This window comes from Myxocyprinus asiaticus, chromosome 34 (genome assembly GCF_019703515.2).
Source record: "Myxocyprinus asiaticus isolate MX2 ecotype Aquarium Trade chromosome 34, UBuf_Myxa_2, whole genome shotgun sequence".
Taxonomy (NCBI): domain Eukaryota; kingdom Metazoa; phylum Chordata; class Actinopteri; order Cypriniformes; family Catostomidae; genus Myxocyprinus; species Myxocyprinus asiaticus.
In genome coordinates, this window is record NC_059377.1 from 40,756,072 (window position 1) to 40,868,901 (window position 112,830).

Below are 112,830 nucleotides of genomic sequence, written 5' to 3' on the forward strand. Positions count from 1 at the left end.
GTTATAACACACAACTTTTCATTTAAAAAATACCTTAGTACACATTAAAATTAAGGAAACACTTTTAATAAGTTTCCATTGTTAACATTAGTTAACCCTTTAAGCTCGGATGGGTTATTATTAATAATTACAGACGCTATAGAGCTCTGAGCATCAGAACCGTCAGGCGCAAGAACAGTTTTTTCCTTCAGGCTATCCATCTCATGAACAGTTAAAACTGCCCCATTGAGCAATAATTAATGTGCAATACACAGCTTAGTCTATTTATATTATCCAACACATCCTACCTCTTCTGCCATTACATTCCCTTGCACTATATGTATATAACAGATCTGTATTTGCACTGCGTGTGTGTGTGTGTGTATATAATGGCACTGTACAAATTATTGCAATCAGTAAAAACATAACACTGATGAAATATCCATGTGTCATATGTTGTTGGAAAGCTCTCAAGGAGTAGAATTTTACTCACAAAAACAAATTTGTTTTACTCACAGACAAAAATATAGCGAATAATAGCTAAGTATATTTATTTGACAATTATGTTGGTGTTGCTAATATGCCACGTTTTTGCTTATAACTTCACAAAACATAAACGGAACATTAAATGTCACATAGCATTACTGAGAGGAGTTGATTATCTTTCAAACGAGCCCACACACAGTCTGATGCAATCTGATGATCATTAGATAATCCAATTGAAGCACAGTGTTACATATGACCACCAGGAGATGGCGCCAAATACATGACACAGACTCAATGATGACTCAAATGACACAGATTGAAACTCATTCTGTGAAATCTCATAACTAAAATCATGTCTGCATGCTATGCAAACCTTTAGTCATTGTTGTGTTTGCATGTGTAATTAGTTCTTATGTACAATTATTATTTGTTTTATTTGTTTGGAGAAGCTTTTGTACACAATGATAAATTATTTTTGTAATGTTATAACTTTTGATTGCTTTGTTGTATCAACACAAAATGTTTCTCAGTTACAGTTGACATGATTTGGAACAAAAAAGCAGTTTTTTGGAGCCATCTTATTTACACTTAGAGATATATAATGTCAAATAAGAAAAATAAGAAAAAAGTAAATTTTTGGCTCAATGTTTTGTGTGATTTTTGTCTGAGAGTCTCAGAATGTATCATAATCTATATCATTAAAAGAAAAAGTGAAAAGGTTTCTGTACAATGATACCAAACACTTGACCCTTCTTATTTTTATTTATTTATTTATTTATTTATTTATTTTTTGTCAAGTTATAAACTTTTAATTTTGGGTATGCCACTGAAACAGGAAATCTTTGAAAACACCATCAGAGCTTAATGGGTTAATGAATTAGATATAATAACATACAATGAACAATATATTTTTTACAACATTTATTAATCTATCTTAGTTACCGATATGAACATTAATCAACATTAAAAAGTGGTATAAATTTGGTCATTGTCAGTTCTAAAGTAGTTAACAAATGCAGCATTACTGTCACGTTTACATATAACTACCTTAATGGAGACTTGCCTTAAACCTATATTGTTTTCTTATTAAGCTCATTATACTGTATCTATTAACCATTTTACCAAATGAGGATGCCCTCAAAGGGAGGTTTGGGCAGAATTAGCTAAATCATATCTGTCCCTAAAGTATAGCATAGTGAACACAAACACATTATTATTATTATTATTATTATTATTATTAATTAAAATCTAAATACAGTATTATACTTCATGTGCATTGGAAGAGAGAGGGCAGGAAACATCTCTGACATTTTCCAATCTTGCATTTATTTGATCAGGAACTTTAACTCTTAAAATACACTGTTACCACCGATCAGTGTGTCACTAAAATTATAATTGTTGATTAGCAATTTAGCTAAAAATAGCGCTTTGTTACATCATTTTTACTCTGTGTTTTCTGACAGACACAGTCAAGCCAAAAATGATTTTTCCCAGCTGGACTAGATCAATAAAACACTCATTAAAACATTTTAACCTTTTACTGACTGGACCACAGTTAATATCACACTTACTTCACACCTCTGTTTAGATTACAATTATCAAAAATTATTATTATACAAATTGGATTTTATTTGTATCATTTTTTTTTTGTCTTTGAAACAAATTAAAAAATTTGATTAACAATTAAACAAATAAAATGTTTTTCAATTAATACAGATCTGTCAAAATGCACCCAAAAAAAACCACACAAAGATTTCAGGAGAAAATTTCCTGATTCTTTAATGCAGAAAGAAAAAAATGAAATCAAACGAGATATTAGTAAATGATAATGGTACATGTTAATATTTAATAAACATTAAATTGTGCATCAAAATTATTATTGTGCGTTGAAAGGGACACAGACCTGTCCTTACCATATAAAGACTGCAATATTGTACAACCCATTTCTCTGGATAAATGAATCAGTGTGAAATCAATATCAATGTTCAGAGGTTCACATCAATAGAACTTATCTGATTTTCACATGTGAGGTGTTTTTTGGGACTGCATATGTTTGTTGTGTTAAAGTATTGATTAGGTCGTTTGTCTTTTGAGGACGGCTGTTTATAGTCCCTGATTCTACACCAAACACACTGAGATGTGTAATGAAGTTATTGCAATAGTTTGATATTATCACAAGATAAATTGCATACTCTTGCAGCACTCTCATATACAATTGAGTGTAAGCCTCAGATTGAAGGGGCGTTCACACTACACTTTGCTTTCCATTCACTCCCATTCCTCGTGCGTGTCATCATGTCCTGGTCCATTGCGATGTATGAAATAATTTTTTTCTGGCTCAGAGTCTATGTGACCGGGGCTTTAGACAAATTTGAATCAACATGATCACACGGGAACTCGACGTGTTGCTACAGAATGTTCCAGTATCCTGACATCCACCCCATTCTGAGTTATTGACAAGCTATTTTTGCATCAGTTCAAATGCGTTTATCTTTTCCTGTGGTGTGGCTGTATTGTGCCAGCATCCTCAGAGACACAGGTTCTGAAAGTAACCACATTCACATTATCAATAATGAGCCCGATTCAGAGGTTGCATTTTCCCTCTAAAAATTACATTTTTAATCCTTTGACGATTAAGTTTAGAGTTTGGGTTATGGTGTATGGTTAATAAAACATGCATTCCCGTTGACTGTATTGCATTATTTACAACTACATTATAAACAACTTGCTTTTAGTGCCACCCTGTGGACATCTGACCTGTAAACTAGAGGTCTGCATCAAGTATGACTACGGGTCGGGTTCAGGTTTGTAATGAATGAAAAAATAAACGGGCCTACCTAACTTGTTTCATGCGTACGCTCCCACTCGTCTCACGTCTGCTCTGATTTTCTATTGTTTTCATATGTAAACAAGAGCTGGACGGACGACTTTAACTGTTGCACCACATCTCGCTGTTTCTTCAGCGTCTCTCGCGCAGAAACGCCACATTTGGTATACACCGTGTCAAGTTAAAAAGAACTTTAAGTTTAAAAAACGCATGTCAAGACATCTGTGTTCGGTTTCCTTTGTTGTGCTGCGCCCAGGGCCATTTCTGAGCATATGCGGGCCCTAAGAGACATCTTACTTGGAGGCCACCCCGTGAACCCCGGGATCTAGGCTCACCCATGAATTGCAGTTACATTCTCCCTTTCCTCTCGGGCCATAGGGAGAACTGGGACTTTTCCTGGTGACCCGGACACGAAACGGGCCCGAACGGCCGAACAGAATCCACCCCCCTCAACAACTTTTGGGCAACTAAAATGATAAATATATAAGAAAAGCATAGTTTGTTGAAGTTACCTTATTTTTGAACCGTTCTTGGTAATGTTTGTAAATAAGACCAAATATAAAATTCACGTACATGTCATACTTGTTACTTTTACATTGTAATTTACGAGTAAACAATTACTAAATTTTTGTGGGTTAGAGTACTCGACTACATTTAGAAAAAAAAAAATGCCCATCTCTAGTAGGGCCTAACTTCAGTGCATAATTCGTCCTACACCCCACCTTTATGCTACGGTGATGACACCTCAAATCATGCTACTTGTTAAGAGGTGTGCTATTTACATTTCTAAGCAACTGGACTTTTGGGAAAGGCACCCTACAGCGTACTACTCTTACTATTTCTGCCATTTCTACAGTATATACTGCAAATACAGTTCTTTGGGTGGATAAAAGACATAATCTAAGTAGCCTTCTCTGTCTCGATGATCAAATACATTTATGTCTAAATCACACGCTTTGATCAGTCACCCTGTTTCTCACTGTCAGCTGTATGGAGACGATAAGAACGAACGGTCGTGCTCGACAAACCAGTATCTCCACATCTCGCATGAAAGAATAGCTGATGATCTGTCAGAATGAAAGATCACCTCTATACGGCTGAATGGAGCATATGCCTGGAGGACACCGGTTTGTGTGTGTTTGTGTGTGCATGTATTCCCTACATTGTGGGGACCAAATGTACCCACAAGGATAGTAAATCCTGACATTTTTGACGTTGTGGGGACAATCAGTCGGTCCCCATGAGGAAAACAGCTTTTTTGAAAATGTAATAATGCAGAAAGTTTTCTGTGAGGGTTAGGTTTAGGGGATAGAATATAAAGTTTGTACAGTATAAAAATCATTATGTCTATGGAGAGTCCTCATAAAACATGATAACCCAACATAAGTGTGTGTGTGTGTGTGTGTGTGTGTGTGTTAGAAGTGTTGTATAGCTAGCAGCTCGTATCATTGTGGGTGTTTTAATGTGCTCCAATTTCTGGTGTTACACAGAGGTGTTAGATGTCAAGGAACCCACTGAGGAATTCTGGGAAGCACATTCAGAATAGGAAGTTCTGTCATAGAGCTCTGCAAAGAGAGACAGCAATAAAGTATTTATTGACAAGGATTATATACTAATATCATTTGGAACCCTAATGGGATTAAATAATCAAATTAGAGTCACATTCTGCAAGATCCTACTAGATAAATTGAAATACTCCTCTATTACAGAAATTACACTCAATAATTTTTCAACAATGTCATGTGAACGCATCTAATGGATGAAGATACTTCACAATGTCATATTCACTTGAGAGATTTTGTCATGCTGTTTTGAGAGTCTCTTGTGATGTTTTATAGTAATCAAACATAGAAAGTCTATACTTAGAAAGGCTTATCTTGATTAAAAACCCTCAGAATATTCTGTGTAATCCCTCTGCTAAAGTATTTAAACACACACACACACACAGCTGTCTTTAAACCGAATCAATAGACATTACCTCCTCTGTACTGATATCATGTGGTATAATGGCTTGAGCTCTGAGAGCCATTAATGTGATGGTCGCAGCCCTGAGGCAGGACCATTTAACACCACCCTGTTATATGTTCAGAGCCCGTAGAGTCACGGCGGAGAGGATCTATGTACATCAGAGGTTCTCGACTGGTTTTGCTTCATGACCTAGAATTTACATTGGACATCAAGTGGCGACCCAGCACGGTTCCAACATGTTATATTATGGAGCTAGGACAATGACTAAAGTATTTGAATCTAAAATGGAGTGGTGGTGGCGTATTGGGTTAAAGCACATAACTGGCAAAGGTTACTAGTTCAATCCCCACAGCCACCACCATTGTGTCCTTGAGGTAGGCACTTAACTCCAGGTTGCTCCAGGGGGATTGTCCCTGTAATAAATGCACTTTTATGTCGCTTTGGATAAAAGCGTATGCGTATGCAAAACGCATAAATGTAAATGCATAAATGTAAATGTAAAATGTGTTTATTTGAATTGAATGTGACATTTAACATAACTGAAGATTTTTGTGGCATATTTTTAAACAGAAGGTGTTTTTACAGTTCAGAATTTTTTTAGTGAAATTGGCCGTAAAAAAAAGTCAGGTTTTTAGATTAAGGTGAAATTCAGAACTCCAAATACAGATCTCTCACATTCAGATCCCAGACCTTCAGATCGCAAACAGACTAGGCCAAAGGTGACCTAAAGCTGGGTTATTTACTAGTGCTACTCATAGGTCAGTGCAGCGCTGATCAAACAGACCCGTGTGGCACAGGCCAAATGTATATTGTAGTCAAAGCATTGTATTCATTACTACATTCAAACATTGATGCTCCATGGAAGCTTAATGGGATAGTTCACCCAAAAAGGAAAATTCACTCATCATTTACTCTTGTCCCTCATGCCATCCTAGATGTGTATGACTTTCTTTCTTCTGCTGAACACAAACAAAAATTTTTAGAAGAATATCTCAGCTCTGTCGGTCCATAAAATGCAAGTGAATGGGTACCAAAACTTTGAAGCTCCAAAAAGCATATAAAGGTAGCATAAAAGTAATCCATACAACTCCAGTGGTTTAATCCATGTCTTCAGAAGTGATATGATAGGTGTGGGTGAGAAACAGTTCAATATTTAAGTCCTTTTTTACCATCAATCTCCACTTTCACATTATTCTTCTTTAGTTTTTGGCGATTCACATTCTTTGTGCATATCACTACCTACTGGACAGGGAGGAGAATTTATAGTAAAATTACTTAAATATTGATCTGATTCCCACCCACACCTATTATATCGCTTCTGAAGATATATAATTAACCACTGGAGTCTTATGGATTATTTTTTATGCTGCCTTTATATGCTTTTTGGAGCTTCAAAATGTTGGTCACCATTCACTTGCATCGTATGGACCTACAGATCTGAGATATTCTTCTAAACATCTTTTATGTTCTGCAGAAGAAAAAGTCATACACATCTGGGATGGCATGAGGGTGAGTTAATGATGAGAGAATTTTCATTTTTGGGTGAACTATCCCTTTAAGTGTTTTCCATGCTGATCATAGTATTTTCAGATAGTATAAGTCATTTTCCTCTGTTTATTATGTTTCTTTTTACTTATTGTCATTGCAGACTTTATATTGTCAGAATATGTGGTAACACTGTTCATTAAGTTTGTGTATGTTTAGTTTAGTTAACACAGTAGTTAACATAAACTACAATGGGCAGAACTTTTACAGAATTTATTAATCTTGGACAATGTTAATTTTCTACTATACATTCTAACCACTGGGTGGTGCAGCCCAGCTTGACCTTTGTCCTAGATTTGAATTTCTGCTAAATCTGAAAATTTGAACCTGTAATTCTATAATCTGAAGTTTTACAACTAATTCCACATCTAAAAAATAAAATTTAAATTTAAAACAAGAAAATCAAAACAGTTTTGTTAAATGTCACATGTCTAGAATTCATATTAACACATTTCAGATTCAAATACTTTAGTCTTTGTTCTAACTCCATTTTTATTTTTATTTATTTTTTTGGCAAAATACCATAGAGTTTAATTGGACACACAGCCTTTGACATACAAAAATATGGTAAACATTTTCAGTAACATTTTAAAATAAGGTTACATTTGTTAACAACATTAGTTAACATGAACTAACAATGAACAATACTTTTTACTGCATTTATTAATCTTGGTTAAATGTTCATTTTAACAATGTATATTAATACATTTTTTAAATCAAATTGTATTTGTTAACATCAGTTAATGCACTAACATGAACTTAAAATGAACAATTGTATTTTTTATTAACTAACATTAACAAAGATGAATAAATACTGTAAAAAAATATGTTTGTTCTTGATACTTAATGCATTTACTAATGTAACAAATGTAAATTTAGTATAAAATGCTATCACGTTTTCTTCTATTTAAAGGTTAAAGGTGGGCCAACATCTGACACTTTCCAAATAACAAAAGGCCTATTTCTCACACACACATACACACACACACACACACACACACACACACACACAAACGAAAAATGCATTTAATGACAAAAATGATGTGTAATGTAATGAAGGGATGTCTGGGAACACTTATAATTTTATTTATTTATCACACATTATACACTTGCACATATACAGTGAAATTCTTTTTTTTTCACATATCCCAGCTAAGCTGGGGTCAGAGTGCAGGGTCAGCCATGTTACAGCACCCCTGGAGCAGATAGGGTCAAGGGCCATGCTCAAGGGCCCAACAGTGGCATCTTGGCAGTGCTGGGGCTTGAACCCCCGACCTTCTGATCAGTAACCCAGAGCCTTAACTGCTGAGCCACCACTACCACTTCTGAATGATTACTCAAATGAACTGAACTGGTTCATTGAAACGAATCTTTAAAATGAACCAATTGGATAAAATGAATTGGAATCATTTCCTACCATTTCTCAGTACTCTGATACTCCATGTGCACATTATAGTGACAATAAATACATTTTCCATGTTTTAAGAAAGTCATCTATACCAATGATATGCCCCATACTGTATACACACACACACACACACACACACACACACACACACACACAGACAGCGCTCTTCAAACACTCTTGATTAAATATTAAAGAATGCCTATAGCAACCAGAGCATATAGTTCCTCTTTAAAAGAACACAACTTCAAAAACTTCCAGAAGGACTGGAGGGATGTGTTTTAGGACTTACCCACTGGCTTACTGTGATCTTCCTGGATCTGCATCCTTGTTGGTTCAGATATTAGGATTAGGTTTATGCTACAGGGTTAGTGTTAGGTTAAGGGCTCAACATTGCTATCAACCTATCATTTCCCTCTGATTTGGTTCATGGTTAGGGTTTGTTTGACAAGGATGTTATTCCAGGACCAACAAAAGATGCTGTTCGAACACTAGACAAATATATGGTCAGGCAAAATATTTTATGGGTGTTTTATAGTCCCTAACTCTAAAATCCTACTGGCATCATTTAATCTCATGCCATTCAAGATGTGAATGAATATTTCAGCTCTGTAGGTCCATACAATGCAAGTGAATGGTGGCTAGAACTTTGAAGCTCCAAAAAGCACATAAAGGCAGCATAAAAGTAATTCATAAGACTCCCGTGGTAAAATTCATGTCTTCTGAAGTGATATGATAGGTGTGGGTGAGAAACAGATCAATATTTAAGTCCTTTTTTTCTATCAATCTCCACTTTCACTTTCTTCTTCATTTACTTGCATTTACGATTCACATTCTTCATGCATTTTGCCACCTACTGGACAGGGAGGGGAATTTATAGTAAAAAAGGACTTAATTATTGATCTGTTTCTCGCCCACATCTATTATATCACTTCTGAAGATATAAATGTAACCACTGGAGTCGTAAGGATAACGTTTATTGTACCTTTATGTGCTTTTTGGAGCTTCAAAGTTTTGGTCACCATTCACTTGCAATGTATGGACCTACAGAGCAGAGATATTTTTCTAAAATTCTTCGTTTGTGTTCAGCAGAAGAAAGAAAGTCATACACATCTGGTATGGCATAAGGGTGAGTAAATGATGAGAGAATTTCCATTTTTGGAAGGCACTTTTTTTGAAGCTGCTTTAAAAAAATGTGTATTGTGAAAAGTGCTGATAAAAACTAAAACTGACTTGAATCATGGTGGTAGTAATAAATAGTGAGTGTGGTCATCAAAACCATCTAAATTAACTGGAAATTAATAGGCAGAAGCATCAGTATTACACTTCCATCTAGTGGTTACTGTAGAGAGTTTCTCCTCACAGAAAGTCCAAGACTCAAACAAGTTTAGGATACCAAAAGATGGGTTTCCACCCAACTATTTTTATGCACTTTCTGAAATTGCGCAAATACAAAAACTGCTGGTTTGTTGTGGTATATTTAGTTTGATAGTCACTAAACCAGCAGCGAAATGCGCTCAAATTCACGTTTCTTTTCATAGAGGAGAGTCCTCCAAAAATCTCCCTAACCTTAGCAGAAAGATTTGGCAAAACTTTGGCAAAACGGTGGATGGATTTCCCCACTGATGTGGTCTTATCAGGCTGATCAGCGGAACTTCTGTTGTAACTTTCCCGCTCAATTCGTTGTTGAGGTTCGTTTCGCGCAAACTAGATTGACTTTTGGCGCCAATAGCACAGTTCAAATAGAATTCTAAAATAGAATCCTTCTTAAAGACCACCTCTAATGATCATTGAGAGGTGTTGTCATAAATGTGTGATATGTAAATGTCTCATGAAAGTGCTTGATAAATTAATCTGTTGTCCGCTACTGAATGTAACCGAAAGCATTTAAGAGCCATGGTTGGTTTATTCAGGTAAACATAGTGTTTGGTAAGTTACTCTAAAAAAGTTATTAATTACTAACTACTAATTACATCTTCTAGGTCTAGTGTAATTAGATTACTGTACTAATTACTCTGTCTGAAAAGTAATTACATTACTTATTACTAATTACTTTCTAAAACCCTTATCAACCTTGACCAGATGAAAAATACAAGGATAGACAAGAAACTGTTCTTTTAATTCTTATTCAAATAAATCATATAAAATCAAATAAATTATTCATGAGCTGGCCAAAGAATTTAAGGGGGCAGCGTTAAATTAGAAAACACACATTTTACCATTAGATGTCAAATTTAGATTTTAAATTCACTTTTGTTTTATATAGAATTGTTCTAGAGACTATACAGTATTTAACGCAATTACATCAGAAGTAACTGTAATTACATTACTGAAAAATTGAGAGTAATCCCTTACATTACTTTTTCAATGAAAAAGTAACTGAATTACAGTAATTAATTACTTGGTAATGCATTACACCCAAAACTGATTAAAGCATATGTAATATGTAAAATTAACACCTATCTGTACATATCACCCCCAACCCCCCACCTTTTTTGGTTTGTTTTCTTTCTTAGTTTATAAGCTAAGCTCAGTAAAAGATAAGCTCTGAACAATCACCACATGAAAAATAACTACACAAATATAAAGAAAACAGTAAATAAACAGTAAATAGAAATAGCTCCTGAACATAGTGTATTTTTGGTGCTTTTTTTCCCACCACACACTCAAAAAATAATAATTTTAAGATTTACGCATTTAAGTTTCATAACAAAATTCCATCTGATTGAATTGAGTAAAATTTGACCAAATAAAAAGCTAAATATTAAACATTACACAATTCAATTTGATGGAATTTTGTAATGAAACTGAAATGCGTAAATCTTACAAATTGGCTAAATTGTATTTATTTTTGAGTTTGATGCTGTGGTTCTGTTTTAATGCAATGACATCAATAGGGCCCATGTTCATGAGCTCGCCCAGAGCCTCACAAAGCTATGGGCCATGGAGAGAACAGCTGACTGAATTAAAAAGATGTCCAAGTAAGTTTTCCTTGGAATAATGTCTCACTCTCCTATTGCAGAATCATGCTGCATTTGTACGTCATCATGTTGTGAACATGCTACAGTCACATGTGTGTGCACAACACAAAGGTGATGGAGACAATCACAGAACAATGGAGAAATGCTTAGCTCTGTGATCAGAGGTTGACCTTCGACTTGTTTCTACATACACTATATTGCCAAAAGTATTCGCTCACCCATCCAAATAATTGAATTCAGGTGTTCCAATCACTTCCATGGCCACAGGTGTATAAAATGAAGCACCTAGGCATGCAGACTGCTTCTACAAACATTTGTGAAAGAATGGGCCGCTCTCAGGAGCTCAGTGAATTCCAGCGTGGCACTGTGATAGGATGCCACCTGTGCAACAAGTCCAGTCGTGAAATTTCCTCGCTACTAAATATTCCACAGTCAGCTGTCAGTGGTATTATAACAAAGTGGAAGCGATGGGAATGACAGCAACTCAGCCACGAAGTGGTAGGCCACGTAAAATGACAGAGCGGGGTCAGCGGATGCTGAGGCGCATAGTGCGCAGAGGTTGCCAACTTTCTGCAGAGTAAATCGCTACAGACCTCCAAAGTTCATGTGGCCTTCAGATTAGCTCAAGAACAGTGCGTAGAGAGCTTCATGGAATGGGTTTCCATGGCCAAGCAGCTGCATTCAAGCCATACATCACCAAGTGCAATGCAAAGCATCAGATGCAGTGGTGTAAAGCACGCCACCACTGGACTCACGAATCACGCTTCTCCATCTGGCAATCTGATGGACGAGTCTGGGTTTGGCGGTTGCCAGGAGAACGGTACTTGTCTGACTATATTGTGCCAACTGTGAAGTTTGGTGGAGGGGGGATTATGGTGTGGGGTTGTTTTTCAGGAGCTGGGCTTGGCCCCATAGTTCTAGTGAAAGGAACTCTGAATGCTTCAGCATACCAAGAGATTTTGGACAATTCCATGCTCCCAACATTGTGGGAACAGTTTGGGGATGGCCCCTTCCTGCTCCAACATGACTGCGCACCAGTGCACAAAGCAAGGTCCATAAAGACATGGATGAGCGAGTTTGGTGTGGAAGAACTTGACTGGCCTGCACAGAGTCCTGACCTCAACCCGATAGAGCACCTTTGGGATGAATTAAAGCGAAGACTGTGAGCCAGGCCTTCTCGTCCAACATCAGTGTCTGACCTCACAAATGCGCTTCTGGAAGAATGGTCAAAAATTCCCATAAACACACTCCTAAACCTTGTGGAAAGCCTTCCCAGAAGAGTTGAAGCTGTTATAGCTGCAAAGGGTGGGCCGACATCATATTAAACCCTATGGATTAAGAATGGGATGTGACTCAAGTTCATATGCGTCTAAAGGCAGATGAGCGAATACTTTTGGCAATATAGTGTAGCTCCGGAAGAAATCAGAGGCTCTTTGCCATATACAGTTTCTATGACTCTGTATGGAAGTTTGCATTGCTTATGAAGTTTGGTGTTTGCTCATGATGGAAACACTTGCTAAACAAAAAATGGAATTGGGTCTATTTTTAGGAAGGGTTGTCTTTGATTGACGAATCCCAGTGTTATCTCAGTGACAGTGTACACTGCTGTCACAGGAGATAATGATACACATTTCTATATCATTGGTGTACGCTTATTAAGAGCTAGAATAGATCATGAGCACTGATCATCACTGATAGAAAAACCCCAAATAGGTTCTGAAACCGTAAGGCCGCTCTAAAAACACCCTTGCAATCGCATCTCATACATTTAAGAATTTCTGTGGAATAAAAGGCCTATGCGTATGATTATATCTCAAGTATTTCTATGAGAAACTTTCTGTCCCAGCTCTGCACCACGTACTGTAACATATGCAAATTTCTAGAAGGCTAGTGCTAAAAAGATTTAAAGTGAAATCAGGGGTTATCTCAGTCAAAGTGTGTTATCTTTGTGCACCAATTCACACTGCCGATGTGGTTGAAATTGCACAGCAAGCTATACTGTAGCTATATCAAATCACTGGAAATAAATATATATAGTTTGATTGGAGCTTGACCTCTAAATCAGAGAATGTATGCTGTGTTGTGCACCTTTAAATTCTCTCGCAGATAGCTTTTAATGGAACTATTCATACAGTAACCTGCTGCTTCAATAGCTTAACCACCAAGACCAGTCTGGTTAATCAGCTCCACCAGCTAAGTTTTTGTTGGTGAACAGCATGGCTATCAAGATAAATCAGTCAGGAAATGCAGCCGTTGCAAAAATTGCATTAACCTATGATGAAGAAAAATACATGAGCACTGAGATCCAGTAAATTGAAGCATCACAAGAAAGTTCAGATTTACTGATAATAATAATAATAAAAAAAGATAAAATAAAAAAAAAAAAACCCACTTCATAAGAAGCGTATGGTATACCAGTGAAAATGTCTTTTCTCATCAGAATCATCAAAAGCTTGATCACACCTCCTGCAAAACATTTCCACCGTTCTTTATAAATAGCAAAGTAGCCTTTTTGGTTTTAGATTAACTGACATGGGACTACAGATTAAAATGAGCCATCTTGGCTAAATCTGGCACATTTTACATTGATATTATGTTTCTTAATGTGTATTGTCCCTGATTAAATAAATACAAATATGTTTTGGTATGTTATAATTCAGAATCACTCACAACAATTATGCAAAAACATTTTCTACTAAACATAAATGAACAAAAGTTCATTCATGCATTATTATTCAATCATTATCTTTCACTAAAACAAATGTTAACTACATACAACAGCCCCAAAAAGTATCTGGACACTTGCGTTTTGGGGCCACTTCACATTTGCAATTGATTTTCGGGATTCTGGGTTACCGAACCATTCTTAAATGTAAAAATACACAAGAATTTTCCATTTATTTCATAAAGGTAGTGCAGTTTTGTCGCTTGAAGCAAAAAAAAAAAAAAAAAAAAAAGTTATGGAAACTTCCATTGCTTAAAATAATAGCACACACACTCAATTATGACATCTCACAAAGTTAACATACACCACAGAATTAATATTTTATTCTTGTACAAAAGGGGAATCTTCTGTTTTACAAACCACAATCTATATGCAGTAGCAGGCCTGTGGTCTTCAGAGGATCTTAACAACTCAAGACTCCATCAAACTTGAGGCCACTTACTGAAAGCAGAATTCAAAAATGAAGAAGGATAAAAAATTACTTTTTACTTTCATTTTTTATTTCAAAAGGGGATGCATTTGTGATGATTTATTTTCTTAGAGTCAGAATAATAGAAACGATTAGGAATATGAAACTGTGTGTGAATAGCAAATCCAGCATGCAAGGTTAAAATGTCACATTTTTGAAGTTCTTTAATATACATACAGTATATCTCAGTAACTATTAGATTTTGAGTCAAAAGTCTAATTGCATGAACACTTAGTTGCCTGTTGGTTTTAAACATCTAGTTCAGAAATGTCTTACACTAGGATCTTCCAAACTAAAATTCTAATATAATATTTTCTTAATAGCTGTTGGGTAAATAAGTTAGAAAAAAAAGGGCTTAAAAAATGTGGGGCAAGTAGTCACACGTTTAACAGGTTATGATTAAAAACAAATTAATTAATTACAAAAACAGCAGTTAAATATTTTAGATACAACAGTTTAATATTTTTGTTACATTTTTTTTTTTTTGCTGTTTTATGAATAGTTATGCATTTATAATTTAAATTCAATAATTTTTCCAATTTAAATAGTGTTTCTATTTCAAACAGAGTCTATAAACAGCAGGTTCCCATTGTGACAGCAAGCCACACTAAAGGGACCAACATGTGTTAAATAAACTGCATTTTTGTTTTCTTGCAGTAACGCTGGGAAAATGTTCAATAGCCTTTTGTAGTCAACAGGTATTAATAAATACAGAAAATTGACTTTCAAAAGTAAACCTAACCTGAAGGACTGAAAAATGTGACAACTTGCCCTGGTCTCCCAAACTTTAATCAGCTATAAAGGTAAAAGTCTATTAATTCATCCAGTATTGAATGAGTTGTTTTACTTTAACAATATATCATCTCTAAGCTAATTATTACTATTACTAATTCAAAATATAATATAGTAATAATAGTCAATAATAATAGTAATATGAATATGCATATATATATATATATATATATATATATATTGTATTTTGAATAAGTTAAAGTAATATTTATATACAGTATATACATATATATATATATATATATATATACTAAAGCAATATAGTATGTATTACTATATAGTATATGTAATAATACAAACTTTAAAAACAAAAACAACATTAAGAAATGTACTATTTTTAAATATTAAGTAGGTTACAATCATTACTAATAGCTACTAAATATTATTACTACTTATTACTTATGCAAAATATAGTATAGTACATACTATAGCAAAATAGTAAAAGTTAGTATATAGAATAGCATATACACAGTAATAAATTACAGCTTATAAAACTCAACATTTTGTACTAGTTTAAACCATTATTTATGTAGGTGACAAACATTAGGCTACTAATAATTAGAGGTCAACTGATAGTGGATTTTGCCGATAGTGATAACTAAGGTGGTGGGAAAAGCCGATAACCGATGAATCAGCCGATGGTTTTTAAAATCCATTTATAAAATGTCAAAAAAATATTATTCTTTATTTACTATGGCAGGCAGATTTTTGTTCAACCAAAATCCCAATAATAACCAGAAAAAATGAAGATTTGGTACATAACGCTGGGCTTTTAAGTATAATTAAATAAAGTAATTAAGTAAATAAAGTACTAAATACTACTACTTATTAAAAATATACTACAGTATAGTATGTACTATATAGTATATTGTAGTATATTCTATAGTAATTAATATTTTAATAAAGTGATAAAAGTACCATTTAAAAAAATCACCACTTCTTGTAACCTTTGAGTTTAGAGGGGAACAGATTTTAGAAGAAAAAAATTCATTTATGAAAATAAGAATCAAGGCAGTTTTCCCCTATTTTATTCAATGAATAATGCGTTTAAGGCGGGTTGAGAGGTGGAAACTCCTGAAGTCTGTGTATAAAACTCACTCTAAAACTCTGAAAAACATCAGTAGCTTTGGGTTTTCTGGAAGACATCGTACAAATCATGCTCAACTTAATGATGCCATCATCTCTGAGTAAGTAGAGACGCAAGACCAACCGGACATCCTCCCATGTGCAGACAGACGGCTTTCCTCACTTTCTCTCTCACTTCTCTCTGCAGATACAGTCTCCCTGTCTCTCACACTGGCAGTGTTCATCAGTGTTATGGACGCAGCGGCTCTGTACAGCAGTATGGAAGAATTAACCGAAACATCAGGGGATGAACTTCAGGATGTTGATATTAAGAGTCCTCCAACCGGAAAACAGAAATGGCACCTGATGGCACAAAAACTACACAAGGACGTGGAAACACTGCGAGATGAACAGGTGCTTTTCAAGACAGATTGAATTAAAGATGTTTTCAGATTGCTGATTGTCTTAAACTAACCCTGCATGTTCTTTATGTCCAGTTTGAGAAAGATTTCAAAGAAATGGTGAATATGACTTCATTTGAAGGTGTGAAAATCAGCACTCCACTTCTCAAAGCCTCAGATGGCTGTCTGTCCAGAAACTTCAGCACAGTAAGAACATCTTATCATATCAACATGTAGTCATCCTAGAAAATGACTTAAAACACAGTCATACTAGTTTTGAAAGATAGATAATATCCTTAAACTTTTAAATCAAACATTTAAAGGAATAATTCACAGCAAAAATGAAAATTATGTCATTATTTACTCACGCCCAAGTTGTTCAAAATGCTTTTGTGTGTGTGTGGAACACAAAAAGAGGATTTTGAAGAATCTTTGCGCAGCTCTTTCTTTAACATGACAGTTCATACACTGAAAACCCTAATAAGTTGACTTTACTCAATTGATTGAGTAAACTCGTTCCATCAGTTGAATTGAGTAATGGCGTCTCCAAAACTAGTTTAGTAAAATTCACTTAACTTGATCATATAGAAAGAACTCAACTTTTTAAGTTAAGGTAACTAAATGCAAGTTGACTTAACTTAGATTTGCTATTTTAAATGTTGCTGTTTCTACTTAATATTTTTAATTGAATGGACTCATATTTAGGTCATACAGTAGCACAGCTTAAATAACGAAGATTATACTGATTCTAGGTCAACTATTAAATACATATTTCTCCACAGCAATGCATAGACACATGTACTTCAGTTGCACATGCAAATCAAATGTTTTTGTTTGAGTTACTAACACTTAAAATCGAAAGTCTATGGCTTTTTTAAAGAAAAATAATTTCAAGTAACATGAATATTTGAGGTATGAGCCTAAAACTTTTCAAGTAATGTTTAATTAAGACAACTTACACATCTGTCGAGCACCAAAAATGACAAATGTTTCCTAGAGCAAATGGTTTTCCTCAAAATTAATATCCTCGTATGTGGACAGTGGGACTACATTGTGAAATTTGAATTAAGTCAGATTTTTTTCATCAAATTGTTTGTTTCCAGGAGTAAATCATTCTTATTAGGGGTCGACCAATATGTTTTTTCAGGGCTGATAACCATAACGATTATTAGTATTCAAAGAGACCGATAATCGATATTTGGGGCCGATATACATTTGCAGTAAAAATTACAATTTTAAATCAACAGTCAAATAGTCTCTTAAGAACTGTGCAAGAATGAGGACATTGTGGCCTAAAGACAACCAAAGTAGTGGACTATGGGGGATCTTCTACTGTTTATATATACAGTACATATACAGGAAAGATACTGTATGGGGGTTCAGGGGTAGTAAAAGTCTTAATTTTTAAATGCAAATCTACAAAAAACAAACAAACAATGTATATCTTAATAGTGCAGTTTAAAAATACTCTTTGCTATCGTTAAGTATAAAGGGGCTGACTATCAAATAATGGAAATGTTTTTCATCATAAGCAGAGAACTCGTAATTGTTTTTTTTTCTCCCCAATTTGGAATGCCCAATTCCCAATGCGCTCTAAGTCCTCGTGGTGGCGTAGTGACTCGCCTCAATCCGGATGGCGGAGGACGAATCTCAGTTGCCTCCACGTCTGACACCGTCAGTCCACGCATCTTATTATGTGGCTTGTTGAGCGTGTTACCGTGGAGACGTAGCGCATGTGGAGGCCCACGCTATTCTCCGCAGCATCAACGCACAACTCACCACGCGCCCCACTGAGAGCGAGAACCACATTATAGCGACCACGAGGAGGTTACCCCATGTGACTCTACCCTCCCTAGCAACCGGGCCAATTTGGTTGCTTAGGTGGCCTGATTGGAGTCACTCAGCACGCCCTGGATTCGAACTCACGACTGTGTTGTTGTCAGAGTCTTTACTCGCTGAGCTACCCAGGCTCCCCCCCCCCCGAGAACTCGTAATCTTAAAAATTTTGGTTGTCTTTCTTGCCATCCATGCCAAAGATGATTTTATCTCTGATTAATTTTCACAAAATGTAAACAATCTATTTATTATCAATAGGTTCGAAACATGTAGATTAATAACACTAATTTTAGACTGGAAAAATAGTTTCTAGTTTAAAGGCGCTCTGGAACCACGATGAATTGTCCCGTCACAAACCTTGCCATATCAGACACATGAATATTGTTTCTGCTTCAATTTCGTTTTTATTTTAGCGAAAGATGCTCACTGTATTTCTCCGCTACAGAAATCGACAGCATGATGTTGTGTCACGTGACTCGATGCAGCAGAAGTTTTACCCTTAAATGACAGTCTAGAGTCTTGTGAACAGCATTCAGTCATATTTTATTCATTTAAATTATGCATTGCATATAGCAAAGCATGAGGATAAAAGTAGTTTATACAACTTGTGCACTATATTCCTATTATAAGTCTTCTGAAGTCATACGATAGCTTTGTGTGAGTAGTAGACATTTAAGTCGTTATTCACTGCTAATTTTTTGAAAACGGTTCATTTTTTTAAGAAGCCCCCCGAAATGAAGAATAACCATGTGTAATGTCTTGTGTTTCAGGAAAGGTGTCTAGGGCGCATTTACAGTGTTCTGACATGGTATAAAGATCATATGAGTTACATTGAGAGAGAAAATCTGACCTCAACCCTGATGAACGATGCCAAACACAGGACGAAACGATTGCTGGATTCCATTAACAACCAGGTAAACACACTTGAACATTAAAAGCGCATAAGTGCACGCTATCACAGTGGTCAATGGGATGAATTTAGCGTCTTTATTTACTTTGGTTACAACAGGTGGCAAAGTTCGTTTTGGTACTTAAATGTCAAAATATTGAATAACACTTTTGCATGTTGAAGCTCAGGAATATATATATATATATATATATATATATATATATATATATATATATATATATATATATATATATATATATATATATAAAAAACTCATTCAACAGGAACCCCCTAAATTGTATATTAATTGCATTATTTAATGTATATGTGGAGATCGGGGCAAGTTGCTATATCTCAGTGGCGTTAATGTTTTGAGTCAAAAGTCGAATTGCACAAATGTGTGTTTTCACTAGCAGTGGTTTTGTATGTTGGTTTCATCTAGTTCAGAACAATTAGAATAAATATTGGGATACATTAAGGCAATGGTCAGCTATATACTGCAGGTAATTTTAACCAAAATGTTTTCAGGAAAAGGGTATACAGTTTCATAAATGTCAGGTCAGGCATATGTTTATATCTATCATTTTATATCAATATAGTAAACTGTAATTTTATCCAATAATTTTATCACAATATCTGCTGATCAAAAACAATAGTTTGCATCATTTGTATGTTACCTTTTACATTTTTGCCATTTCATAACATTTAACAGGAAAGCCTATAATTAGCAATTTAATGTCAGGTTCCCATTGTGACAACTTACCCCCTAAAGTGTGACAATATTAAAAGTTGTATTTGTTAACATTACAGCAAAATGAACACAAACCAATAATACTATTAATATTAAAAGTTTATATTAATATTAAATTGATAAATGAACAAAGATTAATAATGCTGTAAAAAAAAAAAAAAAACCATTATTCATTGTTAATTCATAAGACCTAATGCATTAAAGGTGCTGCAAGCAATTTTAGCCGTTCTATTTCCACGAGACTGCGCCGTTGAATTAGCCACACCCCCTTTCTAAAACACGCCCTCCAAAGTTACAAAATGAGCTTTATTGAGGCCGCCATTGTGCAGAAATGGTTGCTAAAAACAACAGCAACAAAATAGCGCCCTCAACTGTCAACTGTTATGAACAACATGGCTTAAAAATGGCATTAAGCCTCAATAATTCGCTGAAACTACAAAACTACAAAACACTTATTTCAGTGATATCTTTCAGGGAGTAAAAACATTTTTTGCATACCTTTCCATGAAAAAAAAAAAAAAAACACTTACAGCACCAAATAGAACCTTATTGTAAAGTGTTACAGATATTTGTATATTTGTAAATGGTGGTTTCTAAACAAATGTCTATACATTTGTTTATACCTATAGCTCAAGCTGAGAAATATACAGGTTGAAGGCATCTCCAGCACTCCTCTACCTGTCGGATCGGCGTGGACGCGCAAGACGGCCGTGCACTCCATCCTGTTCAACTTTACCAGCGTCATGATCGATACATGCAGAGCGATCAATTACATGAGCCAGAGGAAAAGTGGACACGGTCACCACGGTGAAGACAGAAAGAGACCCAGTGAGTTCGTCTCAGGGAACAACTAACTACAGAAGCACATCAAACAATTATTTATTTAATATTTATAATATATATTTATTAGACTACCACCCTTGGAGTTGTGAGTTTGAATCCAGGGTGTGCTGAGTGACTCCAGCTGGGTCTCCTAAGCAACCAAATTGACCCGGTTGCAAGGGAGGGTAGAGATATTTATTTACTTATTCTCAGAACATTATTTATGTGCGTTTTAAACTTAAAGTAATGTTAACGTTTCTCATTTGTACAACACTGACAATTGGTCCTGTACTTTTATTTACTGTATTCTCATTTAAACAATACAGAAAACTGCACTGATAAATATTTATAAATGTAAACTTTTAATGAGACTGTTTACAATGATATAATTTGAAGAAATAAAGACAATTTGGTTACATTTTTGTGTTTCTCATGACAATACATGTTTTGGACAGAGAAATCCCAGAAAGCAAAAAATATGGAAATGATGTGATGTATAGTCTTTACATAAATATCAACACAAAATTAAGTTTCAAAGCTCCGAAGTTGAGATGATGGAAGATGTTCGTCTATGAGTCTTCATTGAGTTTTATAGAGAGTAAAGTTTTGAGAAGATCCAGATATATATGTGTGCTGCGGCTCTCCAGTACGTCTTCATCCCCAAAGCAAACTGGAAATAAAAAAAAAACATCTTTAAAGTGTTCTCCTGCAGTAAAATGGGGCCCACTCATAAAAATGTTGTCCCGTGTCCCGTGAATTTTAGCATCGACCATTAAAAAAAACTGTGAGTGTGGCATCTAATTGTGTAATCAAAACTCACCTGAAGACTGTTGGCTCAGGCATTCCCGGATCTGCACCTCGTTTGAAACCTGGAAAGAAAGAAAAAGAAAAAATATCATGAGTTACCATGAAAACCTGGAAGGCATTCAAATCTGTTAACTAGTAGTCAATCATATATTGATTAGATACACAACCCTCTACAGTAACGTTGGAGAAAGAATCACCACTGGCTAGTACATTTTTGTTTTTACTCACCAGACTTATAAAATACCATATATTGCTATGTGCATCTTCACTTATACAGTGGCAAGAAATAGTATATGAACCCTTTGGTATTAGCTGGTTTTCTGCATTAATTGGTCATCAAATGTGATCTCATCTTCATTAAAGTCACAAGTCTAGACAAACACAATCTGCATAAGCTAAAAACACACAAACAATTATAATCTTTCATGTCTCAATTGAACACATCACATTAAACATTCACAGTGCTGTGGAAAAAAATAAGTGAATCCCTAAGCTAAATACGACAAAAAAAGCGTATTATATTCAGGAGTTGGAAAACCTGGGGTCCAATTAATAAAACAAGACTGGAGGTGTGGGTTAGAGCTACTTTGACTTATAAAAAGCACTCAAACATTTCAAGTTTGCTATTCACAAGAAGCATCTGCAGATGTGGACCATGCCTCACAAAAAAAAGAGATCTCTAAGGTATAACTATGAATAGAAGTAGTAGTAGAAGTAGTAGTAGTAGTAGTAGTAGTAGTTTTATTTATATAGCGCCTTTCCCAAAGCTCAAGGTCGCTTTACAACAAGTACATTTCAGAAATACATTTCATAACATTATAAACGAAAAAAAAAAAAAAAAGGTTACTGAAAGTGTACTGCAAATAGATATGTTTTCAGCTGGGTCTTGAAAGTGGATAGAGAGAAAATATTACGAAAAGTAAGGGGTAATGCGTTCTATAGATTAGGAGCAACAACACAGAATGACCTTCCATCTACAGTGGACAACTGATATCTAGGAACAGACAAAAGGCCAAGTTCAGAAGACCTAAGAGACCGAGTAGGCAAATAAAGGTGAAGTAGATCAGACAAATAAACCAGAGCAAGTCCGTTTAAAGCCTTAAATGTTAGGAGGAGTATCTTAAACTGAATACAGGATGCAACAGGTAGCCAGTGGAGATCATGTAGAAGAGAGGTGATGTGGGCAGAGCGCCTTGTGAAAGTGAGGACTCTTGCAGCTACATTTTGGACATATTGTAGCCTAGCAATGTTTTTTTTTGGGGGGGGGTGGGCTGGGTAAGCCGATAAACAGAGCATTACAATAATCAAGGCGTGATGTGATCAAAGCATGTACCAAAATTTTAGCATCAGCCAGAGTGAGTGAAGATTGAATTTGTGCAATATTCCGTAAGTGGAAGAAAGAGCTTTTAACAAGAGGAAATATGAGAATCAAGAGAAAGAGGAGTCAAATAAAACACCAAGATTAAGAACAGAAGGGGAGGGCTTAACAAGAACCCCATCAATATCAAAGCACAGGTCCATTCTTTTTACTTGAAAAGTAAAGTAGTGGAGCCAGTTAATAATATTTCAGTTTGTTTTTATTGAGTTTAAGAAAATTCAGGGACATCCAGTGTTTGATATCTCTTATACATGCAGTGAGTGAGGTAGGAAGAGATAGTGAGTCAGAGCTGGTGGTAAGGTCAATTTGGATCTCATTAGCATAGCAATGAAATTGAAGGCCATGTTTATGTATGATGTCACCAAGTGGAAGCATGTAAATAATAAACAGTAATGGTCCAAGAACTGAACCCTGCGGAACACCTTGTGTTAGAGGAGCAGTGGTAGATTTGTAATGATGTATGTGATGAAATATTTTCTGTCAGTAAGGTTAGTAGTAAGCCAGGATAGAGCTGAACCAGTGATGCCAAATTCAGAGAGGCCAGAAATGAGCATATAATGGCAAACAGTGTCAATAGCAGAACTTAGACTGAGGAGGATTAGTATGTTTGTAGACCCAGAATACATAGACAAGAGGATGTCATTAACCACCCATAGAAGAGCAGCCTCAGGGCTGTGTGATGGACAGACACCAGACTGGAAAGGTTAAAAAAGACCATTAGAATTTAAATAAGACTACAATTGTGAGGCCACTACTTTTCAGTTATTTTTGCTAGGAATGGTAAATTTGAAATTGGCCTTTAATTATTCAAATTTAAATGATCAAGACCAATTTCTTAAGAATGGGGGTTCTGAAGGGGGCCTGGGTAGCTCAGTGAGTATTGACGCTGACGACCCCCCCTGGAGTCGCGAGTTCGAATCCATGGCATGCTGAGTGACTCCAGCCAGGTCTCCTAAGCAACCAAATTGGCCCGGTTGCTAGGGAGGGTAGAGTCACATGGGGTAACCTCCTCGTGGTCGTGATTAGGGATTCTCGCTCTCAATTGGGCGCTTGGTAAGTTGTGCATGGATCATGGAAAGTAGCATGAGCCTCCACATGCTGTGAGTCTCCACGGTGTCATGCACAGCGAGCCACATGACAACTGGTACTTGTTCTCTGCCATCCAGATTGAGGTGAGTAACTGTGCCACCACGAGGACCTACTAAGTAGTGGGAATTGGGCATTCCAAATTGGGAGACAACGGGATAAAAAATGTGGAACTTTTGGAACTGTGGCAGAGGCAAGGCAACAGTTAATCAAATGTGTGATGGTAGGTGAAATATCAGAGACACACATTTTAAGTAGAGGTGGGAGCAGGGTCAGGTTGGCAGGATGTAGAATTAGACTTCAAAATTAGATAAATTATAGAAGTAGTAGTAGGAGTAAAGGCAGACAGAGAAAAATTTGGGTGGACTGACAAAGACTCGGTGTGAGAAGCACATGTATGTGAGGTATCATTGGCAATAGACTCAGAAATAGATTTTAATTTGTCTGCGAAGAATTGAATCCATTCACAAGCTCATCAGAGCCAGAAACATCATATTCTGGAAGCTTAATTAGTTTATTTACCATTGCAAAAAGTGCTTTAGGTCTGCATCTAGAGTTTTTAATGGTTGAGGAGAGATAGGAGAAGCATGCAGCAGTAAGGGCAGTTTGGTAGTTCAGCATGTGCTCTGTACAAACTAATGAATGTACATTGAGTCAGGAGTGAACCAGGGTGAGGCGTGGGTGTAGGGAACCATCCTAGTCTTAACAGTGGCATGCTTCTGAAGTGCTTTAAAAATAGCATCACTATAGATAGAACAGATCTCTGATGGACAGTGAGATAATAAAGAGTCTGACAGAGGAGAGGCACTTATATAGTATATTTTTAAATATTATAGTATATTTTCATATATCAGACATAGAAAAAGTACTTATATAGGATAGTTTGAGCATTATTTTAATCCAGAAAAACAAAGAGAGACTGTAAGGTCTTCATGACCTCGCTGAGAGACATCTGGGCATTCCGCCATGACAGAAAAGTACTCTTCACAGCATTGAATGGCATAGCCAATAGCCAAGTTATCTTATTAGTCTGGTACATTCTATTTACTTAGAATGTATACTTTCATAATAAATTAATTCAAAAGTTCTTTTTTACAAATAAGCTAACGGTTTAGATTCCACCATTCAAAAGAAGTCAGAGAGTCTGTGAGATAACAGTGGTGAACAAAGATAATGGAAAACCACGCTTATTGGCTAAAATGGCAAACAGAGGTGTGGTTATGAGGAAACGTGTTATAACAGAAGTGTATAGATACGTATGCTTTGTATGAAATGATAGATGATACAGCTGACATCTCGGCTTTGTTGCTTTGTTCAATAAAGTCTAATCTTTGATATCTGGAACCCCTGGACTTTGAGAGTTTTCATACTAAGAGGAAAAGAGACTTCAATATTCCACAACATAATTTATTGCCACCCGACGTGGGGCTGGAAAAGGGGCCAAGAGAGCACCACTGCAGGTTTGCTAACACGGACTATACAAAATCACTGGCACCAAAAAATGTAGGTAAACGATTTTGCTTAAAAGGTGTTTTGTGTAGTCTGTTGTAAGTTTGACCTGGGTAGTAGTGACAACTCAAAGAGCCTCACCAGTCCCGAACTCAATTGAATGATTAATTGGATAAAATAGAGAACTGGGTTCCAGATTTCAAAGACTGTGCATGCAAATGTAAATAAGTTGAAGCGCTTAAAATCCAGTGGATACCGCTCTTAATGGTGACTCAAGTGATGAGAGGGCACGCTCTGAACAGACGCGTTCTGAACGGGGATCCTTGAACTGGCTGGGAAACAGCGAGCGCACAATTTGTGGATGGCGGTGGTCTGAATGGGCAGGTTAAAATCCAACATATACCGCACTTCTAGGGAAGAATTGGTAGGTCACACAAGAGGCGTGTTCGTGCGTGTACACCCAAGAAGGGTTCTGTTAGTTTTGTGTTGTCTGTTCTGTGTTATTTGTGGAATTGATGTATATGTGTTGAGATGTTTGTGGAACTGACTGCATTGTTTTTGTATGATGACTGTGTTGACTGTGCTGTGTTTATGCTGGCTCCGTTGTGCTATGCTGTATGTGTGAAATCAAACTATGAGTGTGTGGTTGGGTGTGCTGTTATAAGCTCATGTGATTGTTTTTCCTGCATTCATTTATGAATGCTGTGGTATGAAACAAGTGTGTTAAATTCTGTATTTGTAAACAGTGAAATGAATGATGAAAAAAGTGTGAAAAAGGTTAGAAAAGTCATCCCAAGAACTAAAAACTTTCCAAGATATTGGCTTTGTTGATTATTTGGACATCATCAAAATTGTAGTCGATGTGATCCAGATAAAGAGACACAATCATTAATAAATAAAAAAATTATTAACAAAAATTAAAAAATAAGAAAAAACACATGTGTTTCTGTGTTTGAGAGAATGTTTGTATCTGTGTCTGAAAGTGTGTGTGAAGTGACTGTGAAGTGCGACTGTTTGTAAAAGTGTGAATGAAAGCAAAAAGTTAACTCTTAGCTGGCTGGATAAGATTCAGCCTTGGGCTGTTCTTTTCATGCCATGAAGAAAGCGTAATATAAGATTAACTAAACTGAGAAAGAGCAAGTGGTATATCTGTGCTTAGAGTTAAAGTTCATATCACATTATCTGGACAAACAATAAAGTTTTGAGTCTAGTGTATTACTTTAAACTAATGTCAACTTAATAATTGGATTTTAAACAAAAGTTGTATTGAAGATAAGTGGTCACATTACAATAAGGTATAATTATGGCAAACACACCAGTGGAAATACTAACATCTAGAAATCCACTGTGTAAAGATTTGATTAATAAAATCTCAAAGAAACAGAAAAGAGGAAAAAAAAGGGGGGTGAAACTGACTAATAAGAAAAGAAAATTCCAAAACCAAAATCTATTTTGTAACGACTATGAGATGCAAACCTTAAATGTGAAAACCTCACATTTATGTGTCTGTTTTACATTCTGTCTGGTCCAGTTTAAGAGAGAATAAAATTGTGAACAATATTAAATGAAACACTGTAATGTCTTGATATTTAAATGTAAGAACCCATGATTATATGTTTTGTTTTTGATTTTCTATGTGTTTGAGTATGTCTGGAGAACAAATTTACATGTGAATTGCAGCTTTATCGGTGTAAACTTGATCAACCAACAAAAATAAGATACTTAGAGTTTATTATTTTGTTAGGAACTGTCTGATGGAGTGATGAGTGAGATGCTGCTCTGTAAGCAGAGTGAGCGGGAGGGGTTATACTCCATACTGTAAATGATTGTTTGCAGACTTTGGATGGGAAAACTCATCTCTCTTTGTGTCTCCACTCAGAGAGGGGTGTCTGAATTTTGAAAAGATAGATAGCAGATTCTTTTAGTTCAGATATATATTTTCCTTTTATTTTTTGTTTTCTGTTTTATATACACAGTGTAGGCATTGGTTGATCATGGGTGCACTGAGAAGCTGCCTTTGAGACTAAAATTAAAGGAAAAGAAATGTAAGAATGATTTGGATCATGTCATGTTCTCTGCAGTTCCAATCCGCTGAAGTTGTGCTCTTAATACCTGGCTTTCCGATTTTTATGTGTGGCAGACTTGTCAACATTGTGATGCTTTTTCTTGGGTTTGATCTGTGACCAATCATGCCAGATAAAATGGAAAATAAAGTTCCAACCTCCAATAAGGAGGAAGAACTAAGCAAACATTGTAAACAGTTTTGTTCAGATGCTCTGATATCTAATAAAATAGAAGTTTTCTTCTTTTGAAAGTGTATATAATGGAAAATGTTATTAGTGATAGAAGTTCTGATTTTAAGAATTAAGAAATATCTTTGATGTATTTGATTGTAGAAAATTATTAATAATGCTAAGGAAAAATTGGTCGGTGGTGGCGGGTGAAACCCATGGAGAAACATTAAGATTAAATTGAACAATTATGAATGTTAATAACTTCATATTCATGAGTCTATTCTGTGTGTGTCTTCTGAGACATTGGCTTTGTTGCTTGTCTGGACACCATTCAAATTGTAGTTAGGGTGATTCAGACAAGAAACGCAGTTGTTAAAAAAAAAAGTAGTAGTAAGAACTTAGTAAGAAAAAGCATCTATTTTTTTTTCTATCTCTTCCTCTCTCATGCAGTGAGACGGAACATTGCAAGGCTGCATTGCATGCTGTAGAGACCGGTAACTCAGCAGACAGAGAGTGAAAAAGGGAGGGGGTTGAGTGAGGCAGACAGAGAGAGTGAAAAAGGAGAGGCACTGAGCAGACAAACACAGAGACACGGAGAAGGCTTTTTTCTCTGTGTTCCTCCTAAAATAGCAAACTAATGTTGAAGCAGGCCGTTACCGAATTTGAAAGAATACAAAGACTAACAGAAACAAGAAAAGAGATAGAATTAGAAAGACTATTAATGGTAACACAGGGAATTAGTAATCATTTCTGGAAAGAATCTGAATACATAGACTGTGTTGGCCAAAAAAAGGAATTGATAGAACAAAGAGTTTTTGAACAAATTGAATACAGTTACAAATTTAAAGGAAATAGAACAGAAATGGCCATCTGTAGATTGGAGATCTATAATGGAGAAACATTTGACCTTTGAACCATTGTTCCAATAGAATGATCTTTATATGTTGAGTCCTCAATTGGGGAAATTAGCATCATCAGCAAAAATACCCATTGACCCAGTATATGTGCCTTATGTCAGAAGGAATTCAAGAAGCCGATGGCCAAAGGGGGCAGGAGGGGCAACAATTCTAAGAAATGGCTACCTTATGATAAGATCAGACATGCGTCCAGTGCAGTGGAAAAGTAAGACAATATTCCATAAACACAGTAGTGGAGAAATAACACCAATTTACACAACAAATGGAACTGTAGGAAAAGTGGAAGTAGCAACTGTGTTAAGCAGAGATCTAGAGCAGAGGCAACAGCTGTGGGTGGAAGCATATGGGTGTTAAAACGAAAAGAAATAACAGCAATTAACCACTGTAAATAATGAGTGATTCTTATTGAAACAGAAGAGGGAAAGGGAGAAAGAGAGGAAGGAGAGGAAGGAGAATTTTAAACCGAGAGGAAAGGGAAGCCCTGATTGACTTCCTTGAACCTTTTCATTTAGAATATTGTGATAGAAGTGAATTAAATGTTTCTGTAGTTTCATGGGGAGGGTGTCACGTAGAATTAACCCCATCTCTCACTTTTTTGCATTGGGAAGGAGGAATAGCTGCCACAGGTCACTGGTTTGCTGAAGATGAGCTTTGGAGTTTTGACATAATTAGCCTAGGAGGAGATATTATCTGGATGCAGAACAATTCACATTGGTTAGGAGCAGAGGAAGTGCATGTAAAACCATTAAACAGAAAACAAATAAATGCTATTCTGAAATATCTGAGAAAGACCAGTAAAATACTTTAGGAACTGTGACAAGTCCTCAACCCAGCAAAAGCCCAGGGGAAGTCAAGGGTCGGATACTTTTAGTGATCATCGTCTGACCAGCCTGGTGCTGGGGTTATAGAGGTACATTGAAATATAATATACACTGATAATAAAAGTTAAGCAACAATGACTTCAACACCAGTAGAACAGATGTGCTCAATGTATCTATTATGTAAAGACACAATAAGGGAGCTGTCTAAAAAAATGGGAAAAAAGAACAAAGAGCTTAAACACAAAATGGCCAGCAGAGGGAACATTTAATGTGGCTATGTGTAGAGAAATAGAAGCATTGATCAAAAATCACAAAGTCAAAAACAAGGAAAAGAACAAAAAGTATTGCAGTTGTCTAAAAATCATGGGATAAAATTAATAAAAAGCTGAGAGACAGGCAAAAAGACCATTAGATGATAAAAGTGAAAAAACAAAGAGACCACCTCCCTATGCACCACCTCTTGACCAACCTGCAAAACAAATGCCTGCTATATCAGGAACAGTAGAAATAAAAGGGAACATAGCCTTAAAAGATGATAATGCTGATAGGGACAGTGAAGGAGTAAGCATTAGAGAAGAAATGGGAAACATAACCTCAGAAGGTGTGGAGATCATGAATGCCTATCAACATGTGACATCAGCATTAGCTGAGATGAAAGGAAGACAAGAAGAAGAACAGAATACATCACAAAGACAAGCAGACCTGAGAAATGAACAAGAAATAGAAGAGGAAGATAGGCCACGGGCAAAGGTTCCACCTAAGAGCGACTTAACAAAAAGGCTAAAAGCACTGGAGCAAGAGACAGTGGAGATTGGGGAGTAAATAGCAAGGGAGAAGCAAAAGAGAACAAAAATGCAGAGCACGCTCAAACAGCCCTAAAAGAGAATATAAATATGTCACAGGCAACCTGGTTCTTGAAGATGTTCCAAAAGAGAATCCATGTTGGCAAGAGACCAACAAAGAAGATTGGAAAGAACAACGAGCATGCATCTCCCAAGTGCATACCCAAGCAATGTGCATCTCACCAATGAATGGTTAGACATCCTGAGACTACATGATGACCAACCAAGCGACAGGGACATGTTTGATGAAGAGCAAGGCTATGAACATTAACCCAGAAGATATCCAAGCAACATGCAACCACACAGTGATGAGCAGTAACAATATTTCAGTGATCCAGAGATCCCCAGTAAATATTTGAAAAGACAGTCCAATATTAATCAAAGGAACACAAGGACAGTATGTGCCATGGGCCAATCAGGACCTAGATGGACTGATAGCACGCCTTCCAGACATCCATGAAGGGGCTGGAAAATGGATCAGAGTAATTGAAGAAGAAATGACAGGAAAACTTCTAGCTATTGGCGACATTAAAGCGTTATTGGCCAAAAGTCTAGGAGGATCCAAGATGAATGAGATCCTTAAAAAAAATGCATCTAAAAGGAGCAATTGATAATACACGACTGGATGGAGTTGCATTTGACAGATATCGCACTGACATGTGGGAAGAATTGAGAAAAGAATACCCATCACGAATGGATCCAAAATAAATGAAGCTGATAATCCAACTACTTATATTCAAAGACAAAAGAAGATGGAAACAAGAGTTGGAGAGAAAAGCAGACCCAATAATAACTACATTATTCAAAACAGCCATAGTGGATACTATGCCAACCCCAGTGAAGGAAAAACTGGAAGATGTAGTTGGACTGAACTCCAAATAACACAGGGAGTTCTGTGAACATGTGACTCATGCTGTAGAACACAGGAGAAATGAGTTAAGATTGAAGCATCAAGAAAGAGAACTACAGAGAAAACTGGCACAACTACAGCTCGAAGAACTAACTGGGAAAAAGAAAAAGATTCAAGCTACAGTAAAAGAGAAAGAAGAACAATCAGTAGTAATGGCTCCTGTGAATGTGCCTGTATCTGCTGCCCAGCCTGCCTTGATACCACCTGTACCTGTCGTCCAGAATACAATGGCATCAGCATCACAACCACCAGCACCAATTGTATTCTACTTAAAACCAGAACAACAAAACCACGGAAACTGGACCAGACCACAACAAGGAGGAAGAGGAAGAGGTAGACAGAACAATGGTCCTAGAAATAATGGCCCACCAGGAGTATGTTAGGGATGCCATCAGCCTGGACACACCAAAAGAGATTGCCCTACTAATCCATGGCCAAATAATCAACCACCAAGTCCAAACAATGCCCCATGGCAGCAAGAATACCAAGCTTAAGCACCAGGTCTGCTCAATCCATGGCGTGGACCACAACAGGGCTACTAGGGCTGCCCAGAGAATCCTATGGGGAGGGGTCAGCTTCCAATGATATCATCTGATGCTGATCAAGAACCTATGCTGCAGGTTAAAATAGAGGGCAAAACAATACCATTTATGCTAAATACTGGAGCAACGTTTATGTGTATAAGTCCAAATTAGAGGAAAAAGATACATGTTGGTGATAATAGACAGATTCAGCAGATGGGTAGAGGCAGTACCATCAGCAGACCAGGGAGCTCAAACTGTGATAACATTTTTGACCAGAGAGGTCATTCCAAGATTTGGCATAGCATCTCAAATTAGCTCTGACAATGGTTCAGCATTCATTCAAAGAACAGTGAAAACAGTGATACAACAGTTGAGAATAAAACAAAGACTAGGGTGTGTTTACCATCCACAGTCCAAGGGAATGGTAGAAAGAGTGAATGGAACTCTCAAAGCTAAGATCAATCAAATTTGTGTTGACACCAAACTCAATTGGGTAGATGCTCTACCCCTTGCATTGATGAAATACAGCATGCAGACCAATAGAATCACTAATCTAACACCGCATGAAATGCTAACAGGCAGACCCATGCCAATACTGCATTTGAGAGGTCCTTATGAAGGCCCACCTTTAGAACAATTACAGATGGAGCTAAGGGGTTACATGAGACAATTAACTGCTATACACAAAGCTATTTATTCACAGGAACAGAACAGGGGACCCAGGCAGGAAGAAGTGCCGTGTCCCATAGTTCCTGGTGACCAAGTTATTTGAGAGTTTTTAGGAGAAGATGGAATGAACCCAGAAAGCAAGGGCCATAAATTGAATGGCATAGCCATGTTATCTTATTAGACTGTAATATTCAATTTACTTAGAATGTATACTTTCATAATAAATTAATTTAAAGGTTCTTTTTTTTAAATAAGCTAATGGTTAAGATTCCACCATTAAAAAGAAGCCAGAGGGTCTGTGAGGTAACGATGGTGAACAAAGATAATGGAAAACCACACTAAAATTGCAAAGAGAGGTGTGCTTATGAGGTAAAGTGTGATAACAGAAGTGTATAAACACGTATGCTTTCAATGAAACAATAGATGATACAGCTGACATCTCGGCTTTGTTGCTTTGTTCAATAAAGTCTAATCTTTGATATCTGGAACCCCTGGACTTTGAGAGTTTTCTTACTGAGAGGAAAAGAGACTTCAATATTCCACAACACTTATAGAATCAGAGAAAGATGTGGGGTTGACAGAGCTGATTTTACAGAAAGCAGTTTTTTATATACATGGTGTAGATATTGGAAAACTGAAGCTAAAGTTTAAAAGTTTGTGGTCAGAGGAAGCAAAGTCAGAGCCAGAAACAGAGATAACATCCAGTATATGAGTGAGTGGAATGAGTTGCAAAATCAACATGTTTTATGAGATTGAAACATACCAATATAGACATAAGTTTGTTAGATTGCACTGTATTTTCATGTATATTGAAATCACCAAGTATAATAACAGATGAATTTCAGAGTCACAGAGATTTTAATACTCTCACAGCAAACTACAGCCAGTCCTCCACCCCTGCGATGGGGACGCAGTTTAGAAAAATTGGTGAAACCAGATGGTGTAAGCAAGTTAAATTTAGGAAGTCATTGGGCACTTACCAGGTTTCAGTAAGAAGCAGCATATCAATTTTTTTTGTCTGTAATCATGTCATTAAGCACTGATGATTTGCCTGTTAAAGAACGAGAGTTTAACAAGGCACAGTGTAAATTTGAAGATGCAAGTTTTTGACTGCCATAATGGGGATCAATGGGCAATGATCTCAAATTTCCACAATTAATTACATGATTTGAATGTGGAAATTAACGGGGAGCCCGGGTGTTAGACCAGACTGCAGGAATGCCAGTCGGATACGAGCGGTGAAAAGTCCAAAGTGTCCTCTTTGATCAGTGTATATAACGTGGACGGCGTACAATTCCGAGTTGTTTACACCAATCATAAGTGTCTGACGGCAGGCGAAAAAATCCTTTCAAAGTTCTAAGCTGAGCAGTTGAGTACTGAATAGCCATGTTAGATGAAAAAGTGTGGTTGAAGCCAGCAAAAAACACTCCAAAAATTCCAAAAAGCAGTTAAACAGAGACATGACCAATAATTGTTTGGGACCCAAGCAAACAGCTTACTGATAAAACTACTACGTTAGCCAGAACCGTATCGAAATCACACCAAACAGACCACAGGAAGGAAGGATACACAACCATTTGAAGGAATGCCTGCACAAATAATAAAGAGACCAGACCAGAGAGTGGAAACTCACTGTATCACATGTGGAGGAGGTGATGGATGCGAAGGGTGAGGACTCGCAGCAGATCGGCGTGATGGGATCACAAAAGGAGCCAGGTCAGTCATCAGGATCATTTAAAAAAATAGTCCATTTATTCCATTAGAGCAGTTAATATCCAAAAAATACTGATGAAAAGAAATAGTGTTACGAGCAAGATCAAGATCAAACTCCAAGCACTTAGTCCAGAGGTCCAAAAAACAAACAAATGAACAAACAAAAGGGCACCAGCATGAAGCGGCAGCACAAGCGCGCACAGCATACTCACGAGCATCCAATATCAATAGCTAAGTATTATAATGTATTATTATTGTGGCTAAAATTATTTATGAGAACTTATAACATATTATAAGGTGTATTATGAGACATTACTAATGTATTATAATTAGTGCTACCTTAATTTGTAATCAAGATTAAATCGCATAATTTTTTGTAGTTAATCGTGATTAATCGCAGATTTTGAAAGTGCTGAAATTTGACACTATATATACTTATTTTCTTTTCAAAATGCATTTATTTCCATATTAGGAAAGAAAACAAAACAATATGTAACAATAGAATCCTTAATTAACATTATCCAAACAAAGCCTTGCACAAGAAATATGCCATAAAAGCACCAATTCAAGTAACATTAAACGTTTGCCAAAGTCTAAGTGGGAGTTTGACTAATTGAAAGAACTAGTCTCTACATAGGTTGCATATTCATCAAAATGGGCATTAAATCTCTTAAACTCTCATCCTCCACAGTATTAATCTGCCGGTAGACTATGACTATCCGCTTTGTTACAGCAATCGTGAAGCTGCGTTCATGATTCAGAGCATCAACGCCGCTTTGAACACACCATGAAAAGCACTTCCAAACAAAAATGTCTTATTCTGCATTTTGGTGACAGTTAAGACTTGAATTGCTTCTGTGATAATTAAAATGCGCCTTACAAGTCCCATCTGGGCTTGTTTTGTACATCAAACAGTGCTAAAAGCTCCTTTCTCCATAATTTTATCACTCACAGGGAAGCGCTGTCATAGATTCTTTTACTTACTGAGATAACCTCCGCGGCTCTATCATAGGAGAGTATTACGGCAGTACCGCCCATAGAATGTCAATGGGACCGCCGCGTTATGCAATTTTATGCTAAACTTGTAGGCTCATCTTGGTAGAAGGGCTCTGGCACTGTGTCGTGCGTCAGTGTAATGACTCCGGGCGGACACATTACAAAGGTTCCATCTTCACAGAAGTTTTTATGCTGTTTTATGTTAGAAAAATTAACGTGTTAAACTTTAATTAATCGCGTGCGTTAATTCTGTGATACCTTTACAATGCATTTTTAACAAAAAATACTTACAATGTTGGAATCTAAAAATGTAAATAGAATTCTACATATAACATTTAAGTGCTACTATATCAAAAGTACTATGAAAAAAATAAAAAAATAAATAACATATGATTTATGGGGCAGGGCTTTGCACAGGTTTTTACCAAACCTCTGCATAAATGCTGCATGAGCCTATTTGTTAAATTCTTCAATATTTACAATGTTTTTTTAGTTAAAATATATCAAAATGTATGATTGTAATAAAAATTGTTTTACATTTAATAATAAAAAACTGTGGTAGCACTTTATTTTACAGTACTGTTCCACATTTACGCACTATATAATTACAGCAACTACAGTAATTACTAGGTACTAACCCTAACCCATATTAAGTACATGTAAGTAAGTACACTGCAAGTACACGTACTGTAAAATAAAGTGCAACCAAAACTGTTTTTCGCAACATTCACTTAATATTCACAAACGAATTTAAAGCAGAAAATGTGCATCACCCGTGGTATGGCACACTTATCTATCACTATCACTAATGTAAACACCATGTAGACAAAATATTTGGGAATAAATGCAACGAAAATCGATTCCTTTGAGCCTGTGATAGACCGATATATCGGTCAGGCTGATTAATCGGGCCGATATTTGGCTATTTTGCTATTATTGTCACTAATTGCAAGTTGTTTGTCCCCTTAAGCAACCGGAAAATGTCATAATAGTATTTTTAACTATTTAAACACAAGTGCATAATACACACTCGGGTAATAACGAGAGAACAAATCGCCTATTTTGCAAGCATTTTTTCTGTTGAAACCAACGACAACCAGTTTTATGCAAGTCTGGATTCCTCATTCTAAAGAACTTACATAGAAAACACTTCAATAATTAGACTGGCAACATGAAACTTTTTTCCTCACATCCTTTTTTCGTCACTGCTAAGATCTGGATGAGTGTCGAGAGAAAGAAAAGTCCTGCGTTGCAGGGCACACACAGAAAGTGACTCCAAACGGAAGACACAGGAAGTGGGTCAAAACTCACACTGAAACTCAGAGAAAGTGTCCAAACCTGTGCAATTCTTGCTGTTGTCATTCACTACTGGATTTATTTACTCAATGACATCATCCAAACGAGACCTTGAAGAAATCAGACATCATAGCCGACCCATCGAAATCTCATGTGAATTTTTTGTGCAACACATGGACAGACATAATCTTTGCAAAACCTCAGCTGTTGTGCCAAAAGAATGACTGAACAATACAGCTGGCACATTGTTTGTTTTGCTTTATTTTGAGGTATTAAATGGACAGTTTGGGTCCTGGAAGCCCACTCACTTTTCAACCGTCTTGGTTCTGGCAGTATATTTCCCCATTCTTTTTTTCCCCATAGGGATTTAATAAAATCCTTCATAAAAGAGAAGCCATGAACCAAACTAACAATCTCCGAGGTGAATCACAACATTACAAATGTTGATTTGAAGTAGGGGCGTAGATTCTGGAGGGATGGGGGGAAAGGTAACCCCCCAATAATCAAGAGTAGCAAGTAACCTCCTCGTGGTCGCTATAACGTGGTTCTCGCTCTCGGTGGGGCACGTGGTGAGTTGTGCGTGGATGCCGCAGTGAATAGCGTGAAGCCTCCACATGTGCTAGGTCTCCGCGGTAACGCACTCAACAAGCCACGTGATAAGATGCAACTGAGATTCGTCCTCCGCCATCCGGATTGAGGCGAGTCACTACGCCACCACGAGGACTTAGAGTGCATTGGGAATTGGGCATTCCAAAAAAAAAAAAAACACAAGATTTTTACAAGAAAGATGAATAAATGCGGACTGATGGCTTCAACACCATCGATTAACAACCTCGGAGCTCACAGCAGGTCTATCTTAGGGCGTTTTCACACTTGGTCCATTTCAGGGGTCTGAGCGCAGTTCTCTGGATTTTTGACCCATATGTGAATGATCCAAATGATCTCAGACCCCTTTAAAGCTAACCAAACCGAGACAATCTCGGGAGGTGGTCCGAGTACGTTCGCTTGCAGCCTGCGGTTCGGTTCGCTAATAACGTGCACTGTGAACACAAAGCGCTCCGGGCTCACTTGATTTCTCTTTCCCGTAATGTCAAACATGTCTGACCCTGACAGGTTACCGTACACCAGTAATGATGACATGCAGAGCAGAGACGCAACGAGCCGCTTGTTCCGTTTCTATGGAGATGACAGAGTAGTTACTGATGAAAACTATTTAAACTCCTCACAAAACAAACTCAAAATCTTTCTTCGGTGTTCTGTGCAAATGAAGACTCAAAGGTTTAACTGGACCGCATTGGAATGGCGCATGACAGTAAAGAGATTACAATATGAATATATTACTATTGTTTTATTGGCAATATGACTAATCTACCATAATCCATGATTGAATTTCACCACTAAATACAGTATTATTAATATAAAAATACAATGCATTCAGTGTAATGCATTGCTTTTCCCTCTTAATTAATAAAAAACAAGATGTTATGCAATACCATTATTTTTTGATGCAGAAGATCAATAAAATATGTTTATAATAATCATCAACATCAATTTTGTCTTTTAAAATGTGGTCTGGGTTCCACAAAAACAACAGTGTGAATGCAAAATAGACTGAGATCCCGTAATGGGTCAAGTGGACCAAAAATAGATCTAAGCCCACTTTCAATGTCACAAATAGTATGAAACAAAGAGAACTGGTTCCTTTTTCACTCTATTTAATTTTGGTCCACTTAAAGGTGTCTGAGTTTGGTTCTTAGGGTTTAGGGTTTGGACCCTAACCCTAAAGAGGACCCAAGTGTGAAAACACCCTTAAAGGTTTCTAAGTTATCGGTAATAATCAGTTCCCCAATGGAAAAAACTAATAATGGGATTTTTACTTCTGGAACTTTTGTGCTCTAAAAAGTAACAGCTATGAATATGCTATGGCTTGATACTTGAGTTCATCAAATTCAAATGGATTGAGAGCATTTCTACAGCTACAGAAGTGACTAGTTTATAATCAAAATTCATTTTTAAAACAACACTTGTCATTTGAATAGATGTTGAAAATATTAATTTTGGGACTCCCTACATAAGCAAATGGCCTCTTGCAGGGCTTTTCCCTGTAAATCAGCTCAACCGGTAAAAAATTCTACAACTTCCTTTTGCATCTCATTCATTTAAAAACTTCCCACCATGCCAAAAATATGCAGCCAAGCTAATTTTGTAGAATGTCAATAAAGACAAGAAGAGTTGGGTAACGCTTCATAAATATTTCCTCATTTAACAATGATGGCGCTGCATGGTGACACCACTTGAACTCTTCATAGAGCCTTCATAAAACTCATATACACAAATGATTCATTAACCCTTCATAAGACTCATATACACAAATGATTCATTAACCCTTCATAAGACTCATATACACAAATTATTCTTTAACCCTTCATAAAACTCATATACACAAATGATTCATTAACCCTTCATAAAACTCATATACACAAATGATTCATTAACCCTTCATAAAACTCATATACACAAATGATTCATTAACCCTTCATAAGACTCATATAAACAAATGATTCATTAACCCTTCATAAGACTCATATACACAAATGATTCATTAACCCTTCATAAGACTCATATACACAAATGATTCATTAACCCTTCATAAGACTCATATAAACAAATTATTCTTTAACCCTTCATAAGACTCATATAAACAAATTATTCACAAACACTTCATAAAAATCATATAAACAAATGATTCATAGAGCCTTCATAAGACTCATATACACAAATTATTCTTTAACCCTTCATAAGACTCATATAAACACAAATTATTCACAAACCCTTCATAAAAATCATATAAACAAATGATTCATAGAGCCTTCATAAGACTCATATACACAAATGATTCATTAACCCTTCATAAGACTCATATACACAAATTATTTTTTAACCCTTCATAAGACTCATATAAACACAAATTATTCACAAACCCTTCATAAAAATCATATAAACAAATGATTCATAGAGCCTTCAAAAGACTCATATACACAAATGATTCATAAACCCTTCATAAGACTCATATACACAAATGATTCATTAACCCTTCATAAGACTCAAATAAACAAATGATTCACAGACCCTTCATAAAGACTCATATAAACAAATGATTCACAGACCCTTCATAAGACTCATATAAACAAATGATTCATAAACCCTTCATAAGAATCGTATGAACACAAACGACTCATAAAGCAAGCCTTTATACGACAACAACCCTTGATAAGACTCATCTGAACACAAATGATTTACAAACGCTTCATAGGATTGACATAAACACAAACGATTCACAAATCCTTCATCAGACTCATATTAAAGCATCATAAATCCCATATAATCACATACATACACATGATTCAGTTGTTCATCAGTGCCACGCGCACGCGCACGCGCACACGCACAGGTAAATGTAATATACTTACCAAGATAGAGCACAGTTGGGATGAAGCCCCAGCGGATGATGAACTGGCCGCACTGGAACACCTGCTGCAGCCGCTGTTTACTCTCTTTACTCAGTTTGGCCATGATGTGATTATTTTCAGATTGAATGAACGATCGGCTCTGGATCAGACGTGCAGCGTGAAGGACACGGAAGATCGCAGGAAACACGTGTATGTCGTAAAGGGTGCTGTTGTGTCGCTGTCACCGTTTTGCGACAGTTGTGTGAAGGAACAACAACAGCAACCCCCAGTGGCCACATCAAGACACCTAAGGTAATAATACAATTACATAAAATAATAAACCATAATATTAAATTAAATATTTTAATATATTAAATATTTTTATTATTATTGCTTATAAGTAGAAGGTATTTTTTTATTACAAATAATAAAAAAGAAAAATATATATATCATAAATGCCACCCATATTTTTTTTTATGTAATGCAATGGCATTCATATATTAATATGGATAGGGAGTCTAAATACTTTTTAGGACCACTGTATGGTGTGCAACTTATTATATTATTTATTGAAGTGTATGTTTAAAATAATAGATACATTTCTCTTCATTAATTAAAATGTTGAGGCATCTTGAAATAGAAATCTTTATTTTCTCAGACTGCAACCATGTTATTTTTGTTGAAAGGCAAAAAATGACTTTAGTACAATAATATTTACAATTCTCAAAATGTTCACATTCTGAAAATAATCTGAATACAGGCACATCCACTGTTATTGTTGTTCCACTTCAAAACTAAAAAGCACAAACCATTAGACCAGAAAAAATATTTTATTTTTTAACAAGAAAACTAATTGTCCTTAAAAACAAACACATAAGACAAACATCGGCATAATTCCCACAGTGCTGTACCAATCCAATTTTTTTTTTTTTTTTGTGTGCCATAATTAAACGATGATTTCTTTTTATTTATTTTTTTTTTTATACATATTAAGGAATGATTTGTGGCTTATAATCACACTGTTTAATGGGTCTCTATCATTTGTGCTTTGCTTTCAATGCATGACATCAGTATGACACCCCAGCAGCTGGTTAACTCACATAATACCTGGTTAATCAAGCATACAAATACTTGACCAATGGTCTCATGTGTGAAAAATATCTAATCTATTATGGCCTTATGGAAGCTCACATACTGCAATAAAAACAGTAACGATATTGCTTTCAAATACCGTATGAATAACAATGTAAACAAAGATGACTACTTCTGTTTGGTATCCAATTGCACCAGATTTTCCGTTTGGGTTTTGAGATTGATCCAACTTACCATAGAAACAGTGTGTGAAGAGATGGCTTCAGTTCACTTTCAGAACACGTTTGAGTTGCAAACACACTCGCACACAGGAAAAAAAAAAAAAAAAACACACACACAATTCATAATACCACATTTAGTATATCTGAAAGGACTTAGTTTATCGTCTGTAAATCTTCTCCCAAACACGCACATAGATAAAGCATTAAAAATATACAATACCGCTCATATTCAGACTTCATGTGTAAACTTAAGCACCGACAGAGACTTCATGAACACCTTAAAGAATAATTTGGGGAAAATTTTAAAAAAACATTTACTTCAAAAATACATAACTTTGGTAATTATACACAACTGACAAAACCGTAGGAAGTTTTTTGCCACAAGGGGGCAGCAGTGCCAGGTCTGTCTTTGCACATTGTAAACAATGCGACCAGTCCTTCCAAGGGTGGAAATTAGTGGTCACAGGTCAGAGGTCACATGGATACTGATGGTGGGCGACCGCTGCCGAAGTTGATGGGTGGGGCTCAAGTGCTCTGAATAGGCCGCATCCTGTTCTTGGAGTCCACCTTCGGGAACGAGGTGGTTCGAGGTTGGACTCGGTGCGCGGCTGGGCGGCTGGTTGCCTGTTGCGACTGCGAGCGCATTACTGACTTGCTCGAAAGAGCGCGAGAAAACTGCGCTGGCGGTACGCGACAAGCTGAGCGAACCGCTCTTAGGAACTGATTGGCTGGCCGTCAGCGTCAGCCGTTTGAGTGACAGGAGCTCGAGGTTCTCACTCATTGCACGAACGGCCGCCTGCTTACGAGAAAGTTGATCCATGCCGGTGGCGGCGTCTTTCTCTTTTTCCTTGTCTTTATCTTTCTCTTTTTCCTTTTCTTTGCTCGATCGTCCCGTCAAACGACGAAGACCTTTTCCTGCCAGCTTCCCCGTGCCGCCACAAGAGGGCGCTGCGTTAACGGCGCTGTTGCTGACGACTATAATCGGTGGGCTTGCCCGACCGCCCGATGCTTGAGTACAGATACCCTCGTCCACCTCCGCGATTTCAGTCAGCTCGTCCGGGGAACCCAAATCCACAGCGTCTGCGTGCAAAGAGAGAATGAATTGCATCGTTAAAAAACTAATTCCACATATTTATTCTTATATTCCTGTGGTGGTGCTTAAGTGCTTTAAAAGTTGGCATAGCAAATTAAAATAAACTTTGTGTGAATTTCACAAAGAACATGTTCAGGTCACATTTCACTGCAAAAAAAAAAAAAAAACTAGTCAAGTTTTAGTTTAACTAAAATGAAGACAAAAACTAAGAAAAATTCCCTTTTCCCCAGAAAATAAAGATTTTTGGAATCGTGGCACTATTTCTATTTTTATTGGGACAATTAAGCACATTTTCTTAACCTTAAATCACAGTAATGCAAAATATATATATATATATATATATATATATATATATATATATATATTGCATTACTGTGATTTAATATATATAAATAAAATAAAAATAATAACAATCTCATTCTCATTATTGTAATACAGTAATAAAAATCATTCTGGACACTTTAAAAAAGTTTTTTAAATCAGCACAAATAAAATTACAGTACGAAAAATCCTAGAACAACAGTAATGATAATTAAATTTCATTTTTGCATTACAGTAAGATGAATTTCGGGGTAAAATAAAAAAAAAAAAAAAAAAAGAGAATTCAGTTTCTTTGCAAATTATTTGAAGCACTGTTGAAATTATTATTATTATTATTTATTTATTTTTGCTTTGTGGCATTATTTGCATGACAATTAAGCACATTTTATATATTCTTATATATATATATATATATATATATATATATATATATATATATATATATATATATATATATATATTTCTACTTTTTGTGAAATTTCCCCACTAAACCAGAACAATTTTACAGTTATCAATATTTAGTTTTTACAAAATCACCTTTTTTTTCCAGAACATTATGATTCAAGCACATTTTCCTCTTGACTTTTGATTACTGCAAAATGAATGCAAAATAATAATAATAATAATAATAATATATCAATTAATTACTCTTATACAGTAAATGAAAATCATTCTATCCGGACACAATATACATATATTTGTTTATTAAATAAGCCTTATTTAAATTATAGTGCAACAAATACTACCATGACAGCAAAAAAAAAAAAAAAAAAAAAAAAACACATTTTACTTTGCATTGCAGTAAAGAGAATTTGAGGTGTAAAATACTTAATTTGAATGAATTACTTAATTACTATTTTTTTTTTTTTGTTGCTCACAATAGGCAACCGTTTCTTAGCAAAATATTACTATTATTATTTTGGAATGAAATATGTCAGATTTCACAGATGTTTTGTAAATTCCCCCAATAAAAAGCCCAAATTTACTGTTATCCAGACTCAGGTTTTGAAAATAAAAATGTATAATTTTTTGCATAAAGAGGGGGCAAAAAAAGATTATGATTTTTTGAATTGTGACATTATCTTATAATAGAAATCTTATATAAAAAATAAAAAAATTCCCAACGGAATGATTTTTATTACTGTATCAGAGTAACGAGAATTTTTTTTTATGGATATTAAGAGGAAAATGTGCTTAATTGTCATAAAGAAAATTCTCGTTACTCTGATACAGTAATAAAAATCATTCCATCCGGAAACAATTATTTTTTTATTATTATTAAAACATTATAAATGTAATTACAATACAACAAATAGTAACGTGAAAGTAATGAGAATTAAACTGTATTTTGAATTACAGTAGTGAGAATTTGGGGTCATAAATGTGCTTAATTGTCATGAAAATAATGTCAATGCAAAAATCTTAAAGGTCCTAAAAGCAGGTTTAATTTTCCTCATGCAAAATATAATTTATCATTTTTATTCCACTCTTTTGATTCTGGGGTGGAAAATGACCCAGAACTTTTCTTGACAGTTTTTGTGAAATCCCCCCAATAAACCAGATTAATTTGACATTTCATACACTTTCAGAATCAGGAAACAGTGAAGTGCACAAATCACATTAAACACAATCACCACTAGAGATGGCCTCAAACTATAAGGATATCTTTGAACATTATACATATTTTTAAGGGAAATAAAGGGCAGTGTAAACACAGGTGTTTAAGAGCTTTAGTCGATGCAGATGTTGGCAGAAGGTTGTTTTAAGGAAAAAGGAAGGAATCAAGACATCACAAACCACAGAGATCAGACTAAAACTGAAAGAGAGAGAACAGACTGGCAGGCAGATCAGAGTCTGACACATCTAAGACTGTATTCTGTGGGGATGCAATATATCAGTATCACTTATTCTTCCAACTCAAACAAAATCCACATTTTTCCAATGGCAAAAAAAAGAAAAAAAAAAAGACTAATTTGAAGAAGCTCAAATAAATATTGTCATACTTCTATTTGTGTTTTAATGACTTCACTATTATTCTAAAATGAGGAAAATAGTATTAAAAAAAAGTAGGTGTTGAAACTTTTGACTGGTAGTATATAAATAACTATTTTATTGGTCATCAGTCATAACAAAAAAGAATGATTGTTTAACAGTATTTGACTAAATGTTCATATCAGTGCATCCCTAGATTTCTGCTCTCTGTTCTATGAAATAATCTCTTTTGCTTTGAAGCACACTCATTTCCTGCCAATCTGTCTCATTTCCCAAGCATCTACAGGGAGGTTGTTTCCCTTGGCAACCCAGTCGATAAGTGTCAGGGAAAGAAGGTTTCATAAAAGAAGCATTGTGAGTTGGATTGAAACAGTGCGGATCGCTTCCGTAATCGGTGAGCTGGTGAATTCATGTGGATTGATTTGGATGAAAACACTGACAGGCAGGGACGAAAAGCAAATATACAGAAATGTAATTATGGAATGATCGACGGATGAGACGGAAGACGTGACAGTGCGAGACGGAACATGAATCCAAGGTCATTCACAAACTTTAGGAGAAGATTTCAGGGGAAATGTTAGTGGCATTTTTAAAAGAATGTTCCAGGTTCAATACAAAGTTCTATCAAAAGCATGTAGCATATAATGTCGATTACCACTGAAAACAAATTTGTATTTGTTATATGTTAAAATTCACATAATTTCACAAGTACATCCACAAGATTTAAACAAACTGTACGTATTAACATGAGATAAGTGTGATAAAACCACTAACTGACAACATCTGAGAAGATTTCATGCAAGTTCTTAAACAAAAGTGCTTCTAAAACCCTATAGGACCATTCACACCGAACATATCCTTGCGCTAAAAAAAGATCAGAATGTAGGTGTCTGAGAGTACATGTCCCCTATGGGATGCTGGCCCCATAAACGTCATTATGGAAGCCCGTTTCCGCCACATTGCTTTGGCAAGTCATAATAGTGTGATCCTACCTCATATTTATGAGATTAAAATGTCATAATCATTAGATTCAAAGTTCTACTTTTGAGATAAAAGGTCACAAGTATGGAAAATTAATTAAACAATCGAATAGTGTCATAATTATGAGATAGTCAATGTTCTGAGATAGTAAGTCATAATTATGAGATAAAACAATAATTATGATATAAAAGTACAAATTATTAATTAGCATCACATAATTTACTTTTGATCTAATAATTATGACTTGGATTTGAGATAAAAAGTCATAATTATGAGATAAAAAGTCAAAGTTCTGAGATAGTAAGTCATAATTTTTAGATAAATCATAATTATGAGATAGTCAATGTTCTGAGATAGTAAGTCATAATTATGAGATAAAAGTCATAATTATGAGATAGTCAATGTTCTGAGATAGTAAGTCATAATTATGAGATAAAACAATAATTATGAGATAGTCAATGTTCTGAGATAATAAGTCATAATTATGAGATAAAAGTCATAATTATGAGATAAAAGTCATAATTATGAGATAGTCAATGTTCTGAGATAATAAGTCATAATTATGAGATAAAAGTCAATAATTATGAGATAGTCAATGTTCTGAGATAATAAGTCATAATTATGAGATAAAACAATAATTATGAGATAGTCAATGTTCTGAGATAATAAGTCATAATTTTGAGATAAATCATAATTATTAGATAGTCAATGTTCTGAGATAGTAAGTCATAATTATGAGATAAAACAATAATTATGATATAAAAAGTACAAATTATTAATTAGCATCACATAATTTACTTTTGATCTAATAATTATGACTTGGATTTGAGATAAAAAGTCATAATTATGAGATAAAAAGTCAAAATTCTGAGATAATAAATCATAATTAGGAGATAGTAAGTCAAAATTTTGAGATAAATCATAATTATGAGATAGTCAATGTTCTGAGATAGTAAGTCATAATTATGAGATAAAACAATAATTATGAGATAAAACAATAATTATGAGATAAAATCAAAGTTCTGAGATAATAAATCATAATTATGAGATAAAAAGTCAAATACCTGAGATAGTGAGTCATAATTTTGAGATTAAGTCACAATTATGAGATAAAAAAATCAAAGTTCTGAGATAATAAATCATAATTAGGAGATTAAGTCCTAATTTTGAGATAAAAATCATAATTATGAGATAGTCAATGTTCTGAGATAGTAAATCATAATTATGAGATAAAAAGTCAAAATTCTGAGATTAAGTCATAATTATGAGATAAAAAGTAAGTTCTGAAATAGTAAGCCATAATTATAAGATAAATAGTCATAGTTCTGAGATAGTAAGTCAAATTTATGAGATAAAACAGTAATTATAATATAAAAAATAAAAATTATTTATTAGCATCACATAATTTACTTTTGATCTCATAATTCTGACTTACGTAAGCACGATTTGTTTTCCATGTGTTGGAAACATGCTTCCAAACTTCATAGACTACATTAATGTTAATGTAATTGTCGTTTTTTGCAAACTGAAGAACAAGTTAAAATTATCGTCTGTGGTAACCAACTTAATGCAGCCGCTTTTGTCGATAGAGCTAAATTTGTATTGAACATGGAATATTTCATTTAAGAAAAGGAAAAAGCAAAATGTTAAACTTCAAGGCAAAATGAGGGACTTTGTAATTCTCTTAGTAAAGTTATTTTTGTTGTATAATTAACATGCTTATTATGAACCTGCATAGCTCCGCCCCACACAAGTACCTCTGGGCCCGAGGGAAGAGGGGAGGGATGTGTAAGACGAGGGGGGAGGGGTTCTAGAAATGAACCCGCCCCGCGGAGGGCGTCCCATCTTCTAGGTGCCTCCGAACAGACTTCTGCCTCCTGACCTCTTGACCTCTAGGGTCGGCCCCCACCTCTGTGACGCCCCCTAGCACCTCCCCCTCCGTCCTGCTGCGAAGGGCCTCTCCGTTGGCCAGCCGCTCTCCGGTGACCCCCGTTACACTAATCTCAGGGATGGGCCCCGTCGGACACGAGTCAGGAGACTCTACACTGTCCTCTTGTGACTCTGATAAGCACAAACACACACAGAGACAAACACACAGATACATGCATGATGGCTGATGCAACACATAAAAATAAAATCTAAAAAGCCTTAAAGGGATAATTCACCCAAAAAACTTAAATTCTGTCATTATTTTCTCAGCCTAATGTCACTTCAAACCTGTAAGACTTTCTTTCTTCAGTGGTACACAATAGGAACAATTTGAAGAATCTCCTCACAGCTTATTTCCCTGTCGTGGGACCATCAAGGTCAATAAAACACCATTAAATCACAGTTAAAGTAATCAATATGACTCTTGCACTATTTTACAAGTTTTCTGAAGCCTTACAATAATTTTGTGTCACGAATAGACTGAAATTTAAGTCTTTTTTTCACTCTCAAATCTTGGGAAACAGACTTGTAATATGGTGCACAAGTCATATCGATTACTTTTACAGTGATTTTATGGTGTTTTTTGTTCCTTTTTGGTGCTCAGACAGACCAAAGTCACCATTCACTTTCATTATATGGCGAAAAGAAGTTTCTCCTTTTGTGTTCAATGGAAGAAAGTCATACAGGTTTGAAGCAACATGAATAATGTTCATTTCTGAGTGAATTATGCCTTTAAGACAGACATAAATAATAGTTCAACATTACAAGGAAACTGACAAATGACAATAAAAATGGACATAGATGACAATGAAATGACTCATACAATGAGCCAATGAACAGCAAGAGGTATGATGTCATTTTTAGGCCCTCTATATGCTAGGGTACTCATAAACATTGACAAAATTCACTTTTAGCAGATATACGCATACATGACACATTCCATGTCAGGTTGAGAGGTCCTCAGCTCAAAATGCTGTTTTTGATCTATTTTGTTTTTTACTGGTGAAAGTCTCAGAGAGTCTCATAATTGTATTTTTACAAAGAGATAGGTCTATTTTAGTCTATTGCTAAAATCAGATAACATTAGCAACCCTTTGTTCCATTATTTTGCAATGGTGTCCAAAAGTAGTGTTGTTTTTCCAAAGCAGGAGTGCCTATAACTCCAGAAGTATTAAAAAGAATCTTAATATCCTTTTAGATTCTGGTTTAGAACAAACTTTGTATCTCCATTTTAAGACCCTATATGGTTAAAACCCAGAAATACGGGGCTCTCAATGCATAAATTGTAAAATTTTATACATTTACAATAGTCGAAAACCAAATGTAACCTGTACTAAATAGCCGTTTTTCCATTATCGGGCCAAATGAGGGCATGCTAGTGCATGCCAGGGCCAGTTGCGTTCCCACTGTCACTTCCGGGGCTTCATTGTGCCGCCTTGGGCTTTCTCGGGGGCCAACGACCAATGGCCTTTGGCCCACCGTTTATCCTTGGGCCAAACAAGGCCAACTGGGAAGCGATGCAGGGTCAATGTAAAAGGCGGAGTTTCGCCGAACTTGCAAGGTTGTGTATCCCGTGTACACCGAAACAGGTCCGGGAAAAAATAAACTATTGCGGGCACAGTACAAATCCGTTAAAATGCACAATGGACAAAGCGGTGTCCAAAGAAAGAACTTTCCATGGTTCGAGGTCCTGGGCAGTGTGCTGGTACATCGTCCCGCTGTTAGTGGAGAGACCACTCGGGACACCATGGCAGTTACAGTCGGCGAGCTGTCAACGCTAACTTATCTTGCTAGCTAGCTAATGCTTACATACGATATAAACTCTAAATTCTAGATAACTAGATAACATGATACATCAGATTGAGCTTCCCTCTTGCTTGTGAAATGGACGGGATGTGTGATGGTGGCACCAAGGCGGCAGGTCAAATGTGGGTTTTAGGGCAACGCTAGGGGCTATTGGCCTGATGGTGGGAACGCAGATCGATTTTGGTCTCGTGGCTCGAGGTACAAGGCTACTGGCCCCGGCTGGCCAGTTGATAGCCCTGGCTCACACTGGCCTGACAGTGGAAAAGCGGCTAATGTTACCTGTAATTTTGTTATTTTGACCCCCCTTTACAAAATAGTGGTTACTCAGTAAATATTGCCTTTAATATACTGGCTTTCAGCATAATTTCAGAAACAGTATTAACAAAATAAAAAATTTCAGCTGGTGAAGTTCTTAAAATTTGGTTGATTTGAAGTAACAGATTTTTGTCCAATCAAAAGTTCTCTAGAATGAAAACATCCATCCCACTTCGTCCGGACAGCAAGTACCAATGACGTTCACAGCTATGACAAAACTAAAACCTATTGGTAATTTAAAAAAAAAAAAAGGGGGCGAGCCCTTAGATACTGTATGTCCAACGCAAACGTCAAACAATTTCAAGAGGTCTTTAAACCTGTTCTATCACCCACCATGCATAAATTGCATGTCTGATTGCTTAGAAAATTAATAGCACACGTCTCCTCAACAAGCCGCATGATTTGAGGTTTCATTCATTGGGACTTGAGATGGGTTATGCAAAAACATTTAATACTTTGTGTTAGAGGTTTTTCCAAATCCATAACTCTACGTATGGGCAATAGCGATAGTGATGCTCGCCTTAGCAAACACCACTAATAACTATGTTTGGTGCTTAATTGCACCTCACTAACAGAGAACCCTTAATTAAATCTGAATCAAATGAGTAGTAATTACTCGGATGTTCTTTGTTCAGATGAGAGGGATTCCGACTCTGATGTATCACTTCAAACTGAAAGTCTTGTTTACTATGACATGATCCATGATAAATGCAGAAAAATGGTGGGAGCCAATTACGTAATATTATTATTATTATTATTATTATTAAATGCTTACGCAATGGAATCCCTCACCATCCTGAGTCATCTAAACATCAAGAGGCGGAAAAAACCCTCAGAGAGTTTTAATATTTCGGCATGTTGACGCATCCATCAGCTGATTTCAGGAAGTGTGAGTCAACATGGCAACCATCTCATTGAAAACCCCTCTTCGTCCACATCTGTTGTGTGCTGCCGTGCATTTCTCACCGTGGCGTTTCCAGCGATGTCCTCGGATTGACAGGCTGGTCACAGCGTTCCGCGAAATCCGCGAGGCCGTGGGCGTGATCTCCACCCGGATGGATCGAGATCCTTCTTTATTAGTCTTCAGAGAGGCACCGTGAAGAGATGATTTGATGGCGTTTCCCACCTGAGAAATATTCAGACACTCACCGTTCAGAAACAAACTTTAAGGCGTTTACATGCACGATTTTACACCGATTAAGCCGGCAAAGGTCATGTTAACACCTTAAGCGGTTTTATTTTATCAGGGCACAGCCATAAACGGTCTTCATGCGTAGATTTTTGCATTGCATGGAGTTCACATTGCATGTAAACACCTTTACCGGCACTCTTACCAGTTTATCCAATGTGTGCATTTACATTTTGACACCAGAAGCAGAGAATAATCAGATTATTAAAAATCTCATGAAGGGAGGGCCTGAGTAGCTCAACGAGTATTGACGCTGACTACCACCCCAATTCCCAATGCGCTCTAAGTCCTCGTGGTGGCGTAGTGACTCGCCTCAATCCGGGTGGCGGAGGACGAATCTCAGTTGCCTCCGCGTCTGAGACCGTCAATCCGCGCATCTTATCACGTGGCTTGTTGAGCGCATTACTGTGGAGACATGACGCGTGTGGAGGCTTCACGCTGTTCTCCGCGGTATCCACGCTCAACTCACCACACGCCCCACTGAGAGCGAGAACCACATTATAGTGACCACGAGGAGGTTATCCCATGTGACTCTACCCTCCCTAGCAACCGGGCCAATTTGGTTGCTTAGGAGACCTGGCTGGAGTCACTCAGCATGCCCTGGATTCGAACTTGCGACTCCAGGGGTGGTAGTCAGCGTCTTTACTCGCTGAACTACCCAGGCCCAAATTTAATTTTTTTAAGATTTAGTAAAGAATTATGATGCAAAAGTTGACTTTTTATGATACTGGTCCTTTTTCTAAGCTTTAAAGTGAATCACCATTATATTGAGAAGACAGACCAAAATCATCATTAAAACATCTTTTGTGTTCCGCATAAAAAATAAATGAATATGAGTTTGGAGCGATATGAGGGTGAGAATCATGACTGCATTATTATTGAAACAAATTGTTGTCAGAGCACATATTTACTCAAGGTCAAGGTCTCTAATTCAAGATCAATAGCCTGTTCTCACGGTGTTGTAAGTGGTCATGTTCCCATCACAATGCTTAAATCTGCCATTTTAACAGCATCAGTGAATGAATTTCAGAAATGCTGGTAATCTGCGTAGCTTTAGCAGGATTTCTGTAATCTTCGCTAAAGCATGAGTGATCTGAAACCCACCAACAGTGCCTCTGGGAAGAGTTCCAGCTGCGCGCGGTACAGCACGTCATCCAGAGCCTTAGAGCCCAAGTCTGCTTCACCATTACACCTGCAAACCAGTGAACGAGAGAAAGAAGTTAACCATTTACAAATCATAAGTTGCGTTTACACCTGGTATAAAGATCTGTTTCAGGTGATCAGATCACAAGCATACAGCACAAGTCCCAAAGTACTGAACAAATGACTTTTTAAAAATATAATCTAAAGATTTAAATGATTCTTTTGAATCTTCAGCGTGAAACATACAGCATGACCAGTGTAGTCCGATTCCGAACAAATGATTCTTATGAACTGGTTCTCTTTTATCAGCGCAAAACATACAGCGCAACCAGTATAGTCTGATTTCAAACGAATGACTCTTATGAACTGGTTCTTTTTAATCTACAGCACAACCAGTGTAGTCCATTTCCGAACAAATGACCCTTTTAAACTGATTCGTTTGAATCCACAGTGCAAAATATAGACCGCAACCTACTCAATCAGCTGGTTGTTTTAAGTGAACGAATAACTTATAAAAACGCAAGTCATTCATTTAGTTTTGTCAGAATCAAAATAAACAAAGAATTGTTACTGTAATATTGTTATACTTAAATCAGAATAATTACTGGATGGTTGATAAAGACAAAGATTCACATTAAATTTTGTTGTAGTTAGTGTAAACACGCTTTGCAAAAATGTGTTCTGTTGAAATATGATTTCCTACTGTGTTTCACATTAGCAAGAAACTTATACATGTTTTTGAAACAACATGGGGGTGCGTAAGTGCTGACAGAATTTCCATTTTTGGGTGAAATATCCCTTTAATGCCAGGTGTAAACAGGCCCATACACTCTTCAACAAACAGAACTGCTTTAACTGGTCTCGCTTTAACAAGTGCAGTCACGTTTAAGGCAACAAATCTCTGTTTAAATGATGATGATGTGCAGTCATTCTCAGAAACACTGATAACAGGTTTGGTTGGATTAGTGGCATTCATCACTGGTAAACAAAGGCAAAGATGCCGGCTTTTGTTTTGAATCACTCACAGTGCGAAATGAATCCCCGTGATCAACTGCACCAGGAACTCCGAAGTGATCATCAACCGTGTGCTGATGCCTTTATACCGCCGTAACTGTTGCCGTGGATACCCACAGATACTGACCCTTGAAAAGAGAATAACACAATAGTAATCAGTAGGGCTGAAGGATTTGGACAAAAAAAATCTAACTGCGATTATTTTTAAAAATGTTGCGACTGCGATTTAAACTGCGAAATGATTATTAACATTTTTAAAAATATAGTAAACGTGTATGGGGCCTGGGCAGCTCAGTGGTAAAATACGCTGGCTACCACCCCTGGAGTTCGCTAGCTCGCTAGTTCGAAAATACCAGGGGTGCTGAGTGACTCCAGCCAGGTCTCCTAAGCAACCAAATTGGCCCGGTTGCTAGGGAGGGTAGAGTCACATGGGGTAAACTCCTCGTGGTCGCTATAATGTGGGGCGCGTGGTGAGTTGAGCGTGGTTGCCGTGGTGGGTGGCGTGAAGCCTCCACATGCGCTATGTCTCCGTGGCAATGCGCTCAACAAGCCACGTAATAAGATGCGCGGGTTGACTGTCTCAGACGCGGAGGCAACTGGGATCACTACGCGACCACAAGGACTTAAAAATGTTAGTTAATGCACTATGAACTAACATGAACTAACAATGAACAACAGTATTTTTATTAACAAACATTAACAAAGATTAATAAATGATATAAAAAATATATTGTTAATTGTTTGTTCATGATATCTAATGCATTAACTAATTTCAACAAATGGAACCTTATTGTAAAGTGTTACCATAATAATAATTATTATTAATATAGCCGCAATCGACTATTGTCGGGGGTCAAGCACATATGGCGAGATGACCATAATAATCAAATTTGACAGAAAAGATCCTGTGGATGCTGTGGACAGCTATTTTGGTGTGGCATTTTATCTGCTTTGAGCACAGTTGCAAAAATAAGATTTTCTTAAGTTATAACGCCCCTAGCATCAAAAATAAATGAAACTCTGCATCTCTGCATACAAATTTTGTTAAGTTTGAAAATGTGCTCACAAGATACAGGCTAATTTGTCATTATAGGCCACACCCAAAACATATTTGCTTATATCTTTGGAACGATTCGATGCATCAAAATTATTTTGATAGATTTTTTTCAGGATGGTATGTAGATGATATGTACCAAGTTTCGTGATAATCGGGCAAACGGCCTAGCACGAGTTGGAAAAAGTAGGTTTTTCGAATAAATCGGAACTGTAAAAAAGTTTATTGTGGAAATGGAAAATAAAGTGACCATATCATTGTGGGGCACTGGTGGATTCAGAGAAGCTACACATTTGTATTGTAGCCTATATGGTTCCAGGGTTATGAGCAAAAACACGAAATAGCTATGTCACAAAATTTTATATGCGGCTTTGAGTTAACCCCCTGCTTGTGTGTAGTACTTTCCATAACCCTCGGCCAATCCCAATACGATTTATAGTGGTGCTGAAATTTGATTGGCCGGTGGTGGCCATTTTTGTTAATTTGTTGAATCGATTTTTTAAGAATATGTTAGCATTTTAACCAAAGAAGATTTAATTAGAACTTTGTCGCTCAAATGGCTGTAAAGTTATGGCATTTTTTAGTTGTAGCACCCCCTAGGGGAGAAATTGTACAAAACTTTTCTGACAACTTCTAAACATCCTGCTGACTATGTGTACAAAGTTTGGTTACTTTTGGAGTTTGCGTTGAGTAGATATTGATCAATTACTCAAATTGTGTTAAACCAAAGGAATTGTATCGTTAATATCTTCGGAACGATTTGACGTATCGAAATTCTTTTGATATCTTTTTGGCAGGGGGGGTCTGCAGATGATGTATACCAAATTATGCGCTGATCGGACAGACGGTCTAGAAAGTTTGAAAAAGTAGGTTTTTTCATAAAATTCAAAATGGCCGAAAATAATTATAGACTGAAATGAAATCAGAGATATACATTTTGTAGGGCTTGACAAGGAATCAGAGGAAAAAATAATTTTGATTCTAGCTCTTACGGTTGCAGAGATAGGAGTCAAATGTAAAAGTGTTTATTACAGCGCCACCTAGGGCCTGAGTAGTGGGGGGTATTTGGGATCATCCTGCCAAGTTTGGTGTCTCCACGAATTACGGTCTCTGATGCCCAGACACTTTTAGGGCAGAAAAAAAAAAAAAAGAAGAAAAAGAAGAAAATCATTAAAATTACAATAGGGTTCCAGCAGCTTCGCTGCTTGGACCCCTAATAAAACAGCACCATATTGCTGTAATAATTTCTTAACTTGCATGCGATATTGCTTTGCGGGCCGGTTACTTTCTTTTTCTTAACACAAAGGGAGACATTGTGAAAAAATGTTGTGCTCATGTCATACAATGACAGTCTAGGGTGACCACCTCTTCAAGCTTCAAAAGAACACAAAAGTATAATTCAGAAGTCTAATAAATTATTCCATGAGACTCATGATTGTTATGAAAGCATACGATAAGATTTGGTGAGAAAAATCAGAATCGAATGTTTTATTTAGTGAAAATGTTGACTGACTGTTGATCTCCTGTGTGCGTTCATGATAGGGCACGAGAGCAACAGTTCACGCAGCCCCCTCGCGACATTGGAGAGTTCAAGTGAAAACTCGTTTTGTTTATCTAAAAACAGGTCCTCCACAGCGATAGTGACAACAGAACACAACACAACTGCACACAAAACAGAGAACAGAACATACTAAACATGTCTGAAGAGTTTGTAGTCGAAGAATTGATGCATTTCTATGCCCAGCCTTATTTTTTTGAAAGTTTTTTGACCGGTGCCAGTACACAATGGACGGATACCTGTGCGATGCAGAAAATAGAAAACAAGCGATCGATAGAATGTACCGTCGCTCGTCACAGCTGTTTAGGACAAAAACTCTGATTACTATAGAAAATATACCTTTTATCGTGTGTTGTTTGCCGTCAGGTTAGGACACGGTGTGACTGTGGCTGCCTGTAGCCTCCTCCATGTTTCAGTTTGATTTCAGAGTACTCCGTTCCAAAAAAATAAGGCTGGGCATAGAAATGCATCAATTCTTTGACTACAAACTCTTCAGACATATTTAGTAAGTTCTGTTCTCCGTTTTGTGTGCAGCTGTGTTGTGTTTTGTTGTCACTATCACTGTCGAGGACCTTTTTTTAGATAATCATAATGAGTTTTTGCTTGAACGCCCCAGTGTCGCGAAGTGGCTGTGTGAACTGTTGCTCTCTTGCCCTATCATGAATGCACACAGGCGATCAACAGTCAGAGAACATTTTCACTAAATAATACATTACATTTTGGATTGTTTTTCACCAAACCTTATCGTATGCTTTCATAACAATCATGAGGTGGTCACCATAGACTGCCATTGTATGACATCACTAAGCACAATATGTTTTCACAATTTCTCCCTTTGTGTTAAGAAAAAGAAAGAAAGTCATATAGGGTTATAACAACACAGGGGTGAGTAAACAATTAATAAATTTTCATTTTTGGTTGAACTATCCCTTTAATCCCTTAATTTGGCATAAGCTTTTATTTTAGCCGAACACTGTTGACAATGACCTTTTAATGCAGAGAAATGCCCTCATCCACTCTTCTATCCACAAAACCCTAGTGTTATGAGGTTACTTTAGTTTTGGATAGTAACTTTAAGTGGTCAAGCATATTTGGAATTACGCAAATGTGCAATTAGTGAATCCAGAGTGCTGTAAATATTTTGCGCCAAGTTCATCAGCCTCAAGCGTACAGAGAACAGAGCTGTGCACATACAGTAAGTGCAGTGAGCAGCGCATGCAGACTTTTTATTTACATAATTAATTAAATCCCAGCCCTTGCGGTTGGAAGATCGCACTACATCATAATCACGATTATGATTTTATTTTGATCAATCGGTCAGCCTTAATAAACAGACTTCAACAAAAACACAGTAAGAATGTCCATTTCTGGCACTGTGTCCGTAAAAGGAAAGTAAATGCAGAGATAATCCAATTTTATCATTTTGATCACATGAAGTTTTGCTTAGAGTCCCTTATATGACATTTAAAGCAAGATTAAGAGAGATTTAAAGGAAATCTGACCTGTTGTACAAAGGATTTAACATGCTCATTGTCACAAATTAGTTTATTTAATAAGTGACCTAGAAATAGTGCCGAATTTACAGTTTATTCCTCAATTATTTTACATCATATAATTTGCTTGTTTTACATATTTCAAAATCCTAAAACTTTTATATGGGTTTATATTCAGGTTTAAATTTGCTTACGAATCCCAGACATTCATTGTGGATTGTATCGATTATCTTTTATCCTGCACTTCAGATATCAGCATTGGTTACTGAAAAACTCATATTGGTTGATCACTCATAAATGTAATGGAGACTCTTTATGTTTCCTGTAATCAGGCCCATGAGAGTGTGTGACGCAACCTTTGACCTGCTCAATCTGTGATCTTTGCTCTCTCGGATATAAACATCAGCTGATTGGTTGCATAATCAGTCATGTGACCATAACACAATGAATGACACAGCTTAAATCACTGTGGGAAAAGACCAATCATAGGTCTGAGACTCTTTCATGTTCAAGTCCGTAAGAGGATCATAGTGATTGGAAACAGAGGATCATGGGGTATTTGAGATGAATAGACGCTTTATCCACACCAATACCTGACTAAACCTGAACAGCGTGCAGTACAGTAACAATACTGAGGTAGAAAAAAAACAAAACGCATTTCTGCACAAAAACCTGATTGGATAAGACACGTTCAATGTTGTTGTACAATAGCCAAAATACACACACACCTGTGACTACACATCAGTTGAACTTTACATTAATGCACCAAAAATGTCAATACGGGTGTTGGCAAAAAAATGTATGCATGCACTCTTTCTTTTTCTTTAGCATTTGTGCACTCTTTTGCAAATACTTTTTTCACTCTTTTTCCTAATTATTTCTTTGTGCTCTTGCTAAAAACATACTGTGGTAGCGCTATGGTCCAATGATGGTATTAGACTGTAAAACCATTATACTTTGATACAATAACATGCTAATTTTTGCTAATCATATGTCTTACCTTGAGCTGAGCTGACACAGAGACTGCAGCGATGAGCTGGACATATAACTCAGAGCAGCATTATAACAGAGCAGCAAAAACGTCAGAACCTCGAACCTGCAATGAACACACAAAGAATTTATTTATTTTTTGGGGGATTTTTTCCCCTTTTTCTCCCAATTTGGAATGCCCAATGTGCTTTTAAGTCCTCGTGGTGGCATAGTGATTCACCTCAATCCGGGTGGCGGAGGACGAATCTCAGTTGCCTCCACGTCTGAGACCGTCAATATGTGCATCTTATCACGTGGCTTATTGAGCGCGTTGCCACGGAGACATAGCGCGTGTGGAGGCTTCACGCATCCAAGCTCAACTCACCATGCGCCCCACCGAGAACGAACCACATTATAGCGACCCTACCCTCCCTAGCAACCGGGCCAATTTGGTTGCTTAGGAGACCTGGCTGGAGTCACTCAGCACGCCCTGGGATTCGAACTAGCGAACTCCAGGGGTGGTAGCCAGCATCTTTACCACTGAGCTACCCAGGCCCCTCACACAAAGAACATTAAGGTAGAAGTAATTTATGTATGGGTAACTGTATATATCACAAGTTATTTTTGCTGGAAATTAAATAAAACAATAATCCAGTGAATTATATAATTAACAAATAAAAGGTATTTTCATCGTATTTTCTTTGTTTTCTGTTCTGTTTGGACGCAAACTTAAAAAAAAAGATTATTTGTAATTAATTAGGGCTGTCGATTTAACACGTTAATTCAGTGCGATTAATTATATAAAAAAAATAACGTGTTAAAAAATGAATGCAATTAATCATGTTCCTGGACTGTAATAGGGAATATTCCTTCCATATAAGAAATTCAAGCTTGTAGTACCACCTGTTTTCTCCAGGGGGCAGTAAGTGAAACTCACTGTATAGGCAACGTGCAGCTTATACAGAGAACAAACCACACTTACCTTAGAGCAGACAGCACAAGATGAGAACATGCTTGCGTACAAACACAACTTGATGGAGCGCAAATCCGAAGGCATCTCAAGACGTGTATTTCTGAGTTTCAAACTTTGTTTAACTTGTCACAGCGACCTAAAAACGGTATGTTTATGACGCAACACAAGCGAGACGCTGGTGTACATCGACGCGTCCTTAAACAAGCCCTTATAATAAATCTCGGACTGACTGACGAATTCAATTGCAAAATGGATAGCTGTAAACTGTAGGCCAATGATAGTCTTATTCTCATTAATATGGAAATAAACAATATACTGCATTCTAAAGCCACTTTTTGTTGCTTAAATTGTGTGCCAAAATAATGTAATGCATTCACATTTTCTGTATTGTAATTTTTTTTAAATTATATTTATTTTATTTATAATTTAAATATAACTATTTATAATTATTTAATCATTATATATTTAATTTTTGTTATTTGAGGGGCTTTCAACAAATATTTATGTATGTGATTAATTTGATTAATGAATCGGCATACAATGTAATTAGATTAAAAATTTTAAATCGATTGACAGCCTTAATATTAATATTAATTTATTATTTACTCAAAACATTCCTGAACAATTTTTGCAGTGTGGCAGTGCGCATTATCCTGCTGAAAGAGGCCACTGCCATCAGGGAACACCATTGCCATGAAGAGGTGTACCTGGTCTGCAACGATGTTTAGGTAGGTGGTACGTGTCCAAGTAACATCCACATGAATGCCAGGACCCAAGGTTTCCCAGCAGAACATTGCCCAGAGCATCACACTGCCTCCGCCGGCCTGCCTTCTTCCCATAGTGCATCCTGCTGCCATCTCTTCCCTAGGTAAATGATGCACACGCACCCGGCCGCCACATGATCTCAAAGAAAACATGATTCATCAGACCAGGCCACCTTCTTCCATTGCTCCTTGGTCCAGTTCTGACACTGACATGCCCATTGTATGCACTTTTGGTGGTGGACAGGGGTCAGCATGGGTACCCTGTCCGGTCTGCTGCGATGTACTGTGTGTTCTAACACATTTCTATAATGCCCAGCATTATGTTTTTCAGCAATTTGTGCTACAGTAGCTCTTCTGTGGGATCGGACCAGACGGGCTAGCCTTCGCTCCCCAACCGCATCAATGAGCCTTGGGCGCCCATGACCCTGTCGCCGGTTCACCGGTTGTCCTTCCTTGGACCACTTTTGGTAGGTACTAACCACTGCATACCGGGAACACTCCACAAGACCTGCCGTTTTGGAGATGCTCTGACCCAGTCATCTAGCCAGCACAATTTGGCTCTTGTCAAAGTTGCTCAGATCCTTACGCTTGCCCATTTTTCCTGCTTCCAACACATGAAATTCAAGAACTGACTGTTCACTTGCTGCCTAATATATCCCCCACCCCTTGACAGGTGCCACTGTAACGAGATAATCAATGTTATTCACTTCACCTGTCAGTGGTTTTAATGTTGTGGCTGATCAGTGTATGTTCTAAGTTTGATGAAAATCGGATTTATCGTTTAGGAGGCTTTTGGGTAAACTAAGCCATGCCCATATTTACAAATTACTCTGTAAAAGCCATGCCAAATAAAAAGTTCAATTTTGTTTTTATAATTATTGATCTAGGCTGTCCAAAGATTATTCCTGTACAGGTTCTGTTGATGTTGAATGAAAAACCTAGGACTAGTTCACAAAGTAGTTTTTTTTTAATAATCTTAAATATCTAACGAACGATTTGATTGACACCAATGGTTCTTGAGGCAAAGTTGTTCAGAATGAGGAGATCTATCGCTGATATGAATAGCGTGTGTCTGTGTGAATCACCACAGATGAAGAGGCTCCAGCACTTATTTGCCAATTTCTTTCAAATTCTGCACAGACCTCTTGGGCCAAGAGTCAAATAGGCCTACAACGTTTAGTTCCGATCTGCCTTTATTAACTTTGTCTAACAGCTGCTGAAAGTTGATTAGTCGATGCTGGCCATGTTTTCCAAGACATGCGACTGCCCTCATAGACCTTGATGGCACCTTGGACAAAGACACTGCATGCAAAATTTCAAGTCAATCGGACCAACAGATCCATAGTTACAGCTATTTTAAGGTTTGTCATTGGTATAGCGCCACCAAGTGGCTAAGGGGTACAATTTGTTTCATAGGTCCTCATATTGAGCCCGTACATAAATGCAAAAAATCCAATATGCGGGAATTTGTTTTTAAGATGGAATCGAAATCAGAGATAGCCATTTTTCTTTTTTTTTGTCTTGAACCAAGGATTCCATTGATATAAAACACAGTGACATTCTGTATAAAAATAATAATCCTGACAATTACAATAGGATTTCAGCACTTTGTGCTTGAATCCCTAAACACTACAAACATTACGGAATTAGAAACACATCAATTAAATTCATTTTAACAGGAAATAACCCCCCCATTTGCTGATTAAAAATGAATGAGTAAAATAAAAGAATTGAGCTCAGAATGAATATTTGATGTGCCGCACACCTGTTCTGTGCTGTAAAGGTCTCTCTCTGGAGGTGTGGCCCGCTGTAAACAACTCGACTCAAGCCGTGATTGGCTAAAGCTCCTTCTGTCAAGGCCAGAGAGCCAATGGAAGAGGGCTGGGGGCGGAGCAGAGAGACAGTGTTTATCTGAACAGCTGCAGTAAGATACACGCGCACACACACACACACACACACACACACACACACACACACACACACACACACTGAAGATCAGGAGGTTGATTAACTGACCTCATGATACACTGATGGCTTAGATAAGGAAGGGATGGTGAAGGACAACACTTTACTCTGCCCATCTTTATCAACGATTTCCTGAAAGAAAGAAAGAAATAGAAAGAAAGAGATTATTACAAAAACACATGGCTGTCTAGATTCTTACAAACATGCACTTAACGAATCCGTGTGAGACACATGCAAATGAGATGTGTCATTATGACACAATAATGGCAACAGCTCGCACCAAAAAAAATTCTCATGTCATATAGTTAAGCTATTTTGAAATTGTGGTTTACCAAACTACAAGCTACTCATAATGTTAAAATTAGTTAAACTATAGTCAATCTACTACTAGACAAAATAGCTCAAATATATTGTAGCTATCTGGAGGGGCTTTAGCTTGATTATGCAATCATGAGAATATCTTAAATAAGCCACTTGATATGCAGGGCCACAGTACTCTAAACTACTTAAATACATATTTAAATAAATCATAAAATTCATAATGAAATATATGCACTAGTTTGCATCCATTTTCATTTTAGAATTATATTTGGGTTGATTTTTCAATTAATTATACATCAATATAATAATTTAATATCAATATAGTGAAATTAATAATTATATATAAAATATACTGTAATATGTTTTTATAAATTAATACATTACATTATAAAATTATAATTTATATGAATAAATGTAAATTAATATAATAAATTATAATAAGTTAATATTAATATTAGGGCTGTCAATCGATTAAATTTTTTAATGAATTACAAGGTATGCCGATTAATCAAATTAATCACAATTAATGACATACATAAATATTTGTTGAAAAAGCCACTCAAATAACAATAATTCAATATATAATGATTAAATAATTATAAATAGCTATATTTAAATAATTATAAATAATATTATATATATATATATATACACACATTTAAAAAATGAACAATATATTTTTACAGCATTTATTAATTATAATGTTAGTTAATAAAAATACAATTGTTCATTGTTAGTTCATAGTGCATTAATGTGCATTAACTTTTGATTTAAAAAATGTATTAGTATATGTTGTAACTAACATCAAGTTCATTAGTTCATGTTTACTACAGTAATGTTGTTAAATAATGTTAACAAATGAAACCTTTTTGTAAAGTGTTACCGTAATTTTACTGTGTGGTGCATAAACATTTAACTGCAGCATATAACTTGCAAAAGTGTGGCAAAGGGCACTTTAAGAAAAAATATGTATCGGTATCGGCCTCAAATTTCCTGATCGGTGCAGTACTACTTTGTCTCTTTTCATTTTCAAGGTTACGGTTATCAGCATGTCACGCAACAGTCTCTTATTTGTATACATATAATAAATTAACATAAAATATTATAAATAATATATAATAAAGTTAATTATAAATTAATACGTTAATTTTAATCCCATTAATAATTTAAATTAATATCATAAATTAATTAATATGAATAAATAAATACATACATATTTTGTATATTAATTTAATTGTATAAGTTTGAGCAATTTGAACATGCATAACTCCAGGCCATGCATTACAGTGATTTTACCATGGGTAAGGTTGTTAGCATGACGCAAAGCAGTGTGGTAAAATCCCTGTAATACACAGCATTAAGTAGTTTATTGCTTTCATAAAAGGTCCGCAACAATCAGCAATATGATATAAATTTATTCATATTAATAATCAAATAAACCATTCACAAAGTAGTTCACTGGCTTAACAGTAAGCTGTTCACTGCTGCTAAGCATAGCAAGTTTGCACATTAATATAGAAAGTGCATAGAAATATAGAATAAATTCAATCTACACGATTACTATTTGGAAAGCTTTTTAAATGGAAAAGCCACACTATTTCAGCTACTGTCACACGACTGAAAAATTTAGTTAGTAAGTGTAAAGATAGTAGTGTTGGAACTTTAGTTAGCTAGTTACTCCACAGCAATGGCTGTTAATGTGTTCGCATTTCGCAAACCAAAGATGGATTAATTGCAACACTGTTCTGGTCGTACAAGATTAAGAATTTCTTCAGGTGTAAAGATAAACAAGAGCGAGTACACTTCACAGTGTGTGTGGGAGTGTGTGTGCCACCCACAGGCATGCTGTCATCCCCAGTCTCTGCAGTCGAATTCAGAGCCGATAATGTCAGGAAGATTTAACACTCTCTGACACACTGGATGTCATTTGATTGACAGGTGACCTACTCTGTTATTCAGGGTGATGTGTGGAGGGAGGGTAAGTCAAGGGGTGTAAAATCATGAAAGTCCCCAGAACACGAGACCACCTGGACTTCCCTTCTAACTTCCTGCTCGGAAAACACAACTTCCTCTTCGATGCATCTACACAAACTGACGACACTCATCTAAATTGAACCACAACCCTACTCCCGTAATTCAACTCATTCTCTGTCACTTTCGACTTTGACTTTGGAGGAGTAACTAACTATAAGTAGTGACTATACAGCTGTGTTCAAGGATATCTTGTAAAGCATCTCAAACACAACTTTCTCGAAAATCTTTCAAAGATTCAACAGCATGAACTTCACGAATACAGTGACTAGTTTTTCAGAAATACTCATTGTAGCAGCTTGGTACCTTATAAACAATTTTGTTTTCCAGCGGGGTTTTAAAAACCTGTGCACCCTGAAACTGTGTAAAGCCAGCCAATCAGATTGAAGCTTGCTGTATGAAGAAAGCTCTTGCCATTTTTTGTTTTGCAATATGCATTAGACTGACCAGGTTATAGATGCTGAGCAGAAGAGCTTCTATGCAGCCACTGCAGTGAGGGTCTCGTGCCGCCGTGACGGACAAATAACTCCACACCAGCTCAGGGAGAAACTGTAGCGTAAAACGTTGGAGACGCGGTTCACCGCTGCGGTAAAACTCAAACAACTGATGACACACTGGCTCCAAAAGCTGAGAGAGAGAGAGAGAGAGAGGGAGAAATTAATTACCATTACAAATAAAAACAACCATGCAAACAAAAACATTTCTTGCTCACTCTGATTTAGATTACATATTCACTAAAGTATGTCGTGAAATAAATCAGTTTTGCTGGTATGACCAAACAGCCTTCGGCCACGTCCACGCTAATCCATTTTCGTTAGGAAACAGCGTTTTTAGTTTCCTTACATCATCATTTTCCAAAGCATCCGGTACTAGAGAGCGCTTTCTCCATTTTCGGTGGAGGAAAACGGCATTCCAGTGTGGATAAAAGGCATAAGTGTACTAAAATCAACGCGTTATCAATAGAACTGTCGGTCACTTAAAATATTAAGTCTCAATTAGTCGCATGATTTTTTTCCATAGTTAATCACGATTAATCACAGATTTTGAAAGTGCTGAAATTTGACTCTATATAGCCAATACAACTTTTCCTGTCAAAGTGTATTTAGTTCCTTCTTGGAAAAGGAAAGAAAACAGTATGTAACAAAAATGGTTATTAAAATGTAGCATTCCACATTAAAATCTAATGTGAAAATTGGTAAATGCGTTAATCGCGATTAAGAAAAATTTGCACGTTAGACAAACGCATGCATTTACGCATAATTTCGACAGCTCTAGCTTTGAAACAACAACTTAATAGTGTGGACGTGGTTTTAAAAAAGAACTGGCAAGTGGTCAGACAGATTTAAAGTCAATGTGAAAATAGCATTGGTAACACATTTAACTTCCATAATAGGGCTGAGTAAAAATATTGATTTTTCATTTCATTAGAATGACTTTTGACATAGATTTTTAAAATCACCAGATCTTATAATCGCATGATTTTTCATAGTTAATCGCGATTAATCGCTTATTTTGAATGTTCTGAAATTTGACTTTATACTTCCACATTAAAAATCTAATGTGAATATTGGTATATGAGTTAATCGCAATTAAGAAAAATTTCTGCATTCAAAATTTTCATGGCATGCGTTAACGTGTTAATTTCGACAGCTCTAGTTTTCAAACAAGAACGTATTAGTGTGGACAACATTAAGTGGTCAAACAGATTTAGGGTGTGTTCACATTTGTAGTTCGGTTCTCTTGGTTCTCTTGGTCCGGACCAAAAAAGAAAATGCTACATTTAGTTCTGGTTCGCTTAGCGTTCACACTGGCATTTTTAACACCGAACCTAAAGATATGAAACAAAAGGCATCAGGAAAAAGTCACAACCTGATTGGACAGCTATTATGACGTATATTTTGCGACGGAACTTGCCGAACATCCAAAGCAATGCTGGCTGCTAGCTAAATGCGCTCGTTGGATTTATAAATGTATATATGGTGGTATTTTTACCAGCTGAGAACAAACAAAAGTTAATAAAATGTGTAAAGGAGTCAATACAGCGCCAGGAATTCCTCTGTTGCACATACAAACGAAGATATGCTGCAAGGACGGCTGACGGCGGTTCCGACGCCTGTACCGAACTGTAATGGTCAACATAGCTCCTATGATGAGAAGAACCAGGTATTGAGGTCAGTATTAGGCAAATTACTTCCTGTTATTGGTCCGTTTAGACGTCTTTGGTCCATGTTGCGCTCATATATCAGTCGAACTGCACCAGAGTTTGTTTGGAAGCGGTCCGAGACCCACTATTCAGGCGGTCTCGGTCCGCTTGTTTGGTGAGCACCAAGGCTCGGATGGCAGCGTTCACACTTGTTCAAATGAACCGCACTAACAGAGCAATCGCACCAAAGTTCGTTTTATTCGAATCAAACCTGCCAAGTGTGTTCACACCCATAAAGTCAACATGAAATAGCATTCGTAACACTAGTAAAAATATCGATTTTTCGATGCATCGCGATCTCCATTTGAACGACTTTGATATCGATTCTTAAAATCACAAGAACGATCTTTTACTCTACACGCAACCCTGTTCAATGAGAGAAAAATCACTTACATATAAAATCAAATTTCACGCTATGTGACTAAAAATGCCTAGTAAATGTTTAGATTTCACTCGCCAGTGATTGAGTAATATAGTGCGAAGAAGTTCACCACAAAGATCTTTTCACTGTGTAATGTGTGTCCAAGACGAAATCAACAATCCACTTTTCACTGAATAATGTCTATTTTAATATCCTCTCTGTTATTAACAGGCAGCTGTTTTAAAAAACAACAAATATAGAAATGTTTAACTCTAATCACACATGTAGCGCGGATGCGGTAAAGACGACGTGCAACTCCACTATCGTTAATACACGCTTAAACGAAACTTCAGTGAGACGATGGCTGAACTGCCGCTATTCTTAAAGAGACAGTACAGTTTTAGCACTTGTTCCACATATCAATGTAAACACTTGTAAATAGTACAAATTAAGCATGTAAACAATAAACATGGGCCGAACTTGATTTTATCCAGTGAGATTTTAATTCATCGGGATTATGGAATCATAGAAAGTAGGTTTATATTATATGATATGATATTATTAGTTAATAATATCTCCCGCATATGCAGCAGAAAAGTGGTTTCAGAGGTGGAACAATTATTACATTTACATAAAATGTTATGAAAAGACACATATTTTTCTTTAGAATAACATGCACTGATAAATCATTCAAAAAATACCAGGAAAGCTTATTAATGGAGTACATAGAGGTCACCGCAAATTCTCAACTTCTCTGAGATAAAACTAGCCATCTTCAACTTCCTGTTCAGGCATCAGCCTGACTGTAAATCTATGATACAGGCAAAGCCAATTTTCTCAGTTCATTAATTAAACACCTAAAGGCATTTCTCAGAGAGACAGTATTATGAAACTGATGTTCACTACAGACATTCATAACATCATTTTTCTGAACTCTGTGACTGACTGTAGTATAAAAACAGAGTTTAAGAGATTGTTGCATGATGATGTCATTGGTAGGGCTATTTTCTAGTCAGAGGGGAAAAAATGAACAACTGACTGTTCTGCCTGAAGCAGACACACCTATTCTATATCATCGTAATGTTGACGCAGCACCGTATTGTTCATAACTCACAAATACACTGTTACATAATCTAACTTTTATTTACATATCCAGCTGTGCTACAAAGACAAATACTCTGGTAATCTCAAAATCTCATTCAAGCTTGCATGTATATTCAAATATAATGCATCACGCCAGGTTGTTTCTAAATAAGGTCAGTTCCTGACAAAGCTATCGCATGACTTTGGAAGACTTGAAATAAAGCACGTAAGTTTTATGTACTAATGTTATGATGCATTTTTAGGAGCTTGACAGCCTATGATCACTATATGCTTTAACTGTATGGAAAACAGCAATTTTCAGTGAACTATTTCTTTAAGAGAAACCAACTTACATCACTGTAATTCTCCCGAATAACTTTGTAGAGTGCAGGAACAAGAGAGACCTTCTCCTTTAGAGACACGGCATAGCTGGAGACGGCCGTCTCTGGAAGAGTCTATCACAAACACGCATAAGAGTCAACTTTCAGGAAATAACTCGAGCTGGATCTTAGAGAAAGAATAAAACTGAAAAGGAGATAATTTACCTTAAACTCAGACAGCCATTCCTCCACTACGCCTTGATCCATGGCCATTATCTTCCCTCATCTGTGGGAGGAGATTTCAACCTGAAGTACAAACACTCCATAAATACACCATATGAATCTTATTTAACCAATTAACATGAGTAGGGATGTCCCAGTACCATTGTTTTTTTTTAGAAAGAGTACGAGTACCCGCCTACAGATGCCAATACCTGTTTTGTTTTTTTTATTCTGAATTCCATATAAATGGTTTATTTAAATTTTATCATTAAAATGATGTTATAAATTTCAAATTAAAAATTAAAATACAACAATTATTTTTCAACAAAATATTGTTTTATTTTTATTAAATTAAGTGATTTTATACAGAATCTCACAGCACAATCCAAAATACAACGCTGTGCTGAATAACAGAGCAGAGATGTGAGATAGTTTAAATATAATACAGTACATTTACTATTGATTTATTATTAGTAGTAGTAGCAGCAGTAGTAGTATTGCATTGCATATTATAACTACAGTAGTGATATATTTCTGTCAAAAAAAAAAAAAAAAAAAAAAAATGTAGCTTTTATTTTGCCGGAAGCTTTCATTTTGAAGCCCTACCCGTTTCTGTGCGTTTTTGACGGTAGCTTCTCACTTCCAGTAAAGCAGGTCGCTACATGACCCAAAGTGATTATTAAACCACACAAGGATGCTATTTAGGGTACGTTTACACGACAACGATGTACTAAAAATGGAAAAGTTTTTCCTTTGCGTTTTTGAAATGTTTCACGTACAGACGACAATGCTGTCAAAATGATCCCCGTTCACACGGATCTCCGAAAACGACTAAAAACGCTGTATTATGCATGCCAGGCCAGTAGTTGGCGATGTCACTTTGTAAAGAAATACTACACGCCTACGCACATAAGCATTCTTCCAAAGAGCGGTGAATACAAAAAATGAAGATGGCGATCGCTGGTTGTAGTAGTGATGCAGTGAATCTACACTTTGCTGGAGAAGCGTCAATAAACTCAAAATCTTGAGCAGCACAAACGCAGTCCTGTAGTCCGCCATTGTAGTTTTGAAGTACTCGCGAGCATGCCTATAGACTGAACACGTAATACGTGTGTGCATGACGTCATCGTTTTCACAAATTCACATTTTTGTATGTTTACACGGAGATGATAACGGCATCGTTTTCCAAAACTTGCACTTTGAAACCTGTTTTCAAAAGTTTGCGTTTTCAGGCCCCAAAACGCCGTTGTTGTGTAAACGAACAGCCAAAACACATAAAAAGTTTTCCAATTTTAGTTGAAAACGTTGTCGTGTAAACGGCCCCTTAATTAAATAAATATGTAGTCTGTATGTGCCTCGTGCTACTAAGTGAATTAGCGCTCTGCTCGCTGTCATCTGCTACATAAATCAAGGAGCTCTAAAAGGTATGAGCACTTTGTGTCAGCACAACACCGGCTTCACACATTCACAAGCACTCACTTTTGAAGCGTGCAGCACATGCAAACTAAATTCTATTAAATCGTAGCCTTTGCGGTTTAATAATCACACTAGGACATAACGTGATTTTAATTTGTGCCCTGAATGTCCTACATTACGACATCCGTAAGTCAGATGTATCGGGGGGGGGGGGGTTGGTATCGGAGCATTTTTATGAGCATGAGTACAAGTACATGAGCTTGGTATCTGGACATCCCTAAACATAAGATTGTGCTATATTGTAAACATTGTGACGGGTTAACGGGTGTTGTTGGGACCCCATCAGAGAGGTCAAATCATGTAAGCGATTTTTCTTACTATTTTGAAGTAAATAAGTTTGATGTACCACGTAGACATATACTTTTAGACTGCAAAGCTCCATAACCAAAGTCATTTACATATAAAAGTCTTAAAAGTACAGTAGCAAAAACGGTCCGTTGAAGTCTGAGGATCAGAGAGAGGCTGGAAAATTATCATGAAAAACTAAATTACTGTTTCTGTTGCCAGAAACTTTGACTAACATTGCACGTGGACTTCATGGGTGAAGTTTAAAATGCTAAATGTAGCATATCAGTTAAACACAGCACCTCACCTCACATTCTAAATGAGGACATGAGAAATTCTGGCATGTGGTGAGGAAAAACAGATTAATGAGTGTAGTGCAAACAGGCCAGTTCTAAACCATACATCTAGCCTCACACAAAAACAGTTTGCATCTTTAATTACAAAAAACAACATTATTTACTTCATTTATTAATCTTTCTCCAGATGTCCCCAAAGGGAGGTTTTGTCAGACCCCCAAAAAAGTACAAGAAACACACCCAAACAGGTAAAAAAAAATTGTCCAGCCTCAATAAAGCTTTTAATAAACTATTCCAAAGATATTTCACAGAGATACGCGCACTGCTTCTTTCTGCAGTTGGAGACATTTCTGGCCAAAGATTTGGCCCCACAGCATGCAGACACGATATTTATATCTCATTCACAGTTGCCAGCCAAAGAGACACACATACACACCCTCCACGGGACTTAAAGCCAATTTCTATTCAATCCAGCTATCTCTCTTTGGGTCGTTGCACAAAACGTAATTTACATACTAGTAAAAAATAAATATCCGATGCCAGCATTTTAAAATGTCCACCCTGCTACCATGATTTTGTATAGTAAACAACTGATAAATGTAGTTATATATAGAAATACCAGCATTAAATTCTCTACGAAGCATTTTGTGGTTTCCAACCTGCAGTAAAAAGGTTCGTAACGTCAATTTAAACTGTGAAACTGCCAACCCTGTTATCTTTCTGAAGCCATAATTACATCTAGGTCTGTCGGGATTATTTGATCAAAACCCGATTATTGTGCACTTCAAATTCCTAATATTTTACTGTCCAAATAAGGTAATTTTAATCGAATATAGAAAAAGGTGCCACGAACGCCACATTTTTTGTCTTATTTTCTAGTGTTAATGAGTGAAGAATTTAGGACAGAAATATAGTGCTATTGCATAATATAATATAATGTAATGTAATAGGGATGGGATGATATACCGAATTTCAAAATATCGCAAACCAAAAAAATGACAAACCATATCGTGGCATAACTTAATATTTCAGAATTTGCAACATTGTTTTCTGTCCATTTGATCATAAATGAAATGACCCGTCAAACATCATAATCTCTCGCCTTGATTTGATGAAAAGTGCTTCAGATTAAAACAGATCGCTTCCTCCGTGTAATGTGTGTCCATCAAAGATGAGGTTACTCCACTTTCATAGAATATTGTGTCTTAATACCCTTTCTGTTCTTTACAGTCAGATATAAAAGTAAAAAGAAATATTAATTTTAATGTGACTCAGCATGGACGCGCTAAAGAAACGAGAGATTCTCGTTGAACCAGAACATTGTGAGATGCACGTTGAACCCTTAAAGTGACAGTAACCTTTTTAGCATTTCTCATACAATTGAATGTAAACTCAAGGTAATTACTTGTAAATTGTACACAATATTTCAAACAGTGATAGCTCATATCATTATTATACATCGATCAGCCACAACATTAAAACCATTATAATATTGTGTAATTGCCCCTCGTGCTGCCAAAACGGCATCAACCCGCATCTCAGAATAGCATTCTTAGATGATATTCTTCTCAACACAGTTGTACAGAGCGGTTATCTGAGTTACTGTAGCCTTTGTCAGTTCGAACCAGTCTGGCTATTCCCTGTTGTCCTCTCTCATCAACAAGGCGTTTCCATCTGCAGAACTGCTGCTCACTGGATGTTTTTTGTTTTTGGCACCATTCAGAGTAAAATCTAGACAAACAATTGGATGATTAGATAATTGCATGGATGATTGTTGGTGCCAGATGGGCTGGTTTGAGTATTTCTGTAACTACTGATCTCCTGGGATTTTCACACACAACAGTCTCTAGAATTTACTCAGAATGGTGCCATTTCATGATATAATATTAATTAATATAATGTAGAATTTTTGTATTTTTACAAAGTGAAATTTTGATTATCATAATGATGACAAACAAATTATTAAATATAAATACACACTTTCACATACATTTTTTCAGGACAGGTTTTGTTCAGTTCTGTTGCTTGTTCTATACCTGATCAGCCTAAATGTAGCGCACTATTTTTGGAAGCTTATTTGTTTGTGGTCTTTTCTTGTAGAGAAAGGTATATGAGCAACTCTTATTATTAAAATTTTGAGCATTTATATTGTGTATTAAATAACTTTTTTGATGTGAAATTATAACGTGGTTATAATTTTGGAGTGGTGGTGGCATAGTGGGCTAAAGCACATAACTTGTAATCAGAAGGTTGCTGGTTCAATCCCCACAGCTATCACCATTGTGCCCTTGAGCAAGGCACTTAACTCCAGGTTGCTCCAGGGGGATTGTCCCTGTAATAAGGGCACTGTAAGTCACTTTGGATAAAAGCGTCTGCCACATGCATAAATGTAAATGTAAATAACGTGCATTTTGCTCAAACATTTTTTCAGAAAATAAAAACATTTCTGTAATATTTTGTCATTCATCTGCCGTAAATCAAACACAGAATTCCACAAAAAGAACATTATATCTACGGTCAAGCATGATGGTGGTAGTGTGATGGTGCCAGGGTGATTGGCTCAAAAGAAGCAAAATTAAAGTTTTGGAGTGGCCTAGTCAAAGTCCTGACTTGAACCCGATCGAGATGCTGTGGCAGGACCTTAAACGGGCAGTTCATGCTCAAAAAACCCTCCAATGTGGCTGAACTAAAGCAGTTCTGCAAAGAAGAGTGGACCAAAATTCCACCACAACGTTGTGAAGACTGATCTCCAGTTATCGGAAGCGTTTGCAGTTGTTGCTGCTAAAGGTGGCACAACCAGCTATTACGTTTAAGGGGGCAGTTCGTTTTTCACATGGGTGGTATAGGTGTTGGATAACTTTTTTGTTTCAATAAAAAATATATATATATTTGAAAACTGTATTTTGTGTTTACTCAGGTTGCCTTTGTTTTATGTTATATCTCGTTTGAAGATCTAAAACAATAGTGTAAATGTAAAGTATTATTATTTTTTTTAAATAATATTTAATTATTTAAAATATTTTTCATGTCATTCTATGCCTGTGCAGTATTTCCCAAGTGTTCAAAGCCAAAAAGGAATTCATATATCCCTATTTTATTATGATTACAGGTTAAATATGAAATATGAATGGTTTATGTGTATTAAGCACACAAAAAAGTATGACACTTAATCGTCAAAATACATTTTTAAATGTATGAGACAGTCCAAATATATTTTAAAACTTGTTTAATTTAGCTTGAGATGGCACTGCAATTTTTTTACTCTTAAAAACACAATCTGACGGAATGTAAAAAACCGTACATAAATTTACATCAAAAGGCACACATTTCATAAAAATTAGCCCTTTATCCATCACCAAACTTACTGTCGTCAGATTTTCTCATGTCTTGCCTTTCTTTCCAAATAGTTCTCCACTCCATTTTCCCGTCATATGATCTCTGAGTCACTCCATTTTGTTTATAACCATTACAGTGTCTTACAGTGAACATATCTCTGCACCTCTATCTGACAGCCAATTAGTTTCAAAAGCCTCTTTAATTACCGTAGAGAGCAATCGACATGAGAGAGAGGGGCAGAGAGAGAGAGAGACAGGGAAATTTGTAAACACTCTCGTTCATTCACGGCTTTATTGATTACCCTGCAACAATCCCCCCCCCCCCTTCATGGATTAACAAACTACTGCGCTGTGTGTGTGTGTGTGTGTGTGTGTGTGTGTGTGTGTGTGTGTGTCTGATCCGTGGCGCAAGCTATTGGATTAACCATCGCTAGTGCCGGAAACGGGTTTTAAGCTCCAGAAAAGGGATTTTGCACATGTTTCATTCAACAGTGGCTGAACCGTGCACTTTGAAAGGGGAAAAATTACTCTTACTTATTGCTTTTAGTTTGGAGTGGCTAATTACTTATTTATCAGAAGGTCTCATTTATCTCCTGACGGGTCAATTGAGGAATTTAAATATGGGTGACCTTTGACCTGGTAGAGGAAGGAACGGTATCTGTTAGCAGACTGATTGTAGAACAGTAATCTACCTTTCACATAGTCAGATTAATTTAGACGTGTGTGTGTGTGTGTGTGTGTGTGTGTGTTTGTGTGTAGTCTTGAGCCAGATGTGTGGTAGAGAGAGCATAGGCTTCGAAAGAGAGAGAGACAGAAAGAGTGATTGAGAGAGCTATACAGATATATAAATAGATGGTGAGGTACAGAGATCGTGAAAAAGAAACTATGGATGAGAATTGTAAGGAACTGAAATACTGTATTCTGGTTCCAGTTCCTCTTAACAGTTACATTAACGATACTTTTAGTACTTTTGAGACAGAAATATTTGGAAGGAAGTGCTGTATGTTTTGCAGTGTAGATTCAAAATCAGCTCACAAGTCATTTGTTCAGGAATAACGCTGTTTTCCAGACAACTCGGACTTGAAAATAACGACTGGAACAGCGCTTGAAGTCGAACATCCGACTTGTGAACTCGGGGTGAATCGATGAACCCCGACTTCAGCGAGTAACGTCATCTGGATGTCATTTCCAAGATGGCGCGACCTCCGAGGACAAGGATACAACAGTAATAAGAACAAAGAAACAAATTAAGAAAACAGTGTTTACATTTTCAGCAGTATCAATATGTATTTAAGTATATGTTCCGAAATTGAAAAAAACAAAAAAACATTCTAATTTAGCATAACACTTCATAGATCACAGGTTTTCAATAAATAGTCTTTATTTCTAGTTATTGTTGTTTGATTAATAATAACGGCATAGACAGGCATGTCTATCAGGCTTGTACATTTACTTTAGACATAACTGATTGTGTTTTAAATAATACCTCGCACCAAGACAGGCATTTTACAGTGTACAGGCACACTGGCGCGTATTTGCCATGAACGCTCTTACTGTGCACACGCGCACACACACACACATTAGCACGCACAGAGAAAGAAGGCGTTTGTCAGACAGACAGTCCACGGGGTCCAATTTCCGAAATGTCGGATGGCAAGCGGATGGGTCCTTCATATTCATGAGGAAAGCGACACCTGATTGGTAGAAGAATTTATAACCCAACCCTAACCCTACCCATAAACCTGATGCTATCCAGTCAGGTATCGTTTTCCACATAGGGAGTCTTTTCTGTAACTGAACATCAACATGTTTTTATTTGTATTCTGGAGCAAACCGCTCCATCATGTATTTGTTTTTAATTTAGCCTTCCACTGGACATTGCAAACCGTTTTGCTAACTATATAGCTATATATGTTATCCTTAAATGGCATTCTGCATACTGCAGAGCATGTTGACGTGTTAAGGTGTCATTTATTTAATATTCCTGAGGAAATTTACTCAGTACGATTGCGTCTCTCTCCGTGTTTGCTGAAGTAAAGGTGTGGATAGGAAAGCTTGACGGTGTCAGTAACACTATAAAGAGCAGCAGGGCTTTTAGTGAAGGGTCCATTTCACACCTATACTGGGCTATACTGGTCACAAAGTAAGTTTCATGCTATAGATTCAAAAGAACCAGCTCAAAAGAGTCATGAAGAGTATGGAACTCAAGTTCCCAACCCTAATAAAGATGGACAGATGGATGGAGTGGGGATACAGAAATCTAGAGACTCCCACTCAATAATAATAATAGACAAAATAAATTTAGGTCATGTGACAACAATGTAGTAAAGTCTGTTTGAAATGCTCATCATTGCATACTGCATACCATTTCAAATACTATAAGAAAAACTGTAGGCAGCATAGTGTGTAGTGTGCAATAAGAAGTACACTACTAATCCATTCAAAAAATAGTGACCATAACCTACTAAATTAGAGACCTCACTGAAGACCTCCCATCCACTGCAGAAAACATGAAGCAGCCATCTACACGAACCACAAGCCTTCACTGAGGGTGCAACTATTCAGAAACAAACTAAAGTACAGGTAGAAACACAGGTAAATACCCTAAAACAAAGGACCAAGTTAAGGAGTCGGTTTACCCAAAACTCAAAATATATAGTCCATTCAAATTCCAGTCCATTCTTTACCCAAAGCAATTGTTTGGCTTTGGAAAACGTGGAATATAGTTATCAAGTCTTATGGAGTACTTTTAGGTCGTGTCTAGAAGGGATCCCTCTCTTGTCAATCTCGCGAGATTCTTACACGCCGTTAAGTCACACAGCAATGAGCAGCGATCGTAAAAGATTATTTTAAATTGTCTGTTTTGATGAACGGTCAGTTTTGATGATCAATTCAAGCTCTAAAATAAGTATTTCACATATTAAATTTGATAACTTTAGCTCTACGTCTGCTACTTTCGGTCATGAGATATTGTTGGTCACTGGACAAGTACATCAATCAGATCAGCTGTTAAGAGTTTGACTGGGTGATCTGGTGGTAACATATTCGCCCCTTGTATAAGAAGACCCGGGTTCTAATCCACTCAGATGCAACTTTATAATTTAATAAACAAAGATTGCATCCGCACTTCAGTGGGCGTATATCTTGAGTGGGGACACATTTGTTTGCATTTTTCTGGGATAAACTTCTTTAAAAAGCAGCTAGTGTTTTTCAACACAAACACTTTTTAATTCATGAATTACTATTAAATGTAAATTAAGTCACAATAACAGAATCTAAGATTTAAAGTAATATGTGCCATAACATGAACTTGTCAAAATATTACTGTATCCAAGAAACATGGGATATATGAGATTAAGACGACAACGGGATTTCTTATTAATAATAATAATAATAGTAATATGGCAAAGGCTATTTGCACTAAATGTAAATAGCAACATCTTTGCACTAAGTGCAGATACTATTTGCACCCCTAATTAAAGACTAACAGGGCATCACTGCAGTGTGTTTATTTAGAGTCCCACAGACTTTATGTCAATTTTATTTATAAGTAGTATTACAGAAAAATATTAAGAGTGGAGAAAGGAAACAAGATGGGGAAAACTGGGTCATAAGAGGATTAGAACCCAGGTCATCCGCATAGAAAACGCACATTCATACCATCTTATCACACTAAGCCATTGCAGAGACACTCAAGGAGCAGTCTGACTTTCATTTCTTTGTTTCCACCAGACTATTTCATTGCAAATAGTCACATTATGTGGCAGGTATTTCTACCTAGTGCAAACAGTCACTCTATGATAATAATGTTATATAAAAGTTTCTAATGCTTTCCTTCACTAATATACTGAGATGCAAGCAAAAAAGCACAGGAGAAAGCATCTTAACAGAATGTGCATGCTCGAGAAGTTGACGAGAGAGGGATCCCTTCTAGACACGACCGTACTTTTACGGTGCTTTTTGTCCTTTAAACAGCTCCATAGCCACTGTTCACCATTCACTTTCATTGTATAAAAAAAGAGCAGCCGGGAAATTCTGCTAAACATACAGATTTCATACAGGTTTGTTTGTTGGGTGAAGAAAGAGTACAGTTTGAATCAGTAAGATGCAGATAAACTCACTGCACCCCTGAGCACTTGCATATCACAAATGACTGAACACAAATAGTCTGTGCCAAGGAAAAAAAGCCCAGAACCAAGTGACCCCAGAGCGGTGTTGATGGAACATATTTATAGAATGTGTCATGGAAGGATTCAGTGACTCAGACGGGAACTCAGATCCAGAATACAAGAAGAGAACACTGCAGTATACAGTACATACTCTGCATTATATATAAAATAACGAGAGAGAGGAGAGAGAGAGAGAGAGAGAGAGAGAGAGAGAGAGAGAGAGAGAGAGAGAGAGCAATCAGATCATTATATGAGCATTAAACATCTCCTCAGAGTTGTTAAGCACTAATATTGCTCTATAATGGAAACCTCATATCCTCGATCTCCAGTGACAACCGTCGCCATTTACCCACTGATTGGCTCGTGAATGGTAACAAGAGGCTTTTAGACACAACAGAAACACGTCATTAGAACTCAATTCTGACACTTAGCAGCTTGAACTCATCAAATTACCTCACAGACTGGCACAGACAGTGATTAAAGCCCACGTTGAGGTAAATATGGCGTCCACGCTGCACCTCGCTGAGAGCCAAGGGCAGAAAATGGGGTGCTGAGACAGTAATGAGGGACTTCTGCTCTCCTCGCTGTTTGAGTTCCTCGCAGTAAACCCGAACCTGACACTACATACAGATGTAAAATACATGCAAACAGCGGAGGAACTAGATTCTGCGGTGTCATGTTTATGTTGGAGACAAAAACTTTGACAGCATCAAACTGTTATCATCATAGTGAAAAAGGATATTCAATGTAGGGCTGCAGCAACTAATCGATAAAATCGATTATAATGGAAATCGTCAACAACAAATGTTATTATCGATTAGATGGATACTTGCGGTAAGCACGGAGAAGCCCCGTCATTTCACAGCCAAGTGAAAAATGTGTTGCATGATTAAACTTGTTTGAAAAACAACAGACATGTTGAAGCGGAAAAAACACGACCCAAGATGTCCAGTGCACAAGAGCACTTTATAAACACTTCAAAAAAGATCACAATAAGCATAGAGTTAAATGTGGAGCGTTTGCTGCGTCAGGTGCATTGAAAACGTGATTGTGCCGCTTGATGAGTTGTTTCACTCCAGCGCATAACTTACATTTTACTGCTATTTTCTATGTTTTATAACGTAAACATGTTATGAATTCAAAATCAGCCGCGTATTTCGCAAAACTGTTTGTTCTTACCACAAGCGACTCTCAGTTAAACTCTAATGAGCAAGCGAGCGCGCGCATTCACGTCAATCAAACCGATCGCAATGGAGACAGGGAGCGTGTCCCTATTGCCCTCTGCTGGGCTGATTTTTTGTCCCACTCCATCCCCGATGGATCAATTTACTCTTTAATGATGACCATTTTTTGTTAAGTTTTACAAGTACAGGAACTGTTTCACATATGTCCCGAAAGTAATAATAATAATAATAAATTCAAACTTAACTTTTCATGATTCAGGCTTGCAAATCAAACCAAATTCTTACGGCTTTTATCATTTCAGTTTTAAAAAAAATCATATTTTAATAAAACAGGAAATAAAAAAAATGTATCCGATTAATCGATTAATCGTTGAAATAATCGAAGATTATTCAATTATCAAAATAATCGATAGTTGCAGCCCTAGTTCAATGAGAAAAGAAAGTGCAGAACGTGATTGTAGAGGAGGGGCTGAAAAAGAGGGATTCGTGATGTCAACTGAAAAGAAAATTTGTTTCAGAGGTGGAGCAAGTTATTACATTTCAATAAAAGTTTATGAAGATGAGCATTTTTCTTCAGAAAAACGTGATTGATGAATTGTGCACATTTTTAATTCATGATGACTTCAAAATTAAATAATGATTTCCAATGGATGCCTACACACTGATTGTGATTTTTTTTTGTTGTTTAATCAGTGTTAGGCATGTAACGATACACAAATGTCACGATACAATACGATGCAGAAGCCTCACAATACGATACGATAAAATAAATAAATAAATAAAAAGAGCCCACAAATTTTTTTTCGCTTAAACTTATTCAAGGATTAAAAACCGATCGGCACACATAATTTTTTTGCCCTCACTTTGCATGTAAACTTTTTACATCTTATCGGCTTATCCAATGCACAGATTCATCACCATATTCACAACATATACTGTATGTAACATTACAACTTACATCTGCACAGACAATTAAACGAATGAACCTGTGAACTCGAACTGTTACTTGCTTGTCATAATGCATAACTTGAGTTGTTAACACGTTGTTTCCATGCGCTTTATGAAATGCCATATCTGGCTAAAAACACAGATATGTAATAGTCTCTAAAACATGAAGAATTAAGAATACAGTAACTTCAAATAAGTAGCTAATACTTCAATAATTTTTTTAATACCCATTAGTGCAGGAGCGCCGGTTTTAACAAGACCAGTTGTATTTTGTTGTGTTTTACATGACTGATGCATGTTTAAATTAATAAATGTTTATCCATTTTTCTAAATGCTTGAATATTCCATTAAAGTTTGATCTGTTACAGTTTGACACACGCTGTCATCATTTTCCACATAATCACCAACAAAAATGTTATTTTCGTTGACTAAAATGATATGCCATATTATTAAAATGAATGAATATGACATGACAAAATATTTACTACATTTAAAAGACATTTTTGTCAAAAGTCTAAAACTATGACTAAAACAAAAAACTGTGTTCCAATACCATACTTTTTGTATGGAGTACTAGGAACATATAAATGGCACATTAGCAGAGCGAAAAAGTTCAAAGCCAAGCATTTGCTGAAAAATTTGAGTTAACACATTGTATTATATACTAGGGCTGCAACTAACGATTATTTTGATAATCGATTAATCGAACGATTATTCGACGATTATTGCAACGATTAATCATTAGCTCTTAACCGATTATTCAGCTTGTGCCCCGACTTAAAAGGTTGTATTAAACGTGCTTACTAACAATAAAGAGGACAAAATAATCTTTAAAAATACCTCTAAATAACATTTACTGAATTAAAGGAAAAAAAAAACTTTTTATTAAATTTAATTCAGTAAAAAATTCACTGCAAAAAAATCCTACTTTTGTCAAGTGTTTTTGTCTCAATTTCCATTTAAAATGGTCTAAAAATCCTTAAAACAAGATACATTTACTTGAGAAGCAACATATGAGATATTTAGACTTACTTTAAGAGAATGTATCTTCAATATAAGTGTATTTTGAATAGAAGTGTATTTTGAATATAAGTGTATTTTGTATATAAGTGTATTTTGTATATAAGTGTATTTTTTTCACTTGGTTATACTTCTGCGAGTGCAGTAAAGACAAAATATACTTCTGTTCAAGATCTATTCTCTAAAAGCAAGTCTGAATATCTTATATGCTGCTTCTCAGGTGAATGCATCTTTATTAAAGGATTTTTAGATATTTAAAAATATTTGTATTTTTAATATTATATTCAACATTCTCAGATTATTTTTTCTTCTGTAGTATAGCTGTTAAAGTAAATGCACGATGTTTTAAAGGAGTTTTAGATATTTATATTGGAAAACAAGCCAAAACAAAAACGTATTTTGTTTCAGTGTATAATGGGGCGAAGGCTCTCTCATCTTTCTGTTCACTTCAATCCATCTTTAACTCACAAAAAAACAAACTCTCTCTTGTTAATAAAGCTGCATATTGACAATTTTCTTCACGATAAGAACATATAAGATAATGCACAGTGACATATATATTATGATTCACGTTATATGATATAGTCATCACGTTATAATCTAGCTGCATTAAGCGTGTGCGCTCGAGGGATGAGCGTCCCGTGACGGAGTGTACATCAGCCGGTGCAGTTTCAATCTCTCCCCCTTAGATCGGGACATTCACACAACTCATAGAAGAGGCGCTGACCGCACAGAGAAATGGCAGTTTCGGAGTTTGTAGTTATTTACATGATCTGCTTCTGTATTATTTGAACTTTAATAAAGATATAACACATTAAATATAACTGCATTAAAGATGTAACGCCGGGGTGTTTCCTTTAAAGAGCTCTGGCTCCGCTTATTCCACAACGAGAATGTTTCTATATTTATTGATGTTGTATTTTTGTATTATTCCCTCGTACTTTGTGATCTACATCACCTGAAGCTGTTTGGAAAGTGTAGAGTTCATCTGGACTGTGAGCTGTTTTCTTCCTCTCCTCAGTCAGAACTGCAGTGCTGCTCTCACACGTCATCATTAGAGTTTAATGTGATCTCATGTTACGTTAAATGACATCAAACGACTATTCGACAATGAAAATCTATTTATTTATTTTTATTGTTCACGTTGTCATTTCAGCCCTATTATATTGCTATACTAAGTCTGATCGGCTAAATAAAACTGAAATCGTGATATGATTTCAAAAACTAAGTATCTGGATAATCTGTGGTTTTCTTCATCAATTTCAGAGATAAAAGTCAGCCAAACAGATAGTCCCGCTCCAAACCCACACCACTGGTTAAGCCACTGGCCTACTGATAGTTGAGTCTGCACATTAACACTGGGATATGTGATTTATTTATGTTTTTTACATGGAAAAAATTACAACCGTCAGCTTCAAATCAAAAGACAAACTCGAAGAATGACACCAAATCCTCATAAAAACCTAGAAACATCAAGAAAACTACAGCTGCAGAAAAAAACAGCAGCAAAAGAACAACCACCTGGCTGACAGGCTATACAAGCTTTGCTAAACCAACCCAAAGGTTTCACAAACAGAAGAAGGAACCATGACATGGGATGGGCACGAGAGCATTATTCTCTTGTATATTTGCGGTGTCAGTTTCTTTTGTTTTAGATGAGCAGGTCTCAGTTTTGCTCAAAGGAGTAACTCACCAACAAAAAATGAAAATTCTGTCATCATTTCATCTCCCTCATGTCTCATGTCTCTCTTTTGTGGAAGGAGATATTTAAAGCACAATGTCCAAGCTGCTCTTTTCCAAACAATGAAAGTCAATTGTGACCAACAACAGTCAAGAAAGATTTTCAACGTATATAGACTTCGATTTCAGTCTGTTCCTTACACAAAGCTATTTTATGGGTTCAGAAGTCTTGGAATATAGCACTCGAGCCGTATGGAATCGTGCACAGTGAGCCCTTAAGGACGTGTCAACATATGACGTACAAAACGACTGCATTGTGGTACTCTTCAGAACAGTCAAAGGCAGACGCAAAGACGTGGACATCTAGAAAAAAAACAGACAATCTATGCATACTGTGCTAATGACGAATTTTGCATCACGCGTATTGTGCGAGAGACGTAGCGGCATGCGGAAACCGGAAGTATACTCTGGCTGTAAGAGAGATACTAATCGTTTCAATCATCTTGTGACTGTCCATGCATTCAAGACTAGGTTCACTTTTTAAGGTGTTTTTTACTTTTTCGAACTTGATAGACATGGTCACTATGAACTTTAGCTGTATGGAAAAGAGTTGCCTACAAATTGTAAAAATGTTGTTTAGGGATGAATCGATGTATCGGCCACCAATATTTTTCGGCCAATTTGTGACCAAATGAAAACTATCGACATATCGGTCCTAAGCATAAAAATGTTGATATGAAAAAATGACTATTGGTGAATTATTATTAATGATTAATTATGTAAATGTATTGCGTTGTATCAAGTTTATAATATTTTTGGACCTGGGTAGCTCAGTGGTAAAAGGCGCTGGCTACCACCCCTGGAGTTCACTTGTTCGCTAGTTCGAATCCAGGGCGTGCTGAGTGACTCCAGCCAGGTCTCCTAAGCAAACAAATTGGCCCGGTTGCTAGGGAGGGTAGAGTCACATGGGATAACCTCCTCGTGGTTGCTATAATGTGGTTCGTTCTCGGTGAGGCGCATGGTGAGTTGAGCGTGGTTGCCGCGGTGGATGGCCTGAAGCCTCCACACGCACTATGTGTCTGTGGCAACGTGCTCAACAAGCCACGTGATAAGATGCGCAGGTTGACGGTCTCAGACGCGGAGACAGCTGGGATTCGTCCTCCGCCACCCGGTTTGAGGAGAGTCACTACGCGACCACGAGGACTTAGAGCGCATTGGGAATTGGGCACTCCAAACTGGGTGAAAAAGGTGGGAAAAAAAATCAATGCTCAATGTAAATGATTGTCAGAACTGTAAAATAGCTTTTGTACCTATTTGTACAATTTTTAAAGCAAAACATTAATCTGATGACAAAATAAAGTAAGTGGCAAACTAACAATATCTGCCAATAGTTCTTCGTTAAAATTGGTATCATATCAGCCAAAAATGTTCATATTTTTGGTGCATCCCTAATTTTCTCCTTTCCCTTAAATCACTAACATCACATGGCTTTGGAATTACACGAGGGTGAGAAAATAAATGACAAAAAAAATTTCATTTGTGAACTATTAAATTAAGCCCTGCCAATTTCACACAGCATTTCACACACCCTTAAAGAAAAACCCCAGAAAGATTTGCTCATTTGAGAAGATTAAGCACTAGAAGATTAGTTTGACATCCCACAGCCACAACGGAGAAGACTCAAACATACTAACTCAAGTCATCACACACACCTCACATTGTTTAGTGCATGTGTGATTCACTTGACCACACATATGCAGACTGGAAACATTAACACACATACACACCTCCAAAGCGACATACTCATTCTGACAGATTATTCCTGTTATATTTCAGTGTACTTACTGTGTTTAAAATCCCTCAAGTCCAAATGACAGAGCAATATCCCAGCACAGCCACAGACAAACTCCTCTCACTGCATAAGCGTTTCTTTATTTCCTGTTTCAAACCCTCTAAGCCCCACCCACCCACTCAGGCCTGGGCAGCACTCACATGAAACAAGGGAACCTGAGAGCCAATCAGAGCCAATCAATCTTCCTCGTCTGCTTTGACCAGTGCTGCCAGATGCACGCCTCCAAGACAATAAAACCAAACACACATAACCCCACAACCACAGGGTTTTCAAAGGAGGAAAACAAGAAGGAATTTAACAGGAAATGACACCATTCTTGCTCAAACGGCCCCCTGAGAGGAACCGTGACCAAAAATGACCCCACAACACAGAAATCCTCTTAAACAAGGGGCACCATGCAATGTTTTTGAGGGGACACCAAAGGCAGTTCAGAGGTTTTTCTCCTGCTGTTTACATTCACTTTAGACATGAATGACTGTGTTTACATTAATACCCCATCAAGACAACATTTTCACAGAATTTCAAAGAATATTTTACCATTTAGGCAAAATACTTCACGAGCGCTCCAGAGCACACGCGATCTACCAACATGATCACACCGGAAGTTGCCGTGCGGTTTCCAAGAGTTCTAGTACCCTAGGATCGGCCACATTATGCCGACTCACTGACAAGCGCCATCTCTCATTATACATTTTTGCATTGGCACAAGTGTGTTTACCTTCCCTTTTGGGAAGACCAGAAGCGCGTTGCAGCGAGGGAGAACCGAGTTTAGATCCTGCAATGGAATCAGGAATTAACTGCGTTCGCGTAATTCGATTCGGAGGTTGCATTTTTCCCTCTAACATTACATTTTTACTACCCTGATGGTTAGGTTTGGGGTTTGGGTTGGGGGTCAGTTTTCAAAATATGCATTCCTCTTCACTGTATTTCAGCCTGTACAGCTGAAAAGTACTCGCTTTTGGCACCCCTCCGTGGACATTACACCTGGGAAAAAGGAGCTCACACGTGCCCGTACGCTCAACAACACTAACCGCTTTGGCCACTGGGGGCAGAGTTTTTAATTTTGGTAAGCACAGACCAATTTTAGCTACAGAAAAGTCAACCAACTGTTTCTGACTTCACTTTGAGATCAGTCTTGATCTACGTAATGAGCATCCCTGGCACTGATTACAAGATCTTGTGATTTTAAGTATAAATATAAGGATTGTTCAAATCAAGATCTCTATTAATCAGCAAATTGTTTTTTTACCCAGGCCAGATAATTGTGCAACTTAAAGATAATTAACAAAGATTGTTCTTGTATTGGAAGTTGCGTTTAAAATCCAATTGGCTCAGATGTTAATGAGCACAATGCTTCTGGCCCTGAGGCGACCGCTTTAATCAATCACGACCTAAGTAGATGCTTAAGACATTAGAAGAGTCCATTAAAACATTTTCATCACTACACACAGCTGAATAATGGCAGGAAAGCCTCTAAAAGAGCTTTTATCAGCAGTCCACCAGTGCACAAGAGTATCCTGGACTTTGGCTTCCGGGGTTGATGGATTACAGGAGAACGCAAGTGAAGTTTGGAGAAAAAGAAAAAGGAGCGATGAAATGTTAAGTTCAAGTGAAAGGGTTAGGGCTAATGTATTTAAAGGAAAGGGACTGAATGGTTTAGTGTATAGTGAAGTTAACTAGTCAGTTAATCGAAATATTTTGTCTTCAGCATGTAATGTGCATTAAGACTTCATGAAATGGCTTGACGAGCGCTGTTCTATCCTGTGTTGACATATTTCCAAATGAAACAGGATTTTCATATCGTACGGCTCGTCCCATTTTAGGTAATTAGCCAATAGCCTTTAGTTTACAGCCAAAGTATACTTTGGTTTTCTTGCGGGCTGCTACACCTTGCATGCTTTGCTCATGAAGCAAATTTCGTCATCAGCACAGTATGCTCATACTAGGGCTGGGGGGGCCTGGGTAGCTCAGCGAGTAGTGACGCTGACTACCACCCATGCAGTCGCGAGTTCGAATCCAGGGTATGCTGAGTGACTCTAACCAGGTCTCCTAAGCAACCAAATTGGCCCGGTTGCTAGGAAGGGTAGAGTCACATGGGGTAACCTCCTCGTGGTCACGATTAGTGGTTCTCGCTCTCAATGGGGTGCGTGGTAAGTTGTGCGTGGATCATGGAGAGTAGCATGAGCCTCCACATGCTATGAGTCTCCGCGGTGTCATGCACAGTGAGCCACGTGATAAGATGCACGGATTGACTGTCTCAGGAGGAGGCAACTGAGACTTGTCCTCCGCCACCCGGAGTAACCGCGCCACCACGAGGACCTACTAAGTAGCGAGAATTGGGCATTCCAAATTGGGAGAAAAGGGGGATAAAAAAATAAAAACAAAGAAAGCATGCACATCCAAACAATATAATGAATACAGGTGCATGACCAAAAACGTAAGTCCACAAAAACTCCAGGAAAGTCAGCACACTGTTGCTCCCAAAAAATTGTATAAGCTCTCCACAGAAATTAACAATCGTGACGTTTTGAGCTACATGCTCTTCATCAGAATAATAATTAGTTTAAATAATAAGAGTTGCTCATATACCTTTCTCTATAAGAAAAGATCACAAACAAATAAGCTTTAAAAAATAGTGAGTAGGGATGCACCGATACCACTTTTTCTCTTCCGATCCAATTCCGATATCGGGAATCTCAGTATCGGCTGATACCAATCCCAAGCCGATACCAGTGTTGTTTTTTTGCATAATCAGTTTAGAATATATTTACATTATTGTGTGGAACTAATTGGGGGTACTCTTTAATATGTAAAGAAACACAAACCTCTAAACTACACATTATTTCAATATAAATGTATAGCTTATTAAGAAACACCGTTCTAAATGCATATTATAAGTGAACCAAAATATTGAGCATCTACAACTGAGATGTTGTTCGTGAGTAGCGCTCAAATATTGCGCACCGCTGTGAAGGTTAAAATAGCTGCGAGTGCATCACCACCCTGTGCGTGAGTTTGTGTCAACAGAGCAGCACCATTCACTAACGCGCTGGCGCTGCGCATACTATATATTTACTTATTAAACAGTCTTTTGTGATTCACAGAGCTAATGGCACGTCTTCAAGTGGCTTTGATTAAAATGCACGAGTCATATGGACTACTTTAATGGTGCTTTGATGGTTCTTTATTGTCAATTTTGGAGTTTGACAGTAACGTACATGACTAACACACAGTATCGGCTTTGGATCGGGCTCGTTGGACCGATACCCGATCCGTCTAAAAACATCAGTATTGGAGCGGATCAGTGCATCCCTACAGACAGAGGGAAATTCTTCATATGCACATTCTGTGAGAAATGCTCAACAAAGAGTGAATAAGACACATGCATCAATGGCTTTTCTTTCGTTTGTTCTAAGCTCCGAATATCCACTGACCCTTGAACAGCCCCTGGTCATAACTAACAGAATATTACAAAATAAGCATGCACCCTGACTCATGGAAATTGTGTAAGACAGAGAGAAGCTTGTAATTTTGAGAATGCTCAAGCCATTCTTGTGAGCAATATGCATTAGACGGTCCATGAACGATCTGTCTGATGGTGAAATGGGACTGAGGTATTGTTATGAAGCAAGGTAAAAGGTTGCTGATTATTTTCACTGCTGTTTTGGAAAGCTTTTATTCTACATATTCAAAGCACCAAAATAATGGAGAGAAATCGCAACAAAGAAAGTGAGGTCAGTGCACCAGAAGTAGTCGTGCCGTAACGGCCTCACATGACATATAAAAATGTACGAATGATTGTTTTCGTACAACTGAAATTAAACTTTTAAAGTGCATATAAACGTACTGAGTGTTACACTTTTTGGGAAAATCATCCTACTAATGGTTGCTTACTTACAGTTGTCTCTGCGTACAGAGTTGGGGGGTTGGACTAATTTCATATTGAAAAAAAAATGGAAAAAATGGCCTTACCAGAATTACCTTCAAGTGCAAATTGCTGCTGAATCCTCCAAAAATTAACCTAAAATGTTTGGAAGGTCAATGACATTCTGATCCACTACTGGCAAAAGAATCAGCCCTATATGCCACAAAAAACCCAGAGATTTTCAAAGAAAACTCATATGTAGTCATGTTCTCTTCACTAATTAACGGATTTAAGTCACAAATTAGTACAATATGTCAACCCTTAGCACAGAGAAAAATATAATCACACCTTTTTTAAAGCAGTAATGCTGCTGGACTCCAGACACCATTTATAATTATGCAACTCACGCACGACACAGCCATCTGAATAATGCTCATTATATTACCAGAGATGTTTTATATTCTGTCAGTATCATTATGAGCTTGTCATGAGAATCACATTTAAAAGCCATAACACACACAAACAACACACCTAATGCAGCCCTCGTTATATAATTACTTGAGTCATACTGAAAACATGAACAATGTTTCACTTCCAGTTTTTGTGTATGCAGCGTAAAAGCAGAAACTAATTAAATACAACATCCCATGAAACTGGGAAACACCATCAAACGTGCCTTGAGCAAGTATTTAAATACCCACAGTGAGCGGTGGGTTAAAGGGATAGTTCACAGAAAAATTTTAATTCTTTCATCATTTACTCATCCTCATATTGTTCCAAACTAGAGTTAAAAACCGAAACCAGCTTCTTATTCAGAACCATTTCTATAAAAATAAAAAAATACCAGAACGTTAACGGTTCTCGAACATGCATTCTGAAGTGTAACACAGCACGTAAAACATAGCGCTCGCAGTAAAGTCCGATTCCAAAACTAACGATGCTGAGGTGGTTCTTTTAAATCTACAATGCGAAACATACAGGGTGACCCGTGTAATCCGATTCCCCAACTAATGATTTTTTTTAATCTACAGTGCAAAACACCGTATGCGCAGTGTAGTCCGATTCTTAAACGAACAACTCATTTGAGCTGGTTCTTTTAGGGTGTGTTTACACTTGTAGTTCGGTTCTCTTGGTTCTCTTGGTCCAGACCAAGAAAGAAAATGATACAGTAAGTCCTGGTTCACTTAGAATTCACACTGGCATTTTTAACAATGATAAAGATAGAAAAATGGCATCAGGAAAAAGTCACAACCTGATTGGACAGCTTTTATGACGTATTTTTGCGACTTTCCGAACATCCAAAACAATGCTGGCTGCTGGGCTAAATGCGCTCGTTGAATTTATATATATATATATATATGGTGGTATTTTTACCAGCTGAGAACAAACGAAGAGCTAATAAAATGTGTAAAGGAGTCAAAACAGCACCAGGAATTCCTCCGTTGCTCACACAAATGAAGATATGCTGCAAGGACGACTGACGGCAATTCCGACGCCTGTACCGAACTGTAATGGGCAACATAGCTCCTATGATGAGAAGAACCAGGTATGCTTGAGGTCAGTATTAGGCAACTTAATTCCTGTTTTTGGTCCATTTAGACGTCTTTGGTCCATGTTGAATTCATATATCAATCGAACTGCACCAGAGTTCGTTTGAATGCGGACCGAGAACCACTATTCAGGCGATCTCGGTCCGCTTGTTTGGTGCGCACCAAGGTTCGGATGGCAGCATTCACACTTGTTCAAATGAACCGCACTAACAGAGCAATCGCACCAAAGTTCGTTTTAATCGAACCAACCCGAACCAAACCTGCCAAGTGTAAACACACCCTTAAATCTACAGTGTAAAACATACAGTGCGACCAGTGCAGCCTAATTCCCGAAAGAACGACTCTTACCAGATGGTTCTTTTTATTTTTTGTTATTAACAATTTTTACTGATTCCATTCATAAGACAAACAAACACAACATAAAATACGGGATCAATTATATACATTAACCCCCTCCTCGGGAACCCTCCAAAAAAGCCAACTAGCAACTCGGGAACCCTACCCACCCTAGCAACTGGGCTAAATTGGTTGCTTAGGAAGCCTGACTGGAGTCACTCAGCACGCCCTGGATTCGAACTTACGACTCCAGGGGTGGTAGTCAGCGTCTTTATTTGCTGAGCTACTCAGGCCCCAACAAACTTGCACTGATATATATTTTGTAGGTTCATGTGGGACTATATGACAACAGCCCATTTTTATTAATGGAAAAAAAAAAAAAAAATTTATTACACATTTAACTCATTTCAAACATGTGGAACCACTGTCCGAGATTGAAGTTCAGCCAAGAGCTAATTTTTTGAGTGTGAAACAACATGAGGGTGAGTAAATTTTCACTGCATATTTTCACCTAAAATTATGACAGAACTAGATTCCTTTAAAGTAGTGAAAGATTCATTCAAACTTGAGAAATGTTTTACTTTGATCAGCGCCCGTTTCATATTTCTCTCAGCTTCTGTACGAGATGAGTAAAAATGTATTTCGACAAGTCTACAGATATGGCAGCAAATTTCTTATTTTTCTCCAAGCCTTGAGCATGCTGTCATATCTGCAATGAGTTATGAAGCTCTTATCCTTTATGACAGCTCTGCGTTTGTGCTCTAAAGCGCTGTAGCCGAGATGCTGTCAGTGACAATTACAGCACACAGACTCTTATACATTACAACGAATCCTATTTGTACTGCCTGTCTTTTCACACAGTATCATATTGATTTAAATCACAGATTAATAAACTGCCTGTGTTTTGCATGTAGACCAGAGAGTGGACAGGATTTGTTGTGCTGACAGTAATGTAACGGATCCCTGAAAAAAACAACATCTTGTTTACACATTAATAACCTTCAGTGTACACAGTCTAAATAAAGTGCCATTTAAAGGTCAGATGTAAAGCAGACATCACCGCTCAGGGAGGAATATCAAAAACACAAAGCCTGGAATGATAACAGTGTAAAAGAAACCACAGATCGGTATCACTTCCTCAGGTGCTGTTTTAGTTCAACTGTAGTCTCGCAAAGCCAGATATTTGACTCAGCATAAAGTCTGGTCCACTTTACAGCTAACTGTGCCAAAAACCACCAACTTCAACAGGAAATAACCGACTGAGCGACATCTAAAGAGTCCATTTTTTTTTTTTACATACACTAAGTAAACTGTGCCTTTAAGCAGTTTAGAAAATTCCAGAAAATGTCAAGCCTTTAGACAATTAGCTTCTGATAGGATAATTGGCATCAATTGGAGGTGTACCTGTGGATGTACTTTAAGGCCTACCTTCAAACTCAGTGCCTCTTTGCTTGACATCATGGGAAAATCAAAAGAAATCAGCCAAGCCCTCAGAAAAAAATTGTGGACCTCCACAAGTCTGGTTCAGCAATTTCCAAATGCCTGAAGGTACCATGTTCAGCTGTACAAACAATACGCAGCCATCACACCGCTCAGGGAGGAGATGCATTCTGTCACCTAGAGATGAACATAGTTTGGTGCGAAAAGTGCAAATCAATCCCAGAACAACAGCAAAGGACCTTGTGAAGATGCTGGAGGAAACAGGTAAATAAGTATCTATATCCACAGTAAAACAAGTCCTATATCGACATAACCTGAAAGGCTGCTCAGCAAGAAAGAAGCCACTGCTCCAAAACCACCATAAAAAAGCCAGACTACAGTTTGCAAGTGCACATGTGGACAAAGATCTTACTTTAATCAGAAATGTCCTCTGGTCTGATGAAACAAAAATTAAACTGTTTGGCCATAATGACCATCGTTATGTTTGAAGGAAAAAGGGGTGAGGCTTGATGCATGAAGGGTGGCAGCATCATATTGTGGGGGTGCTTTGCTGCAGGAGGGACTGGTGCTCTTCACAAAATAGATGGCATCATGAGGAAGGAAAATTATGTAGATATTTTGAAGCAACATCTCAAGACATCAGTCAGGAAGTTAAAGCGTGGTCGCAAATGGGTCTTCCAAATGGACAACGACCCCAAGCATACCTCCAAAGTTGTGGCAAAATGGCTTAAGGACAACAAAGTCAAGGTAATGGAGTGGCCATCACAAAGCCCTGACCTCAATCTGATAGAAAATTTGTGGGCAGAACTGAAAAAGCCTGTGTGAGCAAGGAGGCCTACAAACCTGACTCAGGTACACCAGTTTTGTCTGGAGGAATGGGCCAAAATTCCAGCAACTTATTGTGAGAAGCTTGTGGAAGGCTACCCAAAACGTTTGACCCGAGTTAAACAATTTAAAGGCAATGCTACCAAATACTAACAAAGTGTATGTAAACTTCTAACCCACTGGGAATGTGATGAAAGAAATAAAAGCTGAAATAAATCATTCTCTCTACTATTATTCTGACATCTCACATTCTTAAAATAAAGTAGTGATCCTAACTGACCTAAGACAGGTTCGTTTTCTACAATTAAATGTCAGGAATTGTGAAAAACGGAGTTTAAATGTATTTGGCTAAGGAAAATGTTAACTTCTGACTTCAACTGTATATGCTTAGGTTGAAGCCATCTGTTTGTGTTATTTCAACTTCATATTTTAAAAATCGTGTTTAACAGCTGAATTTCTGGAAAAGAACTAAACTACCCATGTTCCTCAGTAAAGCTCCACCAATCAGAGAATTGCAGTAAACAAACCATGCCACAACAGATTTGTTAGCGGGGAGGCAGGGAGAGAGGAATGGTGCTGAAGGGGGTTTCGCCCAAGGCACCATACAAGCTAGAACCGCTACTGCCCCTGACTGCTGAAAGTTTCGTAAAGCCAGCCAATCAAATTGCAACTGCAAAACTGCCTTTTTTCTGTGCAATACTGTCAAATCCACTCCAGGTGATCACAAAACATGCCACGTTTAAAAAAGAACAAATCTGTGAAGCAGTGTTTTTTGTAACACACAAATAATTGCACTGTCAGTCAGAAATACAAAAAGCACCAGCCGCATCTGAGCATGAATCTAATCTGAGTCAGATAATGAGCAGACACGACCGTGATTTTCTGCAGTCATGCTAACAGATCAAGCTCATTGTTCACGACTCTTATCGCTGTATGAGGGCTTTCTCTCAAATGATAGCGCTCATTTCCTTTTATAATCTCGTCCCCTTGAAAACAGGCTGATCAGCTGTCCTGCAGTGACTGAGGAAGGAAAGCAAACCGTGTGACTGGTGTGTGTATCCCAGTCACATTACAACACTTACAAAAGTACACATACTGCATGCATAAAGCACTTAAAATGCACATACACACTCAAACCTATATACATGCATTCTCACACATAAACATTCGAGCACTCAAACACACTCAATTGCAAAGCATGCATGCATGCATACTGTACATATACACACATGAACAAGCACTCAAACAAACCCACTGCATACATGCACTCACACACACTCAGATTTATACATACAGACACACAAACAAATGCACATACATATACAATGCCTGATAAATGTCTCATCACTGTCACGACTGCTATGCTGCTCGGAACTGCACCCAAGAATTTCACACACCATTGCACTTGTATATATGGTTGTGTGACAATAAAAGTGATTTGATTTGAAACACAGTATATACATGCATTCTCACACAGAAACAAAGAAGCACTCAAAACATACTTGCACGTATGCATACACACATGAACAAGCACTCAAACGCACTCTTGCATGCATTTATAAACACTTAAACCCATGCACATACATACAACACATACATACACACTTCCATATTCATACAAACATCGCGCGCGCACTCTTCAGTCTGACAGTTCGTGCATTACAAGCTGCGTTGTCAACTTATGTTGCTTAAAACACCAAATGCAATACCTGCCCTTCTCTTTTAACCTGCCCATGTATGTAAATGCACATATAAAGTTTGCAAACACACTCACATGCACGAGTTTAATAATCAGAGATGGCTTTAAAAGCTCAGTGTGAATAAACGCACGCATGAGATACCGCCGCCACGCCATAAGCGAATTCGCAAAAGACAAACTACAGGTCTTATAAAGATTGTTTTAAAATATTTACTCACTTATCATGCTATATCCACCCGCTTGTCTTGTTTATGTCTCAGTTACGTCTCCATAAATGTACTGAAATGACTGAGCGCACGCGAGTCCTTCAACAGTACTTTCACACACTTCAGTCTAACTTGGAGCGAGTTCGGATTTTTGATTGACAGCGGTATGGTCCAATGGCGGAAGAACATATAAAAGCCAAAGTCGCGTCCGCAAATAGCAGCCAATCAAATTATCCCGAAGGCGGGGCATAATGGTTTCCACTAGCGAGAAAGGTTGTGTCTGTTCTGTTGGACTGTCAGGTAATGTTAAAAGTGTGTAGTAATGCATTGTGTAATTCTTGACGGAATAAACATGTTTTATTACCGAAGTAACATTATTATACGTGTATATATTTAATTGTAAAAAGAATAAACGGCATAAAAAAAAAAAAAAAAACCTGACATAAAGGCCTTACATAAAGTACTGTGGTGGTACCATGGTACTGAATGATTACCATATTCATGTTACATGGTATTTACATGCATCTTCAAGGTATTTCAAATAATGCCATTGTACATGACCACAAAACATGGTATTGCAATTGTAGGGCATGCCCAGATGGTAGCACCATGGTACCGTAGCATTCTGAGATTATATTCTTCTCCCCACAATTGTACAGAGTGGTTATCTGAGTTACTGTAGACTTTGTCAGTTCAAACCAGTCTGGCTATTCTCTGTTGACCTCTCTCATCAACAAAGCATTTCCGTCCACAGAACTGCCACTCACTGGATGTTTTTTTTGTTTTTGACACCATTCTGAGTAAATTCTAGAGACTGTTAGTGCGTGAAAATCCCAGAAGATCAGCAGTTACAGAAATACTCAAACCAGCCCATCTGGCACCAACAATCATGCCACGGTCCAAATCACTGAGATAAAAAATGTTCCCCATTCTGATGGTTGATGTGAACATTAACTGAAGCTCCTGACCCGTATCTGCATGATTTTATGCACTGCACTGCACTGCTGCCACACAATTGGCTAATTAGATAATCACATGGATGATTGTTGGTGCCAGATGGGCTGGTTTGAGTATAACTAATGATACTTGTCTACCTGTTTCCTCCAGCATCTTCATAAGGTCCTTTGCTGTTGTTCTGGGATTGATTTGTACTTTTCGCACCAAACTACGTTCATCTCTAGGAGACAGAATGTGAATGAAAGCCAGACTACAGTTTGCAAGTGCACATGGGGACAAAGATCTTGCTTTCTGGAGAAATGTCCTCTGGTCTGATGAAACAAAAATTGAACTGTTTGTCCATAATGACCATCATTATGTTTGGAGGAAAAAGGGTGAGGCTTGCAAGCTGAAGAACACCATCCCAACCGTGAAGCATGGGGGTGACAGCATCATGTTGTGGGGGTGCTTTGCTGCAGGAGGGACTGGTGCACCTCACAAAATAGATGGCATCATGAGGAAGGAAAATTATGTGGATATATTGAAGCAACATCTCAAGACATCAGTCAGGAAGTTAAAGCTCGGTCGCAAATGGGTCTTCCAAATGGACAATGACCCCAAGCATACCTCCAAAGTTGTGGCAAAATGGCTTATGGACAACAAAGTCAAGGTATTGGAGTGGCCATCACAAAGCCCTGACCTCAATCTGATAGAAAATTTGTGGACAGAACTGAAAAAGCATGTGTGAGCAAGGAGGCCTACAAACCTGACTCAGTTACACCAGTTCTGTCTGGAGGAATGGGCCAAAATTGTGGAAGGCTACCCAAAATGTTTGACCCAAGTTAAACAATTTAAAGACAATGCTACCAAATACTAACAAAGTGTATGTAAACTTCTAACCCACTGGGAATGTGATGAAAGAAATAAAAGCTGAAATAAATCATTCTCTCTACTATTATTCTGATATTTCACATTCTTAAAATAAAGTAGTGATCCTAACTGACCTAAGACAGGGAATGTTTTCTACGATTAAATGTCAGGAATTGTGAAAAACTGAGTTTAAATGTATTTGGCTAAGGTGTATGTAAACTTCTGACTTCAACTATATATATATATTAGATTGCAACAAAATGTTTCCGAATGCATAGTTCAAACCAACAATAATATTTAAGACAATAATTAAGACAAAGGTTTATGTGATTAAAATAATATGTTTATTTAACAGGTGCACTGGTATGATTCTAACAAAAAAAAACAAAAATAATTGACAATAAAATATTCAAACATGGAATAATTCTTCTAAAAGCAGTGGGCTCAAGATTGTGTTTGCTCCAATTTGTCATAGATCAATATTCACATATTCACATTAACACCAGGAAGAGCCACTGAGGACCAGTTCTGAACAATGCAAGTGCTTTTCAAAACTAAACAGCAATTAATACCCTTTAAACGCCTCTGTTCACATCATTAAATCAGCAGTCTAGTGTTCTGGTCAACAGAAATAGATTGTGTAAATACTGTGTATTTATTTAAAAGGCTTTCTGCTTCACTTTTTCAATCATCTCACAAAATGTTTTGTTTAAAAAAATGAGACAAGAAAATAAGCATGTTATAGTTTATTAGAATAATAAACAGGTATTCTAAAAAAAAAAAAAATCTCTACCCTGTTTTAACCATAATATATAATCCTTCATATCCACAAATAGTTAGTACTACTGTAAAGGACACAGTAGCTCGTTTCATGGAGTGATTCCAGACAGCAGAGCCACCTCCTTCAGAAGTTCTCCAGCCTCATTCCTGTACTTTGGACTCAGTTCTTTTGCTCTTTTGGCCTGTCTGAGGTTTTCCTTCAGGTTGTCTTCCAGCCTCTTCCGCTCCTGGTGTTGGGATTCAGCATCTTCAATCTGTTCGGTCATGTTCTCCTCGGCCTTCAGAAGCGAGTCGATCATCTCGTGGAGTTTTGTGCCAACAGACATGACAGCCTTGGCAGCTTTACTCAACTCCCCCATGTTCTCTTGCGTCCGCTTCAGTTTCTCTGGAATTTTGGCTTCTGACCTCACCACTAGTAGGAAGTCATAACCTTTAACCTCCAGACTGATATGATGTTGATCTAACAGATGGAAAAGGAGACACAAAACTGAAGGTGGAATTTGATAAACACAGAGATATAGTTGACTGGTTGAGAGACAGAGTTAGAAACATTAATTATAATGTTACCTATGTAATATATAAACTCACATTTTTTTACACATTTCAATTTCATAACAAAATGTTATCAATTTAATAAAATAAAAAATAGTTACATTTATCAAAGTAATATTCTGGGTTCAATACAAGTTAAGCTCAATCGACAGCATTTGTGGCATAATGTTGATTACCACAAAAAAAAGCACAAATCGAGGTTCCAGTGAGTCATTTATAATGGAAGTCAATGGGGCCAATTTTTGGAGGGTTTAAATCAGAAATGTTCCTTTAATTTAATTTTGTTAAACATTATTCAATTTGATAGAATTTTGTTAAGAAATTTAAGTAAATCTTGAAAAAGGCAAAACACACACATATATATATATATATATATATATATATATATATATATATAAAATATTGTATTATATATTTAACATTTTGAATATTATATATAAAATTATATTTATTCGGGGGCATTTCTCAGCAAATATTGATATAATATATTAATTAATCTAATTAAAATATAACTAATTTTATTAAATTTTGACAGCCCTAGTAATAATGCAATAGGTGGTATAAAATGTACTGTATATCACTTTTTGAGCACCTGTGTCAACATTGTATTTTTTCTTTTTTTACTTTGATTAAAAATCATTTTCTGTATGAAATGTAAATTTTTTAATGCAGAACTGATGAAAACAAGATGAATATCAATGTAATTAATAAATGATGTGCCAGTTGACAATGTAAATGTATGAAAATATGAAACTAAAATTAAGTCCCTTACAAAAGAGCACAGGTTTAGTAACAAGTTACCATGATAAATGCCATTGTACTGAGTGATTACCATTTTCATTTACCATGATATCTACATGGCACTCTATAGTATTTTGTAATACTATATACATGGTTATACCATGGTATGTGTCTAAACAAAACATGGTATTACTGTGGTTTATGTTCAAATAAACATGGTGGTATTTTCAAGCTATCCAAAAGGTATTCTAAATGACTAGTAATGAATTAATTAAAAAAACCTTTTTTTTGAAAGTCCCTAACAAAAAGTACTATTGTGGTAGTACCATGGTACAGTGAAGTTATCAAATGGTAATACCATGGTTCTTTAATATATATACAGTATATGTATATCCTAAATACACTTTATTTATAATGGTATGTTTTAAATGTAGTGCTTTAACACTACTAAGATATTTTGTTGGGTAAAATGCTCTATTCTAGCCTCTGGATGTAGCACATATTCTCTTCTCATATTCTGATGTGTGTTTGTCCTCCGGGCAGATTGTGCCCCCTGCAGGTCGTGACTCACGATTGAGGGTCTCACCATGTTCCTCTTTGATTTTCTTCAGGCATTGTGACAGACTGTCATTAGTCTGGCAGTTGTACCAGATCGCGATAGTCTGAAGGTTTTCCTTCATCTTGTTATAGTTCTCTTGCTGTTTGTTGAACGTTTCCGCAACATCCATGAAACGCTGGTTGAGGTCGGGCACACCAACATGCCGGGCAGTAAATCTGCCTGTCCTCTGAGCTGTGTCTGTTTGAGTCACAATATTCAGCTTTAGTTAATGATACATTTATTACATTTATACAGTATATGAAATGTAACTGACACGATTAAGGATTAGAATGAGCCATTTGATTGGTCTAAAGTTATAACAAATGCTTTTTTAGATAGATAGATAGATAGATAGACAGACAGACAGACAGACAGGCAGACTGATAGAGTGACAGATAGATAGAGACAGACAGACAGACAGACAGATAGACAGACAGACAGACAGGCAGACTGATAGAGTGATAGATACATAGATAGATAGATAGACAGACAGACAGGCAGACAGAGTGATAGATAGATAGATAGATAGATAGATAGATAGATAGATAGATAGATAGATAGAGACAGACAGACAGACAGGCAGGCAGGCAGATAGAGTGATAGAGTGATAGATACAGGCAGGCAGACAGACAGGCAGACAGATAGAGTGATAGATAGATAGATAGATAGATAGACAGACAGACAGGCAGATAGATAGATAGATAAACAGACAGACAGACAGGCAGATAGATACATAGATAGACAGACAGACAGACAGGCAGACTGATAGAGTGATAGATAGATAGATAGATAGATAGATAGATAGATAGATAGAGATAGTGATACAGTGATAGATAGATTGATAGATAGGCAGACAGAGTGATAGATAGGCAGGCAGACAGATAGATAGATACAGACAGACTGATAGAGTGATAGATAGATAGATAGATAGACAGACAGATAAAGTGATAGACAGACAGATAGCTAGACAGACAGACAGACAGATAGAGTGACAGATAGATAGATAGATAGATAGATAGATAGACAGGCAGACTGATAGAGTGATAGACAGACAGATAGCTAGACAGACAGATAGAGTGACAGATAGATAGATAGATAGATAGATAGATAGATAGACAGACAGACAGGCAGATAGATAGATAAATAGACAGACAGACAGGCAGATAGATACATAGATAGATAGACAGACAGACAGACAGACAGTGTGATAGATAGACAGACAGATAGACAGACAGACAGACAGACAGTGTGATAGATAGATAGATAGATAGATAGATAGATAGACTTTACTTAAAAGGAATATTTTGGGTTCAATACAACTTGAACTCAATTGACAGCATTTGTGGCATAATGTTGATTACCACACAAATTAATTTCGACTCGTCCCTCCTTTTCTTAAAAAAAAGCAAAAATCGAGGTTACAGTGAGACACTTACAATGGAAGTCAATGGGGCCAATTTTTGGAAGATTTAAAGTCAGAAATGTGATGCTTACAATTTTATAAAAGCACTTATATTAATTCTTCTGTTAAAACTCATGTATTATTTGAGCTGTAAAGTTGTTTAAATTGTCATTTTTACAAGTCGTTTAAGGATTTGTTGAAAACGTCATAAAATTGGCTGTAACTTCACACAGATGCGGTTAGTAAGTGATTTTATCACACTAAAACCATGTTTACACACATCCTTTATATCTTGTGGCTATACTTTTTAAACAGTGAGTATTTTTAACTTTTACAGATTTGCCCCATTGACTTCCATTATAAGTGCCTCACTGTAACCTCGAATTTTGCTTTTTTAAAGAAAAGGAGGAACGAGTCGAAATTATTTTTTGGGTAATTAACATTATGCTACAAATGCTGTCGACTGAGCTTAACTTGTATTGAACCCAGAATATTCCTTTAATGTGCATTTTTATCACTTGTAATCATCATTGCACATACAGACTATTAATATGGTTTAACTCTGCCCTGTTAAGAAATCCTTTGATGTCTAATGGCAATGGTTATGTCTTTTGGTGATGAGTAATTGATATAAACAATTTAATTCAAATATCAATGATAGAACCTGTTGAAATGGCTACAAATAACAGTACATGATAAATTTGATTTAATCTAAAATATTCAATATATGATTTTTTTTAAACATTTTTGGTTCCATTTAGATGCATTTGTTTTCTCAGTGATTATGAATAGATAATGGACCTATAAAACTGACCTTTAGCAGCTGAGCGTGGCGACCTCACAGATTCTGTATGAAGCAGTGGTGCTCTCTGAAAGTGATGGAAAAGATAAAGTAATTTGATAGATAGACAGAGTGATATATAGACAGACAGAGTGATAGATAGATGATAGACAGACAAACAGACAGACAGAGTGATAGATAGATAAATAGATAGACAGACAAACAGAGTGATAGACAGACAGACAGAGTGATAGACAGACAGACAGATGGACAGAAAGTTTTTGAAACAGCAAGTTATTTTTTATTGATCACTATATTCATGTTTTGTTTGGTGCAAACACATTTTCATTAAACAACAGACATTACTTAACTTAAAAAAATACACATAAATTAATAGGAAGCATATCCTAATTGCTACTATTAGTTTTGAATTATTCTGCCCATTGCTCTGTTCAAGACTATTACACTTGCACAGAATACAAAACAGGACTGAACTAAAACTTTCAGATATAATTCCACATACTTTGAGTTTACTGTAATTATCTTCAATGCTTAATGTTTTCTTTCCTCTGTTGGTCAAGCCTGTTTTACAGCTGACCTACTTTTACAGTAAGTGAAAAGCTCTAGATTGTCCTGAACCACTGGCGCGTGAATCCAATCTGAAACTACAAATCTACTGATTTAATAACGAATTTGTTAATAAATACAATCTCTACTGAATCCTCTCTGTTTCTGAGGTCTAAAACAGTGCAAGATAACTCATACATATACACACACACACACACATACATACACACATACATACACGGGCTTCCAGTTTCAGATTTCATGTTTAAACAAACACATTTTTAATTCCAACACACCAGCAAAACTTCGTCCGACAACCATAAAAACTGTCCTACCTCGGCTTCTGCATCGGAAGAGGACTGGCAACATCCCATTTTTTCAGCACGCAGGAATATTCACTGAAATAAAAAAATAAATAAAAAATAAATAGTTAAAATGTAACTTTGGCGTTCTCTGTGACGTCACAGTCACACGGTCCCACGTGACAGACAGGTGCATGACACCTGCGTTAAAAAAAAAGTCCCAGAAAATAAATAAATAAATAAATAATAATAATAAAAAACCTTTCTGTAGTTAACATTGTGTTTTGAATGTAAAGTTTGACTTATTTTTTCTTACCCGGTGTGGTTTTATTTCTATGTGATTTAAATACTATTTTATGTGCAACAGTCTTGAACAGACAAATGTCTTAATTTATTTCAAAAGTTGAAACATGAAAGGAACTTATTTGGAATTATATTTTTATTCAAGTTCATGTGCAAATAAATCATTCGGTATTTTTCCCGAATGTTGTGTTTGGAATCAAGGAAATATCAATTCTCTATATTGGTATCTAGAGGGCGTCATTGAATCATTTTTACTGGGCTCTGCTTCTTATTCTGGTGTATAGAGTCCATTTCATCTTTAATTGTCATTTTAAATACAGTTGAAGTCAGTAGTTTACATACACCTTAGCCAAATACATTTAAACTCAGTTTTTCACAATTCCTGACATTTAATCATAGAAAACATTCCCTGTCTTAGGTCAGTTTGGATCACTACTTTATTTTAAGAATGTGAAATGTCAGAATAATAGTAGAGAGAATTATTTATTTCAGCTTTTATTTCTTTCATCACATTAGCAGTGGGTCAGAAGTTTACGTACACTTTGTTAGTATCTGGTGGCATTGCCTTTAAACCAGGGGTCTATAACCATTTTCAGGCCAAGGACCCCTTGGTAGGTAGAGAAACAGAGCCGGGACCCCTGTTACATATTGTATAAAATTGAGTGTTGCGTTTTATGCCTATAACAACGTGGATGGTAGGCTACCATATTATTGTATGTACATACTTCATGATGTTCACATTGCAAAGCCACTGAAATAATCATTAAATGCTGCGCTGCTGAAAAGACCAGCTAAAACCAGCATAAGCTGGTTGGCTGGTTATAAAGGGGATTTGAATCCTTTTTTAGCTGGTCAAGCTGGTCTTAGCTGGTCAGGCTGGTCATGCTGATCTTAGCTGGTCAGGGTGGTCTTGGCTGGTCATGCTGATCTTAGCTGGTCAGTGTGGTCTTGGCTGGTCAGGCTGGTCATGCTGATCTTAGCTGGTCAAGGTGGTCTTGGCTGGTCAGGCTGGTCATGCTGATCTTAGCTGGTCAGGGTGGTCTTGGCTGGTCATGCTAATCTTAGCTGGTCAGGGTGGTCTTGGCTTGTCAGGCTGGTCATGCTGATCTTAGCTGGTCAAGGTGGTCTTGGCTGGTCAGGGTGGTCATGCTGATCTTAGCTGGACAGGGTGGTCTTGGCTGGTCATGCTGATCTTAGCTGGTCAGGGTAGTCTTGGCTGGTCAGGCTGGTCATGCTGATCTTAGCTGGTCAAGGTGGTCTTCACTGGTCAGGCTGGTCATGCTGATCTTAGTTGGTCAAGGTGGTCTTGGCTGGTCATGCTGATCTTAGCTGGTCAATGTGGTCTTGGCTGGTCAGGCTGGTCATGCTGATCTTAGCTGGTCAAGGTGGTCTTCACTGGTCAGGCTGGTCATGCTGATCTTAGCTAGTCAAGGTGGTCTTGGCTGGTCAGGCTGGTCTTGCTGATCTTAGCTGGTCAAGGTGGTCTTGGCTGGTCAGGCTGGTCATGCTGATCTTAGCTGGTCAAGGTGGTCTTGGCTGGTCAGGCTGGTCATGCTGATCTTAGCTGGTCAAGGTGGTCTTGGCTGGTCAGGCTGGTCACGCTGATCTTAGCTGGTCAGGATGGTCTTGGCTGGTCAGGCTGGTCATGCTGATCTTAGCTGGTCAAGGTGGTCTTGGCTGGTCAGGCTGGTCATGCTGATCTTAGCTGGTCAGGGTGGTCTTGGCTGGTCATGCTGATCTTAGCTGGTCAGGGTGGTCTTGGCTGGTCATGCTGATCATGCTGATCTTAGCTGGTCAGGGTGGTCTTGGCTGGTCATGCTGATCTTAGCTGGTAGGGTGGTCTTGGCTGGTCAGGCTGGTCATGCTGATCTTAGCTGGTGAGGGTGGTCTTGGCTGGTCAGGCTGGTCATACTGATCTTAGCAGGTCAGGATGGTCTTGGCTGGTCAGGCTGGTCATGCTGATCTTAGCTGGTCAAGGTGGTCTTGGCTGGTCAGGCTGGTCATGCTGATCTTAGCTGGTCAGGGTGGTCTTGGCTGGTCATGCTGATCTTAGCTGGTCAGGGTGGTCTTGGCTGGTCATGCTGATCATGCTGATCTTAGCTGGTCAGGGTGGTCTTGGCTGGTCATGCTGATCTTAGCTGGTAGGGTGGTCTTGGCTGGTCAGGCTGGTCATGCTGATCTTAGCTGGTGAGGGTGGTCTTGGCTGGTCAGGCTGGTCATACTGATCTTAGCAGGTCAGGATGGTCTTGGCTGGTCAGGCTGGTCATGCTGATCTTAGCTGGTCAAGGTGGTCTTGGCTGGTCAGGCTGGTCATGCTGATCTTAGCTGGTCAGGGTGGTCTTGGCTGGTCATGCTGATCTTAGCTGGTCAGGGTGGTCTTGGCTGGTCATGCTGATCATGCTGATCTTAGCTGGTCAGGGTGGTCTTGGCTGGTCATGCTGATCTTAGCTGGTAGGGTGGTCTTGGCTGGTCAGGCTGGTCATGCTGATCTTAGCTGGTGAGGGTGGTCTTGGCTGGTCAGGCTGGTCATACTGATCTTAGCTGGTCAAGGTGGTCTTGGCTGGTCAGGCTGGTCATGCTGATCTTAGCTGGTCAGGGTGGTCTTGGCTAGTCAGGCTGGTCATGCTGATCTTAGCTGGTCAAGGTGGTCTTGGCTGGTCAGGCTGGTCATGCTGATCTTAGCTGGTCAAGGTGATCTTGTCTGGTCAGGCTGGTCATGCTGCAAAATTTTTGATATGAAGTGACATTTTTAAATTCCCCTGTAAATCCCTGTGCCAAACCTCCTCCAAAAAGAAAGAAAAAGACAGACAGATAGATAGATAGATAGATAGATAGATAGACAAACAGACAGACCCTGTCTATGCAGAATAAAACAACTTTATAAGGTTACTAAAATGTAGTCTTACACTCATGTGAGTGATCGATTTTATACATATATTTTAAAATTACTGTTGATTTATTGAGGAACAATTTGTAATGAGGAAAACAATGACTGAGTGCACCTTGAATTATGTTGATTTGAAAGTCACTGTCTTGTGTGTGTGGAACGTTAAGGACCATGTATGCCATCTTGATAATCTCAGCGGTAACTATTTATTTACACCAGGCAAGAACGCTATTGTTCTGAAAGCAGGCTGTCATCTGCTCAACCACACAGCGTGACCAACGCAAAGCAGTTGCGTTTACTCACACTACCCTCCACTGCAGCGCTGCTGAACCTGATGTGTGTTGCGCTTTGAGCGGCTCGTGATGAGCAGTAGTCATGTGAAGGGTTTGTCTGGGCTGCGCGCTTCTGCTGACTAGCGCTGTTTAGTCACACTTTAAGATTTGGCATGCAGCTGTGAAGGACTTCAACATGTCGATAATGTATACTCCTGTCTCTCACTGTCGCTCGCGTATGAGTAAGTGATTATTACAAATGCCATCAATGGTGGATCAAACAGTAATTTGCGGACCCCCTGCGGTGCAACCACAGACCACCTGTTGAAGACCCTTGCTTCAAATTGTTTAACTTGGGTCAAACGTTTTGGGTTGCCTTCCACAAGCTCTCACAATAAGTTGCTGGAATTTTGGCCCATTCCTCCAGACAGAACTGGTGTAACTGAGTCAGGTTTGTAGGCCTCCTTGCTCACACACGCTTTTTCAATTCTGCCCACAAATTTTCTATCGGATTGAGGTCAGGGCTTTGTGATGGCCACTCCAATACCTTGACTTTGTTGTCCTTAAGCCATTTTGCCACTTTTGGAGGTATGCTTGGGGTCATTGTCCATTTGGAAGACCCATTTGCAACCGAGCTTTAACTTCTTGGCTGATGTCTTGAGATGTTGCTTCAATATATCCACATAATTTTCCTTCCTCATGATGCCATCTATTTTGTGAAGTGCAGCAGTCCCTCCTGCAGAAAAGCACACCCACAACATGATGCTGCCACCCCCATGCTTCATGGTTGGGATGGGGTTCTTCAGCTTGCAAGCCTCACTCTTTTTCCTCCAAACATAACGATGGTCATTATGGCCAAACAGTTCAATTTTTGTTTCATCAGACCAGAGGACATTTCTCCAAAAAGTAAGATATTTGTCCCCATGTGCACTTGCAAACTGTAGTCTTGCTTTTATATGGTGGTTTTGGAGCAGTGGCTTCTTCCTTGCTGAGCAGCCTTTCAGGTTATGTCGATATAGGGCTCGTTTTACTGTGGATATAGATACTTGTCTACCTGTTTCCTCCAGCATCTTCACAAGGTCCTTTGCTGTTGTTCTGGGATTGATTAGCACTTTTTGCACCAAACTACGTTCATCTCTAGGAGACAGAATGCATCTCCTTCCTGAGTGGTATGATGGCCATATGGTCCCATGGTGTTTATACTTGTGTACTATTGTTTGTACAGATGAACGTGGTACCTTCAAGCATTTGGAAATTGCTCCCAAGGATGAACCAGACATGTGGAGGTCCACAGTTTTCTTTCTGAGGTCTTGGCTGATTTCTTTAGATTTTCCCATGATGTCAAGCAAAGAGGCACTGAGTTTGAAGGTAGGCCTTAAAATACATCCACAGGTACACCTCCAATTCAGTACACCTACTATCAGAAGCTAATTGGCTAAAGACTTAACATAATTTTCTGGAATTTTCCAAGCTGCTTAAAGGCACAGTTAACTTAGTGTATGTAAACTTCTGAATTGTGATAGAGTCAATTAAAAGTGAAACAATCTGTCTGTAAACAATTGTTGGAAAAATTACTCATGTCGTGCACAAAGTAGATGTCCTAAACGACTTGCCAAAACTATAGTTTTCTAATATTAAATCTGTGGAGTGGTTAAAAAATGATTTTTAATTATTTCAACCTAAGTGTACACTACCAGTCTAAAGTTTTGAAACACTTGACCGAAATGTTTCTCATGATCTTAAAAATCTTTTGATCTGAAGGCGTATGCTTAAATGTTTGAAATTAGTATTGTTGACAAAAATATAATTGTGCCACCATATTAATTTATTTCATTATAAAATTAAAATTTAATTAAAAAAATAATAATAATTTTTTTAATTGATGACTTGGACCAAATAATAAAGAAAAGCAGCCACTAAGTGCCCAACATAGATGGGAACTCCTTCAATACTGTTTAAAAAGCATCCCAGGGTGATACCTCAAGAAGTTGGTTGAGAAAATGTCAAGAGTACATGTCTGCAAATTCTAGGCAAAGGGTGACTACTTTGAAGATGATAAAATATAACACAGTTTTGATTTATTTTGGATTTTGTTTAGTCACAACATAAGTTTTAATGACTTTACTATTATTCTAAAATGTGAAGAAAAAAAATATATATATATATATATATATATATATATATATATATATATATATATATATATATATATATATATATAATAAAGAATGAGTAAGTGTTTTAAAACTTTTGACCGGTAGTGTATGTAAACTTCTGACTTCAACTGTAGTTTTTGTTTAGTTGTTGTATTTTTCTACCTTAATTTAGGTATTTTGCCAAATTTGATGTTTATTGTCTTAGTTTATTCTGCACTGAACGAGAATTCTTTCAAGGTGTACACCTGATACATATTACACAATCTTGAATCTATGATGATAGTTATAATAAATGAAAAATCAAGTCATTCTATCAAACTGTGTAGAATTAAATAATATCAGTGAACAATCAAGATTACATGCAGTGATGGTTTCAGGGCTCACAGGTAACATCTACACAGATATCACAGCAGAACATTGCTACACTATAAAGACACATGTCCAAAAATGCTGTCTAGGTAAGCAGCTGACTATGTGCTTTTGCGGTATTATCATTTCTGGGGCTTGAAGCAAAGCTCAGATTTCAGGCTGAGTAGACTGATGTCTGTGTAGGCAGCTTAGTTGCCTATGATGCTCAGGGTAGCCGTGTTGGGTAAATTACAAAAAAGTAATCCACAACAAATTACTAACTACTTCTCTAAAATTATAATCAGATTACTTTACTGATTACTTCTTTGAAAAAGTAGTGACTTTATTAATTTCTTTACTAACACTAAATAATGTCTATTTTCTCCTTGTTCATTGTCGCACACCCTTCAGTTGTCACAGAAATGCAAACAGATGTACATATGAACATATGAATAATAAATGACAACAAAAATAATATTTTTTTAGAAATATTTGTAACCCAAGTAATGTACTTAAAAGTAGTTACTTTCATTGAAAGTCAGTAACTGTAATCTGATAAAAATAATTTAAAATGTAATGCATTACACTACTTTTGTGCCTAAAAGTAATTAGATTACAGTAACAGATTACTTTGTAATCCAGTTATTACACCTGACACTGCTGGGTAGCAGGGTCTTCTTGCTAGCTGCCAAAGATGCCCAAAAAATGCTTTACTATCACTAGATATTAAGCAGCTCAGTAGGCCCCCACAATGCTGTCTAGGTAGGGAGCTCAGTAAGCAAGGATATCCAAAATGTTGTCTAGACAGGCAAATCAGTTAGGTGCCTATGGTGCCCAAAATACTTGCTACAGTAAATAGACAACACATTAGGTGTCTGTCACACCCAAATATGCTTTCTAGGTAGGCAGCTCACTAGGATTGAGACACATGCCTTAAAATGCTGACAAGGTTGGCTGCTCACTAGGTGCCTACGATGCCCACAATGCTGTCTAGGTAGGCAGCTCGCTATGCAAGGATACCCAAAATGTTGTTTAGGTAGGCAAATTAAGGTGCCTATGATATCCAGCATACAGTCTTTGCTATATAGACAGCTCATTAGGATTCTATGATGTCCCGATATGATGTCTAAAATGTGGTAAATGGTAAATGGTCTGTAGTTATATAGCGCTTTTTTAACCTTAGCGGTTCCAAAGCGCTTTACACTGTGACTCATTCGCCCATTCACGCACACACTCACGCATCAATGACGGCAGAGCTGCCGTGCAAGGCGCTAGACTGACATTGTGAGCAACTTAGATCATTAGGTTATAATGCCTGTAAATGCAGTCTAGGTAGGCAGCTCACTGATGTATAGATCTGTTCAAATTGTTCACTAGATATCGATGAACATGCCCAAACTGCTGTCTAGGTATACAGCTCAGTAGGTGGCAATGAGTCCCAAAATACCAAGTAGGGAGCTCAAAAGGTGCCTACTACAATGCCCACAAATGTTAAGTAGGCAGACACAGCCACTGGTTTCTTGACTTTGAGTGCCAAGTGCTTGAAAACACAAAAGAAAGCGAGCTAAACAAAGCTTAACCAGCTGTTTGTAATTTGCCTTCTTTATGTACTGCTCACAAACAGCCGCTATCTGCTGTGAAACTGGCGCGCTGCACGGATGGCCCACACACCCTGTGATTTCCCACGCAGATTGCGCCTGTACCGTATCATTTCGCTGTCATCAGCGCGGCCCTTTGCTGAGCGCATAAGTGAAGGTTTGCGGAATAAAGAAGTATTGATGGGGGATGTCCCGGATGCAGGTGTTTGTGCTGACAAATGAGAAAAAGCACTCCACTAGGTACTAATTGAGCAGATAAAATGAACAAAGAAGCACAAGAATGAGACAGCCATTATTTGTGGGTGAAGAGATGCTCATCCAATCCAAGAAATCACATGTCAAATAACACAATACACAACTTTACATCTGATGGGCTGCTTAGATTTGATCGATTTTACCTTCCAATGACTTCATTAATCATTTAATTCATTCACAAGAGAAACATGCTTCTATTATACCGTTATGCATGATATAAGTGACTATACAAAGGCCTACAAATAATACACTTTAATGTATTATATTGCAATATATACTACTGTAGTCAGGGTCGTAGCATGGTAATCTGGATCCCCTGACTGTATCTTGCTCTGGGCCCCTTTCCTATTAAAATATATAATTTAGAGTTTGTTGTGGGGCCCCCTGGACCTTTGGGCCCCTTGAATCATTACCACCTTTCATCCCACTAGCTACGGCCCTGACTGCAGTATATCAAACTCGTTTTTCTGGTATTTATCAGATATTTTTGAACATCATAATCTAACAAGTTACCTCCCAAAAAGCACACATACATCTCCGAGATGTCTGTTTTCAATCTTTTCATCTGGAAAGCATCATAATCTTATTAACATCTGCTAAACATCTTAAAAATATCAGATTTACAAATATTCTTAATCATAAACGTCTCAAAGACATCTATTGAATGCCTTAATTTTTATTTTTTTATTTTTTTATCCCCTTTTCTCCCAATTTGGAATGCCCAGTTCTCACTACTAAGTAGGTCCTCATGGTGGCGTGGTTACTCACCTCAATCTGGGTGGTGGAGGACAAGTCTCAGTTGCCTCCGCTTCTGAGACTGTCAATCTGTGCATCTTATCACGTGACTTGTTGTGCATGACACTGCGGAGACTCACAGTATGTGCAGGCTCATGCTACTCTCTGCCATCCACGTGCCCCATTGAGAGTGAGAACCACTAATCATGACCATGAGGAGGTTACCCCATGTGACTCTACCCTCCCTAGCAACTGAGCCAATTTGGTTGCTTAGGAGACCTGGCTGGAGTCACTCAGCATGCCCTGGATTCGAACTCGCGACTCCAGGTGTGGTAGTCAGCGTCAATACTCGCTGAGCTACCCAGGCCCCCCTGCTGAATGTCTAATTGACATCCGAGACATACACTATATTGCCAAAAGTATTCGCTCATCTGCCTTTAGACGCATATGAACTTAAGTGACATCACATTCTTAATCCATAGGGTTTAATATGACGTCGGCCCACCCTTTGCAGCTATAACAGCTTCAACTCTTTTGGGAAGGCTTTCCACAAGGTTTAGGAGAGTGTTTATGGGAATTTTTGACCATTCTTCCGGAAGCGCATTTGTGAGGTCAGACACTGATGTTTGACGAGAAGGCCTGGCTCGCAGTCTTCGCTCTAATTCATCCCAAAGGTGCTCTATCGGGTTGAGGTCAGGACTCTGTGCAGGCCAGTCAAGTTCTTCCACACCAAACTCGCTCATCCATGTCTTTATGGACCTTGATTTGTGCACTGGTGCGCAGTCATGTTGGAACAGGGAGGGGCCATCCCCAAACTGTTCCCACAAAGTTGGGAGCATGGAATTGTCCAAAATCTCTTGGTATGCTGAAGCATTCAGAGTTCCTTTCACTGGAACTAAGGGGCCAAGCCCAGCTCCTGAAAAACAACCCCACACCATAATCCCCCCTCCACCAAACTTCACAGTTGGCACAATGCAGTCAGACAAGTACCGTTCTCCTGGCAACCGCCAAACCCAGACTCGTCCATCAGATTGCCAGATGGAGAAGCGTGATTCGTCACTCCAGAGAACGCGTCTCCACTGCTCTAGAGTCCAGTGGCGGCGTGCTTTACACCATTGCATCCGACGCTTTGCATTGCACTTGGTGATGTATGGCTTGGATGCAGCTGCTCGGCCATGGAATCCCATTCCATGAAGCTCTCTACGCACTGTTCTTGAGCTAATCTGAAGGCCACATGAACTTTGGAGGTCTGTAGCGATTGACTCTGCAGAAAGTTGGCGACCTCTGCGCACTATGCGCCTCAGCATCCGCTGACCCCGCTCTGTCATTTTACGTGGCCTACCACTTCGTGGCTGAGTTGCTGTCATTCCCAATCGCTTCCACTTTGTTGTAATACCAGTGACAGCTGACTGTGGAATATTTAGTAGCGAGGAAATTTCACGACTGGACTTGTTGCTCAGGTGGCATCCTATCACAGTACCACGCTGGAATTCACTGAGCTCCTGAGAGCGGCCCATTCTTTCACAAATGTTTGTAGAAGCAGTCTGCATGCCTAGGTGCTTCATTTTATACACCTGTGGCCATGAAAGTGATTGGAACACCTGCATTCAATTATTTGGATGGGTGAGCGAATACTTTTGGCAATATAGTGTACTTATTGACATAGACGTGTTGCAAATGAGCAAACAACGTTAAAAATACTTCTTTCAGATGTAAACACACACATCGAATAGACGTCTAGGTGATGTATGTGTGCTACCAGGGCTACCTAGACAGCATTTTTAGGGCATCATAGGCACCTAACGTATTGTCTTCCTAGAAAGCAATTTCGGGCATGAACCTCAAAGCCTCGTGAGCTGTCTACTTAGAATTTTTGGGTATCAGCAGCAATAGGCACACAGTGAGATACCTATCTAGAAGGCACTTAGTGAACTCTTTACATTGACAGCATTCATGTACATATATGTCTCAAAAATCTAGTAAGCTGTCTACTTTTGGGGCATCATAACTTGGTGAGCTGCCTATTAAGACATGACGTTTGGGTAGGCACCTATTGAGCTGGAAATCTGGAAAGCAATTTTGGGCATGAACCTTAAAACCTAGCTATCTACTCAAACAGAATTTTTTGTAGTATAC

At 37.3% G+C, this 112,830-nt stretch overlaps 4 protein-coding genes across 10 annotated transcripts; 1 reads left to right on the plus strand and 3 right to left on the minus strand.

Moving 5' to 3' along the window:
- The first annotated feature begins 16,317 nt into the window (after positions 1-16,317).
- On the plus strand, positions 16,318-21,128 carry il6 (interleukin 6 (interferon, beta 2)). Its single transcript, XM_051671635.1, has 5 exons — positions 16,318-16,364; positions 16,451-16,656; positions 16,740-16,850; positions 19,250-19,393; positions 20,749-21,128. The coding sequence occupies exons 1-5, from the start codon at positions 16,334-16,336 to the stop codon at positions 20,971-20,973; spliced, it is 717 nt and encodes a 238-aa protein (XP_051527595.1). The 5' UTR covers positions 16,318-16,333; the 3' UTR covers positions 20,974-21,128.
- A 154-nt stretch (positions 21,129-21,282) lies between these two features.
- Positions 21,283-40,244, minus strand: LOC127425536 (mitochondrial import receptor subunit TOM7 homolog). The gene is made up of 3 exons (XM_051671636.1): positions 40,054-40,244; positions 21,762-21,810; positions 21,283-21,611 (listed from the first exon to the last, which is right to left on the minus strand). The coding sequence occupies exons 1-3, from the start codon at positions 40,154-40,156 to the stop codon at positions 21,596-21,598; spliced, it is 168 nt and encodes a 55-aa protein (XP_051527596.1). The 5' UTR covers positions 40,157-40,244; the 3' UTR covers positions 21,283-21,595.
- Positions 40,245-40,663: 419 nt separating this feature from the next.
- LOC127425274 (hyccin) lies at positions 40,664-94,771 on the minus strand. Of its 7 annotated transcripts, none has more exons than XM_051671030.1 (12): positions 94,624-94,731; positions 76,303-76,394; positions 68,449-68,529; positions 68,257-68,358; positions 64,704-64,883; positions 61,956-62,036; positions 61,705-61,820; positions 58,234-58,329; positions 53,140-53,256; positions 52,076-52,163; positions 50,749-50,908; positions 40,664-42,425 (listed from the first exon to the last, which is right to left on the minus strand). In XM_051671030.1, the coding sequence occupies exons 3-12, from the start codon at positions 68,494-68,496 to the stop codon at positions 41,806-41,808; spliced, it is 1,608 nt and encodes a 535-aa protein (XP_051526990.1). In that variant the 5' UTR covers positions 68,497-68,529; positions 76,303-76,394; positions 94,624-94,731; the 3' UTR covers positions 40,664-41,805. The 7 variants fall into 7 exon arrangements, 5 of the variants coding, with proteins under 5 accessions (XP_051526990.1, XP_051526987.1, XP_051526991.1 ...); XR_007894597.1 differs by lacking the exon at positions 76,303-76,394 and adding an exon at positions 47,490-47,793 and having other exon boundaries at positions 42,277-42,425; positions 94,624-94,715; XR_007894598.1 differs by lacking the exon at positions 76,303-76,394 and adding an exon at positions 47,463-47,793 and having other exon boundaries at positions 42,289-42,425; positions 94,624-94,721.
- Positions 94,772-96,748: 1,977 nt separating this feature from the next.
- Positions 96,749-102,261, minus strand: si:ch73-345f18.3 (uncharacterized). Its single transcript, XM_051671012.1, has 4 exons — positions 102,174-102,261; positions 101,305-101,359; positions 99,077-99,286; positions 96,749-97,657 (listed from the first exon to the last, which is right to left on the minus strand). The coding sequence occupies exons 1-4, from the start codon at positions 102,210-102,212 to the stop codon at positions 97,287-97,289; spliced, it is 675 nt and encodes a 224-aa protein (XP_051526972.1). The 5' UTR covers positions 102,213-102,261; the 3' UTR covers positions 96,749-97,286.
- Positions 102,262-112,830: the final 10,569 nt, after the last annotated feature.

Bases quoted from the DNA above. Each gene is read 5' to 3' on its own strand.
- il6 (XM_051671635.1), top strand. From the start codon at position 16,334: ATGCTCAACTTAATGATGCCATCATCTCTGA. The intron at 16,657-16,739 runs GTGCTTTTCAAG...CTTTATGTCCAG, and splicing joins AAACACTGCGAGATGAACAG to TTTGAGAAAGATTTCAAAGA. The intron at 16,851-19,249 runs GTAAGAACATCT...CTTGTGTTTCAG, and splicing joins TGTCCAGAAACTTCAGCACA to GAAAGGTGTCTAGGGCGCAT.
- LOC127425536 (XM_051671636.1), bottom strand. From the start codon at position 40,156: ATGGCCAAACTGAGTAAAGAGAGTAAACAGCGGCTGCAGCAGGTGTTC. The intron at 21,811-40,053 runs GTAAGTATATTA...CTTTCTTTCCAG, and splicing joins CCCAACTGTGCTCTATCTTG to GTTTCAAACGAGGTGCAGAT.
- LOC127425274 (XM_051671027.1), bottom strand. From the start codon at position 68,496: ATGGCCATGGATCAAGGCGTAGTGGAGGAATGGCTGTCTGAGTTTAAG. The intron at 62,037-64,703 runs GTCAGTCTAATG...TCTTTCTTTCAG, and splicing joins TGCTCAGCATCTATAACCTG to GAAATCGTTGATAAAGATGG. The intron at 53,257-58,233 runs GTAAGACATATG...TCTCTTTTCAAG, and splicing joins CTGTGTCAGCTCAGCTCAAG to GGTCAGTATCTGTGGGTATC.
- si:ch73-345f18.3 (XM_051671012.1), bottom strand. From the start codon at position 102,212: ATGGGATGTTGCCAGTCCTCTTCCGATGCAGAAGCCGAG. The intron at 99,287-101,304 runs GTCAGTTTTATA...TGACTCAAACAG, and splicing joins GCCACGCTCAGCTGCTAAAG to ACACAGCTCAGAGGACAGGC. The intron at 97,658-99,076 runs GTGAGACCCTCA...TCCATCTGTTAG, and splicing joins GAAAATCAAAGAGGAACATG to ATCAACATCATATCAGTCTG.